The 101986-nt window shown below is 41.6% G+C and overlaps 1 protein-coding gene and 1 pseudogene across 1 annotated transcript; one reads left to right on the forward strand and one right to left on the reverse strand.

The window, feature by feature from the left end:
- Positions 1-40341: 40341 nt before the first annotated feature.
- CHMP4B (charged multivesicular body protein 4B) lies at positions 40342-101584 on the reverse strand. The gene is made up of 5 exons (XM_027867266.1): positions 101391-101584; positions 47034-47211; positions 45922-46036; positions 44587-44713; positions 40342-41186 (listed from the first exon to the last, which is right to left on the reverse strand). The coding sequence occupies exons 1-5, from the start codon at positions 101581-101583 to the stop codon at positions 41122-41124; spliced, it is 678 nt and encodes a 225-aa protein (XP_027723067.1). The 5' UTR covers position 101584; the 3' UTR covers positions 40342-41121.
- LOC114046772 lies at positions 73933-75568 on the forward strand (annotated as a pseudogene).
- Positions 101585-101986: the final 402 nt, after the last annotated feature.

Below are 101986 nucleotides of genomic sequence, written 5' to 3' on the forward strand. Positions count from 1 at the left end.
TGTGTGTGTGTGTGTGTGTGTGTGTGTGTTCATCTATCGATTTAGCCCAATCTTGTGATTTCCTTGGCGTACAGAACTCCCTCTCTTGATTTAGATCTACCAACCCATCTGTAACTCAGAGTCTTAGACCGCCACCCGGGGGCACTGAGCAGCTAAGCGATTTGCCGGTTGTCACATCCTCATTTTATAGAGGAAAAAATAGGACTGTGGCCAGACTCCTCAGCTATCAGAGCTGGGAGGGAGTTTAGAGATCACCTCGTCCAACAGGGTGATTTACAAGAAGAAGAAACTGAAGGCTAAAGCAAGGACTTGCTCAAAGTTCCACAGGGAGCGTGTCAAACCTAGACCTCCTGACTCCAATCCTCCTTCCTTTATTCCCTGTTGTACCACTCAAGTCTGTCTTCATGTATTTAAATTGCCAAGGCCACAAACTTGACAAACCAGAATTACAAAATGTTTTTAAAGAGATTCAGCTTTATATAAAGGTTAGAGGCATCTAGATGAAATGCTGGACTTGGAGTCAGGAAGACCCTGCCTCAGACGCTGGGCAAGTTACCCTTAACATCTCTCCACTTCAGTTTCCTTATCTGCAAAATGGGGATGATAACAGCACCTACTTCATAGGGTAGTTATGGGGACCAAATGACATAATATATGTAAAGTGCTTTGAAAACCTTAAAAAGCAATATAATGTTAGTTATTATTACAAGGAAATAGGAAAAAGTGTTTATGAAATGATGCAAAGTGAAATGGGCAGAATCAGAAGAGCAGATATATTGGTGACAAAAATAGAAAACAAGAAAAGAAAAACAAGTAAAAAATAGGTGAGTCTTTTGGATTTGGATGAAGAACCAGAGTAAATGTATTTTTGTGTTTTGTTTCTTTGTTTTTCATTTGTTAGCTTATTTTTGTTAAAATATACGACACAATGTTGGTGTTTTATTCCATATCTGATTAAGGGGCAAATGATTCCTATTTGGGTGTTTTGGTTAGAGGTTTGCTCCTATGGTCCCCTCCCACCTCTCCAGTGATTGGGGAAACTGGCTTCTTTGCTGTTCCTAGCACAAGACACTCCGTCTCCTGACTGAGCATTTTCTCGGACTGTCCCTCCTGCCTGGAATTCTCTCCTTCCTCATCTCTGCCTCCTGGCCTCCATGACTTCCTTCATGACCAACTAAAATCTCCTCTTCTGTAAGAAGCCTTTGCCAGACCTCCTTAATCTTGCTACCTCCCCTCTCAGATTATCTCCAATTTGCCCTGTCTGTATCTTGTTTGTACACAGGTGTTGGCAAGTTAGCTTCCCCATTAGACTATGAACTTCTCAAGAGCAAGGACTGTTTTTTGCCTTTCTTTGTATCCCCAATGCTTAGCACAGTGCCCGGCACATCATAAGTACTTCATTAAATGCTTGTTGACTGACTATTTATTGTCCTAGTCCATTCCAGCCACCCTGGGACTTAAAGAGCCTTTCACAGAAGTTCAGCATCAATCTATTGTAGGAGGCACAACTGTTTTCAAGTTTTCAAGTTTCAAGTTTTCCAGACCTTCCTAAATGGAGAGATAAAAATCAACGTAATGTAATGGGAAGAGTCTGAGTAGGGGGAAAGTGAAGTTAGGAACGGGGGACCCAACCCTCTAGAGGAAAAGGTGGAAGAAAAGAAGGATAGGCAGCCTGCTTGGCCTAAGACCCAGGAGCGTTAGGGGAGATGATGGCTAGAGTCAGATGAGCTGCTTTTATTTTTTTTTTTAATTGGTGAGGCAGTTGGGGTTAAGTGACTTGCCCAGAGTCACACAGCTAGTAAGTGTTATGTGTCTGAAGCAGAATTTGAACTCAGGTCCTCCTGACTCCAGGGTCAGTATTCTATCCACTGCGCCACCTAACTGCCCCTTAAGACAAGCTGCTTTCAAACCCCACTTCTGACCCATACTAACTGCACAATTTTAGGCAAATCACTTAACTAGTCTAGGTCTAGAATTTTCCTCATCTGTAAAATGGGAGTTGGCAGGGGGAAGCCCAGTGAGGTAGTACAGTGGATAGAGTGCTGGATCTGAAGTCAGAATGACCTGAGTTCAAATCCAGCCTCAGATACTTACTAGCTGTGTAACCCTGGGCAAGTCACTTAACCCTATTTGCCTCAGTTTCCTCATCTGTAAAACGAGTTAGAGAAGGAAATGGCAAACTACAGTATCTCCACCAAGAAAATCCCTAAAGAGGTCACAAAGAGTTGGATAAGACTGAAACAACTGAACAAGAAGAAAAAAAAGCGAACAAATTGTACAAGATGACCTCTGAGGTCCCTTCCATCTCTGACGGCACAAGATTTGGGCCAAAAGCTCCAGCATCCAGGACCGGGCCTTTGACCGGCATCCCCATCCTCCACACACTTCTAAAGGCAGCACAGCTAGAGAAGATGTGCTCCCATCAAACGGCTCCAAAATTCAGTTTTAAACTGATTTTTTTTTCATTTTCATTATTTGCTGTCTCTTTAATGGTATTTGTTGCCCTCCCCCTTCTGCACTGCTGAATGAGCTATGACTCAGGGGATATCTGAGAGTCTCTCTAAATGTTTATGGTTCTAATCGCTCCTCCTCCTCCTGGCCCACAGTTTTTGTGGGCTGTCAAATTATCTTCACCAAGAGCAGACTAGAGACTTAGAGCCTAGGGGTCCGCACTTTAAAGTAGGAGTTGTAAACGGCCATAATTTATAGCAGCTGTTATCTATCAGTGAAGTATAAAGGATAGATAGCTAGGCCTTGGAGCCAGGAAGATCTGGGTTCAAATCCTGCCTCTGACACATACTCATCATGTCACCCAGGGTGAGTCACTTAAGTCCCAGTCTCAGTGTCTCAGGTGACTCTCTCAAACTCTTGAGTTACAGAGCAAGGGCTGACCTGCAATGGTAGGAGTTTCCTTACTGAGAGTACCCTATACCAATGAAGTTATAGATCTATAATATATTAATTTGTATATTCATGTATAAAAGATACACATATATGTATACTTATGAAGGTTATTGTATATAATATAAAAATGAGGGAAGATCTGTCTCCCATATGTAAGGAAAATTAAGGAAAGGGAAGTTAAGGAAAGGTTCCCACTTGTAGCTTGAACAGTGCCCCCTTTTATATTATGAGGCAAAGTGTAGGAGGTGAGAGGGAGGAAACTCAAGTGTACCCCCAATAAAGGTTCCCATGGAAGGCTCTCCTTTCATAAAATCATATGCACGCATTGTCAGAGCTAGCTTCATTTTCGGGAAGCTCCAAAGAAAAGTGTGGGAGAGAAGAGGTATTAAACCGACTACCAAACTGAAGGTCTACAGAGCTGGGTTGTGCTGACCTCATGGTTGTGTTCCTGTGAAACCTGGACAGTCTACCAGTGCCATGCCAGGAAACTGAATCACTTCCATTTGAATTGTCTTGAATTGTCTTAGGAAGATTCTGAAGATCACCTGGCAGGATAAGATACCAGATACTGAGGTCTTTTCTCAAACTAAACTGCCAACCATTCAAACTCTACTTAAGAAAGCGCAACTTTGATGGGCTGACCACTTAGCCCCAGTGCCAAACGTACATTTGCCTAAAAGACTATTTTACGGAGAGCTCGCACAAAGCAAACACTCACGTGGAAGTTGGAAGAAGAGATACAAGGACACCCTCAAAGTCTCTCTGAAGAGCTTTGGAACTGATTGGGAGACATGGAAGACACTGGCACAGGACTTCCCCGCACAGCGTGCCCACGTCAAAGAAGGCGCCGTGCTCTATGAGCAAAGCAGAATTGAAGGAGCTCGAAAGAAATGTGAGATGCACAAATTTAGAGACATCTCCACTCCAAGTCTTCAGATGGACTATTTGTGCCTGACCTGTGCTGGAGCCTTCCGAGCTCCTACTGGTCTGATCAGTCACAGTTGGACATGCTACACCTTGACCCCAATATGGTGATGTCATTTTGGTCCTCTTCGAGAATAAAGGAAAACAACCAACCATCTACTAGTCTAGGGGAAATCTCTGATTTTCATCAGGCTTCTAGTCTTTTACCGCCAGTAACTTCTCTTGCTTATCACTTGGAACCAGCAAAAGAAACTTCAAAACAGAACAGCTCACACAGGACTATGATTCCCACCCTACGGGTGAGGCGCTCATTACTTGGCAGTTTCTCCATTTCAAGCATCATGTTCAGTGAGAGATGTAAATCATTATCCTCACTTTACAGATAAGGAAACCAAGGCTCTGGGACATTAAGTGACTTGCCTAGGGACACACAGTTAATAAGCATCTGGGTCATTATTCAGTTTGGCTCTTCTGGATTCCAAGTCCAGTATTGTATCTGCTACGTTAGCCTACCACTGAGGACTCGCTTTCAGACCCTAAAGACATGATTTTGAAAAAAAAAAAAAGCTATCATGAAGGAATAACAACAACAACAACATTTCATATTTCTCTTAAAGGTTTACAAAGGTTTGCAAAGCACTTTCCTCACAATAATCCTGAAAGAGAGGCAGAGCAAAAATAATTCCCCTTTTTTTGTTGTTGTTTGGTTATTTCAGTAATGTCTGACTCTTTGTGACCCCATTTAGGGTTTTCTTGGCAGAGATACTGGAGTGGTTTGCCAGTTCCTTCTCCAGCTCATTTTATAGATGAGGAAATTGAGGCAAACAGGGTTAAGTGACTTGCCCAGGGTGACACAGCTAGTAAGTGTCTGAGGCCAGATTTGAACTCATGAAGATGAGTCTTGATTCCAACCCCAGTGCTCTATCTGTTGCTATCTAGCTGCCCTAATTCCCCTTTTACCAATGAGAAATGTGGGGTCCAGAGAGAGGAAATAACTTGCCCAAAATGATACAGTATAATCAGTGGCAAAATGACAAAACTTGAATGTAAGCTTTCATGTCTAACTCCAGTACTACTCATCCCCAGGTAGGGCATTGACATCTCACTTATCCTGTTGTCCTGGTCAGTTTGCCTAATTTTTTTTTTTAACTAGTCAGTTAGTCAGTTCTGACCCTTGTAAATTCTGGCTCCTCTATTGTGGCCCTAGAAGCTCTGGGGAAAATGTCCCCTCTAGCCATCATATGGCCATGATGGTAGGACTCAAAGGATCCAGTTCCTCATCTTAAGTAATATATATCATGGAGATACAATATACATGATAGAGAAATATTTATTAAATGCCTACCATGTGCCAGGCATTGTACTAAGCACTGGGGACACAAATAAGAAAAAGAAAGACAATCCTTGCCCTCAATCTAACAGGGGAAGACACTACACAAAAGGAAGATAAAAGGGAGGAGGGGGCACTCAGCAGGGGAGCATGATAATGATGGTGGAGTTGAAATTAAGCAGAGCCGCTAGTGGCAAATGAAGAAATGGCCAGGATTTTGAGCCCTCAATAAAAGGTTATGGGAGGAGATTTTTGCTCCACAGTGAAAAGAATCTTGTAGTTAAAAGGTCTGAGTCACTGCTCTGACACTTAATAGTGATAAGACCCATACATGGCCCATCTCTATACCAGGGCTCAGGGTTCTCATTTGTAAAATGGGAATGATAATACCTGCCTCCAAGGAGTACTAGGAGGAAAATGCTTTGTAAACCTTAAAGTAATAGAGGAATGTGAGCTGTTATTATTATTAATAATATTTATTGTTTTGAAACTAGGGTGTATATGAGAGAATCTATCTTAGCATGCTAATTAATATTCATACCCATACTTTACTTGTCCATGAATTTGCCACAGGAGAACCACCCGATGAGAGACCCAGGTTGAAGGAGAGCCTTTAAGATAATATTTGAGGGGCAGCTAGGTGGTGCAGTGGATAGAGCACCAGCCCTGAAGTCAGGAGGACCTGAGTTCAAATCTAACCTCAGACCAAACACTTAACACTTACTAGCTGTGTGACCGTGGGCAAGTCATTTAACCCCAATTGCCAAAAAAAAAAAAAAATAAAGACAATATTTGAATCAAAAGATTTTTTATGGTCAATTAACAACAATGATTCTCTACATTCTTTAGTCAGTTGTAGGATGATAAAGATATGGCCTGCTGTGTAATATCACTTGTGACAGCATGTCTGTTCATTTCCAATATTCTCATCAAAAGTACCCTTAACGGCATGTGTAGACCATGCTCATAAATATTTCGTATGGATGGGCAAGTTGACATGTGGATCAAGTGCTGGTCCTGGAGGAGTCAAGAAGCCTTGAGTTCAAATCCAGTCTAAGACACTTACTAGTTGAATGATCCTAAGCAAGTCACTTAATGTTTGTTTGCCTCAGTTTCCTTAATTGTAAAATGGGGATAATAATAGCACCTACCTCCCAGTACTATTGTCAGGATCAAATCAGTTACTATTTGTAAGAAGTGCTTAGCACGGGCACAGGGCTGCACAATAGGTGCTATATAAATACTTATACCCCACCCCTTCTCTTTGGTTAACTCTGGGAAGGTAACAATAAAGTCCAAGATATTTGCCTTGCCTCTTCCATCTTCTTCCTCCCCCCTCAGAATACTTTGAAAATTGACCCCTCCAGCACAGACCTCCTCTGCACTCCTCTGGTCCAGTCCAGCTCCTTTTCCCATCTTTTGCCTGGGGGCAATTTGCTCTTATACACGCAGGTGGCACGACATAGAGTTCTGGGCCTGGAGGCAGGAAGACCTGGATTTAAATCTAACCTCAGATACATATTAGCTGTGTGTCCCTGGGCAAGTCATTTAATCTGTTTGCCTCAGTTTCCTCAATTGTAAAATGGGAGTAATAATAGCACCTACCTAGCAGGTGTGTTGGGAGGATCAAGTCAGATAAAATTTGCAAGGAAAAAAAATACTTAGTGCAGTGCCTAGCACTTAGTAGGCATTTTGTAAATGTTTCTTCGCTTTCCTTCTGCTCCCTTACCTTTTCTTTTGTTTTCTTCTGTGCTATTTCCATTTCCTCTATAAGCAAATCTAGGACTGTAATATAGGAGTCTAAATGTGGGGCCTTCACTCTTGCTTGCCAAGTTTTTGTTAAACTGGTTTTTCCCTCTAAAGCTTCTTGCTCTTTCATGGGGTGATAACTGGTCATAATCATCCACCGTCCTTCTCTGTAAGATTTTACAAATGAGTTTTAATTCTAAATTGGCACTGCCTTTGGCTATCAGATCTCTGCATTTGGCAAGTGAGTCAAGTGTTTGCTGACTAAGGTGATTTTTAGCTCTTTCAGTCTTCTCATTATGGCAATTAATTTACATGGCTTAACCATGAAACTATTATAATCTGTATTGATATCTTTCCTCCCATCCATTTCTAGGCATCAATATTGTTGTTTAGTCATTTTTCAGTCATTTCTGAGTCTTCATGACCCCATCTGGGGTTTTCTTGGCAGAGATAATTGGAGTAGTTTGCCATTTCCTTCTCCAGCTCATTTTACAGATGAAGAAACTGAGGCAGACAGGGTCAAGTGTCTTGGACAGGATTACACAGCTAGTAAGTATCTGAGGCCAAATTTGAACTCAGAAAGAGGAGTCTTCTTGGCTCCAGGCCTAGTACTCTAACAACTGAGCTACCTAGTTGCCCAATCAATAACTTTTCTTGATAAGTCATGTTGGAGTAGTTTTAATTGCACCCCATATATTATTCTCATTGTCATTATTTCTTCCAACTTTGTATTAATTTTGATCTTTACTCCAAGAGGAAAGCAGCATGGGGGTGACCCTGAGAACTCCAGTCTAGTTAAGCACACAGAACCTCAGGACCAGTAGGCAAGATGCTTGGTCATGAATCCTCTGGCTATGGCAACTGGCTAAACCAAGCAAAATACAAAATGACTCCCAATCTTGTATGGCCCTGTTCTCTTCCTGCAGTGTCAGGGGCAGACTCTATCTCACTCTGGTTAAGATCTTTGTCAATGAATGGGCCTGCTGATGGAGAAATTGAACTGTGTTATCTTCACATTCTCACTACAATCAAAATCAGAAGACAAGGAGGATGAACTCAATGGAAGCACAGCTTGCAGGTACCTTGGAAAAACAAAGGAAGAAATCAGCAGCATTGGTTTTATTGTATGCCCAAAGGCCAAAAGAAACACAATTTCATGGAACATTTGGTTAACTTGTATTGTAATGCTCATGATAAGTATTTACAAAAAAAAAAAAAAACATAATGCAAATGACTGCAGGATGATATCTGTTGTTGAAGATGAGAAGGGAGAGAAATTCTATGAAGAATTTGATAAGACTCTCCAGATGAAATTAACATACATTTTGATGTCCAGTGACTTTAATGGAAAGGTGAGACTAGATGAAGAAGATTAAAAAATACAAAGGAAAAGAATTTTTTTAAGTTTAAGGAGTAAAAATAAGAGATCAGAGATGTGTAGGCTGCAAAAAAGCTCCATACCTATATCATCACTATCTTTGAGAAAGAAGGCAAGATTCTAGACATAGCAAACACTGAATAACACCACAAAAATTGAAATTAATTATATTTTGACAGATAGGAAATGATTCATCACTTATGTGGGAGTCAATCTTGAATCAATCTTGAATCTGTGTACAGACAACCAACATATTAGCATTAACAATAATAATTGCCTTGCCTATGGATGTGCAATAAAAAGTGTAATAAAAAGTTTATATTTACATAATGCTTTAAGATTTGCAAAGGACTTGGCATGCATTAACATATCTAATCCTCTAAATGTTGGAGAATATATGGGAAAATTGGAACACTAATGCATTGTTGGTGGAATTGTGAACTGATCCAATCATTCTACAGAGCAATTTGGAACCATGCCCAAAGGGCTATAAAACTGTGCATACTCTTTGACCCAGCAATAGCACTTCTAGGTCTGTATCCCAAAGAGGTCATAAAAACTGGAAAAGGACTCACATGTACAAAAATATTTATAGCAGCTCTTTTTGTGGTGGCCAAGAATTGGAAATTGAAGGGATGCCCATCAATTGGGGAAGTGCTGAACAAGTTGTGGTATATGAATATAATAGAATACTATTGTGCTATAAGAAATGATGAGCAGGCAGGCTTCAGAAAAAACCTGGAAAGACTTATATGAACTGATGCTGAGTGAAGTGAGCAGAACCAGGAGAATGTTGTACACAGTAAGAGCCATGTTGTATGATGACTAACTTTGATAGACTTAGCCCTTCTCAGAAATGCAAGGATCTAAGACAACTCCAAAAGACTCACAATGGAAAATGCTGTCCACATCCAGAAAAAGAACTGTGGAGTCTGAATGCATACGGAAGCATGCTATTTGCTCTCCTTTTCCACTGTTTCGATTCTTCTTTCTTGTGGTTCCTCCCATTAGTTCTAATTCTTCTTTACATCACGACTAATGTGAAAATATGCTTAATATGAATGTATAAGTAGAGCCTATATCAGATTACATGCCACCTTGGGGAGGGGGGAGGAGAGGGAGGGGGAGAAAATTTAAAATTCAAAATCTTATGGAAGTGAATGTTGAAAACTAAAAATTAATAAATAAATTGTTTAAAATTAAAAAAAAACATATTTGATCCTCACAACAACCCTGTGAAAAAGGTGCTATAGGTATTGTTATCTTCATCTTACAGATAAGGAAATTGAGGCATGTACTACTCCAGACTACTGTTCCAGACAAACTGGCCTACTTGATGTTCCCTGAACAGGACATCCCACATCCCACCTAGATGCTATCGCACAGGCTGTCTGTCCCCCATTCCTGACCTCTGACCTATGGGAAGGCCCAGCCCAAGTACCATCTTCTGCAATTCCTCTAGTAGTGACCACTCTGCCCTTGTCCCCCTCAAGTTATCATGTTTTCTTGTTGAGTGCGTATGTTTTTATTTACTTGTGCATATGTTGTTTTTCTCCAGTAGAATATAAGCTCCTTGAGGACAGGGGTTGTTTTGGTTTTGTCTTTATATGCCTAGATACTAGCACAGTACCTACCACCCAGTAAGTGCTTAATAAGTGCTTGCTGAAACGACTGGAATTGAATTAGATCTTATAGGATCACAGACCTGGAGCTTGAAGGGGCCTGAGAGCTTATCTACTTCAATCCCCTCATTTCATAAATGGGGAAGCTGAGACCCGGGGACAAGAAGTAACTTGCCCAAAGTTATATGGATATTAAGTATGTGAGAGGTAGAATTTGAACCCAGGTCTAGAACCCTGACTCTAGACTCAGTGTTCTTTCTACTCTACTGCTCTGGATTAGATTGAATTAAGTCGTTTGCCTAAGGTCAGACAGCTCATAATATCCTCCATACAGCTAGCAAAGTGATTTTTTTTTTGGGGGGTGAGGCAGTGGGGTGAAGTGACTTTCCCAGGGTCACACAGCTAGTAAGTGTCATGTGCTTGAGGCCAGATTTGAACTCAGGTCTTCCTGAATCCAGAGCTAGTGCTATCCACTGCGCCATCTAGCTGCCCCCAGTGATTTTTCTTAAGCATAGATCTGATTATGTCACTCTCTTTCCATTCATTAAATTCCAGTGGCTCCCTGTTACCTCTAGGATAGACAATAAACTCCACTGTCTGTCTTTTAAAGGCCTTCACAACTTGGCCTCAACCCAGTAGTAGTTTTCAGTGTCATTATATATACCCCCTTTCCAGAACTCCCAAATGCAGCCAAACTGCCCTTTTCTCTCTTCCTCACACATGGCATCCATCTCTCTCCTTCATGCATTTGTCCTGGCTGTGCCTCATGCCTGGGATGTCCTCCCTCCTCACTTCAGCTTACAGAATCCCTCACTTCCTTGCAGATACCACTGCAGGAAGGCACCTCTTTCCTACCAAAGCTTGTCTTCATTCCCCAGAACTTCTAGTGACCTGCCTAACTACCATGTATTCAACTATTTTCCATTTATTTTTTACTTATCTGTATAGAATTGCTCTGATCAGTCTGCATACATTGTTCTCATATGTATATGTACATGTTGGTCCTTTAGAGTGTAAGCTTGTAGAGAGCAGAGACTGGCGCTTTTTTAAATTTACTATATCCCCAGGGCTTAGCTCAAGACCTGGCACCTATAGGCACTAAATAAATGTTTATTGGACCGGATGTTCCCTCCTTTCATAGAATATTAGCCAGGGGTTGGATTCAGTCAAAGGGCCACAGTTGAGGACCTAGAGGGCCACATGTGTCCTTGAGGCCGCAGGTTCCCCAGTCCTTATGTAAACTATGGAGAGCATGGATTGTTTAATTTTTTTTCTTTGTATTCCCAGGGCCTAGAAGAATACCTGGAATCCCAGAAGTAGCTTAATAAATGTTTGCTAATTGATTAATTGCAAGCATTGGAGGTGGGGCAAACATAAATACATACAAATACCTACATTCATTCATTCATTCTATAAGTAGCTATATTCCTATTCTGTGCAAGGCCTTGTACTGCCTTCTTTGGGCTCACAGCCTAACAAGAGACAAGACAGGGACCCATAAGTATAATCCACAGCAGGGTATGAATAGGATCATGAAGGGGAGACAGACACAGGACTGGGAGGGTTCTAAAGAGGGATAGAGGGAGGGAGGGAGGGAGCACATCCATAGACACAAACCCATTCACTACCAGCATTGTGAACACAGAGGCACACATGCACCCACGCTCCCTAAGTCCCTATACAGACACACCCCATTCACCCTGGCACAAGCATCCACACACAGCCCCCCACGAGGGCCTGCACAGTCACACAGGGCGTCTCTGTCCTCCCCGCTAATGAGCCAGGCACCAATTCCAAACCACCAACTTGTAACTGAATAAACATGATAAACGGCTCCTTTCCAGATGGCTTTTTATGCAGAACTGTTTATGCAGTGTTGATAGATAGCAAATTTTATGCCAATAAATCCTCATGTTTTAAAACATTTGCCTTTTTAATTGGCCAGTTTACATGTAAAATATGTTTATGTGCATTACTGAGCTTAGGTTAGGCCTCTGGTTGGAGGGAGGCCCTCACCTCATCCACTGCCCAGCAGTCAGCACAGAGATGGAGGGTGAATTTGGACTGCCAACTCCCTCAGCTCCTGTCCCTTGGGACAACCAACAATCTAACTGAAAGAGGTTTGGTGGTGGAAGGAGCCAGGAGATTGGAAGTTCAAGTCTCAGCCATTATGAACTTTTTGGGTGCTACCCCCCCCCACTAGGGCTTTGGCTTAACCCACTATACAATGAAGGGTCTATGGGACATAATGCTCAATAAGGAAACTGGCAGCTCTGGCATTAGGAACCTAGATTACCCACCCCTGGCTCCAGCAAATGTCCCTGGAAGAAAATCTAACAACCTCCTTCTCAGGCTTCTTCTCAATCTTCCCTCCTCCCAAGCTAGAGAATGGAGCAAGCTCAGGAGTGGGTGAGAGGAGGTATGGTAAGAAGGGTAGGGTAACCCCTGACCTGAGGCTCATTCGAATGGGACTCTCCTTAATGGTGAAGATGAAGACCCTGCCCTGAGTGAGGGACTGAGGGAGTTGACCAGAGCAGGAGGGCACCAGCCTTCTTCTCTTCAATCTTCGGGACTCTTTGAGAGCTCAGCCTCTTCCAGTGCTTCTGACTTCCATCCTGGAGAAGAGAAGATGGAAGGGGTCAACCCTACTTCAGGTTGCTGAAAGAAAAAACTCTGGGAAGACTGAGAGAAGCCAGAAGTTTCCAAAATGTCCCCCTCCCCAGCTTGCTACAACAGAGACTTTGGGGAGTTCCCCCTTAGCTGAGATCTAGGACTCTCTCTGGGTTGACTCACTCCCCACGGGTGAGCTCATTCGCTTTGTTTTGTCTGGTATATCTTCTCCTATGTTTACCTTCTCTGATTTCTGTTTTGCTATTTGGATAAATGAGTTTCTTTGTTATTCTTTATGTGTGCTCATTATGGAACTGGTATTTGGGGGGAAAGGGGTCAAGCCTTGGATACACAACTTGAGGTGCTCCTTCCCTTCCATAATGATGGCAAAGTGATCAGAAGCCAGAGTGAACTGGATCACATCCCCTTGATGAACAACGTTCAAGTGAGCAGAAAGATATAATTCTAGTCCGGTCTTCCTTTTCTCTCAAGAGAACAGAGTTGTAGTCTCTGGCTCCAACTTCCTTCTTGCTCTCCTGGAAGGAATTAAAGTATTCCTTGAAGACAGGTGGGGAAAGAAGAGGCTGGAGATATCTATTCTCCCTCCCTTCGAGCCATATAAGGACAGCCCTCACTACACATTGTCTTAGGGGCAGAAGGATTACAAGGCCATAGGTCCAAAGCAACCTCAGAAGTCATTTGGTCCAATCCCTTCATTTTACAGATGAAGAAACTCAGTCCCAGTGAGGTTCAGTGGCTTTGTCAAGGTCACACAGGTAGTATCAGTGAACGGGGCTGAACCCTGGTTTTCTGACTCTGGATCCAGGTTCAAGGGAAGTTGGAAAAAGCACAAGAAGTAGACCAGCACCAAGACCCCCAAAAGAGGCAGGTGACTGTTTAGCAGACTCAGGGGTGGGGAACTTGTGGCCTCAAGGCCACTACGGCCTTCTAGGTCCTCGGGTGTTGCCTTTGACTGAGTCCAAATTTTACAGAACAAATCGTTTTATTAAATGGATTTGTTCTGTGAGGTTTGGATTCAGTCAAAGGGCTGCACTTGAGGACCTAGAGGACCACATGTGGCCTGGAGGCTGCAGGTTCCCCACTCTGGTAGCTTGAGGAAAAGAAGATTAAGGAGAACAACACCACTGTCATCAAATATCTGAAAGGCTGACATATGAAAAAGCAGGATTAAATCCAGGCCAGTTGGCCCCAGGAAGCAGGATTGGAATTTAGGGGGAAATTAAGAGATTTTAGAATCAAATTAAAGCTTCAGAAAGATTTCGGTACCGTGGAAAGAAAAACATAAGTCAGAATTGCTCCAACGGTCAAGTTAATAGTGATTTTCCCATCACTAGAGGTGTTCAGGTGGAGGTTGAATGACTACTCATCAGAGATGTCATGAAAGGGATTGCTACATGTGTAAGGGAACTGAATGCAATGCCAGATCTTGGAGACTACCATCAGTCAATCAGCACAGTAGGTTCAGAGTCATCTCCGATTCCTCCCTCTCCCTTGCCTCCCCTTCCCATTAATCTTCTCATCTTGTTGAATTTTCTCTGCAATGTTTCTCTTCAATCCATTCTTGCTCACGCTGCCAGTCATCTTCTCAAACACCACTCACCTCACCCTCTTGAGGCTCCCTATCACCTTATAGACAAATCTAGGCTCCTTTTCCCACATTGGGAGGCCCTCCACAGTCTCCAGGGGCTGCAGCCACACTTGAGGACCTAGAGGGCCACATGTGATCTCGAGGCCACAGGTTCCCCATCCCTCTAACTCTTAACTCTTTGTCTAGCTTTATTCCACACTGGCCCTTCCCTAGTACCCCCAACCACTCCTCAAAACTGGTAGTGCCTTCCCTCGGAGATTACCCCCTCCCATTTACATTGTGTATATATCATTTGTGTATATGTGTGTGTGTGTGTGTGTGTGTGTGTGTGTGTGTGTACACTCACAGTTATTCACATATTGTCTCCCCCATTAGACTGAGTGCACCTTGAGACCAGGGGTTATCTTTTACCTTTCTTTGTATCCCCAGTGCTTAGCACAGTGCCTGGTACATAGTAAGCGCTTAATAAATGCTTGATGATGATGATGAGGATGAGGATGATGAAGTATCCCACTTGAGCCAGGCCACTTTTTCTCCTTATTGCCTCACTCCCCATGACCAATCTAAGTACGCTCGCTGGGAAGGCCCATGAATGTTCTTGAAAAAATGAAAAACACAAGTTTATTTCTTTTTAAGGTTTTCATCTAAACTGTGCTTAACAACCTGCTATATTCCTCAAACCAGGTGGGTATAATCTCTCCCCCACTTTCTTCTTTCCAGTTTCACAGCCAGAACACCAAGTTTCATTTATAAGGCTTTCTACATGGTCAGTGAACTTTTGTGGCATAGCTATGGCTTGGTCTGGGCTTGCCTGATGGAGGCAGGGGCCCAGGCTTCTTAGAAAGATTAGGGCTGCCTGGCAGCTCTGGGCTATTACTCTCCTAAAAGTGAGATACAAGACCACTTAACTCCGGCAGCTTTCACAAAAAGGAATTTATTGCCAAACGGGACTTTCTGCTTTTGCAGTCAGAGGAGAAGTGGCAGTCATTGGAGGCTGAACTCCAGAACAGCAAGGTTCAAGTCCCGCCCAGTTCTGCCCCTGATTGGCTGGCAACCTTGGCCAGGTCACTTCACTATCTCTAGACCTCAATTTCCTCTTGTAAGATGAATGAGTTGGTTTGATCTCTAAGGTCCCAACTCTAATATTCTGTTTTATGATTCATGAATACAATTTTTCAAGGGAAAATTAAAAAACATCCACATCTTAGATCCACATCCTGAGGCCAAGAGAGAGAAAGGATTTGTTAATAAGTCATGGACAATTCTATTTAAACTTGTTATCTTAGTTATTAGCCAGGAGCAATATTTCTTACTAATAGCCAATTTCAGATGATAAAACCAACACTTTGGGATAATGAAAGCTCTAAGTATTAGTCTCTCACAAGGAACCTGAAGCTGCAGCAGCCTTAGTATCACATCCCAAACACAATTAGAAATCTCCATTCTTTCTGTACATTCCGCTGAATTTACCCTTTTGGCAAATAAAACGTTCTCAACTCACTGACCCTCTTGTATTTAAAATGTTGTTGCTGTTGTTGTTCAGTCACGTCTGACTCTTCATGACCCCATTTGGGGTTTTCTTGTCAAAGATACTAGAGTGGTTTGCCATTCTTCAGCCCATTTTACAGATGCAAACAGGGTTAAATGACTTGCCCAGTTTCACACACCTAGTAACTGTCTGAGGCCTGATTTGAACATAGGTCTTTTTGACTTCAGGCCTGGTACTCTATCCTTAAGTAACATTTAAAATGTTACTTAAGACTTAATGAACTGTTGGTAGTAGAGTCATTAATCGGTTCAACTATTCTGGCAAAACAATTTTAAATTGTTTAAGAAAAGTCACTAACCTATTAATACCCTTTAACCCAGAAAACCCTATTGCCATGTGATATGTGACTGTAAGGGGATATCATTGCACTATAAGAAATAACGAACATAAGGAATTCAGAAAATCAATGGAAGTCTTAGATGAACTGATGCTAAATAAAGCAAAACTAAGAAAACAATATACACAATGACTACAGTAATGTAAGTGAAACCAACAGCATAAAGCCAAATGCTCTATGATTACAATGATGAACCTCGACTCTAAGAAGAGACAAAAAAAACCTTTCTCCTTTAAAAATATTTCCCAATTACATGTAAAAAACAATTTTTAACATTATTTTTAAAATTTTGAATTTCAAATTCTCTCCCTCTCCTCCCCTCCCTTCCCCTTTTATTAAAGGCAAACAGTTTGATATCGGTTGTACATACGCAATCATGCAAAACATATTTCCATATTAGTTATGTTGTGAAAGAAAACACAGATTCAAAAAAAACCCCAAGAAAAATAAAGTGAAAAATGGTATGCTCTGATCTGCAATCAGACTCCATCAGTTCTTTCTCTGGAGATGGATAGCATTTTTCATCGTGATTCCTTTGGAATTGTCTTGGATCATTGTATTGTTGAGAATAGCTAAGTCATTCATGTTTGATCATTGTATAATATTAACCATCTTTTTTTTTTTTTTTTTTTGGCAATTGGTGTTAAGTGACTTGCCCAGGGTCACACAGCTAGTAAGTGTCAAGTGTTTGGTCTGAGGCCGGATTTAAACTCACGTCCTCCTTACTTCAGGGCCAGTGCTCTTTCCACTGCGCCACCTAGCTGCTCCGATCATTGTATAATATTGTTGTTACTGTATACAATGTTCTCCTGGTTCTGCTCATTTCACTTTGCATCAGTTCATTTAAGTCTTTCTAGGTTTTTCTGAAAGCATCTGCTCATCATTTCTTATAGCACAATAGTATACCATATCACAACAATCACATATCACAAGTTGTATAGCCATTCCCCAAGTGATGGCCATCCCCTTGATTTCCAATTCTTTGTCACCATAGAAAGAGCTGCTGTAAATATTTTTGTACATATAGGTCCTTTTCTCCTTTTCAAAAAATGTCTTTGGGATATGTGTTTCCCACACATAAAAACCTACCCCCAACTCTGCACCTTTGCCCAGGGTTCCTGGAATGCTCTCCCGTCTTACCTCCCCTTTTTGGAATAGCCCCTTCCAAGACTCAAGAGCCACCTCCTACAAGGTGCTTTTCCCAGTTGTTTATGCTTCTTTCACCAAACTATATTGCATTTGCTTTGCGTGTACTCTATATTTATATATCTATGTATACATTTCCCTCTAAAAGAATGTAGGCTCTCAGAGAGAAGATACTATCTTGCTTATGTATTATTTGCCTCTCTATCAACTAGCATGGGGCAGCTGGATGGCACAGTGGATACTGCACCAGGCCTGGATTCAGGAAGACCAGATTTCAAATCCGGCCTCAGACACTTACTGGGTGTATGATGCTGGGCAAGTCACTTCACGGTGTTTGCCTCAGTTTTCTCATCTGTAAAATGAGCTGGAGAAGGAAATAGCAAACACTCCAGTATCTTTGACAAGAAAACCCCAAATAGGGTCACAAAGAGTTGGATAGGACTGAATAACAGCAACAAATCAGCTAGCGCAGTGCCTGCCACACAGCAGGCGTCTGATAAACGCTCATTAAACTCAATTTACCTGCAAGATTGTCACCAACATTCCCAGAAGTCTACTATAACATGACATCTCCTGGATTAAAAAAAGGTACAAGGGGTGGCCACCTGTTTGCTTTTTTGTCGTAAAATTAGACTTCTTAACACAAGTGGCCAGCTGATCCATTCCCCATTTTACTCCATCTTCTCGCTTCTTTGGCCTGGAGCTCATTACCAAGTCTGCACTCTCACCAGGCTCCTCCTAAGTCTTTCCCTTGGACTGGTTTGGGTAAGAAGCTAGAGGTGGGTGTTGGGATGGGGCAGAGCCATTGCTCCCCTGCTCCCCTTGGGCACTAAGTGCCCCAACCCCACCCCACCACCCCGGGTGAACAGGGTACCTCTCATGATACAAACAGAAGGAAGGAGGAAAATAGGTAGCATTGGGCAGGGCAAATAGCCCCACACTTATGCAAGAAAGAGAATGGTATAGTAGAAAGAATATTGGATTCGGAGTCAGAGGGCCTGGGTTTGAATCCCAGCTTTTTCCCTCCCTACTTCTGTGACATTGGTCAAATCCCTTCTCTTCTTTATAAAATGGAGAGTTTGGACGAAACGTTCTAAGGACTCTTGTAGTTCTATGATTCTAAATCCTGGCTCAGCTGTTAATTACCTCTGTGTCCTTACCTACAGGTTAGTGGGTACTTATTCCCCTCTCCAATATCCTTGCTTTTCAGCTCCCCTTTATGTCTTATCTTCCCCCACTAGAATGTAAGCTCTTCAAAGGCTCTGGCCTCTTTCTTCTTGCTTGTATTGTATCCCCAGTGCTCAGCACAGTGCCTGGCTCATAGTTAATAAATGCCTGCTGCCTGCCTTCCTAGCCTTAAGTAAGACCTTTCCTCATTCCATCCCTCAGTTTTCTCCCCTCCAAAGTTAAATTCAAGTTCCAGCTTTCATTGGTTATGCCCATATACACATACTCCTATGGGAAGCTTCAGATTTAAAGGACTTTATTGGTCAAGAGCATAGGTTCCAAAAGTGAGTGATAATGCATTCTGGGGAGCGCTGGAATGATGGCGGGGTGGTAGTAGACTTGGGTGCAATTGGGGGCATTGAATAAAAATAAGGAGACGTTGGAAGCATAAAGAAAGAAGAGAAGAAAATTTCGAAAAACCATTTGTACAATATTTCATCTGTTGTGTAACAGAGTTAAAGTTGTAGTGATTACATTATTTTCCAAATAAACACACAAAATGCAAGTTACAACCGATCCACGGTCAAGTCTGCCAACAGATCTTAACAAGCAAGTGTTGACAGGTCAGCAAGTCGTGCATTGTCTGGAAGTCCAGCAGATATCGGTAGGAATGTGTGCACGTAATGACTTGTTTACAATACGATATTATAAGGTTACACGATGCAATTTTGTGTCATCAAAATTTCGATGCAGGAAAATATCGACAAATTTACAACAAATTATTAAATTTAAGATGTGTCATTTAATATATATATATGCATATATTATATTTTTTGAAATGGCACAAATTTCAAAAAAAACCAAACCATTAAAGTGTTAAAGAAAGATTTCCAGGGGGCCACTGAGTAATTTTTTTTGAAAAGGGGGTGGTAGGCCAAATAAGTTTAGGAACCTCTGGTCAAGAGGAAGAGAGGAAGGATGGGAGGATAGGAAAAGAAAGATGGAGTTGATAAGGTTCAGAGACAGGAAAGGGAAGTGACTAGAAAGATCAAGAGATGAGAGGGAGTTGGAAGGAATGTGGAGTAGGAGATTGGAGCCTACTACCACTGGAAGGTATGATGTTCGCCAAGATGGGCACTATTTGGTTCAGGGCTAGGGCAACTTAGGTATAGAGCCGAGAGAGAGAGAGAGAGAGAGAGAGAGAGAGAGAGTCATAAATGCTGCCCAACCCGTGGAGATGTTAGAGGTAAAATTAAGCAGGTCTTGCAGTCACAGCACTCAGTGGTACAGATACCAGGGGTATTCCTGCCATGTTCTGGGAAGAGCAGGGACAGCCACCACCAGGGTCAGACATGAGCCTGTTGGCTCTTGTTGGGAAAGAGAGAAATCCAAACTATCTGTCTCTAAGTATTTGAAGGCTGTCAAGCGGAAAAGTCAGCATATCTACAGGGTAACAGATTTAAAGCTTGCAAGGATTATAGAAGCCACCTAATCCAACCCCTTCATCTTACAAATGAGGAAACTGAGGCCCAGAGAGGTTAAAGTGATTTGTCCAAAGTCACACAGTTAGTAAGTAATAAAGACAAGATTTAGAACTTGAGATCCTCTGATCCCAGTGATTTTTCTATACCATTTTTCCTCCTTTTTAAAGACGGAATACAAGGTTCAGGGAACATCTGTTAGGACAGTTTGGGAGGAAAATAGAATGGGGGAAGGAGAGTAATATGAAATAAGGCTGGAAAGGTTTGTTGGAGCCAGACTGTGGAAGGTCTTAAACACTAGGCTCGGGAGTTTCTATCTCATCCTATCAGAGAAGTGACATGACCAGACTCTGTGATTTAGGGTGATTATTTCTGCAGCTGTATGGAGAACCAATTGTAGAAGAGAGAGACAGGAAGCTGGGCAACCAATTAGCAGGCTATCGTAGCAGTTCAGATGAAAGGTGATAAGAGCCCACACACAGTTGATAGCTAAGTAAGTAGATGGAAGGGAGTTGGCAAGAGATGTTGTCATGATGGAATCTGCTAGACCAGGAGTTTGTCAGTGAAAGGGAGAAGAGATATAAGATAAGGACTTTCAGGGATGGCAGGGTCAAGTCAAGGTTTATAAAGATAGAGGAGACGTAATCACGTAGGCATCCTCGAAGGAAAACAAAGTAATCTCTCTGGAAAAGATGCGTAGTAGTGGGATTGCTGGAGGCAAGTAGGTGGCACAGTGGATAGAGCTCTGGGCCTGGAGTCAGGAAGACTCATTGCCTAGCCAAAAAGCAAAAAAATAAAAGTTTAAAAAATAATCATAAATCCACTGCAGAGGGCCTACCCCAAAGTGCGGGGGGGGGGGGCTGTCTTGCTCTAGTTCAAATTATCTTGGAGGGGCAGATCCAAGATGTCAGATTAGAGGCAATTCAACTGAAGTCTCCCAATATTCCCTTCCAAACAACTTTTAAAAAATGCCTCAAATCAAATTTTGGAGCGACAGAGCCAACAAAAGATAAGAGTAAGACATTTTTCCAATTTTCCAATTAGGAGGTCAGCAATAGTTTGTTATACTAGGGTGGAGGCCTGTCTGGAGGCCACACGTGCAGAAGTGGCACCAGCAGCAGCAATAGGAGGAGGTTTGGGAGGTCTCAGCCCAGAGACAGAAAGGGGATCAGACAACTGGCCAGAAAGAGATTACAGGGGATGCTTTGCTGACACTGGGTACAGCTAGCATTGACTAGTACACATACGTAGTTCTGGGTCACAGTTCCAGGGTAGAGAGGAGTGCTGGGGATCAAGGGAGCAGAGGCCCTGGTCACATTTCTAGGACAAAGGACAGCACTAGTGGCTTATGGCTACAGGGGATCAGAGGACCTTCCTAGGTAAAGATCAGGCCCAGTGAGGAGGTAAGTAATATTCTATCGATTTTACATGTGAAGTCATGCAAACTATATTTCCATATTAGCCATATTTTTAATGAAGCAAGAAAAATAAAGAAAGTGAGAAAATTATACTTCAATTTGCCCTCAGAGTTCAGCAGTTCTCTCTCTGGAGATGGAAAGCATGTTCGTCATGAGCCCTTTGAAATGGTCTTGGCTTATTGTATTGACCAGAGTAGCCAACTCTTTCATAGTTGATCATTATTACAACATTGTTACTGTGCACAATGATCTACTGGTTCTTCTCACTTCATTTTGCATCAGTTAATATAGGTCTTGCCATGTTTTTTGTAAAACCCCCTTGCCATTTCCCACAGCACAATAGTACTCCATCACAATCATATGCTACAACTTGTTCAGCCATTCCCCAATTGATGGACAGCCCCTCAATTTCCAATTCTTTGCCACCACAAAAAGAGCTATTAAGAACGTCTTTGTACATATAGGTCTTTTTTTCTTTTTCTTTGATCTCTTAGGGATAGAGACCTAATAATGGTATTGCTGGATCAAAGAGTATGCACAGTTTACTAGTCCTTTGGGCATAGTTCCAAATTGTTCTCCAGACCAGTTCACTACCCTACCAGTAGTTTGTTAGTTTATCTATTTTCCCTCATCTCCTCCAGTATTTGTCATTTCTGATAGATTTGAGGTATTACCTCAGAATTGGTTTAATTTGCATTTCTCTAATCAACAGTGATTTAGAGCATTTTTTCACATGACTGACATCTGCCTGTTTATATCCTTTGACCTTTTATCAATTGGAGAATGGCTCTTATTTTTATAAATTTGACTCAGTTCTGTTGACTCAGTATATATATGAGAAATGAGGACTTTATCAGAGAAACTCGCTGCAAATTTTTTTTATATTACTTCATTTTCTATGATATTTTTAGCATAATGTAGTTTCTCTGATTATCCCTTTTAAATTAAGCCTATTTTGCTTTTGCTTTTATCTAAGATCATGACTGCTACCTTTGCCTTTTTTACGTCAGCTTAAGCATATTAGATTCTGCTCCAGCCCTTTATTTTAACTCTGTGTGTGTCTTCCTGTTTCATTATGTGTCTTGTAAATAGCAAATTGTTGGATTCTGGTTTCTAATCCATTCTGCTATCCACTACTGTCTTATGGTTGAGCTCATCCAATTCAAATTCACAGTTATGATTACTAACTTTATAGTAATTCCCTCCTTCCCATTTTCTTCTGTTTCTTCCTTTTTCTCTCTTTTTTATCCTATCCCTCCTCAAACATCTATTTTACTTCTAACCACTGCTTCCCTTAATCTGCCCCACTCCTTTCTCTTATCCCCTTCCCCTACTATTTCCCTATTGGGTAATTTACATATCTATACACAACTGAGTGTGTGTGTATATTTTTCCCTCTCTTTCACCTTCACCCCAATATAGCAGTCTTCTCCTGCTAACCTCCTAAGTTTTCTTAGACTGGGAAAATGTCTCACTCTGATTTTTTGTTGGCTCGGCCACTCCAAAATTTCATTTGAGGCATTATTTTAATGTTGTTTGGAAGGGAATGTTGAGAGAGATCAGCTGGGTGGCTCCCCTACTCCATTGTCTTCTACCCCAATTATATTTTTAAAAGCACTTTCCTCACAACAATATGGAGTGTTAGGTAGTATTAATATTATTGCCCCCAACTGACAAATGAGGTATCTGAGGTTCTGAGAGGAAGGAAATTGCCCAGGGCAAACAAAGCTAATGGCAGAACTGGGAGGTTAACTCCTGACTACAGGTCTAGTGCTCCACTGGGCCACAATATAGTACCTATTTTATGCAGAGCACTGGATTAGACACTGGGAGAGAGACAAAATTTAAATAAGGCATGCTCTTTGCCTTCATGGAGCTTGTCCATGAAGCGGAAATGACATAAACTGAGACAAGTGCCTCATATGTGAGGTGTGAAGGGGATGGTCAAAGATGACCAACATCATGGAGATGGCATTTGAGGAGGACTTCGAAGAATGGGCAGGAATTTAACAGGTGGAGGGAGGGCATTTCTGGATATGGAAGAGGGTAATCAGAGTCATTAAGGTGATAGGATGCAAATTCTGGAGATAAGACATTAGAACTGTTTAGCTGGATTATGTGAGAAAGGAGAGTGGTGCCAGATTGTAGAGAGCATTGAATGCCAGGCAGAATTTTTATCTTTAACTTTATTGTGTAGGCAATAGGAAGCCATGGAATATTTTTGAGCCAAAGAATGCCATGCCTAAATCTATACACAAGAAGATTAAACTGGCAGCAGTATGAAGGATGTCTTGAAGGAGAGTGTGGAGCCCAGAACACCTGACCACAATGGTTCAGAGGCTGGTAATGGAAGCCCAGACTAGCATGGCGCCAGTGAGTCTACTTTCTCAGTTTCAGAGAGTTTATTCTGCCATACCACAATATAGCACCTATTCATTATATGCAGAGTTTATTCATTATAAAGAAAAGGGTGAAAATGCAGACACAGAAAATGTTCAGAAACCAGGTATGTGAGGCCACAAAGGTTGCCAGTTTCCTCCCTTGACTGGTCAATGCAGCGGAAGCTTCTGGGCCTGGCTAAATGCTATCCTGCATACTCACTCAATATATGGTTCTGTCCTTAGATTCCCAGTCCTTTGGGCTGAGCTTAATCTCTAGGAGACAGTGCCACCTGCAGGCCCCAAGCAAATGAAGTCCATGCAGGAATCTTAAGAGTCATCATAGACTTTCTGACTGTGGAGGACATTCCCACCCCAGGAAAGGGGGATAAGGATGACTAGATGTCCTCTAAAGTCCCTTCTAGCTAGGAGATACCTATGCTTTTGTTCCAGAGGTTCTCAGTATCCAGAACTGGGATGGAACACTGATGGTAACAAGGGCAAATTTTAGACCTGCTAGTGCTCTATCCCTAACTCCAGACCCTCATCCAATCCGGACACCATCTAGACTGGTTAGTCAGAAAAGCACTATTAAATACCTATTATGTTCCAGGTCCTGTGCTAAGCACTGGGGATACAAAGAAAGGCAAAAAATAGTCCCGTGCACATTCTGATGAGGGAGACAACATGTAAATAAATATTTGTCATTGTTCAGTTGTTTCAGTCACGTCCAACTCTCAGTAACCCCATTTGGGGTCTTCTTGGCAAAGATACCGCAGTAGTTTGCCATTTCCCTCTCCAGCTCATTTTACAGATGAGGAAACTGAGAAACACAGGGTTAAGTGACTTATCCAGCTAGTAAGGGTCTAAGGCCAGATTTGGAACTCATGATGAGTCTTCTTGACTCCAGATCCAGTGCTCTATTCACTGAGCCACCTAACTCGTCCATAGATAGACAGATAGATAGATGGATAGATAGATAGATGCATGGATAGATGGATAGAAATATGTGTATGTCTATAAATATACATATGTATATATACATAAACATGTTATATACAAGTATATATATTAGGTGTGTATCTACAAATATAGATAGATATACATACACATATGTATGTTTGGTGGGGAGAGAGAGAGAGAGATAGAAACAAATAGAGGGAGGAAAGGAAAGAGGAAGGGGGAGAAAGACAGGGATAGTGAAACAGACAGAGGAAGGAAGAACAGAGGGAGGGGGAAGGAAGGAGAGAAGGCAATCTGAAAAAGGAAACACTCAGTTGCTGGCAGTGGGGAGACCAGAAAAGGCCTCCTGTAGAAGATGCACTTTGAGATAAATCTTGAAAGAAGCCAGGGAAATTAAGAGGTGGAGATAAGGGGTCATCCTGAGCAGGAGGGACGGCCAGTGCCAACACATGTAGTGTTGTTTCTGAGAAACTGCAAGAAAGCTAGTATAGCTGGATTATAGAGGAAACTGAGCGCAGTAAAGTGTGAAAAGACTAGAAAGGTAGGAAGGGGATGGGTCATGAAAGGCTTTAAATATCAAGGTAGTTTACATTTGATGTTGGAGGGAGTCACTGGACCTTACCAAGCAGGGAGGTGACAGTCAGACTGTGCCTTAGAAAAATCACCTTAGCTGAGTGGTGGGTACAATGGAGGGGAGAGAGACTTAAGATCAGCTATAGAAGGCTGCGAGCTGGACAAGACGAGAGCCTCAGCCAGAATTGTGGCTGTTTGACTAGAGAGAAGGGGGCCAATCCTTGAGGAAATGACAAGGTTTAGCTGTGAGTTGAATATGGAGGATGAAAGTGAGGAGGCTGAGGATGACACCAAGGTATCTGGGGATCTCCTGGTGGCCTTGATAGTAATAGGGAAATGTACAAGAGGAGAGGTTTTCAGATCATGAGTTGTTTTGGACAGGTTGAGTTCAGCATGCCTGCATGAAGCATATGCATTTTGAGATGTCTAAGAAGCAATCAGGGGTGAATGAGTGGCTCAGAAAAGACTGACGTAAGATACACTACTTTGGGATCCATCTGAATAAAGGTTTTCATTAAACCCATGGACAAGAACAAGAAAAGGTTTTTTTCTGCCTCATACTCTCCAGAGCCCACACTGCCTCTAAAACCCAGTCATTAGTTGGAGAGGAAAGAATCCTCCTGTAAATTTTCAGTTCTTCCAAGGTGGTATGATAAGGGGTGAAGTGTTTCCTTTCCACCACCACAACAAGCTCCACCACACCAGTACTCCTTCTCACCCCAGGACCGCCCCTCAGAACTGTGACCCAGATCTGCAAACGGGCAAAGCAACAGATTCCTGCCTCAGCACTGGCAAAGAGATCCCTGCAATCCCCCTCTGATCAGTCACTCGATTCCCCCTCAGTCTGTGGGCTGGAAGCTCAGGAAACAGCCACAGCCCCGGGGGCGGCTGAAACTTAGCGCCTTCTCTCATCGCAGTCACAGACTTTTCCCACTGACCTTCTAAGTTGTCTTTGGTGTTCGTGGGTTGAGAAGTCTGGAAACTGACACAGCTGCCCGCAGGATTCAGTCCTCTGAGGCCTACTCCAGGGTCGCTGCAGCCTGCACACCCATGCTAAACTGTGCTCCTCTCCCCACCCGGCGCAATATAACTTTCCAATCAACCATCCAGGTTGTCTTGGGCTGGAAATTTGTTTCACTCTGTCTTTCTGTGGATTCTGCTGCTTTAGAATTTGTTTAGAGCCATTTTTTTTACAGGTATTTGGAGGGTTTGGAGGAGAGCTCAAGCAAGTCACTGCTTTCATTCCGCCATCTTGGCTCCGCCAAGAGGAAAGAATCCTCAAGAATTAGGAGAGACAACTCTCTCCTTGTGACTCACTGGTAGGGCCTAAGCCCCTTCATGGGAAGGTACTCATTTACTGTGAAGGATTCAGCTAGCCTGCACTGAATGGAAACATGGATGGTTAAGGCCCTGGCTTAGAAACGTTGGCTTTCTGGGACAGCTCAGTGGCACAGTGGATAGAGCCCTGGCCCTGGAGTCAGGAAGACTTGAGTTCAAATCCAACTTCAGATACTACTTGTGTGATCCTGGGCAAGTCACTTAACCCCAATTGCCTCACTCCTCCCCCCCGAAAAATTGTTGGCTCTCAGTCAGGGACCCAGGACCACTAGTGCTGAGCACAAGAAGAGGAGCAAATGTAGATTATAACATTTATCCCAGCCTCTAGCTCAAATGTGGGAGCCATGGACTGATCTGCATGCCCCAGGAAGGTAAGAGTGTGCTCCAGGGATGAGGGGAGTGAGCATATCCTCCTTCTTCTAGAGATCACATCTTCCCTCTTCCGATAAAGCAAGGTCTGGGGAAGCAACCTGTATTTGTCCAGTGTACTGGCCTGGGTGGGAAGAAGCCTGGGTTTGAGTTCTATTTGCTACTGATTTGCTACCTGACCTTGGGGGAAGTCCTTTACTTCAGTGAGCCCGTTTCCTCCTCAATACACTGAGGATTTGAGATTAGATGATCCCTTCTAGCTCTGAAATTCTGATTTTGCTATCTAATACTCAGCTTGACTGAAAACTCCTTGCCAGCAGGGTCTTCTGTTCTGTACATACAAAACAAATGTCTATAAATCAGAACATCAGAATTGGAAAGACCATCATAAATCTAGTCCAAGCACACAGTGGATAGAGCACTGACCTGGAATCAAGATCTAGGTTCAAATCTTGACTCAGACACTTATTAGCTATGTAATCCCAGGCAAGTAACAGTACCGCTCTCTGCCTCAGTTTCCCCATCTGTAAAGTGAGTGGGTTGGGCTCAATGATCTCTGAGGTACCTTCCAGCTAAAAAATATTATCCCAATTTCATAAATGGGGAAACTGAGGTAAGAGATGTGGTGACAGAGCTAAGACTAGAACTCCATGCATCCTGACATTCTAGCATACCCGAATGATAAAGATTTCCATCTAAATTCAGAGCCCTGGGGATGAGGAGAATGGAGGCAAAAAGTCCTTTCTACAACAGGCAACCTTCCCCCATCCCCAGTCTTTACGAAGTCTTAAACACATTCCAGGATCCCAGAAGTCCTTACAGGCAAGTATGGTAAACCTGTGGGATCCTTCAGCCAGTTCATAGAGCAGCCAGCAGATGGGGTCCCACCCAGGAGTGAACTGCCAAGAACTCCTCTGGGAGTTATGCAGAAGGCAGAATTAAATTCAATTCCCTTTGTGCCTACCCTGTCCTCGAGGAGTTTACATTCTATTGGAGGATAAGTAAGTAGATACTAAAGGTGGCACTTCAGCTAAGTCTTGAATGTAGTTAAGGCTTCCAAGAGGCAGAGTCAAAAAGGGAGAGTATTCCAAGGGCAAGAGTTGGCCTGTGTAGGGACTTGTGGAAGAAAAGGAGGTGGGAAATGGAATGTCATTTGACATCTGCCAAGTACTCCAGTTTGGCTGGAACATAAATGAGTGAGGTGTGTGGACCCTGCCTCCCAGGGCTATCATCAGGCTCACATGAGGTAATGAGAATGAGATAATCAGAGCTGCTTTGCAGACTTGAATGTGCCATAAATATTATTACAAGTGGGTGGATGAGTAAGAGTTCCGGTTGAGGAGACAGCAGCCAGATTGTGCATGGCTGTAGAGCTTAAATTTTAATCAGTAGGGCATAGGGGGCCGTGAAAGGGCTTTGGCAAAGGAATAACATAACCAGATCAATGTGTAAAGCAAAATGGGCCTGGCAGTGGGATATAATATAGGTTGGAAGGAGGAGTGTGTGTTTGGTGGGCCTGTTAGAAGGTGATTGCAAAAACCCAGTGAGAATGGTGAGCACCTGTATCGGGGTGATTGGGAATCGAGAGGATAGATGTAAGATAATGAGATCGAATCAATGACTTGGTAGTTCACTAGATGGGGGTGGGGAAGAATCAAAGAGACCTCTAAGATTTCAAATATGAGAAACTAAATGCTGATGTCACTGTGAGAATGAAAAAAGTAAAAGCTGGTTTGTGGAGTGAGTAAAATGAATTTTGGAGTTTGGGGGTGCGTGGGGGACATCTAAGTGGACTACATATATTTGGGAGGATGGCAAGGCTGGGATGCACTTGTGTATGCACTTGGAAGGTACCCCCAGGTGTCTGGGGTAACACTTGGTGAGGGCACAGAGGTGAGGTAGGGGAGGCAAAGACTAAGAGTACCTCTCTCACAGGGTTGCTGTGAGGATCAAATGAAACAAGTTTTAAGTGCTTCATTTGATGCCTGGCACACAGAAGACACAATAAATGCTTGTTTCTTTCCTCCTCCTCCCCCTCCCTGCAAGGCTATTGGGGTCTGGGTTGGCCCAGGAAGATGTGAACACGAGATCCCCCTTGTCTTCTTTGGAACAATAGGACCAAGGTGGAAAATTACCACTCCCTGGACTGACCTCATGGACCCCCTGACCATAGGGTTGTCTCTTTGTCAGCATTTAGCTTGCCATCTTGTCCCAACAGCCATGATCGAACTCATTCGATCATCTGCTCAGCCAGTCCAGGTAAGTCCACTCAGGACCGCCCCAAATCCGCTTTTCTGGTTGGCTGTCGAGGACAGGTACAAGATGGGTCCCATTTCCTGTGGCCTGGGGACTTTTCACTCATCTTGAAGTGTTTTCCAAAGAGGAAGCTTCATTCCAAATGTAGCAATCAGTTCAGTGACTGAATTTAAAATCCCTTCCGTAAGTATTCCTGAAACTGACTAATTTAAATATTGCTGGTTTTATGTGTGTTTAAATTGCGTATTAGGCTGATACTGTGAACTGTAAGTCTGGCCTATGGTCAATTTTTAATTTCAGGTAGCAGAACAATGGGGCAGGCGGATGGATAAAGCAGTTAATAGAGCGCCATGTCTGGAGTCAGAAATACTCCTCTTCCTGAGTTCAAATCTGGCCTGAGACACTTACTAGATGTATAACCCTGGGCAAGTCACTTAATCTTGTTTGCCTCAGTTTCCTCATCTGTAAAATGAGCTGGAGAAGAAACTGGCAAACCACTCCAGTGTCTTTGTCAAGAAAATCCCAAATGGGGTCACAGACTCAGACATGACTGACACAACTGCAAATACTATGTACAAGTCAGATTCTAATATCCTACAAAGGAAAGGACACTATCCATGGAATCAGGAGACCTGTATACAGGCTTTAGCCGGGTGGCCATGGGTAATTTAAACCTCTTTCATTTTTTTCTATTAATTTATTTTGATTTATCAATAATAAACCTCCTTCACCATCAGTTTCTCCGTCTTGTAAAATATGGCTAACAATGCTTGCACCACCTGCCTCCCAGGACTGTTGTGAGAAAACTATCTCATAAAGCTCAACATAGTATACAAGCAAGTCATTGCAATTTTTCCTTTCAATCCCTTCCAGGAGTAGATAGAATTCTCTACAAGTTTTCTACCCACTTTACAAGGTTGTTGGGAGGAAAGTGATTCTAAATTAGAATCTTTACTCAAAGTCCTTTCATACGCGTTGTTCTTATCTCATTCTCACAATTTTCTAAGCAATTACTATCCCTCTTTCACTGATGAGGAGAGGTGATGTGACAAGTCCCCACTCTCATACCTACAAGCCCCTCTTCTCTCCTCTTTTGATGAGATGGGCCTTCAGCTCATCAGGGCCAGCCCTTCTATTTGTGCCCTTGACTCCATCCCTTTATTCTCATCTTCATCCTGTCCTTGGCTACTGACTCCCACATACCCATGACCAAGCCCACGCATCCCCACCAAGAACAAAACCAAAAACTTTCATCTAGCCCTGGCCCACTCAGACAAGTCTTTCTCAGCCTAGTAGGGGAACTCTGGCCCGGTGCTTGGGAGGTGGGTGTTCCTGTCCAGCCTTGCTCAGTGGTTCTGGCATCCCACCTGGGGTCAAGAAAGCGGTGGAAGGGGGCAGCTAGGTGGCGCAGTGGATAGAGCACCAGCCTTGGAGTCTGGAGGACCCGAGTTCAAATCCGGCCTCAGACCAAACACTTGACACTTACTAGCTGTGTGACCCTGGGCAAGTCACTTAACCCTAATTGCCTAAAAATTAAAAAAAAAAAGAAAGAAAGGGGTGGAGGGAACAGACAGTGGGTCTATGTGTCTGTAAAACACAGCACAGAGGGAGATGTTATTATGCTGCTCATGGTCCCCATAGCCCCAGTGTTCAAGAACAACTCTTATGTCCTTTGCCCATCATACCACCTCTTGCTGGCTTTATTTCCCCTAATTGCTTAGGTTTAAAGCTCAAATTTCTTGTGTTTTTGTCAACAGGACATACTATTTGAGTAAGAGGAGCGATATCAGCATGCTGCTGATGGCCAGCAGGTGGTGACAGCAGGAACCCAGCTGTGCAGGGGAAAGTGTTGGGGACACAGAGAAGAGGAAGTGTGCAGGAGAAGTTGTTGGAGTTGGTTGCCCATGTTTGTATCTGTGGTTTTCATCACAGGGGGTGGAGTAGTGGGATATGAAGACACCTGGCTAGATTTCAGTTTCTAGAACTGCAGCTGGACAGAAAAAGAAACAGCACATTTACTGGCCTATGTTTCCCTATCTGCCCTTCCCCTTCTCCCTCGTACTAGGAGACTAGCACACACTAGTATGTACACGTACACACATACCAGGTACTGGGTGACTTTACCCCTCAGAAACAGTTTCTGGTCCTAGGCCTATAATCTTTCCAAGAAGGCGCACTCATTGATGAAGACAATAGCTCGCCTGACTGCAACATGTTTAGGTTTGCAAAGCACTTGATAATCATTGTATCTCAGGACCAGACAAACTTGGAACAGCACCTCGCTGGGGTCGCTTTACCTTCGGCAAAAAGTCACTTGCCAAAGAGAATCCTGTTCCAACGCCAAACTCTTTATTCATCCCTGGTTCCTCGAAGTGCGATGCTCTTCCTATTCCCCCCAAAAGGCTTCTACTACAACTACCTATTGTCACCTAGTAAGAAAGGTGAATTTTGATTTCTCGGTCTCTGGAATTGCCCAAGTGCATAAGAAAGCACGTGTGTTTGCGGATAAGAGTAGGTCAGAGGGCCAGTCCTCCAGAGAATGTTTTATAGCAGGATGGGTGGAGACTGGATGACTATATAATACCTACTGTTTCAAGGAAGTGACAGATGATTTCAAATCTGGTGTTTCCCTTTATTTCCTCTTTAATGTGTGTGTGTACATACATGCCTGTGTGCATGGTAAGTCTTATTTTTTATTTTTTTGGCAAGGGAATTGGGGTTAAGTGAATTGCCCATGGTCACACAGCTAGTAAATGTCAAGTGTCTGGTCTGAGACCAAATTTGAACTCAGGTCCTCCTGACTCCGGGGCCGGTGCTCTATCCACTGTGACACCGAGCTGCCCCTTGCAAGATATATCTTTATCTCCTTTCATGTATATAGGATGGAAGGACTGCTAACATGCCCAGCAGCCTGAAATAAGGCTACCAAGCACCCAACAGGGCCAGGACAGTCTTTCACACCTCAGCCTTACAATCTGGACTCCAGGGTCCTTCTTTCACACACCAGTCAGCCACAGGTAGCTTCTGGGCACCTAAGGGCATGGAGTCCCTAGAAAGTAATGCTTCCATACTTTTAAATAGGGACTCGACTCTTTTAGGGCCAATGCCCAGGGAGACCACCCCCAGACAAATGCATGCGTTTTACTGTTTCCAAATGTTCACGATGGAATGAATTCAATCTTCCTCTGGGTTAGTATACACAGATATACTTTGGTTGTTGTTCAGTTGTTTCAGTTGCATCTCCGTGCCCCATTTAGGGTTTTCTTGGCAGAGATACTCGAGTGGTTTACCATTTCCTTCTCCAGCTTATTTTACAGATGAGGAAACTGAGGCAAACAGGGTTAAGTGACTTGCCCAGGGTCACACAGCGAGTAGGTGTCTGAGGCTGAATTTGAATTCAGGAAGAGAAGTCTTCCTGACTCCAGGCCTGGGGCTGTATCCACTGTGCCACTCAGCTGCCCCACAAGTTGGGGGACAGGGAAAGTAGCAGATAGGCCTGGAGCCATTTTTAGTCAGCATGAAGCATTTTCCACAAGTGCACTTTGTCTCAGGACCCAAGTTTGCTGATTGCTGGAGGTGTGGTGCCCTTTTTAAGACAAGGATTATGTTGCAATTATAGGTTGTGACCTTCTGAGGGGGAACAGTAATGTTATACGTGCCTGGAGCTTTTATAATTATCCCACTTTACCTCCATTATTCTAGGAGAGCCTCACAAGAACCCTGGAGCTGGGCAACAGGGCAGGGCTATGAATACTGAGGCTGTTTTCCTGTGCCCCTATGACACAAGAACTCAGCCTCCTGGGAGCTGCAGCTCACACACACCCTGGAAAGGTAACCATAACTCGGTGACACATGGCCGGTGGTGCCAGGAGATGGTCTGACCTCACTGGGAATTGATATTTAAATTACCCTAAAAAAGTCACTAGACTGAACAGACTCTTTGATCCACCAATACAACTATGTACTAGAAATACAACCCAAGGTCAAAGCTCCCATGTATACAAAAATATTTGTAGCAGAATTTGTGTAATGGGAAAGAACTGGAGGGAAAATGGGAGAACGGTGACTAGCTGTACAAATTGTGGCATATTCTATGAATGTGATCACATGGCTATGAATGGGTACTGTAAGAAACAATGAATGTGAAGCACTTAGAGGCACTTAGGGAGTCTTTGATCAACTGTTGCCAAACGTAGCAAGAAGAGGAAGACCATCTGCAATAATGGGAAGGAGAACCACCCTGAGAGGCATAGATCTCAGACTGACGCAGTGACTTTGGGGGGTGAAGCACCTCCCACAGCTTGGCAGACAGGGAGCTGAATTATAGGTGGGAAAAGAGGTACACATAGTCAGACCTGGGCTATGCGGTTTGGTTTTTGGGGGTTTTTTTGCTTAGTTATACGTCTTTGTTTCAAGAGACGGCTCTTGGTAGCAGGAAAGTCATTGGGACTAGCATCCTAAGGGTGTTTTAACTCACAAATAATTTTTGGTTTTGATCCAAACCTGTGATTTCATCAGCAACAGAAATGATAATAACACAGCACTTTACAATTTGCAAAGACCATTCAACTATATCTTTTCATCTGATCCTCACAACCCTGTGAGATAGGCAGAATAGATATCATTCCCATTTTATAGATGAGGGGGGAGAAAAAAGGAGACTCAGAGATGTTAAGTGACCTCTAAAGGTCACACAGCTATTAAGAGAGCAGGAAATTATATCTCCTAACACCCAATACAGAGCTCCTGCCCACTGAGCAGGGGAAAGCGTGGCAAAAGACCAGAGTGGCCCCACCCTTCTGGTCATAGTTGAGGAAGAAGAAAAGCGCAGTGATGACTTTTTCTGTAGCCTATTCGTTTCTCCACCTAATTACGGAAATAAGCTCCTCACTGCTCCCACAATCCAAAGTTGCACATGGCTGCCCTCCAAAGCTATTTTCTCTGGTAGCTAGTCTTCATATCCCAGGTTGGCTGGTGATGGGGTGTGGGGTTGAGAAAGGATTTAGCAGAGCTGACAATGCGAGAGCATGTGTTTTTTTGGCCAAACACTGACTCAACCTATCCCAGTGGGTTAAAGTCCAAGGGCCATTGGAGAGGACTGATAAGAAATGACAAGGCTCACAATCCTACAAAAAGGTTTTGCTGCTTCCTTAAACAGGATGCAGCTCTCCAGGTCAATCCTCACTTGGGCCTTGATGAAAAGAAATGCAGAGATTTCCTTGTTTCTATTTCAAGAGCTGGTCAAGGGCAACTTTGAAGAGAGCAGTTGTATGGGGTTTTCAATGGAGCCATCATTTCTTTCTTTCCCTCACAGATCCATGCAACCACTGACTAAAAATAACCATGTATGTGTACTGTGTTGGGAAAGATACAAAGATAAATTAAAACACGGTTTTTGTCCTCATGGAGCTTACAGTCTAATATTCTTGAGATGTGTTCTGCTAAGGGCTTTGAATATCTTCATCTGTTCTGCAGAGCTACTCTAAAGGTAGAGACCAGCCTGACAGACAACAATTTAGAGCAAAGTACTTTCACATTCACTAACTCAACTGATTTTCACTTTCAGAGTTACGGTTTACAGGATGCTTTCTCTTCATGCAAGTATTGTCCCTATTTAACAGATAATGAAACTGAGATACTCTGAAGCCAAGTGATCTGTCCAAGATGTAGTTTGTAAGCGGCAGCTAGGTGGTGCAACAGATAGAGCTCTGCGCTTGGGAGTCAGGAAGCCTCATCTTCCAGAATTCAAATCCGGCCTGAGACACTTACTAGTTGTATGATCCTGTTTACCTCTGTTTCCTCATCTGTAAAATGAGCTGGAGAAGGAAATGGCAAACCATTCCAGTATCTTTGCCAAAAAAACAAACAAAACCAAAAACAAAAACCTAAATGGGGTCATAAAGAGTTGGGCACGACCAAACGAAACCACTGAACAACAACAAACGGTAATAGAGCCTGGGATTCATACAGATCTGACACAAAGTATAGGCCCAGGATACCTCCTCCCAATACCAGGGGTCCCCATCAGGCACAGCCAGAAATAGGCCCTCCTCTTGGCAACAACTTCCCCAACTTCTACAATGAGACAGCTTGGCACCTTTCTGCTGACGACCCCTGAAGATAAACCTATTAGGAATCGAGGAGGGAGCCCATCTAGGGCTAAGCTTTGTTTACAAAGTGCTTTTAAATTTACTATTTGTATCTTTGGATGCAAAGAAAAACCCTTTGGGATGTTTATCATATATTTATCCTATCAATGGGGATTCTCATTTTAGGGAGAGGTTAAGTGACTTGCTTACGCTGGCACGGTGAGCAAAAGGGCAGGGAAGTGAAGCCATGTTTTCTAACTTGAAATCCTACACACTGGGCACCTCTAGCAGCCTGGCATGTGCTCAATCAATGGTCTCAAACTTTTTGGTCCACAAACCATTTCAAGAGGTTAAAAGATTCCACTGGCTCCCATTCCTATCTGTACCTGCTTACTAATCAAACTAACAAGTCCTACAAACATCAGTACTGAAACTCTCACCAGAATCAATGATAAGACTGGCACACAGTCTCCAATGAGGGATAGCCTAAGAGCTAATGGCTCTATGTGGTATTCTAGACTGGGTAGTTGCACTGGGGTCTGTGAACTTGGTCTGTACATGAGGGGTTTTTAAAAATATTTTGATAACTGTATTTCAGCATAGACTGGTTTCCTTTGTAATCCTGTGTATTTTATTCATTTAAAAACATTCTAAAAGGGGGTCCCCTAGGCTTTACCACACTGCCAGCGGGTTCACAACGCAAACAGCGTGAAGAGTCCCTTCTCTAGGTCTTGGTGAAGACCAGGGACTTGGGCAGCTTTTGTGATTCCCTCAGATTGAGGAAGGGCAGGAGAAGGCCAGATCCACCCCCAAGTTAATTCTAACGCCTCAAGAGCACCTTTTTTTCTTGGCCTACTTATTTTGAACCCCAATGCCATGTGCTGAGTCCTGACTACAAAGTTACAATAACTTTACTCTATACTAGGTCCTCATTCAGTCTCAAAGGAAAGTTATGTGTGATATCGAGTAGATGAGGCTAGCTTAGACAAAACACCACAGGGTCATATATTTATAGAGCTAGAAGGGGCTTCAGGGGTGCCTGATACAATTCCCTCATTTTACAAACAAGCAAACTGAGGCCCAGAGGGGTCAATGACTTATCTAAGGTCACACAAGTTATTCTGTGGCAAGGAATCTGGATACCCTCTGACTCCAGATCAATGCTCTTTTCACTGCCCTTGACCTGCCTCATAGAAGTGGGTCTATTTACAAGAGAAATCCCTGCTCCTTTCCCTTCTCTGTGAAACGTACACAGAGAGAACTTTCCATGTTAACTACACAGGAAGGAGTCCTTCCTTTCCACTTCTAGGATTCTAAGACTGTATAATGCAATCATGCCCTTTCAGTAAGGCACGCTCTCCTAATGGTGACTCACGAGTTCAGGGACTGATTGATTTTAAAAACATTCTTCTTCCCAGAACCTTCTCATACCAGATCCTCTAAGCTTGAAGCGGTAGAGAAGAATCCAAGAGGAAGGAAACACCAACTGCTTTCAGTCTGGCCCTCGTCACTGTTTAACAGGCAGCTGCATTTCCCTACCAAGAACACTTTTTTTTTTCCCAGGCAGTTGGGGTTAAGTGACTTGCCCAGGGTCACACAGCTAGTAAGTGTCAAGTGTGTGGTCTGAGACTGGATTTGAATTCAAGTCCTCCTGACTCCAGGGCCGGTGCTCTATCCACTGTACCACCTACCCTGCCCTCACGCCTCCCTTTTTATGACTGGCCTCACGGAACCCTCCTGCCTACCAGAAGGACATTAGTCATTGATACCACAGTAGTGACAGTCTATTCTATCAACTATATTCTTTATCTATTCTAGATATATTAGAAGATTCCAGCCCTGGGAGACCCCTGTGAGAACCGGTGGTGATCACACCAGCTAAATCCAATGGCCTTATGCTTGGGATTGTGGGGCGAGTATCTCTTTCCTCCCCATCCCTTACCTAAAGTAAGCATGGACCTGGGCCTCTCAGAAAGAAATTAAAATATGCCATAATATTCACTGCAAACCAGCCAGTTGATTAATGTTCAGGTGGGTATAAGTCCCTTATCCTTGGTAGTCACTGGACCTCTCTAAGCCTCCATTTCCTTATTTGTAAAAGGGGATAATAGCACCTGCACTAACTCACAGGGCTTCTGTGAGAGGTAAATGAGACAAAATGAGATGTTATGTACTCTGTAACCATAATGCATTACACAGATGTGAGCTGTCACTATCTAAGAATTGCATCAGTTTTCAAAGATCAGGAGCCTACTATGTGTGGGGAGTCGTGCTTGGAGAGATACAAATATAAAATAAGATATGGTCACTGCTCCATGGATCTCAAAATCTTGTAGGGTTGATTAGATATACACAAATAAACATAATACAAATGATAAATGCACAAAAGGAGTATAAAGTGCTAGAAAATTGGATGGAGAGATAACTTCCAGCTGGGAGAAGATCAGAGAAGGCTTCATAGAGGAGGTGACACTTGAGCTGGGTCATGAAAGATGCATAGGATGTCAACAGGCAGAGATGGGAAGAAGGGCATTCCAGGCATAGGGAACAGCGTGAGCAAAGGCACGGGGGTGGGAGAGCAAAGGACATGTTCAAGGATTGGTGAACTCATACCGTGCTTTCCCGTCTCCAGGCCACAGTTAAAGAGCCCCGAGAAATGTTCGAGGAGACAGAGCAAGCCTGGGTCTGGAAGAAATGTGGTCAAGATCCTCCTGAACCCATTACAGTGCATCAGTTTGCATAAAATGGCCCAAAGACACCAGTAAAGACCCAGAAGACAAGACAGAGGGCGCTGTCTTTGTATGTGGGAAGTACAACAGAAGCATGGAGCCGTACAGACAGTTACTAGTATAGGCCCAGAGAGGCAGAAGGGGCTGATTTGACATTAGGAAAAGACAATAAAGGAAGCCCAAGGTGTGCAAACAGTCCCCAAGGGCTCAACTCCCAGGAGAATCACAGCTGGCTCACCTGAGGGTTTAACTGCTGGCCCCCTCACTTAACTGGCACCTCCACACATCGACAACACACCGAGAAATAAGATCAGAATAATGGTGCCAAGGCACGTCACAACACCCAGAAATGCCTTCTGAGTCATCAGAGGAAAAATCAGATTGCGCTTAATTTAGGTTTCGCATTAAGAAGTATTCTTAACGAGTTCAAATGCCTTGAAAATGCGTGAGTGAATTTGTGATGGTGTACTCATCAAAATATCTGTGCCCTGTCTGCTCCCTAACTGCTTGTGGTACATGAACCCCTGGACCTCGTTCAGATACCGTCCTCCTCTCCACGAAGCCTTCTCTGACCATCCCTCTTTCTTCTGAGCTGTCGCAAGGCCTCGTTTCTCCCTCTCTGGAGGCCTTCATCCTGTTCTACTCTGCATTAGATTTATCTGTGTACAAGTCTCTCTTTGCTGGATGGTCATCCGTGACGGGATGGACCCTATCTCATTTATTTCAGTGCCTCCTCTCTGCCCCATGCCTAGAACGCCTTCTACACAGTATGCCCATTATCAACGTTAGTTCAATGAAAATATCTATTGGGGGATTTAAATGACTTTGAGGATAGTGCCCTTTGTGGGTTGTTTCTGCCCTTAGGAGCGGCCCTCACTTTGCAAGACTTTACAAAGGCTAGAGCTAGAAGTCTCAATTTCCTCCCTTAGCCAGGGGCTGGAGGTGTTTTTGGCCAACTGTTGCCTGGGCAACTTGTTTCTAACTGGAGTCTTAAATAGGGCCTGGGCATGCAGAGGAAGCAGGATGAACTAGTGAAATAGACACGGAAGACCTTGGGTTCTGGTTCCTGCACAGTTACTGAACTAGCTGTGTGACTGCAGGAAAGTGGCTTGACTCCTCTAAGCCACAGATTCCTTGGCTGCAAAATGAGAACAATGAATGTCCTACCTGTCTCTAAGGGTCATGGTGAGGATCAAAGAAGATTACATGAGTACAGCCCTCTCTGCAAGCCATCAAAATGCCACTTTATGTGTGTCAGCTACTTATTATTGGTATTAGAAGGGCTTATGCTTGTAATGGAATGTGAGAGCTGGAAGGAGCCTATGAGATCACGAGAAACCTATCAGTTCTGAGTCAAGGTTTCTAGAAATGAACTAGTCTAGCACCCTGAGAGTTAAATGTCAGCACAGCTGGCACGAGAACCAGCATGAAACAGCTAAAGACTGGATTAAAGAGTAATCACATTTGTTGAGAACCTACAGGAAAGAATTCCTGCTCAGGGGCTGGATCTCATCACCTATTCCACCACATTGCCCACTTTCTCTGGCCCTTGTGCAGCCCCTTACCAAGTCCAGCTTTGCCTAAACCAATTCATAGAGTTTGCCTAGACCTCCCTCTTAGGTAAGATCTGGCCTGCTGGCCTTTTTCAGCACCTGGCCTTCAGGCTGGATTTCTGTGCATGCCCCAAGCCTGGGTGACAAAAAACAGTGGGCCTTGGGTTACAGCTGCTTCCAAACAACAATGGCATTCAGGAGAGAGATTATCATCAGGTGCCACCTTAGGAAAATGGCAATTTCTGCAACTCCTGCCCCAAGGCCCTCCTGAGGAGCCAAGGCCAGTGGCAAGGCAGGCAGGTGGCAACTGGAGGCTGAGAAGGCTTCAGCTGGTCAGTCTCTTTCTGATGGAAAAGAAAAGAAGAGCTGAGAGCACTAAGATTGGGTTTTCAAAGAAGTCTAGTTTTCCATCCACCTGCGTGAGGTGGGCCCAGTTTAATGCTAGGACATAAGGTCCGAGCCCAAGCAGAAGTTACTGGGGGTGGGGATCAGTAATCACATACCGCCATGTGGGCAGTCATTTTCTTTGACACACCTAACATATCCGGTTCAGTGAGTTTCTGGAGGCAGATCCTGCCACGTTTCCCCATTGGCTGAGGTGATGTAGAAAGGCAGAGGAGCCTCCTGGGTCCTGGAGTTCAAGAAGAGCTTATTCAGTGTTAGACATGCCTAGAGGGAGCTCAGCAAGGGGAAGAGTACCAGGTCACCCACAGAACTCCAGCCACCAGAAAACCTGCTCCAGGCTCACATCTTCCACTTGTTGCCAGACACAGACATCAGACACAGCACTGCACTGAGTTTCACAGACTGGAGATGATTTTTATCATCAATCTAGTGGCAAATGATCAAATGAACAAAATGGCCACATGTGAAAATTAATCGAGATATTTAATAGACAGTGCAAACCATAGTTTCATCTGAATATAAATGTATGCACATGTTCCAATGAGCTATATCAATCAGTTATCACAAACAGCAATGAACACTTCTGTAGAGCTATGTTAAAAAATGTACAGCTGGAATTTAATTCTAATAATCTCACCTGCTTCCAAGAGGACTTTGTCCATTTCAAATCAGTTTCACAAACTTAAAAAGAAAAGGTGATCTGGAGTAAAAGGGTGGGAGTGGAGTGATAAATACAAAGGCAGTCAGATAGTCAGTGGATATAAATACAGCTTACAGAGAACCCAAAATCAAATGCATTATTACAGCTGAACACAAGAAAGAAATCTATGACTTCTCTTTAAATGTAATACAAGACTTACAAAGGCATGTGGGACATTTCAACTGACTTAAAATGACAAAGACTACATTTGAAGAGCATTTCAATTCTGAACGATAAATTCCAATCGAGGATCCAGCAATGAGTTAGCATAGTCCAAAAGCTGAATGCTGGATTTGCAAATACATTTTATTTTACAGAAATTCAACATTATAAACAGCAGGCAACTCCCTTCCCCCTCCCCCCAGCTGCTCCCCCTCCCCGCTCGGTGCAGACCATGCTATCCAGTATGCAGCGATGCAGGCCCACTGCCTTGGGTTAAGATCCAAGAGATAAAGATGGTTTTCCTCCCCCACACCACACGCATACACCCACTGCAACAGGTGACCAGAGTCTGTTTCTATACAAGCCTGTAGAGTTGTACCGATTACATAGTTTCAGCCCAGGACTCCAGCTCTTTCAAGTCATCCTCGTCCTCTTCCTTCTTCTTGGCTATAAAAGGGAGAAGAGAGGAGGGAAGAAGGAAGGCAAATATTTAGAAAAGCTACTTGTTTTAAAAACTGTCTTTACTCCCCATACACAGGCCAGGTTCCAGCGCTGTACCAGATCTGGTTATGTAAACAGCCCCTCCCCTCGTTCCCAGCTCCATGGGAAGTACTCTGCTCCACTGCCCTGATAAGCTGGTCCTAAATGCCAGAGGCAGGGAAGCAGCTCAGCCCATCCTCCTCCTCCTCCCTATGTCCCTCCCCCTTCCTCTTTCCCTGACTGCTTTCATCTGCCAGGAATGATCATGTGATGAGGACGTCAATAATGATTCATTCTGGGGCTTCACCCCACTGGAAGAATACATTTCCTTTTTAAACGCGTGAGATGAGGGCACTGAGTATGGTTCGCTGCTATAGTGCCTTTTTTTCCAGCTTTTTCCTGGCTCTTTGCCCCTTTCTAGTGGCTGTCTGCACCAGACCCTTGTACCCCACTGGAAATTATCTGAGGCACCTGGATACCCAGAAGTAGGATTTGTTGAAAGAAAAGATCTATGCAGAGGACAAGTTCTGCCCTCAGTGCCACCCCATGAATACACTTGTAGCAGGAATGAAAAAGAATAACTTCACCTCATGCCTGACAATTCACAACAAACATCTCATTTGAGTCTCATGGTAATTTATAAGGGTAGGCAAGCCAAAGGATTACTACCCTTATTTTAGAAACAGAAAAACAGATTCAGAGGTGAAATGACTTGTTCAAAGTCACACAGACTTTAACTGAAAAACCAGGAACAGAATCCAGGCCCCAGTCCACTGTACCACAATCTCTTAACAGATGTCTGCTAAATGAATAAAATAGATGGACCCATCTGCTTGTTTCCTATGCCTTCTTTACAAATTCATCCCCCTTGCTAGAGGAAAACATGTTGATCAAGCAACTCTGGCTCTCAAAATAGGATAATTCTGTCTTTGAGGCCTCCAAGGAAAAGCAAGACGAGCACTAGTGGTGGAAATCCTTTCAGGGGCCCTGCTCCTGAGCCATTTTACTGGTTTCCAACTCTCAAATTACCTTTGACTGCAGAAGTCTTTGGGTATCCCTGGAGTAACTGAGTTCCCATCCCCCCTATGTCTTAGTGACAAAATAGCATTAAGACCAATTTTGTCCCTTGCTGAGTTGGGGGGGTGGGGTGCTGTCTTGGCAGAGAGATAAAATCACATTTTTTTTAAAAAAGGGTGGGGCAGCTAGTTGGTACAGTGGATAGAGCTCTGGCCTTGGAGTCAGGAGGACCTGAGTTCACATCCAGCCTCAGACACATGACACTAGCTGTGTGACCCTGGGCAAGTCATTTAACCCTGACTGCCTCACCAAAAATAAATAAATAAATAGAACATTTTGTAACACTTAAAGAGTTACATAAATGTCAGCTATTATTATCCTGAACAGTGTTTCTCTGAGTTGAGGACTGATCTATACAATGTCAAGGATCATTGTGGTTGGGTAGTTATTTCAGTCATGCCCAACTCTTCGGGACCCCATTTGGGGTTCTAGCAAAGATTTAAAGTTTAAAGGGGACTTAAGAAATCACTAAACAACACTGTAAAGACAAATCACTTTGAAAGACTTAAAATCTCTGATCAATGAATGTTCAACCATGATTTCAGAGGACTGATGATGATTTATGCTACCCACTTCCTGTTGGAGGTGATGGACTCAAGATGCAGAATGCCATACATTTTTGGACATGGAGAATGTGAGAATTTGCTTTGCTTGACCATGTATATTTGTTATGAGGGGTGTTTTTCCCCTTTTAAAACTGGAAGAGGGGTGGGAGAAAAAAAAAATCAATGCTTGTTAATTAAAAAAAAAAAAAGGAAATTACTGTCTAACCCAGGGGTGAGGAACCTGTGGCCTCGAGGCCACATGTGGCCGTCTAGGTCCTCAAGCTTGGCCCTTTGACTGAATCCAAACTTCACAGAACAAATCCCCTTAACAAAAGGATCTGTTCTGTAAAACTTGGACTCAGTCAAAAGACCATACCCAAAAACCTAGAAGGCCACACGTGAGCAAGGCCACAGGTTCCCCATCCCTGCTCTAACCCCTTTCATTTTACACATGGAGAATCTGAGTCCTAGACAGGGAAAAGAATAATTAGTGAATTGGTAAGTTTCAGTCCTACAGCACCAGCTGGCTGCTGGTGTCCACCTGGGTGGATCTATACGCATCTCAAATTCCACACGTCCAAAGCAGAATAAATTACAATACTTGCCCCCAATCCATTTCTCCTCCAAACTTCCCTATCTTTGTTGCTAGCATTACTATCTTTCCAGCACCTCTACTGGCAGAGACATTCACCTTATGTTCAATCAACTAGCAATGGCACTTGCTGAGAAGGTAGAAATTAATCTCTCTTGCATCTATCCCCTTCTCTGTATTCACACAGCTACCATCTGAATTCAGGTCTTCATCACCTCTGACAGGGATTATTATAATAGACTGCTAACTGGGCAACCTGCTTCCTGTCTCTCCTGTCTCCAATTCACACGGTTTTCTCTCCCTTCTCAAATTCTTTCTATTTGTTTATCTCTTTACATGTTATATCCAGCAATAGACCTTTGTTTTTGTTGCCAGCAGTAAACTTTTGAGGGTAAAGATCTGTTCCACTTTTCCTTATAACTCTGACCACCAGTATCTTATATGTAGTAGGCACTTAAATGCTTGATGAATGTGTGTATGTGTATGTGTGTGTGTGTATTTTTAACATTTTTTTCTACTCTGAGTTCCAAATTTCCTCCTTCCTCTAGTCCCTCCCTCATTCATTAAGGCGAGCAATATGATACCCATTATACATGTGAATTCATGCAAAACATATTTCAGTATTTTGCTGAATGTATAATGAGAGTCAGGACTAGAACCTGGTTCTCCTAACTACCAGTCCAGTGTTCTTCTCACATTATGATGATCAACCAGCCTCCAAAGGCAGATAGTACTTCATTAATCAGGCCTCTGAAATGGTCTCAACTGCTCCAATCTCCCTTTTCCACAGGAGTTATTTCTGGAGCCTAAGCATTTACAATCCATGAAATGCCACCACTCTGGCAAAGGGTCATCCTAAACTTAACGTTCCATGGAAATTCCCCAATGTTCCACTTCTATCCAAAAATTTTTCTTGCTTGGCAACCACGTCCAAGATGGAATTATGACTAAGGTTATATATACAAAGCTAAAGCTGTCTAAGATCATGGGAGAAAATCATATGCAAAATAAAGATATACAGGTGCCTACTTCTCAGAATGTCAAACTAGGCACTAACCTGGTATTCATGGCCTAGATGAACTCAGGAGACCATGAAATGAGACAGTAACATATGCAAGGTGCTATTTAAAGAACACACTTTGGAAGTGCTTACCTGGCTTTGATGGTAGCGCTATAGAGGGCACATTTGGTAGTGGGACTGTTTCTGGACCGTTGATTTCCAGCAAATTTTTGTCTAGTTCTTCCTGTTCTAGTTCCTCTAGTTCTGCCATGAGTTCATCCTGAAAGAAGGAAATACAAGAGTGAAATGTGTCAGCACGGAAATCCCAACCCCAGACTGTGTCACTTCAGAACTGTTGATTCCCTCTTCAAATGCTGCTGTCTGAATTCTGTTCAAGACAGAGGCGAGTAGAAGACACAGGTCTAATCTCAACTCAAAAACCTACAGTGGCTCCTCATTGCCTGTAGAATAAGTTGTAAAATCCTCATCCTGGCATGTAAAGTCCTCCACAACCTGAACTGAACTTTCAGGCCGCGTTCAGACTCGTTTCCTGTATACGCTCTACGATTCAGCTAGACTGGACGACTAAGCCACTTCCCAAATTCAATGTGTCGTCTCTCTCCATGGTTCTCTATAGGCTGTTGCCATGCCTAGAACCAATGCCCTCCTCATCACTGCCATTTAAAATTATTTAGCTTCCTTCAAAGCTCCTCTCGGCTGGCACTTCCCACAAGCCTTGCCTTATCTCCTTCCTCCCACCTCCTGCTAGTTCTCCTCTCCTTAAATTACCTTGTATTTATTTATCTCTGTACATACTGTATCTTCCCACTATTATGTAAGCTCTTTGAGGGCAGGGACTATTTCACTTTTGTCTTTGTGTATACCCAGTGCCTAATACAGTGACCTGACACACACTAAGCACTTAATAAATGTTTGTTGAATTACATGTAACTTTAGCCATCCAGCTTGAAAACATAAGTGTTGAGGGGAAAGTCTTACAGCCACACCTTGGTTTTCTATGTCATAGAAAAGATGGCCACTATGATACCCTATGTTCACAGGGGACAAAATCTGACCTTTGGCACTGCTAAATCTGTGGCACAATGACATGCTTTACAATGCAGTTCTGCTTTACTGAAAAGGTTAAGAGATGTGAAGTCACAAATGACTCCAATGAACCTGGCAGGCAACTCCTGAGAAGACCCTTGGACCTTAGATCAACAAGCTGTGAGATAAGGTGTGTGCTCACTCAACCTGTGTTTGTACTCAGGGAGCATAAAGCCACTCTGACAATTCCAGAACTGGAAGCAATGAGCCAACTCTCACCTAAATGTTTCGGAGGGGAAAAAAAATTTGTTCCCCAAATCCTGGTCTATGGAAAAGAAAAGCAATCATGTCTGAGGCAAGTCAGAAAGTCTGTAAAACTACTGGGAAGCTAAAGAAGAATCTGAATTTGTTCAGCTTCTATAATTGTGTCAAGTCACTTACCTCATCAAACTCTTCCCCAAATCCGACAGGTTTGGAAATAGCTGTGGATATCTCCTCTGCAAGTTCCTGCTGGTCAGCAATGTCCTGCATTAGCTCATCTACTTTATCGATGTCCCTTTAAACAAATGATACACATGCCATGTCAGTCAAAGCGCATATACACAACAGGGTCCAAGTGGCTCTCATAAGTGAGCCTTAATTTCTCTGGCATGGACCATGTCTCCATCTCACCTCTTCCCAACAAACTATAATTCCCTACGCTGAATACACTCTTTAAGAACGTTAGTTTTCTTTCATTTTACAGACCAAAGGTAATTCTGAATACTGGGCAACAGGCAGAACCATCACCTACCCGCTAAAACATAGTCATGCCCAGGAAACCTAGATGGCCCCCCAATCCACTTACAGTTTGAACAGAAAAAAAAAAAAACAAAACATTTTATACAGCGACATAACACACAAATGTTAACACCTTATTTATCCAGCAACTTCTCCTTTTTGGGACAAAGGAAAGCCCCTTCATCAAGCCTTTACTTAGAGCCTACATCACAAAGTTCTAACAAGCAGGCATTTACCACAGCAGGGAGAAATAACTGCTGATAGCTTTGCTGTGAGGAAAGACATGGGAAAACTACGAAGAGAAGGCACATGAACAATCTGGGGCCATTTGGTGAAGGACAAATAATTCTAGACACTTCAATATACCTTAGGGGCATCAGTGTGTCATGTAGGGACATCCAAGACAGCTGTGGATATGCATAAATGGTGAATTTGAGACATCAAGAAAAGGAGAAATTCTGTTTGCCATGATCTACTGCAAAAGTCTGGGGATCTACAATTCATGCTGAATATTTTTCCATTTAAAAAACAGTTAAGATAAAAAGCTTGGGGACTAAGTTAAGGGACCGAAGTTAAGCTTCAGAACTCTGCCCAACAGTGTTGGATAAATGAGGCATTAGTGTGGAATTACAGTTTAAGCATATGGGCAGTACAGCTAGGAGAGACCTCAGAGATCATCTAACCCAACTGCCTTATTTTATAGAAAAGGAAACTGAGACCCAGGGAGTAGAAGAGCCTTTCTGACATGCACGCTCCCCGCATGGGTGGCTTACATGTTGTCATGGGCGGCCTTCATGGCTTTTGCAGCATAGCCCATGTTCTTGAGTACTTCGGTATTCGTGTTAGCATTCTCAAGGGCTTCCCTTTGAAATTCGATTGTCGACAATGTACCATCAATCTGGGCCAGCTGTTTCTCATACCTCTTCTTGCGCTTGAGTGCTTGAAGGGCAGCTGAACAAGAGAGAAGAAAACAGTTTGAAAAAAATCATCATCTAAAAGGGCTACACTACAGGCTTATTCAATCACACTTTGCGGGACAAAGGTTGTAGAAAACATGTCCAAGCCTAGATTATCTTTTCTTTCTTTATTCAAGTTATATTAAAATCAGCATTGATGGAAGTGGGGGAGGGGAGAAGAGTATTGTTTATCAAACATCGTCATTGTGATTAAGCCCTCAAAGTGAATACCCTGTCCAATGACTTTTATGGGACAAAATCATATCTCATAAATTTACTGACATTATTTTAAGAGATAAATAGTAATTCAGACAAAGGGGAAACATTAGCTATAACTTACTTAGCTTCTTTTTAAAAGGCCTTTGACAGAGTTGTATATCAACAACTATTAAGGAAAAAAGTCATCATAGGACTAGGGAGAAAACTTTTATTATGGATAAAGAGCTGGTTTAGAGAGAAGAAACAAAGGGTAGGGATAAACAGGAAACTTTATTTAAAAAAGATTAAAAGTCTACATAAAGATTGGTACTGAGAATTTTCTGATTTGGCATCTTTATGGAACAACTAGGTAAGTACAAACAGCAAAATCTCCAGTTCTGCAGATAACTAACCCCTTCTGTGCAGTAAAAAAGGGAGCTCATGGGGACAGACGAAAAAAAGAGTTCATGAATCTCTCCCTATATTTTATATTATTATCAACTGTATGACAACATAAGCATTTGAAAGAGCAGTAAAACATTAAGACATTGTTTTTTAAAACAATTAGTTTCATTCAACAAGAAAACCACAATCTATTGGCTACTCCTTTGACTTGTGGCAGGGCTACAGAGAGCCACTTTCAATACCCATACAAACATACTGGAGCTGCTGCCACCCTCCACTCCCCCCATGCCAACCTTGCCAAATAAATAAATAAAAACAAGGGGCAGATTCCAATAAATACTAACTAAAAAACAAAAAAATTGAGAATCTCATACCCATTAAATTGGCAAAGATGACCCCCAAAAAAGGTAATTATTGGAATTAAAGGAAGACAGGCACACTAACACACTGTTGGAACTGTGAATGTACTGTAAAAGCTACTAAACTGCACACCCTGTGACCTAGGAATACCATTATTAGGCATCTACCTCTAAAAAATAAAATAAAGAGGAAAAGTAACCACATGTACAAAATATTTATAGCAGACCTTTTTGTTGTATCAGAGAATTGAAAATTAAGGGGTTCAACTGGGAAATGGCTGAACAAATTATAATGGGACATTATTGCTCTGTAAGAAATTACAAAAGTGAAATATTCTGAGGTAACAAATGAACTGATGCACACTGAAATGAGCAAAACCAGGTGAACCATTTACACAATAACCACAACACTGTAAAGAAAAACAACTTTAAAAGATTTGAGAACTCAGATCAATGCAGTAGAGGACTGCTAATGAAAAATGTTACCCACCCATTTGACAGAGATGGAGGGCTCAAATAGTCAAAGTATAGTTCTGCTTGACTATGATTATATGCCACCAGGGAGGGTTTTGGAGTTTTTTGTCCTTTTTTTAATTTGGAGAGGGGGCATCAGGGAGGGAAAGTGGGCCTAGCTAAAGGAAAGCAAAAAAGAAAAAAAAAGAAGAAAAGGGAAGAAAAGAAAACTGTAGTATGTTTAAAATGCACAGGAAGGAAGTCCAGAAGGAGATATAGACAAGAACGGTAGTTTTGGGATCATGTTGGATTTATTGCATTCTTTTAAAAATACTAGTTGTACATAACATAGAATCATGGTTTTATATATAATCTTCCTTTTCTGTTTTTCTGTGTATTTGGAAATGTTCATGCTGGATGCCATTTGTCAATTATAGAACAAAAAAAATTTTTTTTAAAGAAAAACACTAGCGGAACAGAACAGAAAGCCTACAGAATAGAACTTAATGAATACATGAAGTTATTCCAAATCTTATTCCAATTCTGCATCATGGTGTGGATGTGACTGAAAGACTACAAGCTATGTCTACAAGGTTCTACCATCCTGGTAAGGTTCTGAGTACAGTCTGAGCAAAAGACTATGTTTGGTTTCCAAGGAACTGTTCAGGTAAGTATGAAGAGGCGTTCATCACCAATAGGTTGGCCACTTGTGGATGAATTCTTTGGTCATGGAAACCCATGAAATAAAGAAAAATACAAAAGGGCTATCAGTCTCATGCAGTGTCATTGAGTCTGCATTGACAATCTAAGGGAAAAAAAAACAACACAGTGCTAAAGTGTTTTAAGAATTGAACAGTTTTAAGACCACCTATAAACATGTAAACAGTAGACACTGTAAATGTGTGATGCTTGTCAAATAGCCAACAAGGAGACATGCTACTAGAAGAATTGAAATTCATCCATCTTGGCATTCTTACTATAAATGAAATGTAAAGACAAAAAAAGTTGAAGCTAAATGAAAGGATGGCTCACAGGTTTTCCATGGAAAAGCAATGAAAGAAATTGGTAGAGTTTGTTTAATCATGTACAAACAGGTAAGAAACATCATTGCATGAGACATTTGGTCATGTTACAGGTGCGCATGATAATGATTTGCAAAAAGACCAACACAAAGATAACTTCAGATTATGCCAATATCTGCTAGAGGATGAAGAGGCACAGAAATTCTATGAAGAACTTAATAAAATCCTCCAAATTAAACTGATATATACTTTGATACTAGATGACTTCAACTGCTAGCTGAGGACAGTGAAAAACATGCTAGAAAATATGATTCAGATAACCAAAGATATAGAGGCTTCACACATATACCGTATTATCTATCATGAACACTTTCTTCAAGATAATAATTGTAAGGCACTGGGCATGGTGAGCACTGAATAACATAAAAAATGAAACTGATTATATTTGAACAGACAAGAAATGCCTTGTTCCCAAAGCAGGAATCATTTTTGAATCAGCTGCTTATGTACAGTCAGACATCTTGATTTGTTAGAGCAAGGATTAAAATTAATACAGAGCTAGAAGAAGCATAGGGGAAAGATATGATGTGCAATTAAAACTCTAACTTGACCTATTTAAAGAAGTTATTGATGCTGAAAAATGAAAAATGGATGGAGGAAAGGCTATCAATAAGGATTAGAACAATTTCACATATAAGTTGAACCAATGTAAATCAATTGCCATGATGAGTAGACCAAATGAGTCTAAAAATATAACAACTAACATACTCAACAAGCAGAAGCATATAGTAGTTAATGGCAACACTGGTTCAGAATGTAAATTCCATTTGTCCAATCTTAAGGAGAGAAAAACAGAGGAAAATGATGAGTAGTGCATCAACGCAAAGAACAGCAAGAAGCAACAGAAGGAAAAACCAGTTTAAAGAAAGCTTGGTGAGATATCCAATCTAAGACAATGAACAAGGGCATTTAGGGACAAACCTAAAAGTGGAAAAAGATCTGGAGAGATTTTTATAATAAATGATTTCACTTCCTATAAACATTTTTATCAAACAAATGGGGGGACAATCACTGGAGACAAAAGTGATGGGTATTATTATGAAAAGATTAAGAGATTTCACATAGCAAAAAGCAGTATATTTAAATGAAACAAATTGAGCAAAATATTTGCAATAAATATCAAGTAAAGGTCTTAACTAGCTACTGAGCAAATCAGCAAAACTACTGACTATAACCATGGAGAAGATAGAGGAAAGGGGGGTTAGGGGAATGAGAGTAAGGAAGAAAAGGAAAAAAGGGGAGAGAAAAGGTAGGAGAGAGGGCTATCTGAATTAAGCACTGATTCCTTCTGCCCCCACCCTCAGGTTAGCAGCAGAGGAAAAAGCAGAAGGTCTTGCAATCCATATTAAAGTATGTTTTTTATTTTGCAGAAGGTAAAGAGAGAAGGGGACAAAAAAGAGTATAGTTCTGAAAGGTGGCAGAACTACAGGTAGGCCTGGAAGAAGGTGTGGAACAAAAGCATTTTCTTTGCTTGTTAACTTGTTTAGTCATGCCTTGTTAAAGGCTAAAGGCTTGGGGCAAGATTTAATCATTATTTTGTATGTTTGTTTTTGACAGTTACTTTTATAATTTTTAAAAATTTAATATGCATTTATTAAGCACCTCCCATGTGTAAGGTATGGTGCTGGGTTCTGGGTCTCTGGGTGATAAAAGACAAAACAGACAGTCCCTGCCCTGAAAGAGCTTACATTCTACTGAGGGAAAACATGTACACATATAAGTAAATCTAAAATAAATGCAAAATACTTTTTTTTGGATAGGGAAGCACTAATGACTAGGGGGGAAAGGGAAAGGAAACGCAATCAGGAAAGGACTTGGGTAGGAAACGACACTTTATGCTCAGCCCTACAGGGAGTCGGTGAGTCCAAGAGGCAGAGGTGAGGAGCAAGCCTGTTCCAGTCACGGGGGACAGGCTGTGCAAAAGCATGGAGGCAGGAGATGGGGTGTCAGGTATGGGGAACAGCAAGCAGGTCAGTTTGGCTGAAAATATGTATAGAAAGCAGGAAGGGAGGAAAAAGACAGGATGAACCCCACACTCTACTATAAAAGGATTTAAATGCCAAACTGGAATTTGCCTTTGATTACTCTAAAGGCACACTTTTTTTTCCCCCAAACAGGGCAATGACATGGTCAGACCTATCTTCAGATGAACTAGAGAGAAAGACTACTTAGGAAGCTATTCCAATGTTCTAGAAGAGAGGTGAAAAGGGCCTGAATGAGGGTGATGACTGGAGGTTTGGAAAAGAGGGGATGGATGCTGTGAAGGTAAAATCGACATGACTTGTCGATCTATAGGTTATGAAGAGAGTGAGAGAGAACTCTAATGTTGCCAACTTGAGTGAATGGGCAACTAAATAGTATTCTCCATTTGGAACTCAAAGTTTTAAAAACGAATGTCAGAAATTGTTTTTATATGCAACTGGGAAATAAGATATACAGGCAATGGGGTATAGAAATCTATTCTGCCCTACATGAAAATAGAAAGGGCAGGGGATAAGAGAAGGGGGAGATGATAGAATGAAGGGCAGACTGGGGGAAGGAGTATTCAGAATGTATGCCCTCTGGCAGTGGGGGGGGGAGGGGAGGGATGGGGAGAAAAATTGGAACTCAAAATCCTGTGGAAATGAATGTTGAAAACAAAAAAATAACTTAATTTTAAAAAATAAATAGCATTCTCCATAAAAATAGCAAGTTAATAAATATTGAGTTAGCAAGGAAATCAGCTGACACAGAATCCACAAAGAATGGAAACTCACAAAAATCAATCACTTGATTGATAAAGAACACTCCCTAGGACCACTACTTTAACAAAAAACCTAACAGCAGTATTATGGAGTCCAACTGGGGCACTGATTCCTCTCTGCTCTCCTTCAAGGTTAGATGCGGCCTTGGAATCCATACATATCATCAATGCTCTTGACAATTCTAGTAGGGCACCTCTGCACTAGGCAGAGAAATAATGAGTGAGGTGACCACAGCTCCAGCCATCTGTTTCTCCTCTGTCCCTACATCACAGGTCCTTTACCTGCAGTACAACCTCCCCCATTCTTTCCCCACGGCCTGAGGCTAAGGGCCCAAGGGTCTCTGGCTGTGCTGCAGAGGCCCAGGTTGCAATAGCTGGAGGATGAACAAGGTGCAAACACAACAGATCTTGAGTCACTCCAATAAGACACTCACTAGAATTCCTAGTTACAGCTTTGGCAAGAAGCAAAACAATCTAATCACCTGCACTGGTGGTGTTATTTACAGTAAAATCAACCTGAGCCATCCTGACATCAACATTACTCTCCAGATGGTTACTTCATGACTTTACCAGGGCCTCTGTCATCTACATAGAAAAAAGCAATAAAAGGAATATTGTATAAAGTACACATAACGCATTTGTGCCTTATCAGTGAGTTATTTTGTGAATTAGTTACTTATATGTCATAGTTATTTCACTTTAGGTTCCACTTCTAAAGTTTTCTAAGCACTTTCCATACAATATCTCATTTGGACCTCATAAAAAACCTGTAAGGGGCAGCTAGGTGGCGCAGTGGACAGAGCACCAGCCCTGAAGTCAGGAGGACTTGAGTTCAAACCCGGCCTCAAACCAAACACTTGACACTTACTAGCTGTGTGACCCTGGGCAAGTCAGTTAACCCCAGTTGCCTTAAAACAAAACAAAAACCTGTGAGATATTAGTATCTTTATTTTGCAGATAAAGAAACTGAGGGCCCCTTCAATGACTTGCCCAGGGTCACCTAGCTAGTGTCAGGAGGGATTTGAACCCAGATCTTGATGCTGAATCAAGCATTCAGAACCCACCACCCTGTGACAGCTCTATACACAGTATGTACTGAATAAATGCTTATGGTATTATGCTTTATTGTTTTCTCTCTTTTCCAAATCTGTAAGCTCTGGGAGAGGGCAGAAATTGTGATGTATACTATTTTCATGCTGCAGGGCCATGTCACCTCACGCCTGGACTATTGCAACAGCCTGCTGGTTAGTGTGCTGGCTTCAAGTCTCTCCCTGCTCCAGCTCATCCTCCACTTATCCACCCAAATGATCTTCCTGAAGGGTACATTTGATCATATCACACATTCTCTCCGTTTTAGTAAACTCCAGTGGCTTCCTAGCAACTCCAGGATAAAATACAAAATCCTTCGTTTAGCGTTCAAAGCCCTTCATACTCTGCCCCACCCCCCACTCCCCTTCAGTCTTCATATACCTTCCTCCCTGCCATATAATCTTCCATACAGTGACCCAGGCCTCCCTGGCTGTTTCACAAACCAGGAGCTCCCTCTCTCAGCTCCAGACATTTTTTCTGACTGTCCCCCATGCTTGGAATGCTCTCATTTCTCATCTTCACCTACTGGCTTCCTTGAGTCCTAATAACTCACCTACAGGAAGTTTTTCCCAAACCCTCTTAATTAGAGTGCCTTCCCTCTGTTGATTGTTTCCTATTTATCCCATATGTAGATTACTTGTTTGTACCTACTTGTCTGGATATTGTTTCCTCCATTAGATTGTGAGCTCTTTGAGGACAGAAACTGTCTTTTCATTTTCTTTGTATCCCCACTTAGCACAGTGCTTGGCACATTTGTGGACTCTTTGTGACCTGTGGACCATATTGTCCGTGGTTTTTTGTTGTTGTTATTTGTTTTTATTTTTGTTTTGCAAAGATACTGAAGTGCTTTGCCATTTCCTTCTCCAGTGGATTAAGGAAAACAAAAGTTAAGTGACTTGCCTAGGGTCGCACAGTAAGTGTATGAGGCCACATTTGAGCTCAGGTCTTCCTGACTCCAGGCTCTATCCACTAAGCCAGTTAGCTGCCTCCACTTAGCACATCATAGGTGCTTAATAAATACTTATTGACTGACAGGCTGACTATTATACCCCAACATCCCCAGCACAGCTTTACAAATTCTAAGGAGCTCAGGAAACATTTGTCAAATAAATGTTACTAAAGAAAAAAAAAGCAACTGGAGAGATTTTTTAGCCAGTGCCTCAATCTTTTGAGCCCTCTTCTATTAACCTGTTTGGGGTATGAAGAAAAAAAAAAGATAGACTCATGTGATTTTGAAAATGTACTAAATAGAGGGGAATGACTGAGGGGTGAGGGGGTGGGAGAAGGTAATCAAATTGGATTTATCTGAGCACAGCCCACGGGCGGCAGCAGCAGAGACAGGAAGGAAGAGAGAACATTGAAACTACTTTTCCAATAACAATGTGAATTAAAGCAAGGAGGCAAAAGAGAAGTTACACACAAGTACAGCAGTATGAATCCCGGCACAGGTGACCAACTGAAGACACTGAATAAATTTCAGTGACTTGGTCAGAGAATAGCCAACTGATTCTCCAGGATGCCCACGAGATTACTCCAGCTCTTGCCTCTTCACAGCTGCCTCCCAAATGCCCACAAAAGAAGAAACTGACAGGCCCAGTCTTAGGAACATTGAGGATTATGAGAGCCAGGAAGTCCTAACCCAAGAAGCTGGTTAGGGAGGAACCAGGCATAGGATCAGCTTACAAGCAGAAGGCAAAGGGAAATTAAGATGGAGCCACAGGCAGGACACAGCAGTCTAAGTGTACCGTGACATCTAGCCACATGGTAAGGCTAGGAGAAGATGAATGAGAAGTGTGGATAGTAGTTAGCCCAGGGTTTTGTGTTGGCCATGTATGGCTAGATTAAGAATAACTCGGGTTCAGATACCTATAATTTGTCTAGCCAGAGCCTGTTTCCTCTGCTCCTTCGCTGCTAAGCAAAGTCCTCTTTGAAAAACCCAACCTCTGCATCAAATACATGAAATGGGGGAGTGGGGAGGGAGAGGGAAGGGAACAAGTATCTGTTAAACATGTGCCCCATGCTGTGCTAAACTACTTTACAAGTAAGATCTCATCTGATCCTCACAACAACCCTGGGAGGTGGGTGCTATTACTGTCCCCATTTTACAGCTGAGGAAACTAAGACAGAGGTTAAGCACCTTGCCCAGGGCAATACAGCTAGGAAGTGTTTGAGGATGAATTTAAACTCAGCTCTTCCAGACTCCAGGCCCAGTGCTCTACCCACTGGGCCAGCCACCTAACTGCCTAAATAGAAGGAGAGATACAGGTTGAGCACAGGAGAACTAGAAAGCAGGAAAGGGATGGGCCAGGAAATTCTCAGAAGCTGGGAAGGAACTACTAACAGGAATGGGGTGGCAAAAGGTGCCCCCAATAAGCTGGGATTAGGGCTAGGAAGCACACTAAGGGTTTTTAAAAACAAAGGACCCTTTTAATATTACTTTTCAAAAATCCATATTTTAATCCATAAAATTTCCCTTTCAGTGATACATAAGTATTTTAATTCAAGTTGCATTTTTATAGGGAAAGCTCAGTCTCCCACAGACAATAACATTCAAGAATCATAATTTTTCAGTATAGGCTGACAAACTTTAAAATTTCATCTGGTATCCACAAATGCCTGGCTCCTACACTTACCACTCCACCAGTGCTGGGATGCAGGCACAGTAGAGACTAAGTGAAGATTGGCAGTGCAAGCTCATCCCCTTTCTTTCAGATCTGCCAATCACCAGGCATTTTGTAGTGTCAGTGTGAGAAGTGCAAGGCACTCACAGTCTTCTGCCTTGTTTGTGTGGGCAAAAAACCTTTCCAGAGCCAACACAGAAATATGTTTTCTTTTCATAAGGGTTGAAGAATTTTTCACGGAACCAGGACAGTTATTTTTAAGCACGGCTCCACAATGCTGTGCCAGGACCAACAGGATAGAAAAGACACTTCCAAGAAATTACTGTTGTGGCTGAGAATTAGGTTTATTAGAAACTGGGTTCTCTATGTGATACGGAAAATCTTTTTCCCTAAACCTATTTCAGTCAATTAATTTTCTACACTCTTAAGCTATATTTAAGCTCATGCAAAACATAAAAATAATTGAAAAGTGATGTTAATTTTTACTCTTTATGAATCTTCAGTGGTAGGAGAGGGAAGAAAACAAAAAACAGAAATGTTCGCCAAACCTAAATAAAAACTAATTAAATTACAGAGTTTGGGACTGGATTAGGATAACTAAGGTTTCTTTCAGATCTAAAGGTCTTTGATCAAATAAGTGATGTGCCTTACATATACCCAGAACAGCAAACATAGTGGGTGCTTAATAAATATTTGTCATCCCCTCCTACATATACATATGATCAGGTTCTTAATAAATGTTGAATGAAATTTTTAGCATCATATAAGCATAAAGATTATATAAAAGGTACTCCTACAAAAATCATACATTATAGAATTATGGAGCTGGAAGGGGCCTTAGAAATCATTTAGTACAATCCTCTCACTTTACAGAGAACAGTTCTCATTTCTAAAGCACTACACAGTTCAGACGGAACTTTCCATACAACATACTTGTGAGACAAAAAATGGCAAAGGTATTATCTCTGTCTTACAGATGATAAAACATACAAATAAGGAAAACTGACTTGCCCAGGGTAACACATATGTGTTGATTACAAAGGCAGGAACTAGAATGCAGTCTCCTGCCTCCAGTTCAGTGTTTCTGACATGCCTTCGCCTCTCCATCCACAGTTTCCAGTGTTTTGTACTGGAACAGAAATGGCTGTACCATATGGTGTAAAGAACACTGAATTTCAAGTTACAGGCTCTGGGTTCAAATTCTAGCTCTCACTTCTTTCCTGTATGATTTTGAGTAAGTCTATCAACCTCTCTGTAAAAATCCTCTCCTGTAAAATGAGGAATGGGACCAGATGATCTCAGATGACCCTCATGGCTCCAAATCTCTAAAATCTTCAATTTAAACCTAAAATTTAAATCTGAAATCTAAAATTTTCAATTCTATATGCCATTTAAAAGGTCAAGGATGGACTTGTTTCTGAGTTCCAAAAAGGCAGCAGCAGAAAGCAAGTCTGAAGGATACCTAATAATCCCTGACAAACACTGTCAGTGGAAATCGAGCCTGACCCAGAGGCTGGGCTCTATCCACCTGCTGGCTCTGAGTCCACCCCGACACAGCACGTTTCAAAGGCTCACACGAGGACAGGAAAACTTCATTCTTAACAAATAGTAGAAAAAAAGTTCAGAGACAAGGCTGTATTTGTTCCCACACAGCTGGAGAGGTCGGGCTGGACGTGAGCTGACTGGATTTTTCAGTACAGCATCACTCTCTACAATCTCTATTTCTCTGGTACCTTAACTCACTCTCTGTTGCCTGAAGAGGATACTCTCAACTACAACACTTTAGTGACAGGAAAACAAATGTTTGTGAGTGACACCAAGAACTGAAATTGGAGATGCTGCCAACTTCATCATCAACTGCAGAAGGAATGGGGGATACTACTCTGTTCAAGGGAGGCAGTAAAATTCCAGAAAAGGGGGAAAACATGTCCAGGATCACTTTAGTTCGAAGAAAGATGACAAGAACAGGCTTGATAATCAGTACTCTCAAACATTATTATACATGACTTAAAATAGGTATATCACTTTAAAAATATTAACAGACATGCACCATCATTTTTTAAAAATTCTGTTTCCTCATCTATAAAATCAAAGGTATAATGCTGGAATGGAAAGAGCACTGGACTATTTGCTGAAATAAAATGACCAGAAGTCAAGAGACCTTAGGTTCTAGCTCTGCCTGTGACATTAATTTGATATGTGACACTGGGCAAATCACTCCATGTATCTAAGCCTAAGTTTTCTAACTTGTAAAATGGAAATATCACTACCTCTACTACTTACACCTCCAAGGTGCTGTAAAACCCTAAGATAATGGATGTGAAACTCTCTGTAGCCACAAACAGCTATATAAATATGAAGTATTATTATTACTACTACTAGATGATTTCCAAGGTACATTTCAGCTCTATTTAGAGGATTCTTACTCCTTCAGGCCTCTTGGCGCGATGGAAAGGGCATTAGACCAGGAGACAGAAGACAAATGTAACTCAGCTCTGTCACTCTGCTAGACTTGCAGCAGGTCATTTCCCATCTTCCAGCCTTAATTTTCTCACTAGTAAAATAGCATTATACTTGTCCTGCCTACCATACAGGATCATAAAAAAAAATAAGAGAATGCCTATCAGAACACTTTGTAAAAACTAAGTACTGGACAAATGTGTAGGATTATTACTTTAATTATTTGAGATGCCCTGTACCATGCACAAAATGGGCTTTTTATCATTCCTGTTTGGCTGACCAACCATACTTGTCAGAAAAAACTCATTTTGCTAAGTCAATGAGATATAGAGACCAAAGTAATGCACTCTGACGCAAACCTCCAAATATCAATTCAGTGCTCAAGAAAGTAGGCCAGTCCTATCTTCTTAGTTTGCAATAAATGAAGAACATAAATGAAAGTCTCCAAAAATATGGAGGAGGGGTTAAGTAGGATGAAATAAAAAATGACAGAAGACAACACTCTGGAAACCATTGTTCATTTTATGGAGACAATCCATACCGCTCTACTTTCTACTTTAAAACTGCTTTCTTTGGATGCTCTCAAGTCTTCATGTGCTTTTTCTGTCCTCCCTGACAGTGAAAAACCTTCTATTTCCTTTGCATCTGCCCACAAAATGTGCTCAGCACACAGAGAGCCCTAAGGAAGTGTTGGAAGAACCCTCTTCACGTCTTTCAGCTTTGGGACTCTCATATCACCAGGACCTTTGACTGCTTTTGTCCCTCTGACTGGAGAAGTAGAGGAGGGAGCAAGAAACTCCCCAAACCTCCGTTTAAAGAAATTCTAGAAGCCCAGCCAAGTCTTCGGTTACCATCAGCTGCACTGCTCGGCTTCAACTTCACCATCATCATCACCCCCACTTACAGTACCGTCTGTCCCCTCCCCCTTTCAGCTTCCTTTGGGTGTTGTCTTCCCCCATTAGATTATAAACTCCTAGAGGGCAGGGACTGTGGGGGTTTTTTTATTTGTATCCCTAGCACTTAGCACAGTGCCTGGCACAGAGTAAATGCTTAAGAAATGTGTACTGCATTGTATTCTAAGTCCAAATATAGAATCTTAAAAGTCAGAAAAGCCCCAAGAGGCCATTCTAGATAACTACCACCTGAAGTAGGCAAACCCCCCTACAATATTCCCAATGAGTGGTTATCCAGCCTCTGCTTGAGTTCACCTTCCAAGGCAGAGCAGTCTATTTCTAGACAGTTCTAATTATGGAGAAATGCTTCCTTATGTTAAGCTGAGATCTGTCTTCCTTCCTGTAACTTTAATATAGTCCCGTCTTTGTGCTCTGAAATCAAAGAGAACAAATCTGCTTCCTCTAACTAGCAGATACCTGAAAATAATGACCATATTTCCTCCTCAGTCTTCTCTTTTTCAGGCTAAATGCCCTCTCAAAGGTCTTTCAAGTGACTCTGTTAACCCTTCTCTGGCTGATAAGTTCAAGTCTGTGGTACCGAGGACCAAGCACCAGATCTGATGTGGAAACGGCAGTGAATCAGGAAGTAGAGGAGCTACAATTCAAACTCACATCTCTGAGCCCAAGTGCTGCTTCATGACAGCACACTACTAGAAGCCAGAGGATCACAGGGTCCTATAGATTCAGTGCCACAAGGGCCCTCAAAGGCCATCGTCTAGCTCCCTCATTTTACAGATAAGGAAACTGAAGTCCAGAGAGGTAGTAACATGACTTGCCCAGAATCACAGGGCTAGTGAGTATTAGAGCTGGGGCTCTGACCCAGAGCTACACTGGATTTACAGCTAGGAGACCTAAGCTCATGTTAGTTCTATGGTCCATCAATGGAGACATGACAAAAGGTAAAGAAAGGCCCTGACTTCAAGGAGCTCACAATCTAATCGGAGAGACCACAGGCAAGGGAAAACTATGTACAAATGAGATGTGTAAATGACAAATTGGAGATAATCAACAGAGGGAAGGCACTAGAATTAAGGAGGTTTAGGAAAAACTTTTTGTAGAAAGTGTGATTTAGCTGGGACTTTCGAAGGAAGCCAGGAGGCAGAGATGAGGAGGGAGAGCATTCCAGTCATGTGGACCAGCCAATGAAAATGCCTTGGGTTGGAAGATGGAAGTGTGTGGTTTGACAGCAAAGGGGCCAGTGTGACTAGATTGGAGAGAACGTGGGAGGAGTGTAAGGTGTAAGAAGACTGGAAAGGGGGGGAGGCGAATGAAGAGCTTTGAACATCAAACAGAAGATTTTATATCTTAGAGATGACAGGGTGACAGGGAACCACTGGAGGTTACTGAGTAGGGAGGGTGACATGGTCAGACCTGTGCTTTTAGAAGATAACTTTGACAGCTAAGTGAAGGATGGGCTGGAGTGGAGAAGGACTTGTGGCAGGCAGAACAACCAGTAGGCTACTGCCTGAATATGTGATGAGGGCCTAGGTGGTGGCAGTGTTAGAGGAGAGAAGGAGGCATATACAAGAAACGTTACTAAGGTAGAACTGAAAAATCTTGGCAAAAAATTGAATATGGGAGGGGCAGCTAGGTGGAGTAGTGGATAGAGCACCAGCCCTCAAGTCAGGAGGACCTGAGTTCAAAACCAGGCTCTGACCAAACACTTGACACTTACTAGCTGTGTGACCCAGGGCAAGTCACTTAACCCCAATTGCCTAACCCCCCCCCCAAAAAAAATTAAATATGGGGAAGTGAGAGAGAATGAGGAGTCAAGGATGGCACCTAGGACTCAAGCCTGGGAGAATGAAAAGATAATGATGCCCTCAAAAGAAATAAGGAAGTCTGGAAGGGGGGAGGGCTTAAGGGCTTGGAGAAGAAAGATGAGTTCAGTTTTGGACATGTTAATGCTTACGATGTCTAAAGGATATCCAGTTCAAGATGTCTAATAGGCAGCTGGAGATGCAAGACTGGACATTAGCAGAGAGGTAAGGGCTGGATAGAAAAATTTGAGGATCATCAGCATAGAGATGATAACTGAATCCGTAAGAGCTGATGAGACCACCAAATAAAATGGTCTAAAGGAAGAGGATGACCCAGGACAGATCCCTGGTTAGCTGACATAACCTGGATGAAATTCCAGCAAAGGAGACAGAGGAGAAGCAATCAGATAGGTAGGAGGAGAACTAGGAAACAGTAGTGTCCTGAACACTTGATGATCAATAGTATCAAAGACTACAGAAAGGTCAGGAAAGATGAAGACGGGGAAAAGGCCATTAGAGTTAGCAATTTAAGAGACCATTAGTAATGATAGTTAGAAAAGTTTGTATTGGTTGGGTAGAGAATTAAGAAAAGAGTGAGAGCAAAGAAAGTGGAGTCATATATTGAAGCTGGCCTTCTCAAGGAGTTTAGCCACCAAAAGCAGTAGAGATGTGAGATGACAGTGGAAATGGAAGAATCAAGTGAGGGTTTCTGAGAATGGGAGAGACACAGGCATTTTTACAAGCAGTAGAGAGAAGCTAGTAGACAGAAAGCCTGAAGATAAATGAGAGAGTGAGAACACTAGAGGGGGCAATGTCCTGGAGAAGATGGGATGGAGTGGGATCACTTGTGTAGGTAAAGGGGTTAGCCTTGGCAAGAAGGACAACCTCTTCATGTAAGAAAGAGATAGAGATAGTGGCAGAGGCAGTTGAATAATATGAGGTAAGGAGGAGGCAAGAAAGAGGTAGCTCTCGGCAAATGGCCTCAACATTTTCAGTAAACTACGAGACAAGGTTCTCAGGTGAGAGGGTGGAAGGAGGGAGAGTTACGGGAGGTTTGAGGAGGGATGAAAAGGTTTAGAAGAGTCACTGTGGTCAGTAGAATAATAAGTTAATTAGGGAGGTACACAAGGTTGCCTTCTAGCAGTGAGGGCCCAGCTGAGGTTATTAACAGATTTGCAGTAGACCCAGTCAGCATGGTTTTGTGATTTTGTCCGCTTTTGTTCAGCAGCACGTGCATAGGAGCAAGGGGATAGGGGGAGTGATCCAAAACTGAAGCTTTACAAGGCAAGGCTGGTGGTACAAGGAGGTAAGGGACTCAAGAAAAGAGGACAGTGTTGAGGTGAACTGGTTTACTTCTCTGGGACTCAGCCTCCTCCTTTATATAAACAAAGGGCTGGGCTACTGAATGATCTCTCAGATCTTTCAGCTCTAGATCCTATGACTCAGACTCTTTCCACAGCCTCTTCTTATAACTTTAAGGCAAAAGAGAGTAAATGTCAAAAGAGAAGTACAAAGTCTTATGGTAGCTGAGGAGCAGAGAGAGGTTATGTTGATCAGGGAAGGTCACACCATGAAGAGCATGGACAAGGTGGGATTTCCACAGATGGAGATAACACAGCTGAGAGAGAGCTACTTCAGGCAAAAGAAACAGCATGAACAAAGGAGCTAGCAAAGCATGGATCAATTCCAGAAAATAACTAGTACAACTACAAAGTGGTTAAAATACAGGAAGTATGAATACCTTTTCAGAGAAATCTGAGAAGGTGGGCTGGGGCTGGATAGTTGAGGGCCTTGAATGGCAGGACAAAGAACTTAGACTTTATTGGTAAGTAATGAGAAAACATTAAAGATTTTTTAACATAATGATGTGGTCAGGCCTAAACATTAGGAAGATTAATCTGGAGGTGGTATAAAGGGTATACTGGAGGGGAAGAGACTGGGGGTATGAAGACCATTTAAGTGCTTATTGAAATAGAATAAGTGAGTGTCTAGTCTAAGGTCATGGTCTTGGGAATAGAGAGGAGTCAGTGTGAAAATCACCACTGAGGGACAAAGGATAGGAACTGGCTACTAACTGGATATGGAATATGAGGCAAAAAAAAAACAGTCAAAGCTGACTCCCAAATATGTCATTAAGAAAAAAAAGGAAATCTGGAGGAAATAAGAAAAGCAGGAGTAAGAAGAAGTTCAGTACAGTAGATATGACGCTGGCTCACAGACTGAACATGTCTGTTTAGCTATTTCAGCTATTTTACCTGGCAAAGGGTTTATCAGGCACAAATAGGCAGTTATTAAGACAACTGTATAGCAGTAGCAGTATAGTAGCAACTAATATATATATTGCACTTTAAATACATTATTTCAATTGTTTACCATTATATTAATGGAAAAAACACTGGACCAAAAAAAATCAGAAAGCCTTAATTCTAGTTCCTCCCCTGAAGCTAACTACCTGTGGGACCTGGTTTACTTATGTCCCTTTTCTGGGTATCAGTTTCCTCATTTATCAAATAAGAGGAATCATTAAGGAATCACCTGTTTTAAAATTCTACAATTCTAAGAAATTTCTGGATGATGATAATAAAGGAGGCAAGTGCTAAACTGGAAAGGGTACTAAATATGTTGTCAGAGGACATCAATTTAAGACATCAATTAAAGTCCCAGTTCTGTTACTTATGTAACTTTTCCCTTATCTCCCTCTTCCCCTTCTGGGCCTCAGTTTCCTCATCTGTAAAATAGAGGGGTTGGACCTCATGAGGTCTCTTCTACCTCTAGAGCTAAACTGAAACAATGAAACAGCACCAGAGACTTTTTCATAAAGACCCTCATAAAATAATTTAGTCAGCCCCTTCCCTGCCTTCAGTAGGAAAGGCATTATTATTCCCATTTTACAGATAGAGCAACTAAGATCTAGAGAGAATTTCACTGATCACTTCTTTCTTTGAACTCCTATCTCTATACCACACAATTGAGAACTTAAATAAATGTTTGACTTGTCCTCTAGTAGCTCTAATAGCAGTGACTACTCGAGAACTAGTAGTCACAGAATCACAGAAATTTTTACAACTGGAAGGTGCCAGGCCTCTTAATAGCCATGTAAATTCAACCCCGAAAGACAGGAACCCATACCTGAAAGGAATCACTCCATGACAAGTGATCATCCAGCCTTTGCTTGAAGACCTCCAATACATTTTTTCCAGGTACCTCCATGAGGAAGAAGAGGCTACAGTGGGAGGGCATAATTTTTCTTTCATTAATTCTTCTTTTTAAGCGCACTCTACATCAGTGCTAGACACAGTCAGAGCTGCAGTTTTGGGGGTGGTTTTTAATTACACTTTGAAATCACCTTCAGCTTATAAACAATGAAAGAAAACGTTTATAATGAGTGATGCTTACTAGCTCCTAGGAAACCATAATCTTCAGCCAGAAACAAACTCTCTGTAGAGGGATATTCAAAGCAAGACTGGCAATGCCTCAGTGTCAATGGAGGGCCACTGACCCATAGCAAAGAGATGACAGAAGGCCACATTGCAAGTAAAATAGTTTGGTTATATTTTTCCTATTTTAAAATCGAAAACAAGCATCAATTTTGTCCAATAAATACCACCACTACTAAAAATATGTCTTAGCTCTGTGGTATAACCATTTAAGAGAGATAAGAAGCAGAAGAAAGGAAGGAAAGGCAGAGGGGACAAGACAGGAGAGATGGGTGAGTAGGTAGCTGGAGGGTGGGAGAAAGACGGAGGAAGAGGAATGCAGGAAGGATAAGGTGAAGGGGATGTGAGAGGAATACTAGTAAAGCGCTGAGAACAGAAGCAGGCGCTGTGTAAAGTAGCAGTAAAAGTAATATTTGTTGTATTTATGTGACTAATATGGAAATGTATTTTGTATGACTTCACATGTATGATTGACATATTGTTTTTCTTCTAAAAGGGTGAAGGAGGGAGATGAAGGGAGGGAGAAAATTTGGAACTCAAAATCTTGAAAAATAAATGGTAAAAAAATGTTTTAATGTAATTGGGGAATATTTAATGAAAAAAATAAAAATACATTTTTTAAAAATAGCTTCATTTATATTTTTTTTTAGGTTTACAAAGTGATTTACATATATTATCTCACTTTAAGCCGCATTTAACAACCTTACAAAGCTAGTACGAGTGGTATCCCATTTTAACTAAGGCCCAAAGAATTTAAATGAAACCACTTAAACTGGCCCACTCACAAGGCTACTGCCTGAATTCAACCTCTTATTACTTCTGCCCTGGATGTTTCACTAGCCCCCTAATTGGTCTTCCTGACAAATCTCTGCCCTCTATCACCAGTCTTCACTATGGCAGCCAAAGTGATATTTCTAAAACACAGGTCTTCTCATGTGGCTCCCCTATTCAGACTCTACCAGCTCACTCTTACTTCTAGGATCAAATACAAACTCTTATGTCATTTAAAGCTCTTGATGATCTGGCTTCATTCTTCTTTTCTAGGCTTCCAAAGCCTTTATTCTCCTCCATCTCAACCAGACCAGCACTGCAGCTCCTTCCAGGAGATATTCCATGTCCTTTTTTGCACAGGCTTATTTCCATGCCTGGAATGCAATCTCTCCTAAACTCTACTTCTTAGAATCTTGTTTCCTTTAAAGCTCACTTCTTCCATGAAACCTTCTCAGAGTCTATTTCTAGTGTTTCCCTCTCGATAGTAACTTGTATTGATTGTATAGTCTTACAATACATGTTGTCTCCCTTGGTAAGACTATAGCCTCCTTGAGGGCAGGTACTTATTGTTGTTTTTTTTTTCTTTGCATCTCTAGCACCTAGGACAGTGCCTTATAGGTGAAATGCTTAATTGTTGTTGGGTGATAGGGTTAACAACTAATAAATAGTTAAGAAGAGGATTTGAACCCAACTTCTAGACTCCAGATCCAGGACCCTATTCCTTATTGCTTAAGATTCAGAAGAAACAGGGAGAAGCGGAAGGAAGGAGATGAGGAAAGAGGAAAAGAAGAGATAGAGATGACAGAGAGGAGGTGAGAAAGGCAGGGACATTAAAGGAAGGGAAAATGGGGGGGCAGAGGAGGGGGCAATAGAAGAAGACAGACAGAAAGAGGGAGGGAAGAAGGAAGAAGAAAGAGCACTGATTCTAGAGCCAGAGGCCTGGGTCCAAATCCTGCCTCCAATCCTTACTAAATAACTGTTCTTGGGTAAGCCATTCCTTGGGCCTCAGTTTCCTTATCCGTAAGCTGAGGGAACTGAACCAGATGTGATCTCTGAGGTTCATTCCAGCTCCAACTCTATAATTCAAAAAGAAAACGGACAGAGAAGGGGGAGAGAGGAGATAAGAAACTGACAGAGAGGGAAAGAAAGAAAAAAGGAGTCAGGGAAGGGATAGAGGAGAGACAGAATAGAGAGAAAAGAATCATATACAGAGTGACAGCCCCACACATAAAAGAGATGGTGGGAGAAGTATATAAGTATATAAGGGAAAAGGAAGATGGTGAAATACATGGGTAGAGAAATGTGGAGCTATGGGAAAGGACCAAGAAGAGACATAGGGTGAGGAGGGAGTGAATCCTTGTCAAAGCCTATTTAATTGGAGCTATGTGCTTCAGACTAAGTTATCATCAAGACCTTTTGAAATGCTGATTAACCACGATGGCTGCCTCTTAAAGGAAAAAAGTTCTGGGCTGCTACAGCTGTGGCCTGTACAACATTGCTGAGTACCTGTTCTCAAATGGGTGAAATCAAAGGACACAGATAAGAAAGGGCTTGAAGAGTCACCCCTGATCTGGAACCAACATAGAAATGAGTGAGGCTGCTTGTTTTTTCTATAGGATTTTCTTATTTCCTGCACAGAGTAATCATTCCATAATAGCAGTCCTAGCTTCTCCAAAGAGAGAAGCTGAGCCTGCGAGTCTAGTCCTTTAACCACAATAAAGACTTTCTGCAAATCTCACAACTGCTTTCTCCTCAACATATGACTTTTGCCCTATCTTTGTGCAGAAAATCTGGGCTCAGACACTGGAAAAAGTTGGATCGGTAATTACCTCAGATTCAAGAGTCTTACACAGAGGGTTATGGAGAGCACTTAAAAGTAACTTTGCAAACTTCCCTTGCCCTGGGAATCTGAAGGCAAGGAAGAGTTTGCCATTTGATTTCCGTTCCCAGGCTAGAATGCACTATTTCTTTTCCAATTTGCTTTTCTTCTCACCATTGCCAACTGAACTGATGCCAACAAGACCCCCTTTTGTTTAAGGCAGCTTTTGTGCTTTGGCAGCAGAAATCACAACCCAGTTCCTAGGCTGGGGTCCTAATTTTCAATGTATGTTGTGTGCAGAGCCGCCCCTCTAGAGGACAAAAGCAAGGCATTCACACTGGTGGGAAGGGGAGGGGGTAGACAGCAGGGACTATCCATCCTGCCTTGCTGGGCAGCAACCCAGCAAAGAGGGGAGGAGAGGCACAAAGCTTCTAGAAACTTTGGACTGGGAAAGGCAAAGACAGTGATGGGGACAAGATCAAAAGGGATGGGAGGAGGGGGGAGGAGTCAGCTAGAGTTAGAAGGGGACAAAGAAGGGAGAAGGAGGAGACCAGACAACAAAGACAGAATGGTTAGGAATTCAAGGCCATGTCCCCAATTAGTAGTGGGTCTGAATTAAAGATCTCACTCAATGCCTTTACCTGATAGGTCTCCAGAGCAATTAAGACTGAGATACCCCTTTCCTCCTTCTCCCTCCCAAGATTCCCAACTGGAGTAAGGAGAGCAAACAATACCTAAGCCCTTTCTCTCTGAGGCTCATTGATTTCCACTAGTGTCTCCAGTGGAGTCTTAAGGCTTCAAGGAAGACAACTTTCACAACTTTCACAAAAAAGATTGGGAATCCTGTATTAAAGTCTTCTCCTGTGTGCCCAATGGAAAGTAGCCAGCTGCTAGTATTTTAACTCTTTGCCCTAGAAAGGCCAAAACATGCTTTACATTCAGAAATGCCTTTTGGTAGCAGCGGCTGCATCAGAGAGAAGATAAACATGAAAAAATAAGTTGAAGGAAAATTTGACAGAATTGGCAACTAAAAAATACAAAGAGAGAAGTAGCAGCATGGTGTTGAGGATAAAAAGCCAGACTTGATGTCAGAAAGACCTGAATTAAAGTAGCACCTCTGATACATACTGACTGCGTGACCCTGAGTAAGTCATTTATTTAGTCAGTGGCCTAGGTTACTCTCCATTTTACAGAGGAAGTGTCTATTTGCATTCTTATGGGAGTTTCCTTCTTGGGAGCTCCCTAAAACAATGAAATCATAGGTCATAGATAAGAAATAAATAAAATGCATAAGGAATTGTTAAAAAAGACAGTAGCAACTAAACAGTAGCAACCACAGCAGATAAAATCACCAAAAAGCAAGGAATATACAATTTTTAAGAGATAGCATTGTTAATAATCCCTTGAAAAATGCTCAATCTCAATAATAAAGAGATGCCAATTAGTACAACTTGGAAGTACCAACCTCTGTCATACCTAAAAAACGAGCAAAAAAATAATTACAAAGTGGTAGGATTGTATAAAAATACAAACACTCAAATGCTGGTGTAATCGTAAACCTGTAAAATCTTTATGGAGCATTATGGTATTACTCAGTAAAGGTTGCAAAAATAATCATACCAGACATGGTAGAGTATAGGCAACAACACAGCTAAAGTCTCTCAATATCACCCTCCAAACAACCTTAAAATAACACCTTAAATTCAATTTCGGAGTGGCAGAGCCAAAAGGTCAGAGTGAGACATTTTTCCAGCGTAAGTCAACTTAGATTGTCAGCAGGAGAGTCTGAGACACCAGGGTGGAAGCCTGTCCAGAGCGAGCTTGCTCACACAAGCAAGCAAGCGCACATGAGCACACCACCACCACCACCACTTCACCACAGTGAAGACTGGGGGGGGGGGGGGGGACCGCGGGGACACCATACTTGCAACAACAGCTTCAGGAGCTCTCAGCCCAGAGACACCAAGGGGATCAGACAACTGGTCAGAAAGAGATTCCCGGGGACCCTTTGCTGAAACTGGGTGCAGCTGGCACTGACTGGCAACTTTACTGTCCATGTGCAGTTCTGGATCACAGTTACAGGGCAGAGAGGAGAGCTTGTGCTTGGGAGCAAGGGTCCTGGTCACAGCTCCAAGCCAGAAAACAGCACTAGGGCTTGCAGCTGCAGGGGAACAGGCCCTTCCTAGTTAAATACCAGAGTGCAGACCAGGAAAGCAGTGACCACAAATCTTGGATCACCCCACTTTGGAAGCACCAAAAATTTACAGACCACCAGAACTAGCTCTGAAAACATCAGCACAAATTTAAGAATTATTGGACTACCTGAAAGCCATGATCACAAAAAGGGCATAGACAACATCTTTCAAGAAATTACCAAGGAAAACTGCCCTGGCATTTTTATATCCAGAGGGTAAAACAAAAATGGAAAGAATCTACCAATCACTTCCTGAAAGAGATGCCAAAATGAAAACTCCCAGAAATATTATAGTCAAACTCCAGAATTCCCAAACCTCGTCAAGAGGAAAATACTACAAGCAGCCAGAAAAAAACAGTTCAAATATTGTGGACCCACAGTCAGGGTAACACAAGATTTAGCAACTTCCATGTTAAAGGATTGGAAGGCTTGGAATGTTATTCCAAAGGACAAAGGAGCTAGGATTACAACCAAGAATCACCCAGCAAAACTGAGTATAATACTTCGGAGGGGGGGAGGAATGGACATTTAATGAAACAGAGAACAAGCATTTCCAATGAAAAGACCAAAGCTGAATAGAAAATTTGACTTCAAATACAAGACTTAAGAGAATCATAAAAAGGTAAACCGGAAAGAGAAATCATAAGGGATTCAATCAGGTTAAACTATTTACATTCCTACATGGGAAGATGATACTTGTAATTTCTAAGAATTTTCTCATTATTAAAGGTCTACATAGACAAATGACATGAGTGTGAATCAATCATGGTGAGACGATCTCAAAAAAAAAAGAAAGAGAAAGAGGGATGTACTGAAAAAGGGGAAATAGAATAGGGAAATTTTTCTCATATAAAAGAGGCAAGGAAGAGCTTTAACACTGGAGAGGAAAAAGAAGAGTGAGGGGTGAGTGATGCTTCAATCTCATTATTGCTGGAATTGGTTCAAAGAGAAAGCATACACATACATACAGAGTTTGGTATAGAAATCTATCTGACTCAATACAGTAATAGGAGGGGAAAGGGATAAGAGATACTCGGAAGGGAAATGATAAAAGGGAGAGTAAATTAAGGAAGGCAATGGTCAGAAGCAAAACAGACCTTTGAGGAGGGACAAAAAAAAAAAAGAAAAGGACAAATGTAAGAAAATAGAATGGAGAGAAATAGACTGTAATCATAACTGTGAGTGTGAATGGGATGAGCTCACCCATAAAACAAAGATGACACAAGAATGAACTAGAAAACAGAATCCAACAATATGTTGTTTACAAGAGATACACTTGAAACAGAAAGACATACACATAAAGTTCAAATAAACGGTTGCAGCAGAATCTATTGTGTTTCAGCCAAAGTAAAAAGGCAGGGGTAGCAATCATGACCCCAGACAAAGAAAAAGCAAAAACAGACCTAATTAAAAGAGATAATGAGGTAAACTACATTTTGCTAAAAGGTACCACACATATGATTGTAATGAAATATTACTGTGCCATAAGAAATGATGAGCAGGATTTCAGAAAAACTTGGAAAGACTTACATGATCTGATAAAGAGTAAAGTGAGCAGAACCAGGAGAACATTGTACATAGTAACAGCAATATTGTACAATCAACAACTTAGCTATTCTCAGCAATACAATGATCCAAGACAATCCCAAAGGACTCAAAATGCTTTCCCCCTCCAGAACTGATGGCATTTAAATACAGACCAAAGCCTACAACTTTTAACTTTCTTTTTTTGTTTTGTTCGAGTTTTTTCCCCCACAAAATGACTAATATGGAAATGTTTTCCATGATTGCACATGTATAACTTATATCAGATTGCTTACCACCTCAGGGAAGGGGAAGGGGAAGGAGGGATAGAATTTGGAACTCAAAGCTTAACAATGAATGTTAAAAATTATTTTTACAACCAATTGGGGGGAAATAAAATATTAAAAAATATAAAAGGTACCACAGTGAAGTACTATCAAAAAAAATTTACAGGAGGTCCTCTGATAAAGGCCTCTTTTCTCAAATATATAATGAAGTGAGTCAAATTTATAAAAAAATAAGAGCCACTCTCCAACTGATAAGTAATCAAAGGATATAAAACAGGCAGCTTTCACAAAAAGAAATCAAAAGCTATCAAAGTCATATGAAAAAATGCTCAAAATCACGCTCGAATAGAGAAATGAAAATTAAAACAACTCCGCGATACCACTTTACATTTATCAGAAATAACAAATGCTGATGGCAACAAGGGAAAATAGGTACATTAATAAACTGTTGGTGGAATTTCAAACTAGTCCAATCATTCTGGAGAACAATTTGTAACTATGCTCAAAGGGCTACAAATCTGTGTATGCCCTTTGACCCAGCAATACCACCACTAGGTTTGTATCCCAGAGACCAAAGAAAAAGGCAAAGGACCTATTTGGACTAAAATATTTATAGCAGTTCTTTTTTTTGGGGAGGGGTGAGGCAATTGGGGTTAAGTCACTTGCCCAGGATCACACAAACAGTGCTCTATCCACTGCACCACCTAGCTGCCCCTCCACAGCAGTTCTTTTTTGTGGTGGTAAAGAACTGGAAGTCAAGGGGATGCTCATCACTTGGGAAATGGCTGAACAAGTTGTGGCATATGATTGTGATGGAGTACTACTGGGCTATAAGGAGTGAGGAAGGTAGCAGTTTCAGAAAAAAAACACACCAACACCTGTATGAACTGATGTAAAGTGAAGTAACAACTGGGAGATCACTGTGCACAGTAACAGTAATGTTGTAATAATGATCAACTGTGAAAGACTTGGCTGTTTTACTACAATGATCCAAGACAATTACTCATGATGAACAAATGCTCTCCACCTCCAGAGAGAGAACTGATGAACTCTGGGTGCAAACTGAAGTATAATTTTCTCACTTTATTTTTTATTGCTTTTCTTTTTGCCATATGGCTAATTTGTAAATCTGCTTTACATGATTTCACATACATAATTGATATTCTGCTTGCCTTCTCAGTGGGTGGGGAAGGGGTGGGAGAGAGAATTTGGAACTCAAAATTTAAAAAGAAAATGTTAGAAATAATAAATTTATTAGAAAAGAGAATCATATTCTTTGACCCAAAATCCACTGTTGGGGAAAAAAACCCCGAAAACTTTGTTCAAAGATTTTTCAAACCACCTTCCCCCACCCCAATCCATTATTTCACTGGTATAGCAACTCCCCAGTGAAGAAACTTTCCAGCAATTCAGACTGGCACTGAAACCCGAGTGTCATCTATTCCTCATCTCTTCCATAGCCCAACCCTTGCCAAGTTCAGTTCACTTCTCTTGCATACGCCCCCTTCTCTCCACTGACACTGCAATTACCCTGAAGAAGACCCTCATCACCTCATACCTGGACTACAGTAACAAAAGCCTACGGTGGGTCTGCCTGCCTCATGTCTCTCCCCAGTCAGCTAGCTGTCAAATTAATCTTCCTAAGGTGAAGACCTCCCCCTATTCAACTAACTCCCGTGGCTCCCTATCACCTCCAGGATCAAATAAAAAATCCCGTTAGGCTTAGCCCTTCATAACCTGGCCCCTCCTACTTTCTCAGTCTCCTCACTTACTCCCCCCTCCCCAGCATTTCCTTGGCACAGTGCCTGGCACACTGCAGGAGCTTCATAAACCCTTACTGACTGTTTCTCGAATTTTAGTCTTAAAGTGTGACTGGACTGGCCCCACCACAGCCACCCAACACAGCCCAGGTGTCAGAGGTGATATATAAACCCAAATTTCTCCGATAACAAAGTGGCGTCGCATCCCCACCACCACTCTGCCTCAATGTTTGTGAAGTTAAAGGCGGATGTAACCTAAACATCTATCCAGAGGAGAACTGGTTAAACTGAACGACATCAAGGTAATGAAATCACAGGTCCAGTAAATACATTAACGTAATGAAATACCGAAAAGCATTTAAAAGAGACTCCTAAGAGGAAAACATGGAAACCTGCAAAGACCTTTACGAAATCATACAGGGCAGAAAAAGGTAGGGCCAGGCGAATGGCGGCGTGGACGCATCCGCCGCCGCGGAGCCGCAGGGGCCCCTCCCCTCACGGCCCTTCCCAGGACAGTAGCTCCGCCCAAAGGGCCGCGACGCAGCGCCGCACCGCCCCTGCCGCTCCCGCCCCCGCCGCCACGGGTCCTCCCGTATCCCAGCAGCCAGCTCAGCCCCAGTCGGTGACAAAGGACTGGGGCGGGGAAGTGTCGTAGTCCCCGCGCTCGCAGGGGGAGGGACCGAGCCCGAGGAGCCGCGTTCGGTCCGTCGTCGAGGAAGACTGGAAAAAAGCTCCGGGTATTTAACTGATTCGGAGAAGGGGATCGCGAGTGGCGGCGAGCCGCGGGCGGGCGGCGGCGGCGGTGGCGGCCCGGGGGTTTCGCGCCAATGCAGCAGCCACCACGGCAGCCCGAGTTAGGGGAAGGCAATCTTCCCGTGTTCGTGTTTCCTACGGAGCTCATCTTTTATGCGGACGACCAGTCCACCCACAAGCAGGTGCTTACTCTGTACAATCCCTACGAGTTTGCCCTGAAGTTCAAAGTGCTGTGCACCACCCCCAACAAGTACGTGGTCGTGGACGCCGCGGGGGCAGTGAAGCCTCAGTGCTGCGTGGACATCGTCATTCGTCACAGAGATGTCCGGCCCTGTCACTATGATGTAATAGACAAATTCCGTCTTCAAGTTTCGGAACAAAGCCAGGGGAAGGCTTTAGGACGCAAAGAGATTATTGCGACCCTTCTACCGTCGGCCAAAGAACAACGAAAGGAAGAGGAGGAAAAAAGGATAAAGGAACACTTAGCAGAAAGTGTCTTTTTTGAGCAGATGCTGTGTCAAACGGAAAACAGGGCTGTCTCATCGGGACCTAGTTTATTAACTGTCTTCCTGGGAATAGTGTGCGTTGTAGCTCTGATGCTTCCCACGCTGGGAGAAGTGGAATCTCTAGTGCCTCACTACTTCCATTTAAGTGTGAATCAAAAATTAGTAGCTGCTTATGTTTTAGGTCTTATCACTATGGTTATACTTAGAATATGACCAAGGACTGAAATTGACGGAAGTCATTTCACCTTCACATTGTCATAAATGTGGACTGCCCTTTATTCCCCTCTTGACTGTACGCTACAGAAAAACTTGGGTGATTTAAAATACTTGCAAATGTGTAATATATGTATATATTTTAAACTGGTGTATAATTTATTTGAAGGACGCCAGCACCTTGTGCTCATGTTACAGACAGTTATGATAGTTTGTTGAATGACTCTTGTAAAATTATCTGAGGAAATTTTTATAGCTATACTTGTTGGGGGGGAGACGTTAAAATAACATTTGCTGTTTTTAAAAAAGTGAATGAGAATGAGCTAGGAACCATGAATGGGTATTGCAAAGAGGAAAACTTAGCCTTGATGTCAAGAAATACTTTAAAATTAGGACTGTACAAAAGTGAAATGGGCTACCTCAGGGCTGGATGACCACTTGCTGAATATATTAAGTGAAGACTGTTTTTTCCATATAGTTTGGCCCATAAGGTGTTGAAACTTTGAGATAATGTGATAGTTCTGATGGTAACTTAAAGAGAGGAATTGAAAAAAATGTTGTGATACTTCAGGCATTAAAAGTTAATTTAAATGTAAATCGTTATTATGCAAGTATGGTTGGATGTACTGGTGTTTAATGTTAAGTTTCTAACATAGCAGTTTTTTAAGCAACACTGGGAATTAGGGAGAACCAAAAAGCACTCTTTTTGATTTTCATTTCAGGTATGGAAAAAGTACTGGGGGAAAACAGAAAAAGTACTTGAGCTAGGCTTCAAGAGACCTGAGTTCCAAGTGCGGACTCAGTCACTACTTCAATGTGTGACCATAGTAGGCAAGTGATTTCCCCTTTTTGAATCTCAATTTCTTTCCCCATAAGAGAGGAAGTTGGACTAAATTTCTGAGACTCCTTCTAGTTCTAAAGTTCTATGATTTTAATGTTCAAGAGAATAAAATGTGAGTAAATAATGTGCTCTGGTGGATCTACTGTTTTGTTAATGTGGGTACTCCCTCCAATGATACAGATGGCAACCCAAATTGCCTTTTTATTCTCTAAAGCTCTTTCTATGTCCTTCTTTCTGTAAAGCCTTCATTTGAGGGTCCACCTAATACACTGGAAGTTTTATACATCTTTTGTGGATACCAAAGGATTACCTGGGTTGTCCATCAATTAAAAGTTTTTTTGCTTATCTGAAAATTTCCTCATTTCCTCATCTGTAAATTGAAAGGACTGGACTAGATCTAGGTTTCTGAGATGCTTTCCAGCTATAAATCCATGATCCTTCTATGAAGCCAACCTTTACATCAGTGGTGTAAAACTCAAATAGAAACGTTCCCTGCAGGCCACATACTGACTTAGAAAATTACACATTACCTATGTTATATTTTCATTTCTTTTGTTAATCATTTCCCAATTGCATTTTTTTTTTAATTTTTGGTGAGGCAATCGGTGTTAAGTGACCTGCCCAGGGTCACACAGCTAGTAAGTGCCAAGTGTTTGGTCTGAGGCCTGATTTGAACTTGAGTCCTCCTGACTCCAAGGCCACAGCTCTATCTACTGTACCACCTAGCTGCTACCCCCCCCCCCCCCCCCCCGCCCATTACATTTTAATCTATTGGGCTGCACTCAGGAGTTTTGCAGGCTGGAGTTTGACACCTCTACATTACACTACTTCTCTGGTGCAATTCTACATTGGTAATACATTGCGACCTAAGCATTTCCACCACAGGCCACCTCTCTGTTTCCTTTAAAATGTCTCAACTTTAATTCTTCAGAGTTGGGTCTTTCATAACTTGCTAACATAGAGCCTCACTTTAAAAAAATGGAAAAAAATGTAGCTACATCATAAAATATGTAGAGACTTCATGATAAAGTGAATTTCACTTATAAGTTCTTAAAATTATATCTGATGTATAAGAATTGGAGAGAATGATATATAAAAATGGCTCCTACTCTTGACTACCACAAACCTTATGGAAAACATACATAACACATTTTTTTCCAGGCTTACAAGAACAAAGACAAGTAGTTTCAAGGATCCTTCAGAAACACTAAAAGGCAAAGGAATGAAGAGATCTTTCCTTAATAATCAGCATATATCTAAAAATCGAGTCAGTATTTGAAGAAAGACCACAGTCTTTCCAATATAATCACAACAGATATCCACTTTCACCAATATTATTTTATATAATTCTACTAGAATAAGCATAAGACAAAAAGGATGAAAAATTACTGCTATTTGCAAAAGATTGCTTATTTAAGAGGATGTCTAAGATAACTAAAAAAATTAATTGAAAACAACTTCAGTAAATCAGCAAGCTTAAAATAAATATACACACTCCTAAAGCATTAGTCTTTCTGTATATTACAAACAAAACAGCAGCAGGAGATAGGAAAGAAAACATGCAAAGTAACTAACAAACATGTCAAATATCTTGGAGTCCACTTATAAAGACGCATTCAGGACTTACATGAATATGCCATAACTTTCTTTATAGAAATAAAGGAAAACAAAATTCATCTAGAAGAACAAATGGTCAATAACCTCAGAGAAAAATGAATGTAGAAGTAAGAGATCTAGCATTACCAGATCTTAAGCTATATTATTAAGTAGTAATCAAAACTATTTTGGTATTGGCTAAAAATTAGAAAAGTTGGTAGATTAGGTAAACAAGATCCAAAAGGGCAATGGAACATAGGAGGATAGTGTTTAATTAAACCCAAGGACATCAACAACTAGGTGCCTCCCTATTCAATCAAAACTGGTAAGAAAATTGCAAAGCAGCCTGGTAAATTAAGCTTACACCAACATCCTACAGTACAACATACACCACTATAAGCTCCAAATGGATATATATAATTAAACATGAAAACCTTTACATTATAAAAAAATCACAAGGAAAAGGAGATTCTTAACTAAACAGTGATAGAAGTGATCACAAAATAAAATGGCCAACTTTGATGACATAAAATTAAAAAGCTTTTCAACAAACAAAATCAGTGCAGCTAGAATTAGAAGAGAAGAGGTTATGGGGGGTAGGGAGGATGGGAACCTATGTAACACTTATCTTGCAAAGATCTGATATCCAAGATGTTTTGTAGAGCAGGATTTGTTAACCTTGAGGTCCTTAAATTTGTTGTTTTAAAATATTTTTCTGTCTTTTAATATCACTGGTTTCTTCCTGGTAATCCTATGTATTTATGTTATGCATTTAAAAACATGATTCTAGGAAAGAGTTCATAGGCTGCACCGGACTGCCAAAGACGTCCAAGACACAAAACTCCTGCTATAAAGAAAAAGCGTTATAAAGTTTGTCCCACAAGGCAACACAATTTTCATGGCATTAAGTTATTTTTAACCGAAACTACTTAGAAACTACTTAGTAAGAGCTTTTAACAGTTGCTGTCACCCTTACTTACTGTCATAGAAACCAGTTAATTAAAAAGGACCATCATGACAGACACAACCTAGAATTGGATGCCCTCTGCTATTTACAGCCAATTGCCAAATTTATGTAATCCTAGGTTTGAGTTTTTAAAAAGCACTATAATCTATGCCAGACAGTCAGCTCTTACTCATCTGTTTATCCAACAAAAACAGTCCAGTAGGTTTGGATAGATGGAAACTGGAGAGAACTGAAAAATGAAGCAAACTGATGACAATATATACACAGCAGTGGCAATGAAAACATTACTTTTCAATGAGATAGGAGTATTTTTCAATCTGAACTTATCCTAAATTAAGCTTAGAATTACAAACTAAATATTTGAGCTAAAAGGGTCTCAAATCATTCTGAAATCTGGCCTCAAACCAAACACTTGACACTTAGTATCTGTGCGACCCTGGGCAAGTCACTTAACCCCATTGTCTTAACAAAAAAAAAAAAACCATTCTGGTCAGTCCTACCTTCTTCATTTTGCAGATGTAAAGACTAGGAGTCAGAAAGGTTGATTTGCTCAAGGGGAGCTGGGACTAGGACCCAAGGACTGCATCACTAAGCTCACCATTCTCTGTACTTCACTGAAGTACAAGAACTGTCGGTCTTTCAAATGCAGGTACATTGCATTTGATGATTTGTTTCCAAGATATACAACAAACTGATTTATATTTATATTTACAAAAACAAGAACCATTCCCCAACTGAAAAATGGTTGAAAAATGGTCAAAAGATATAAACAGGCAGTTTCTAAGGAAGAAATCCAAGCGATAAGCAACCATACTAAAAAATGGTCCAAATCACTAATAATTAAAGCAGTTCTGAGGCTCTACCTTCCACTCATCAGAATAGCAAAGTTAACAGAATAGGAAAATGACAAATGTTGTAATGCAGGAAGATGGAGACATTGATACACTACTGTTAGAGCTGTAAACCGGCATAAGGTATTCTGAAAAGCAATTTGGGAAGTCAGGAGGACCTGAGTTCAAATTTGACCTCAGACCAAACACTTGACACATACTAGCTGTGTGACCCTGGGCAAGTCACTTAACCCTGACTGCCTAAAAGAAAAAAAAAGAAAAGCAATTTGGAACCATGCCCAAAAGGTCACTTAATTGAGCATAGGTGTATATACTTCAAAGAGATCAAAGGAAAAGGAAAAGGAAACATGTACAAAAATATTTATAGCAGCTCTTTTTGTTGTAGCAGAGAAGTAGGAACTAAGAGGGTGCCCATCAACTAGAGAATGGCAGAACAAAGTGCAGTATATGAATGTAATGGAATACTACTGTATTTCCAGAAACAATGAAGGGTACAGTTTCTCAGAAACCTGTGAAGTCCTATATGAACTAATGCAGAGCAAAGTGAGTAGAACCAGGAGAACAATTTATACAATAACATTATTACTGCAAAGAAAAACAAATTTGAGAGACTTAAGAACTCAATGCAATGACTAACCAAGATTCCAAGGTACTCATGATGAAACATGCTACCTACTTCCCAACAGAGATATGATGGGCTCAGGGTTCAGAATGAGACATATTTTTGGGACATGACCAACATGGAAATTTGTCCTGATTGACTTCATATCTGTTATAAGGAGTTTTCTTTTTCTGTCTTTTTCCCCCATGGGAGGGGGGTATTGGAAGTAAAGAAAATAGATTTTTGTTCATTGAAAAAAATAAATGACCATAAAAATGGGGAAAGGACCCACATGTACAAAAATATTTATAGCAGCTCTTTTTGTGGCGGCAAAGAATTGGAAATTGAGGGGATGCCCATCAATTGGGGAATGACTGAACAAGCTGTGGTATATGAATGTAATGGAATACTATTGTGCTGTCAGAAATGATGAGCAGACTTCAGAAAAACTTGGAAAGACTTGTATGGACTGATGCTGAGTGAAGTGAGCAGTACCAGGAGAATGTTGTACACGCTGAGCGAGGACCAATGTTGATAGACTTAGCCCTTCTCAGCAATGCAAGGATCTAAAATATCTACAAAGGTCTCATAATGGAAAATGCTATCCATATCCAAAGAAAGAACTATGGAGTTTAAATGCAGATTGAAGCACCCAATTTGCTATTTTTTTTATTCTGTTTTGTTTCCTCTTTCTGGTGGTTCCTCCTATTGGTTCTAATTCTTCCTTACAACATCACTAATGTGAAAATATGTTTAATAGGAATGTATATGTATAGCCTATATCAGATTGCACACCATCTTGGGGAGGGAGGAGGAGAAAAAATTTAAAACTCAAAAGCTTATGGAAGTGATTGTTGATAAATCAAAAGACAAAAAAGACTTAATTGGCCTAGCTATCCACTTCTAGAGAGTGAACTGATCGAACTCTGAAGGAGGACTGAAACACACTTTTTTTAAAACTTTCTTTACTTGTGTTTTTGTCTGTGTTTTCTTTTGTAACACGTCTAACACAGAAATATGTTTTGCATGACTTCACATGTATAATTTATATAAAATTGCTTGCCTTTTCAAGGAGGGGCAAGGGGGTGAGAAGGAGACAATTTGGAACTCAAAATTTTTAAAAATGAACTGTTAAAAATGTTTTACATATAATTGGGAAATATTTAATGAAATAAACATATATTGAAAAAAAAAGATTGAATTGGTCCAGAGGGATAAGGCTCTAACCAATGGGTATAGCTTCCTAGTGACCTAAGAACAAAATTCATCACATAAAGAGTCAGAAGTTCTTCCAAGATTGATCAATGAGGTGGGGCAGCTAGGTGGCGCAGTGGATAGAGTACTGGCCCTGGAGTCAGGAGGACCTGAGTTCAAATCTGGTCTCAGACACTTGACACTTACTAGCTGTGTGACCCTGGGCAAGTCACTTAAACCCCTAATTGCCTCGTCAAAAAAAAAAAAAAGACCAATCAGTGAAATAGCATGATCAACACCGGGCAGATAAGCTGCACTCACCTGAATCAATGTTGCACCCTTGCTGAATATCTAGTAAATCTTTTAAATGTTTAAAAAAATCAAATAAAAAAAACATAATTTAAGACTGTGGCAAATTAGACTAGAGATATAAAGAGGAAAACAAGCCAAAGAGAGAGGTAAGATTGGTGCCTCCTGGTTTTAACTCCCACAATACCCTCTGCAAAACGCCTTGCCCCTTTCTATGTGGGGAAAAGCACTTCTTGGCATCAATATATTCCACAGGGAGGCATTTTAAACTCTGCATCTAAGGACCTAACATGACATCTAAAGACACTAGGACTGTGCCATTCGAACTGCGGTTTTCTAGAAGTTAGGTGTAGGTCCCACTTCTGTCTCTGTCACTGAATCACTAAGATACCTTGAACACTTACCCCCTCTCTCAGCCTCTTCCCTGAGGGGCTGCTGAATTAGATGATCTCTAAGGTCCCTTTTGTCTCTGATTCTTTAATTTCAATAATAATCCAAGTGTGTCTAAACAGAAGCTAAAAAAACCAATTGCCCGTGTCACCCGAATATTCCACCTAGGCAACCATCATACAAAGAAAAAGGCAACATCATATAGTAAAAAGAGCACTGAATTTGTGTTAAGTTCCAGCTCTGCCACATAACGGCTGAGTGAACTCAGCCAAGTTATTTAAATCTCTCAGCCTCAGTTTTCTCAACTGCAAAATGGGGATGACAGTGTACTGCCTACCTTACAGGGTTGTTGTGAGATTAAAAATGAAGGAACCTAAGTAAAACACTCTGCAACTGTAAAGTGCCATATAAACATGAACTCAATTTCGGTACTGCAGTGGAGCAAGAACTCACTACGTGATGACCTTGAGGAAGTGACTTCAATTCTCTAGGACTCAGTTTCCTCATCTGTAAAATGATTTTGGACTAAATGATCCCTATCTTCTCTTCCAGTTCTGATCCTCTGTGATACTTTATTTTGACAAGGTATTAACCACCTGGATCCTGACCCCCTAACTCTGGATGTTCCCCAAGCTTCTGTCCTGAGCCCTCTTTGCTTCTTCCTCTATATTCTCTCAGTAACTCCAAGAGCTCCCATGGGCTGAACTATCATCTCCATGCAGATAACTCCCAGATCTATACATGCAGTCCCAGTCTCTCCCCTGAACGTCACTCCCACATCACCAACTGGACATTTCATACTGGATGTCCTAGAAACATCTTAAACTCATGAAGTCTAAAACTGAACGTAATCTCTTTCCTTCCAAACCCTGGCAAAGGCACTACCATCTTTTCTGCTTTTCAAGTTCATAACCTCAGCATTATCCTGAACTCCTCATTCCCCCTTAATCCTCATATCCAAGTACTGCCATCTCTATTTTCACAGCATCTCTTCTCATCTGATCCCTTCCCTCCAATCCCAGCTACCACCTTGGTTCAGGCCTCATCACCTCACTCAAGATTATTTCAACAACCTCTTTATTGGTCTCCCTGCCTCATCTCTTCCCACTCCAGTTGATCATGTACACTGCTGATGAAGGAATTTTCCTTAAGTGCAAATATGACCATGTGTCTCCCCAACTCAACCATCTCTAATGGCTTCCTATTGCTTCTAGGATAAAAATATAAACTGTTTAGCTTTTAATGTCCTTCATAACCTGACTTCAACCAATCTTTCCAGATTCACTGGCTCCTGCTCCCTTTCCTACACTATCCATTTCAGACAAACTGGCCTTCTCTCGGTTCCACTTACTAATACTCCAATTCTTTTGCACCAGACATCCTCCACACCTGGAATGTACTCCCTGCTTGCTTCTGACTCAAGAGTCCCTCTTTTCCTTTAAGATGCAGCCCAGGCGCTGTTTTCTGCATGTAACCTTTCCTGATTCTCCTCAATTGCTACTGCCTTCCCTTCCAAAACTATGTTGTACTTAATTATTTTGCAAGTATAGATTTTTTCATTCGTTGTATTTATAGCCCTTGACACAAAGCAGGCCTTTAGTAGTTGATTGCTAACTGACTGAATGATTCAGACATTTTTATCCCTACTTTCCAGATGAAGAAACAGGTTCAAAAAGGCAGTGTGCTAATGGGCACACACCTAGTACTGTCAGAAGTGAAATCTGAAATCTAGGTTTCTCCTAATTCCAAGTCCAACCCTCTATCCATTATACCATTCTGACTCTCCTAAGTGGATCTTGGACAAGTGCCTCAAACTAAACAATAAAGCCAGAGCCTTGGAAAAGAGAAAGAAGAGGCAATGGGGCTGAATGTCATCTGGTAAACTATAGCACTCCTGAACATCTTAAAACTGCCCAATGCTGCAAAAGCCCAAGCCTAGCATTTTACAATTCTATTGTGATTCATGCAAGGTTAATGGCCTTTCTTCCTTGATCTCCCAAAACAGAGATTTGAGGAAATGCTGTCTCCACTTTTCACTCATGAAATGATATTAGATTCTTTGAAAAAAAAATTTCATTGATATCTTGTTTTTACATTGCCTAAATTTCCCCTCTCTCCCTTCAGATAGCCATGTAACAAAGGATATTTTAAAGGACCGATAAAATTGAGTAATCTAAGATTCTTAAAAGGCCCATTAGAATATGTATTCTCTTCTTGAGTCAACATTACAGGAATAAGCAAAAAAGAATCAAAAAATATAATTTTTATACCAACTTTGTCCACAGCTCCAAGGTCCTAGGCATCTCCCAATCCCTGTAAAACAGGTCAAAAAGAGACTTACTTGCTCATGAGGTCACCCAGTGAGTCATAATGACGCTGGGACAGGAGGACTCTGGAGATTCTAATTTTCTACTTATCACTCTTCCCACAATGTCACACTATCCCTAACTACAGTTTGCTGGCTACAATCTTAAGAGAACAAAAGCTCCAAACAGCAGCTCTGTACTGCCTTTCTTTCCCTTGTCACCTGGCATATTCCCAGAGCAACCTTCCTTTTACTTTCAAAGTATCCTGGAAGGACCAGGGTTTGTTGGGAAGCTACCACCATAGATGCTTGAGCTCTTAAGACAGACATTTTGATGTATTTACGAGCTTAAAATGACCGTGTACCTCAGGGATGGGGAACCTTCTTATGTGGTACAAATTCTGTACTCACTCATCAGTGTAGGTATAACCTTAAACTAGTGTGAATCACAATTGCTCATCATCTTCTGAGAATCTTTAATATGTTTTCTCAGAAACATTCCATAGAAGATCCCTCTTCTCATCATTTTAACATCTTGGGGCTATCAATGAAGGATTATGACTGTCCAATTGCTGCCCCTCATTGGAACAGAGGATTTAGATTCAAAGGGACATTCTTGCTGTATGACTAATCTTCTTTTTCTGATACACACAGACACATTTATATCAATAACGTTTTCTACACCACTTCTCATGCACAAACCACGGCTACTAATGCACTTAGGCCCACCACACATCTTTCCCTTGCCCTTTATGTAACTAACAACATTGACGATTTTAAGATCCCAGTGTGCCACAATTTACAGATATGTTGCATTAATAAAAGAAGACTGTGTGTTGCTAGAGAGACTTAGCTGCAGTGGGCAGTTTGGGATCATCAAAAGCACTGCTAAATTTTCTAAATGTGATCCAATGCAAATTCCAGATCACTGCCCATCTGCTATACAAGCAATATTTAACTTCCACCAACTCTGGTTTTTTAGTATGCACGATTTTACAGCAATCTCTTTTTGCACTGCTGTGGAATTTACTGCAGAGACGTTGCCTTGTTCCAGGGTAATTAAATTAGTACGTTATCTGTGAATAAGATATTTGGAAAGCCTCATCATTAAGAGGTTTTTCTTTTGTTTACACTGAACATAACTTCCAAGATACAATGCTAAGGGAGCATAATCTGAAAATTAACTAAAATGAAGGGAACTGCTTTGAGGACTTCAGATTTTAACAGTCATCATTTAGAACCTGATAGCTTTAGGTTTTTCCACATTCCTAACAGATTGAATTGCTCATACGTGGAACCAAGAGTTACATTGAGTACATGAGACTTTTGCAGAAACTGGGTAATGCTCTCTCGGATACGGACAGACAAGCCTGAAACATTGATGATATCACTGTTAAATCTCTACAGTTGATATTCTAAAATGAAGGCTTAGTTACAATTATCAATGAGCCATCTGGTCTTCTGATATTGATTTCCCCCACTGCCCCAGACATTGGGAAAAGTTTCCTGCCTTTTTATCTCCAAGGTTCAAATACAGGGGCCTGAAGTAGGACCCTGTTCCTCTCCCAACCTGTCTACTTCACAGAACTATCCACTTTCACTGCTTTTATTGTTTACTGCTGGGTTTTTGTTCATCAGGACTGGATTCTACTCAGCTTCCAGAAGAAATTGGTCCCTCTCATTTACCAACATTACAACAATCATAAAGCCATATTTAAACAATGGGTTCAAAACCAACTCTTTGAGGAAGGATGCCCTGATGTATCAAGGGAGCATCAGGACTGCCTCTCCTGTGGCCATTAATTCAGCCCTAGCTTTTGACCTGGGTAACAGAGAAAAAAGGTTGAGCACATTCTACAACTATGGTGGCTCTCATCTTTTACAGTTAACAAAGATAGTAGTATAATGAAGAATGCATTGGACTTGCAGTCAAAAGGTCAACATTCTGGTACTGTTCTGCTACTACCTAGCTGTGCGACCCTGGACAAATCACTTCTCTATAGGCCTGTCTCTTCATCTATAAAATGAGGGGGTAGGCCCAGTTGCTCTGATCTCCTCAGAATCCATCATGTTCTGACATTCTGTGATTATGAGCTATACTCTGGCTACCAATAGCTTTTTATGAAGTGAGAGTATCCCAACCAATATCTGGCTAAAAGATTATCCTACAGTAGTAATTCCCAACCTTTTGGAAGATGCCACATCCTATCAATGTTTAGATACCTCAGGTGTTATCTTTTAATTAAGATTACTCCAATAATATTTTTTAGGAATTTCAGTGCAACCTTAGAAATGATTGGAGGTTTTCTGGGAGACTGAAAAAACCAGGATAGGAAAACTCTGCCCTAGATATTCTTAATCAAAGTCATTTACCCTACATTTATGAGGGTTAGCCTCAACCAGTTACTTCCTTAGCAAAGCTAATTAGCCTGAGAAGGAGCCAGGGAAAGCACCTGCTATCATAGGCCCAGGATATAGTTTAAAATGCCAGGTGAAAAAACCAACACTGATTACAAAAAGAATGATAAAACATTCACTTAGAATTCAGGGTTGTGGTGTGTTGTTGTTTGAGTTAGAAGGGACCTTGGAAATCCAACCCCTTTATTTTTACAAATGGGAAAACTAAGGGGCAGCATGAGTAACTTTCTGGCCTATAAACTGAAGCAGATTTTGGAGTAACAGTTCAATGATACTAAACAAATTGGTATAGTCACTTCTCCTTAAATAAATACTGAGCTTTTCTACTTCTGCAACTGACCTCCCCCTACTCTAACTGCTGCCCCCTCCTCCTAAGAGTCTTCCCTGCTGCCCAGCTGAATTACTCTCCATTCTTCAAAATTTCAGGGTTCTGTATGCCTCGACACTTTCATACCCTATTTTGTAGAATGCTTATTTGTATGGCTATCTTATTTCCCCTATAATAATAGCTAATAAAAGCCAGTATTTTTATAGTGCTTTAAGCTTTGCAAAGTGTTTTCCAACTATTATCTCATTTATCTTCACAACAACTCTGTGAGGTGGGTGCTATTATTATACTCATCTCATAGGTGAGAAAATGGAGGCAAACTAGGGTTAAGTGACTTGCCCCCCATCACACAGTAAGTGTCTGAGGTGAAATCTCATTCAAATCTTCCTGACAGTGGATCTAGTGCTCCTATCTACTCTGCCACATAGCTAAGGTCAGAGTCTCAACCTTTTTTGCAACTTCCATAGCACCAAGAACCTTCAGTTCTGTTTTAAGTAATTCTACTGACTGAGAGACAACTCAATTGACCTGTGAAGGCCTGCCCACCTGTGCCTTCTTTCCTTCCTTCCTTTCTAGGTGTCCCCATCTCACCTAGACTAGAGGTGCAGGAGCTACTTATGGGCCCACTCTGACTACTGACTGGCAATGGAGCTCTGAAATGCTCCATTTCCAAACTGGGTCTCTTGGTGCTCCTCAGGCAACATGGTGGCTCCCTGCTGCTGAGGCTCAGGTGAATACTAATGTTGAATTCATTGTGGACACCAGATGGGTATAGACTACCCTAGCTCAGAACCTTTGAGCTCAAGAGATCCACCAGCCTGACCCTAAATTTCCCTGTTATCTTGGATTAGAGGCATGTGCTGCCACACCCAGCAAAGGCTTCAATTTCTCCCTCCTCAAAATGATAACTCATTCAGGATTAATATCCCTTGTCTCTTTTAACATACACCTTGAAAGATTCACGTAAGGTGATCCACGCAAAGCAGAGTTTCTGATGTTCAGTCACCACTGAGGACCACCATGACAGAAATGGAGCCCCATAACAAAAGCTTCATACAAACCTTCAGCACATGGTAAGTCACTGAAGCATACACTCTCACACACATGGTATTTGAGAGGTTTGGGGGACCTCAATACACCTCTAGTCCAACCTATACCAGAAAAAAGAATCCTCACTATAACACACCCAAAAAGGAATCACTACCTCCCAAAACAGCCCATTCCACTTTTGGATACTTCTAATATTTATGAAGTGTTTTCCGAACATCAAATCTAAATTTAAATATTTGCAACTCCCTCTCACTGCTTCTGGCAGCTGCTATCTGGGTGCAAAAATAACCAATCTAATCCCTCTTCCACATGAAAACCCTTCAAATATCTTAAAGCAACACTTATGTGTCCCCCTAATCCTTCTTCAGGCCAAACTTTCTCAATTCTTTCCATCTGTTCTCAAGTGACATGAACTCAGGGCCTTTCCCCATCCTGGCTACCCCACTACTCTATGCTCTCCATCCTAGCAACATCATCCCCAGAACTGAACACAAGGCTCCAGATGTTGTCTGGCAAAAACTGAGAACTGTGGAATTATAGCTCCTTGAGAGTAAGGATGGGATTGGTTTCTTTTTTTTTTATTATTTGTTTCCCCTAGAGCCTAGCATGGTGTCCAACATATAACAGACATTTTAAAATGCTTGTTTTTATCACCTTCCTTATCCTGTAAACCAGTGGTGTCAAAATCAAATAAAAACAGGGCCATTAAACCATACATAAGGATTCCTGCAGCAGCATACTGATTTAGAAAACCACACATTTATATATTTCTTTTTTATTAACACAGCAAGACATTACAATCAGATAGGACCTCCATTTTAAACTGGTTTGGTCATACCCAGCGACACCACAGCTGCAGGCTGTGACTCTTCATAATGAAGCCTAAATCTGCCTTGGTTTTTTTGGTTGCCATTACACAGCTGACTCACACTGAGCTTGAAGTCCACTAAAACTCTCAAGTTCTTTTCAATTTAATTGTATTAAATTTCCAAAATATTTTTATTTTTTAAATTATGTCCTGATAGACTGCTAGGGCTATGTATGATCTTATTTTAAACTGCCTCAGGAGTCAGAGGACATGAGTTCCAAACACCTCTGACACTTACCATGCCTGTATGATCCTGGGCAAGTCACAATCTCCATGGGTGTCAGTTTTCTCATCTATAAAAGTGGACTAGATGGCCTTTCAGGTCCCTTCCAGCTATAGATCTAAGATTCTTTTTAAACAAATAACTACCTAACCACGCCTCACCATTCTGTACATATCAACTCAAATTTTTTATACTAAATTTGTAAGACTATTTAATCTTATTAGAAGCATACCAAAGTTCTATCCTGTCAAGATCTTTTTGGATCCCGTCTCTATCATCTAAAGAATAAACTACAACTTGACTTTGTGTCATCTAAAAATATGACAAACACACCATCTATGCTTTTATCCAAGTCACTAATAAAAAATGTTAAACAGCACAGGGCCAAGCACAGGTCCTAGGAGTCTATGTGGCAAGCTAACACGGAACCACTACTCTGAGTCAAGCCATCCAACCAGCTCACACCCAGCAAGCTGGCAAAAACATAAACAATTTGTTCTGGAAGGGCTATGGCAAGACAGGCATAATACACTGTTGGTGGAGCTATGGTCACAAAGACCCAGAAGCAAAGTGGGTGCCCGTCAATAGGGGAATAGTAAACAAAAAACATAAGTGTGCTTTAAGGAACAACAAGAATTCAGAGACACACATGACTTAGTAGAAGTGAGTCAGAACATAGCAAGCAGAACTAGAAAATATCCACAGTGACCACAATGGTAGAAATGGAAAGAATAACTAAAGTGAAACTAAATACTATGTTATTATAATGGCCAAGATTGGGCCCTGAGATGAGAAAATTCATCTCCTTTCATTGGAAGCTATGTGTGTGGAACGTTCCATATGCTATTAAGGTGCTGTCAATGGAGTAGTTGGTTTTGCTAAACTGTTTGGTGTTGGGTTTGCATGTTTTTTAAATCCTTTATTACAAAGGAAAGCTAGTTGAGTACAGGGAAGAGTAGTCTATATTTGGAAATGAAAGTAATAAGTAAAAAAGACCATCGCTAAAACAATTTGTTTTAAATGTTTGAAAGATGTAAGGCAGGAACAAGAGGAAAGGGATTTGTGATCAGACACAGGTGATTTAAGGGGAGTTTCTGTAAGCGGGATACAAGAGTAGCTTAATGACTCAGGATGCTGAAAGAGCTGCCTATGGTGGTCAGGCCTAAGGAAAGGATCCTGCTTCCTCAGTAACTATAGAAAATAAGATTTTTCTCTCAGAATGAATAGACAGAAGAGTGGCTTATTAAGAAAAGATGAAGGAAACTTAGTATCAGGATACTACACTGGTCAGCCTGAGAATGGAACAGAACAGCAATCTGTTCAAAGTCTGATTAACTAAATGAGCTGAACAAGGGTTGTTTGAGTAATAAAAAGTCTGTACTTTACTTTATCAAGCTGTATTACAAGTGATATCGCTCAAAAGGTATTTGAGGAAGGTAATTAGAAAAAAGTAATGATAGTCTGTCCTTACGTTTTTATAATGCTTTAAGATTTTACAAAGCACTTTCATCACTATAAGCCTGAGGTAAACAATATCCAATACTCAAATGGATGCGTGAGCTCCTAAATTTGGATGTTCCCTCCAATGAGGCAGACCCTCATCCAGCCACTCTTGCCTATCCTGGATAATCTGTCCACGTCCTTCTCGTGAGATGTCAAAGAAGGCCCATGCCAGGTGCCAGAAGGCTTCCTCCATGTCTATTAACATTAAGAGGATACCCGTGGAGCTCTCTGTTGCCCCCTGCCCTTGCCATATCACCAGGCTATCTTAATTTCTATGACTTTTTTTTCTTCCTATTCCTCAAATAGTTGCTACATCTTCAAAAAGTTATACGTTGCTGCCTACTCACATCAACCATTCTCCTTTCCTTTTCTGGGTTAAATTCTTTTTCAGTTCTTCAGAGATTTATTATAGCACATGTCTCACAGTCAAATACCAACACCAATAAAGGGCTGGCATTAGAAAGACTGACCTTTGTTCCCTAGGCAGGACTTCTTAAACTTTTTTCATTTGTGACCCTTCAGTGCTTCTTAAATTGTGGGACCCCATATGGGGTCTCAACCCATAGTTTAAGAAGTGCTGCTTAATCAGCCCTGAAGTCAGGAGGACCTGAGTTCAAATCCGGCCCCAGACCAAACACTTGTCACTTACTAGCTGTGTGACCCTGGGCGAGTCACTTAACCCCAACTGCCTAAAAATATTTTTAAAAAAAAGTGCTGCTTAGAGAAACTTGGGTTCATTAAAAGGGCTTTGCAATTTCCTAAGGCAGGCAGGCAGAAAGCATTTATTAAGTGTTTACAGTGTGCTAGGCACTATGCTATGTGCTGAAGACAAAATACAAGCAAAAAGACAGATCCTTACCTTCAAAGAGCTTACATTCTAACAGGGAGAGACAACACATAAAAGGGAACTGAATGGACAGGGGTATGGGAAGATGCCCATGCAGGGGGCACAGTAGCAATCTAGACAGTCAGAAGTAGATTCATGTGCAATGACTAATATTGATAAACTCAACCCTTCTCAGCAATGCAAGGATCTAAGACATCCCCAAAGGCCTCATGATGGAAAATGCTATCCATATCCAAAGAAAGAACTATGGAGTTTGAATACAGATCAAAGCATGCTATTTGCTCTTTTTTTTTTTTCTTCTGCTGTGTTTTGTTTCCTCTTTCTGGTGGTTCCTATTGGTTCTAATTCTTCCTTACAACATGACTAATGTGAAAATATGTTTAATAGGAATGTATATGTATAGACTACATCAGATTGCTTGCTGTCCTAAGGAGGGAGGTGTGAAGAGAGGGGGAGAAAAATTTAAAACGCAAAAGCTTATGGAAGTGATTGTTGATAATTCAAAATAAATTAATTTTTAAAAAAAAGTAAATTCAGGAGGAGAATGAAGGATAACCAGCTGGGACCCTTCTCAAACTAGAGGCCTCATTGGGAAAAAAGGGCCAAAGGGGTTTTCCAGGGTACAAAGAAACAAGGAACTGAGGGAAGTTCATAAGAAGGCATCTGAGGCATGGTGGCAAAGTCTAGAGAGTTAGAAGCAAAGCTGGGAGGGGACTAAAGGAGAGCCAACCTCAGCCACTTTCCAAAATGGAAGCCCTAAAAGGAACTTGCTAATGGAGAATGGGGGCTGCAGGAATAAAGGGCTGTTACAGGATGAGAAGTCCCAGGCTCAAGTGATCCACTTATACTGTGTGTCCCAGATTTACATACTGATGGACCAGTTCTCCACCAGGTTCATCCAAATGCGCCTTAAAATGCATTTGGGCATATCTGGGCGAGAGACATTCTTCATCCACTTCGTTCTTTCCTGCGTGGTGATCAGGGCAAACTACTGTTATTTGGCTTAGTTGATTAAGCTCTGAACACGTTATTCTCTTTCACTCCCCTGGTATTTCACTCACAGAAATTCTGTACAATCACTCATTTATTTCTGATTGTCATATTACACAACAGTTAGATGTCACCATCTAATCCAGTGGCTTTTCCCATATTTGCTCTCTTTAGTTTCCATTCATATCTCCTCTATTAGCATGCATATGGCAGTAATGCAGAGTCCTTGCCCTTAATGATGAAAATAGGTTAAACATCTTGGCAGATCTTCTCCACTTTTCTGCTATTTGTTCTCTTCCATTTTCATCCTTAAATACCCTTTGGATAACTTAGATTAGTTTGTTCTCTTGCCAACCTTTAAGCTGGTTTTACTTTCCACTATTTTTTCCCACTTTATGAGGTAATACTGTTCATAACCATCCATGTTCCTACTCCATAAGATTTTACAAAAGAGTTCATATTCTAAACTGGTGCTGCCTTTAGCTTCTCTCTCTCTCTCTCTCTCTCTGCTTTGCAAGTTAAGTGAAGTGTTTACTGATTAATTCCTTTTCTGGGTTTTTTTGATCTTCCTGTGGCAATTAACCTAAATTTCTATATAAAATTATTCTAATCAGTGTTGATGTTATTTCTGTTGCCCATTTTATTATCAATCCCTTATTTAAATAGCTCAGGACAGAGTTGTTTTAATTTTATACCATAGCTTCCTTCCATTTTTTTTTTTTTTTCATCTATCATCCCTCAATATTTGCAGGCTTTCACATTTGGGTTTTGGTTATTCCAGGTTGGCCACTGATAATTAAATGGGAATTTTTGAAGATCTGCATCATAGTGTGGAAAATTGCATATATGTACACAATACATGCATATATGTAAAGAAATATGATGCACATATGTAAAGAACTTTGAAACAATTTTAATAAATCATAAATGTACAAATACTGTATATGATTAATCTACTTCATCATTTACTACCGTTAAGTATACTACATAAGTTTATTGTGAACAGTTAAATTTTGTGAAAAGTTTCAGTGCACTCAAGTATTGGCTTCACAGTCTCTTTGGGAACACCTCCTCTTTGTCTCTCTACCATTCAAACCCATTCACATACTTTTCTCCCACAGTGACCTTTGTATTTTGAGTACTTTTCATAGAAAGAAATCTGTGAAGCAGTTGCTGCAGCTACACCAGCAGCTGGGCAGACAATGCATAGTGTGCAAGACATTAATCTCTGTCCCATAGAAACTGCAACTTTTTTATGGGTGTTTTCTTTGTTTTGTGTGTTAAATAAATATGATCAGAATTATTAAAAATAAAGGTTTGAGGTGGGGCCAAGAGTTATTCAAGGTTTTTCACAATCACAGGGATCCTCTGCCTATAATTCCTGTAAACATCAAGGAACTACTGTAGTCATTTACTAATTTCAATCTTTGTTTTGACAAGTTGGTGCTCTGAATATATACAGACATCTGATTCAGAGATGATTCTCACATCAGTAAGTCTTTTTTTGACAGTTATTATGAAAGAATAATCCAAATCACTAGTAATAAGAGAAATGCAAATTAAAAAAGCTCTGAGATTCCACCTTAAACCCAGCAATTTGGCAAAGATGACAAAAAACACAGTCACAGTCAATAGTGAAAGGGTTATGGGAAGCTAGGCACACTAGTGTATTGTTGGTTGAGCTAGACATCTGTATAACCATTTTGGAAAGCAATTTGGAATTATGCAAATAAAATTACTAAAAGGTTTATACCTTTTGACCCAAAGTTTCCATAACTAGACTTAAACCCCCAAGAAGGCCACTGATAAGAATAACGTGCTCAAATACAACAAAATGTTTGTAATTGCATTTTTCGTAAGACTAAAGAATCAGAAACAAAGTAGATGTCCATTGATTGGGGAATGGCTAAACAAATTCCAGTACGTAGATGTAATGGAGTATCAGAGTGCTGAATGTGATGAACACAAAGAAGCATGGAAGTAAAGATCTACATGAAGCAATGAAGAGTGAAGTAAGCAGAGCCAAAAAACAATATACACAATGAAAGAGCCACCAAAGGAAAGAAGTAAAGAGTCAATACCATAAAACTATGAAGCACGAGCATGAAAAAGAGATCTGAAAAGACACTCCCAGCCCAAGTCTCTGCAGAGGTGGGAGGTCCACAAGTGTTGCACATTGCACACATTTTCAGACTTTTGATCAGTTAAGTGATTTGTTCCTTTTCCTTTTTGTATCTTTGTAAAAACACTATTTGTTATATGGGATAGCTCTCTGGAAGGGGAAAGATACTGGGAAACTATAGTAATGTTAAAAAAAATCAATGAAAACTTAATTTTAAACAAAGAGAGAATCAAGTTAATTTCTCTGTACAGTCATTTAGTGCTCGCTATGTCTAGTAACTACCACTTTTTCTCTTGAAGAAAATAGTCATGACGTAAATGTATAAGGATTCTGCGTAATCTACAAGTCACTGGCTAGTCTCACTCCTTCCTAAACCATGCTTTCCAATATATTTAATTTTAGCACCATCTTTAACTATGCACTGAAGTCACTATCAAAATGCAGATGAATTTACTTTGGAGGATCTTATCTAGTATATCAGAGAATTTCTCTAGCTCCTCTGCAATTAATGTTAGTGAATAAGTTGCAATTATCTTCATGGTGGCCTTTTTATAAATACTTATGAGTAGTACTTCAAATACAAGATGGCCAAGTACCCTATGAAACATTTCTTGTTGCCTTTAGGAATGCACTAAAACCAATTCTGTCACTCTTTTCTTTGTGTCTCTAAGGACAATCTATAAGCCACTCTTTGATTTAGCTACAACTTCCTTCTTTCTTCTGGTTTTCTTAATAGCAAGAATGTAAAGTTTGATCTCATTCAGCTCCTCCAGAACTATGTCCATTCAGTCACTGGACAAAGATCTCCACTAAGTCCTATGCCAGGGATGGGGAACCTGCAGCCTCAAGGCCACATGGTAGCCCTCTCTGTCCTCAAGTGAGGCACTTTGACTGAACCCCCTTAACAAAAGAATTTATTCTGTAAAACTTGGACTCTGTCAAAGAGCTGCACTTGAGGACCACATGTGGTCTCAAGGCCACAGGTTCCCCACCCCTGTCCTATGCCAATGCCTCCTCATGATAAGGAGGTGACCTTAAGCTCTGGCATGTTCTACCCTGCTAGGATGGCTTTGAATATGGCAAGAGAACAAGTCTGTTTTATGAAGATCAAATTACTTAAGTATGGAAAGCCTAATCACTACTAAGCTGACCACTCGGCAAGGAATTCTTTAATCATGGCAATTTATGAAATGAAGAAAAATATAAGCTGGCCCTCATTCCTTTGTGGCTTTCCCCTTTTGTAGTGATGGTAACACAGTGACAGAAAAGAGAGAAGAAGATAACAAGACTCCATTGTTTTCAGTTTGTTGCTGTACATATTACTCAAGGGAGGTAATAGTAAATGTAATTCGACATTTATTAAGCATCTGCCACATGCAAGGCACTCTGTTGAGTGATACAGATACAAAGACGAAAAAAAAAAAAACCAGTCCCTATATCTGCAAACAGCATACTGTCTAGGGTTATCATTTTCATTTTACAAGTGAAAAATCTGAGGCTCTAAATGGTTAAATGACTTACTAAGGATCACGCAGCTCACATCTTGGATTCAAACCTAAACTTCCTGACCCCAAGTCCAGACCACTTTCTACTATACCACCTGGAGTATAGCATAGTATAGTATTTCCCAGAGGACCCTGTGTTTACAAGAGTCTAAAATCTAAATCCCTAAACTCAGAGAAACCCAGGAGTGAGACTAGCCAGTGACTTGTAGATTACACAGAATCCTGGATTAGAGGGTAATTGCCTAGGGCTAGTTTCATATCTTTCCCTTCCCAAAGAACTTAAATAACCTAGTTCTTGGGTCCAGGCTTCTGACCTCTACTCTGTCTGGCTCACCCTATATCCACTTTTATGTCTTGTGACTACCTGCAAAATGAGAAAAATTATAATCATGACAATCTGAAAGTCTCAGATGAGGTCTACCAAGAGATTCTCGTGTTCAAGGATGTTATTTTAAATTCCTCTTACACCTACATGCCATTTACCATCCAATGCCATTAATTTTAAAAGATTCTAGACAAATCTTTTCTTTTAATAAATGTCCTAGCATGTGACTGTCACAGGATCTAAATTCAAGGGACACTACTTTGCTTATACACTTTTATTTCCACATAAAGCTCCAGCTACCCCACTCTGTGTTTTATGGCTTCACAACTCCTCCTGGGAAATCCTATAAGCCTGTTGAGTTTCAGTTCCACTGTTCTCCTCCCCTTTCCAGAAGCAACCTCCTCCACCCTCTATTCTCCCCCCACCCATCTCAGCCAGAGGCTCTGATCAACCAGGTCTACCACATCCAGTCAACAAGCATTAAACTACAGGCCAGACACCATTCTTCTGGAAATACAAACACATACAGATATAAAGATAGTCTCTGACCCCAAGGAGTTTACATTCCAATGGAGGATGACAATTCATAAAAGGAAGCTGGAAGGAGGGCAAAGTGGAGAAATCAACCATAAGGGGGCATGGTAGGGAAATTCCAGAGAGTCAGGAGTGGAGCCTGGAGAGAATGAAGACATTGCTGGCCTGGACATATTCCTTAAAATGGAAATTCTGGGAACAACCAACCAATCAGAGGAAAGGACTTGCAGGGGCAAAGTATATCACCAATGTGAGAAGTCCAGGGATAGGGTGAACTTCAGGGGTTAAGAGGCTTCTGTGACATGACAGAGAAATCAAATTATTCTCAAGCTCTGGAGACCAACAAAGGGACTGCCATCCCAGTAGCTTCACAGGCTCTTAACCTTTGTAGAAACCAGTTTATTGAGTTGGAAAAGAAAACCAAAGTTAGTTAATATTAGAAGTCCATTTTACAACAAGCTTGAATTAAAGAACTAATAATTCCCACACTTCCCCCCAAACCAACATACTATTATGACTCTTCTTGATTTTGCCACAGAAAGGGTCTAAGAAGTAAACAATTCACTCTCCAACCACTCTATCTCGAATCCCATTTTTCATAGCAAAATACACAACCGCTCAGCACACACTTCATTTTTCTAAAGCTAGTCTTTGCCTAGAACTGGCTCCCAATTACCAGCCCAGAGAAAAGCAATTTAAGATTTGGAAAATTGAGCATTTGTAGTAGAAAAAGCTGTGGATGGGTCTCAAAATGGTAACTGGCACCCACACCTGGAGAGGTTGGAAATTAAGAAAATTAGTCTTCTAGGGCAGAAGTTTCAGCATTCATTTACTGAGCACCCTATGTGCACAGACCCAATACAACCTGCTGAGGGATATTGCTTTCCACAGAGCAGACTGGCTGTGCAGAGCTGGGGGGCTTCTTCTTGTAAAACAGAAGGGCTCATTCATGACAGACTGACTCATATGGCATTGAGTTAATTTCTGGAGAAGACATTAAAAATAGGCTCAATTGGGTATCCCTATTTTAAGATAATATGCCTGTTTGAATTCATAATCTTTAACCAATGGTATGTTTGCCTTTCTAGATTAAGCTCTGACCCTTGACATAATGACCAATATCAAGATTATTATTATTTAGAACAAAAAGCAGTAACACAATTATGACAAAGCAATGACAAATTATTTGTGTGCAGGAGAACCAATCTTTCACAAACTTTTATGACCCTGAAGGAACTGCTAAAATCTGTAGCAACTTCAATCTATTCTTTCCACACTACCTAACCTTCCCCCTAACCTCTGGAAGAGTGTAAACATGACGGAGAGATGTTTTTGTCTGAGAAATACTAACCCTGCACTTAGCTAAGGAATGTTCTACAATTTCCTTCTTCCCATCCCTAAAAACAATCTCTCCCATAGCAAAGTAATTCAGCTCAGAAGTTCTCATGCTTAGAACTTCTAGGATCATGGATTCAGAATTGGAAGGGACCTAAGCAAAATCCATCTTGAGTTCAATCTGTGAAAATACTTTTGCAATCACTACCCAAATATTTAATCTTACTGCCAAACAGAGGATGCAAAAGAGACAGAGTTAATAAACCAAAAACATCTAATTAGGCATCTGTGTACTCAAAATTTCCCTGAAATGCCAGTCTCTTTCATTCTTGTAGTCTTAAAAAAGAAACTAGATTCCATACCGTGTACTGAGTGGTTCAAACAATGAGTTTAAGCATGACCCAGACAGGAGCCTCCTTTCTGACGAACAATTTCCTTGACATTTTTCTAGTTTTCCATAAGCATTCTTATCAGAGAAAAGAATCTGCTGGCACATAAACCAATAAGATACAGTGTTTTGCAACTTGATGCCTCTATTAGAGAACAGGGGAGTCCTCATTAGCAATAAATTTAACTCATTAAGATGTCCTCCTACAATAAAACATTTAAAGTGACTTCAATAAATATGAGAAAAGTGCCAATTCTAACAATAATTATGATTTGATGGTGGCAGAGTTCCCACTATAGCCAAATTTCTATACATACCATTAGGCATTGTTTAACCTAAATTAACTCATAAAAAAATTCATGTTCTGCTTTGTAAACATCAATCTAAGAGAAGTAATATCATCACTAGGGCTCTAGTGTTAAAATGGAAATGGGGGAGGTAAGAGGATGAGAATTCAGTTTCAAGTCCAGAAGCTTAACTTTAAATAAATATATATATATATACATATATATATATATATATCCCTAGCAACATAAATGATCAGCTCCCAATTTCCAATTTCTTACAAAGCAATACTTTTTTCATGTTCAATCAAAACACAGCATTTCTAGAAAATCCTGATCTTTTTTTTGTGACAGACTTTAAAAATAAAAGAATCTTCACTAAATGATAATATCTTGATCTGAGAATTTACAGCTAGAAGAACTTTTGGTGATTAGTTAGTCTCGTGTAAGCCCTTTATTTTACAGAGGACACTTTAGAAAGATGAAGTGACTTAAGATCACACAGCTAACAGATGAGGCAGAGAGGAGGTTCAAACCCAGGACCTTTGAGTCTAATTCAGGTGCTATTTCTACTACATGATTTAGCTTCCCCATTATCTTTCATGCTGACTTTAACAAGGAGAAAATCAATAAAGATGTCCACAGTTTGTAAATGTCAAAAAATCTGCCTGAATACAAAAATAATTTCATTTTGTTCCATTTTTTTGCCCAACAACAACTCATTTTTCTATTTGGGTCTCACTGAAAAAAGCCGTCTGCTTGGACAATTTGTCCTCAGAAATTCACAAACTGTAAATTTATCAGAGAATTCTAAATAAGAGCCTCATCACCACCTCGATTCATTTAAGGAATTAATATCTGAGGTCCCAGATAATAAGGACCCTATCTTCTTCATCTTTGTATCCTCTCAGAACCTAGCACAAGGCCTCGAAGTTCTAGGTATTAATAAATATGTCTGAATTAATAAACGAGACAAAAGTTTGGAAATGAAATGCTGGACTCAAACTTTTGCCCCACACCCCCAACTTAACATGCCATAATGAACACTTGGATAATGTAGTATTAACAGTTGATTCAGACTTCAATGATATTTATCTAAGTGTATTCCCCTCAACTCTACTGCATATTGTACATGTTTATTTGTATATCCACACAGACACTCTTCACATCACTCTGGAGATTCCCTGAGGGCAGGGACATGGTTTTGACTTTACTTATAGCACACTCAGCACAGTACTACACCTAAGTAGATGGTTAGTACTTTGATGATACCTAGAATAATGAAGCAACAGAGATCCAAGGATCATATAAAGGAGACTATACATTTGGAAAACCAAAAAGTACATTTATAGCCCTCTTCACTCTGCATAATAAACAGCAGGACACAGTCTCAAAAGAGGAAGAGAAATTAATGAAGCACAGGTTTGGTACAATCAGGTTGCCTTTCCTTGCCAAGAAAATATGTTAACGCCTTACTCATTGAAATTGGATAACTAAGAGTATCTATCTCTTAAATGCCACTTGATAATCTCTCTTCAAGACTTCTGGATACTAATTCAAAAATCACCTAATTGCCAAAAACTGCACAGGTTCCACTGCCATTTTCTAAAACCATGGACCACAGAAGACCTCTTAACATCTGCCATATCATATAGAAGCTGAGGTAAACCAATCCCCCACAGCAAGGTGAAGCCTTGAAAAATGCCAGCATCTGTTGAAAAAATAATCCTATAATTACAAGCAGAGTGCAGAGCATAATGGAACATATTGGTCTGGCAAAGGAAAACACAGAGGAAGGTTACAGACAGCAGAAGGTCATCAATCGGCAGAAGGGGGGGAAGCTTTGTTTGCCCAAGAGATCTTCTTTCCCTTCCAACCGAAGTTCCTGTTTGGCCCGGGGCTGGTGTCCAGAAAGCAACACTCACCTACCTTCTGATAGGCAGTACATATATACATGATATTTTCTGGGGTTGAGAGTAAGGGGAGATGGAAAAAGTAGTTCTATAGTTGTCATTTCATTACCAGCTGTAAAGTCAACATTCACCCCAATGCCCCCAAAACAAGCAGAATTGGGGCCTGACCACTTCTTAGGGATCCCTGATTTGGGTGGAGGAGGCAAGGGAGTGAATGAGAGGGCTTAGGCAATGTTTTCAGTCACGTCAGAAAGTGGGAGGTGCATGGTGGATGATAAGAGAGTGAGTCACATGAGAATTTCTCAAGGCAACTCTGGGACAGGGAAGTTGTAGTTGTGGGGCAGAAATAAGGGTCCTGAGTTGGGGCTGGGGAAGAGAATAAAAAGGAAAAGGGGCAGTGAGAGCAAGCAAATGAAAATATATTGGGAAGGGCGAAGAAAATAGAGTGTAAGAAGTGAGGAGTGGGGGTCCAGCCTATGGTATTGGCTGGGCTAAAGGAGACCACAGGAGATGGGTTTCTTGTGTGTGGTGTGTGTGGTGGAATGGGGGGGGGAGGCAGAGAATGGGAGAGAGAGAGAGAGAGAGTGTGTGTGTGTGTGTGTGTGTGTGTGTGTGTGTGTGAGAGAGACAGACAGACACTGAGAAAGAAGACTGTGTGAGAGAGTGTTGAGGGTGAGTGTGATAGAGGATGTGTGAGTTCGTGAGAGACAGAGGGTGTGTGTGTGTTGGGGGTGAGAGTGTGTGTGTGTGTTGGGGGGGAATGGGTGTCCCGGGAAGCCCACAGCGCTGCCAGGCTGGGGAGTGTGTCCAGCGCCCCAGGGCGGTGAGTGCCCGCCGGGCCGGGGGCCAATCTAGGCCCGATATCTGGGAGAGGGAGGAGGCTCCACAGGTGCCCGGTGGCCACGGGAGGAAAGGACCGGTGTGAGTGTGGGGTCAGCGCAGAGCGCGGGTGCGGGGCAGTGTCCAGGGCGGGGGGAGGACGCAGACGCCGAGGCCAGGGGGCAGAGGCCAGCGTCCAGAGGCCGGGCGGGGCCGGCCGGGGTGGGGTCGGGGCCGGGCGGGTGGCGCAGGGGTCCCCCGGCTCGTGGGTCCGGGCTCACCTCGCTTGTTCTTGGTACCGTGCTTCTTGGCCGCCGCCAGCTCCTGCTCGATCTTCTTCTCCAAGAACTCCTGTTTCTTGCTTAGCATCTCCTCCGTGTCCCGCAGCCGCTGGATCGCCTCCTGCGGGGTCGGGCCGCCCTTGCCCCCCGACTTACCCCCGCCGGCCCCAAACAGCCTCCCGAACACCGACATGGTGCCGCCACCCCCCCCCCCGGTCCCCTGTCCCCTGTCCTCTCCGCCGCCGCCCGAGAACCCCAGTCGAAGTCGCGGTCTTAGCTTCCCGGCTCAGGCCGCACTAACGCCTCCTCCCACAGCAGGGCCTGTACTCGCCACCTCCCACAGGCCCCCGCGGCTTCTAAGCGACCCGACGCGGACCACAACTCCCGGCATTGCCCGCGCCGCCTACACCGCCCACTTGGCGACCTGCGGGCCCTCGTTGTACCGCGGGAGAATGTAGTCTATTACGCTCCTGAGCCGCATTGGCTGCCGGGAGCTGTAGTCCTTGACACTGCTTGGGTCAAAGGGTGCTAGTGTGTGCTGGGAAGCGTAGTCCACCCCCAGGCCTCAATCCCGAAAAAATGTGGTTTGGCATCCT

Source organism: Vombatus ursinus, unplaced genomic scaffold, assembly GCF_900497805.2.
Source record: "Vombatus ursinus unplaced genomic scaffold, bare-nosed wombat genome assembly UNPS02014785.1, whole genome shotgun sequence".
In the NCBI taxonomy this organism is placed as follows: Eukaryota; Metazoa; Chordata; class Mammalia; order Diprotodontia; family Vombatidae; genus Vombatus; species Vombatus ursinus.

What these genes read in the sequence shown, in the direction of transcription:
- CHMP4B (XM_027867266.1), bottom strand. Translation starts at nt 101,583, where the DNA reads ATGTCGGTGTTCGGGAGGCTGTTTGGGGCCGGCGGGGGTAAGTCGGGG. An exon ending in CGGTACCAAGAACAAGCGAG is followed by an intron (nt 47,212 to 101,390) that starts GTGAGCCCGGAC and finishes TCTCTTGTTCAG; the next exon opens with CTGCCCTTCAAGCACTCAAG. An exon ending in AGCGCTACCATCAAAGCCAG is followed by an intron (nt 41,187 to 44,586) that starts GTAAGCACTTCC and finishes TCCCTTTTATAG; the next exon opens with CCAAGAAGAAGGAAGAGGAC.